This window comes from Apteryx mantelli, chromosome Z (genome assembly GCF_036417845.1).
Source record: "Apteryx mantelli isolate bAptMan1 chromosome Z, bAptMan1.hap1, whole genome shotgun sequence".
NCBI classification, from domain to species: domain Eukaryota; kingdom Metazoa; phylum Chordata; class Aves; order Apterygiformes; family Apterygidae; genus Apteryx; species Apteryx mantelli.
The window spans coordinates 10,733,235-10,876,940 of record NC_090020.1 but is presented as its reverse complement, the minus strand read 5'-3'; the positions used below and the strand labels follow the sequence as shown (position 1 = coordinate 10,876,940).

At 44.9% G+C, this 143,706-nt stretch overlaps 1 protein-coding gene across 3 annotated transcripts; it reads left to right on the top strand.

The window, feature by feature from the left end:
• Nucleotides 1-41,398: 41,398 nt before the first annotated feature.
• Nucleotides 41,399-124,851, top strand: TRABD2A (TraB domain containing 2A). 3 transcript variants are annotated; one of them, XM_067315668.1, is made up of 7 exons: nucleotides 41,399-41,608; nucleotides 49,172-49,732; nucleotides 97,683-97,829; nucleotides 100,028-100,202; nucleotides 114,692-114,782; nucleotides 120,086-120,340; nucleotides 124,128-124,851. In XM_067315668.1, the coding sequence occupies exons 1-7, from the start codon at nucleotides 41,504-41,506 to the stop codon at nucleotides 124,306-124,308; spliced, it is 1,515 nt and encodes a 504-aa protein (XP_067171769.1). In that variant the 5' UTR covers nucleotides 41,399-41,503; the 3' UTR covers nucleotides 124,309-124,851. The 3 variants fall into 3 exon arrangements, with proteins under 3 accessions (XP_067171769.1, XP_067171767.1, XP_067171768.1); XM_067315666.1 differs by lacking the exon at nucleotides 97,683-97,829 and having other exon boundaries at nucleotides 41,442-41,608; XM_067315667.1 differs by lacking the exon at nucleotides 120,086-120,340 and having other exon boundaries at nucleotides 41,442-41,608.
• The last annotated feature ends 18,855 nt before the right edge of the window (nucleotides 124,852-143,706 follow it).

Below are 143,706 nucleotides of genomic sequence, written 5' to 3'. Positions count from 1 at the left end.
ACTTGTCATGTTCTTTTGCACTTGTTAAGAGATGCTATGGATTCCTTTTGCACAGACTGTAAGAGCAATACAAATCTTATAATCATTTCATTGAGGAGGAATGTCTCTGGAAATCATGATTACTTCTTTTCTACTTCTTTTGGTCTACTGTCTTTTTTTTTTTTTTTTGTGACCTTTGATAAATCTTACTTTATTTGTGCCTTTTCCAGATGGGAGATAATCTTTTCTTCACAGGAGAGATTATGCTATATGCTTTACAAATACCTGTGTTGTACTTAAAATGCCATATAAAGAAAGATAAAGGAATATTCCACTAAAGCTGCAGCTGCACTGCAAATGCCTCCTGGTGTATCTCTGCTGTTCAGAGCTTTGAAAAGGTCTGACTTTTAACCATCTCCAATGAGCAAAAGCCATGTCTGTAGAGGCGCTTTAATGGTGATGCTTTCTCCCAGGACTGCAGTTGGAATAAATTCCAGTAGCTCACCCGTCCTGTTCATGCTATAACATGGGCTGAGTTCACACAATCATGCCTTAAAGCTTTCAAGTCCATTACCGTGCTTTGAGCATGCTAAGTTTGTATCTGCATGATGCAGTTTCACATCCCAATCCTTTCTGCACAGCAGATGATTTTTCTAGACTGTCAACCAAGTTTTGACCACTTGTTGATGTGCCTGATGCTATACAGAGTGTGGTAAATTTGCAGTATCTGCAGCAAAGAGAAGAAGAGCTGCCCAGGTATTTGAATCCTCACTCTTTCCTACCCTAAGACTGTAGCTCCTTAGGTCTTTGTGACCAGGTTCCTTCATAGACAGCCCTTCCTTTTGTTCCTTGTTTCATGTATAAAATGGTAGTTTTCTTACCATGCACTTGCAGATGGATTCCTAACCTTGGAGTCATTACACTTCCTCTCTTTCTTCCCTTCCCATTTGTGTCAGGCCCTCTCAGTGCATGGTGATGCTAACAGAAACACCCTGATTCCTTCCACAGACACAGAAATTGTATTCAGCCATTTCACGTATTGAGTAAAAGTTTGCAATGGTTCTTCCTCCCAACTCTTCTTTTTGGACTCTCTCTCCTTGAAGAGCCCTCCATTTCCAAATCTGTCCACCAGTTGTTAGGGACACCTTTGAAAAGGTGGATGAAGGGCGAGTGTTGCCACTTTTGTTAGGAAAGGGCTGACATGGAGAAACAGAGATCTGAAAGCTTCAGGGAGTGAAGCAGAGAGTGTGGGTTGCTTGCACGAGTACACAAAAGAGAGGCATACAACATGCTGGGGGGTACTATCCCTCTGGGCCTGACTTTTGGTTCATTTTTGCATCAAAATGCCATGTTGTGGCTCCCTACAAGCCAGGGACTTTCCATGATGAAGCCCAGGGTTTGCTGGTTGTTGTTTTTTTGGAAGCAGGAGCATTAGGGCACTCTGGGAGCAAGCAGAGCTCTCAGTGTTGATGTACAACCCTGGTGTACAGCACCACATCTCTCTTTCTTGCAACTATTGATAAGGGAGGCTGGAAAGCGTGGGCAGCCATCTTCAAGAGCTTGCATGCATGGGTGTGGAGGCCAGGGGACACAGTTATAGCCTCCTTTAACCTTTTGCACAGCAGATGGAGTAACTGGCACAATTCAGGGCCGGTCTCTGACACCACTGGCCTGGCAGCACGGCTGCCACAGTTTTTGGAGGACTTGACAGATGTTCCCCTTCCCGTTGCAGGTCAATGGTCAGTGAGTGGCGAGCTGTGCTCTTGCTGGGCTACAAGAGTCTGCCTGTGTGGCTGGGGGACTCTCAGCCCTTCTGTTCAACTTCTCCTGTGCCTCAGCAAGGAAATGGGATCATAACAGTGAGGGGGGCAGGAGTCCCTGAGAGACAGAGAGGGACTTTGGAGCCTCTGATTGGCCCTTCCAGTGAATGACTGGTGATATTGTACAGGTCTGACCTCTTCCTAAGATGTAGTATTCCCTTTTCTGCCTTGAGTGAAAGACAGCTGTCCTCCACCCTTTTAGCTTCTACCACTCCTTACCCCATGCCATGAAAGTAGCAGGCCCAGGCAGCAGCTGGGGTGAGCAGTGCAGCACTTCTGCAGTCAGCTGAGAAAGGCTGCAGACTGTGAGACTGAGGATGCCAGCGGTGCTGAGGAGCTCTTGGGGACAGCGGGGATGAGGGGCAAGCAGGTCTCTGAGGGATGCTCTGGGAATGAAGGACACCTGGAGAGGGAGGTTGCATCCCTGCCCTAAGGTACTGTCCAACTTCAGGATTGACAGTTGCTTGTGCAATATCTGAAGCAACCCTACCAGGCTCTGAGGCCTGTTAACATTACACTAATATAAACATCTGCACAGAATAAAAGCTCTGAGTCTTGCAAGAACAACTGAAAAGCACATTTCTCTGTGTCTTCCCCCCAAAAAAACCTGGACTTGGAGGTCATCTGGACACTACCATGACAGCCAAGCAGTGGCAGGACCACGGCTTGGCCATGCCATGTGCTGGAGTCTGATAATACCATCGCGTTCTGCTTTCTGAAATGGTCCCAGACAGGCAAAAGAGACAGACAAAATACCTAGGTTCATTGTGCAGCTCAATACGGGGGCCAACCCCCCCCAATCAGATGTTAATGAACACACAAGGGCATGCTGCTCTGCAGAAGAGGCTAGAAGCCTTCATTTGTGCATTGAGACATGGCAGCTTCCCCAGCCCAGTGAACCCAAGAACTCTCCCCTACAGCCTGGCAGCTGCTGGTAGCTCTCTAACATACACCTGCCAGGAAATCATGTCTGCAGTGTGCCTGAAAGAGTATAAATTGATATTGCACATGCCTGGCTTGCTTCACATCTCCTCAGGTATGTGGCATGGCAAGTAACTGTAAAAGGTGAGAGGTATGTAGTTCTGGGGTGAATGTAGTGGACTGGTGGGAAAAGTCCTCTCCATTACTCCTAAACACAAGGTCAGTCCCATCCTGTGGCAATCTCTCAGCAAGGTCTAGAAAGCGGGAGAGGTCTCCTGTGACTCCTCACAGAACACACAACATGGGCATTATTTCTCCCCTGGTTCCTCTGTCCCTTTGCTGCAACCACAACACCTCTTCCAGGCATTAGGCAGGAATACCATGCTAGTTTCTGAGGCTGACCTGGATGCTTTAGTTTCTATGACTCACCTGGAGGCTTTAGCATCTGGTGACTCTGAGTGCAGGAGGGCTGGAGAACAGGTTCTTTTTCAATGTGCAAGAAACTCATAACTGAGTCCAGAAGAGGGGTTTTATGACCTCTCTGGAAGTTCCCCCAGCTGTAAGGATAGCTGTCAGATGAAAAAGGGTGAGGTGAACTGTTCTGATATGATTACTTAGGTGGCTAGGCTCAGCTAAAGTGGCAAGTGAGGCTTTACCTTCATCTAACCATCTCCTGCAGGTTTACACCAATCTAGACAAGAATATGACTCTTGGTTATCTGGTCCCGACTCTCACCAATCCATTTCTCATCTCACGCCCTTCCCTGTTCCTTCTTTCTTGAAATTCCATCCGAAGACCACCTCTGAACTTCCCAATAGTGTGTGTCAAACCTCTTCTTCCACTACAATCAACCGGGGACACAGGAAAGATGGTGTTCAATACAGGCAAGCTAATCCAGACTCTCTCTTTTAGGAGTATCAGACATCCTGCCTGTCAAACAGTGGGATCAGTACAAGGAGTGTCAGCTCCTTTATAGAGGGCTCCTGCTCTGGATGTGTGCTGCCCTTCTTGCCCACCCTTTGAGAGGCTGCCAGGTGAGGGCTACCAGGGGAATATACTCGCCACAAGAAGACGATAGAGAGGATGCAACAGGCAGGAGGAGCATGGGCAAAAGGCAGGGTGTCCATGCTGTTCTGACCTTTTCATCCCACGAGCAACCTTTCACATACAGTGTATCAGTGAGTAACTATGCTTGCCATTAAGGCAGCACTTTTATTTGGAAGTCTTCTGTAAAGTCCAAATATGGATACTGAACAGACCACACTGAGACTTTGAGTCTAGGAAATATTTAGTCTCAGGTTTCCCTCTTTGAGTAATGTTGTCACAGCAACGCTAAAAATTCTGGTCTCTGAGATAGCCATTTTTAACCAACTGATTTCAAATACTTTACAGAACAGCCCTATCACCAATTTCTTTGGGGGAGAACTGAGAGTCAAGGCAGGAAATAGACTTGCCAAAGGTCCATCAGCAGGACACTAAGGTAGTCAATAGAAGCACAGGTCTCCTGAGTCCAAATACTGTCCTTTCCTGCTAAATAGCTTTGTTTTTACTGTCACCAAAATCACTGTTTTCCTTTGGAAAAAATCTACTTTTTGATAACTGGCATAATTGTGCTAGGAAAATGTTCTGGCTGATAATGTTCAGGCACCTCTAATATGAGCATATCACATGTGTAATGTGTTTATATTGGTTTGCTGTACATGCTGCATGTCATGCTAAGGAAAGCACAGCACAGAAACTATTCCTGACATTTGATACTGTAAATACATTAGTGAAGCAAGCTTACTGTCCTTAAAATAGATTAAAAAAAAAAAAAAACTCAGCCATTTTCAGTGTCTTTCTAAAGATATTTTTATCAAAAAGTTAACAATTCTCTAGTGTTAAATATTTATGGGCATACGGGAACACCAGTACTGCCCTTCATCAAGATGGCTTTGAAAAAAGTTATTTGAGATGACAGATCTAAAAGTTGGTGTGTATGACATGACAGGACCTGGGCAACTGACATAACCAAATGAGGCAGGGCACGTTTAAAATTGTTGGAAGGATTTACTATGGCAAGAAAAGGAGCTGTTAGGCAGTCTAGATCTTTTGCTTGATTCCTACTGTTGCCTTACTGCACTTTCATATGATAGGGCTCTGCTTTCTCTGAGGTGACTGATTGCTGCATCCTGACTGCACTGGAGTCAGTGATAAACATCCTTCCTGCAACACAAGAAACAGCCAGACTGTGGCAAGGAAAGTCTCAGTCTCCCTTAACTTGAAAGACCTATCTTGCAGTTTAAATGGTCCTGGCGACATCTGTAAATCTACAGCAGCAAGATGATGGAGAAAGGTCTTGCTGCAACAAGGAGGAAGGACCCCTTAAAACAAGGATATCTAGGGTTTGTTGACATGCTGAGCCTGTGAAACTCACAAGAGCTGCAGGAGCGGCTCAGACCATGCTGTGATGAACATGAGCTCTCCGTCACCATCACCATCCTTAGGGGCACTGCTTCTCCTTGTAGCCATCTGTGACTAACTCACAAAGGCTCCAGACACAGAGGGCATGAAAGAAACAGAGGCTGAGGCCAGACTTCAGCTATTGTAAATGTGATCAGTGGACTGCAGTCCACTGCAGTAGTAACCAAAGGGAAGAGCTACATCACGTAAGCTGTTTGCAGCGCACACATTTCACTGGTCCTGCAGGACCCAGGGACTGTGCTGTGCCTTCTGCAGCTCTGTCCATCAGGACTATTTAAATAGATGCAAGTAATGGGTGCTCTTGAAACAATGCCCTTTTTCACTGGTGACAGATCTAGCCATAGCGTAGACTTGCAGACACTGTAAAGCAGTTGGATACAATGGGAATAAGCAAAGTGTAAATGCCAAGACAGATTAGAGCAAAACAGACTGAAAAGGGCTGGATCGTGGCCAGGCAATACATAGCTGTGCTGGGGAGCAGTGGGGAAAGACCTATAGCTCCTGGCTCTCTCCATGTCAGTCATTGCCCCAGGAAGGGTGCATCAAGCTGGGTGCATCGCATCCCCATGGAGTTGTGGCACGTTGCTTTTGCAGCAGTCTTCCACATCAGCCTGCCTGCTTTGCTTCCCCAGGGCAAAGCAACTCCGTGGCACCATGGCCACAGTTCAGCATGGGATGAAGCATTCAGCCTTGTCTCAGCAGAAACTGCCCCGCAGACCATGCTGGGAGCCTGGCAGCAGCAGAGTTTTTCATTCTGTTAAGTATTCACACTTTCTTTCCCTGCCTTGCTGTTGTTGTTTCTAAACATGACAGACAATAATCAGAAAACAAAAGCATTTAAGTTCTCTCCACTGGCAAAGCAGCACATTCACAACCAACATCAAAGGTGGGGTTTAGCGATCATTAGTGCAATACCACACTTCAACATGATCAAAGCAATCAGTGCCCAGACACAATAAAGAAGATGGAGCTCTGATTCAGTTCCTCCATAAAAGGCAACAATAAAGAGATCTGGGGAGAGGGTGAGAGCACAGTAAGGATATGGGGGCATGCAGCTGAGATATCCTTTTATATCAAAACCAATTCTCATTTCATATCCAATTATACCTCTGAGCTGTTCAGCCCTTCATTGCTGTCATCTCTAGCTTTCAGTTGACATTGCAAATACTGGAATAGAAAAAGCTATCATAAAGCTTGTCTCGGTCGAAATTCCTCCTGAAGTATGTGACTGCAGATGGGTAACTCTTTGAGAGCTGTGATATTTGCTCTCACCTTACTGATGCTGCCAGCCAGTCTGATTCACATTTGGGTGAGGGGCCCTTTAGCTACCACCTAATCAATTAAAGTGGCCTTCTTGCTTCCTGTCTGCAACAGGGTATAAAGCTCTGAATGTAGGGAAGATGGGACGACGTGAACAGCCAGAGAAATGAATGCAGGTGGAGGCAAGGGTAGAGACGTCACTCACCAGGCTGCCACGAGGGACTGCTGCTTTTGTTTCTTTGACTTGCACAGCTCAGAATACAAAATCGCACCTGGAAAACCCTGCAGGAAACCCTCACCTTCTGGCTGAGCCAGAGCACCTCTGAGACACCTTGCTTTGTTTTAAAATCTTCAAGACTCTTCTGTATGCCTGGGGCATCATTCCAGGGACTAATTAGAGCAGTCACATGTTTGCACTCTAGTCTCTGAATTCAGGTTTGAGCTTATTCATTGTGGGGAGGAAGGAGGCAGGGAGAGTTGTGGTTTGGGTTATTTTTGTGTGAGTGTTTGGTGGTTTTTTTTTTCCTGATTAACAAGACCTCAGCTTCTGGAAGTCAGCTCCCAAAGCACATAACCTGTGACTGAGTCACTCTGTCTTCCCTTGTGTAAGCTAAACAGAATGAGCTTCTTAAGCCTTTCTCTGGAAGACAGATTTTCCACACTCTGAATGACTTGTAAAGAAGATGTTCTAAAACCTATCTCAGGATGAGAATACAAAACAAAAGAACAAACCCAGTGAAGAGAAAGACATTCAGTGATACTTAGCAGGGCAGGAAACTTGTCTGGAAGCAGCAAAGCATCAAGAAATACCGGCATGTTGCATAGACAGCAAATTGAATGCGAGTTTGCCAACTGGTAAGGCAGCAAAAAAGGGAAGTGACTACGTGAATGTGTGCTGAAGAAAAGGAGTCATCACAAGTCAGAGGAAACAGAACAATTCAGTAACAGACTGGGGATGTGGATTAGGAAGAGAAAAGTATTTTGCTTAAGAGGGTGGGATGGGTAATAAAGCTTGAGGCAGAAAGGTGCTTGTCTGTGTATAGGAGAGTAGAAGTTGATGCTGTTTCATTCACTCCAAAGAAGCTTCAGCAGGATACACAAGTCAACAAGTCAGGTCTTCATCTATATCCTGAAATAGCTTCAACTGGATAGCATTCTCATTTTGCTATATAGACACCCACTCTCTCTTCCGGATAACAGCAGCATATGCTATGCTAACTACTGGGACCTCTTCAACTTCACCTGCCTCCTATTTCAGAAATAAAAGGTGTTTTCTTTCCCCATAGCTCCTGAGTCACACAACACTTCACTGGTGGAGTGGGAGGACAGTGACCTGTGTCTCTTCAGCACCGAGTCAAACACTCACGTGACTCCTGAAGAGAGCGGGGCCCTCAGACACGGGCCCTGGGGAATGGCACGCCGAGCTGAGCGGGTAAGCCAGCAAGAAAAAAGAACTGGCCAGATTTGCAGGCTGACCTTAAACATATCAGGGCGCTTTTTGCTGTTCTGGTTGTCAGCTTTGAGCTCCCCTTTCTCCCAGGAGGCTAAGGCACTTCTTTTGAAAAAAGAAAAAAAGCAAACACACCTGTTTTTAACTCCTGGCCTGATGGGAAGAGCATCCATGTGGATGATCCTGACTTCCACGGTGCAGAAGACAAACTATGCTGAACAAGGCACTGTCACAGACAGGTTTTACCTGGGTCTTCAAATAGTCCCGAACTTGAAAACTGATCCCAGAGGGGATCAGGCACCTAAATGTTGGAGGGAACCATGCGAGTCCAGTGTGTTCAGATTTCTGGAGCCTCAGCTTCGAGGACTGAGGTGCCCCTCTCATCTTCAAACCGGGATTTCAGTCATCCAAGATACTTGTAATTCCTGAAAAATGTAGCCCAGGCTCTCTGCAGGGGCAAACTGACACGGCTCCTCTGGCCCAGTGGGATCCCAGCCTAGAGCTGCGTTTCTCCATTACTTACTGTTCAATTCTCTCCCTGCCCTGCCCACAGCCAGCTCATCTATTCAGTGTGCGCTTGGGGGAAGGAAGTGGAGTGTTCTGATTTATAAGTGCAAATTAGGGCATAAAAATGCAATTTTAAATTGTTCTAACTCTACACAACAGGCACTGTCTCCTTTCCATACCTTTTTGTGGTAGAAGAACGCCTCTCCCTTTAGAATTCTGTATGTGTCGGGGAAGCAAGCTGTAGGTCAAATGATGTGACCCACCAGAAAATATTCTGCTCACATTATTCGCTGGGAATTGTCTGTTCCACTCTGCTCTCCTCTGCAGGAAGTGCACCATCAATGTATTTATATGATCAACTCAGATGGCCCTTTTGCATTTGCAGCAAGCTGGGATTGTGTCTAGGACTTCACTTCTGTGCAAAACAGTAATCTGTCCCCACTTCGATCAGCATTGCTGCCTTTTCTGTGCAGATCCTGAGTCCAGGCAAAGGGAATTAAAAGAAGATTCCTATTTTCTTACTGCAAGTAAGTAGGAATAGAAGGAGTACTCACCCTGAGTACAGTTCCTCTTTCCCTTCCTTTGCAGATGGAGTAGCTGAACCTGAGTGGGTTGAATTTTTGTGCGGTAACAGTAAAGCAATATGACTCAAAGGAAAGAACCAGCAATTGCCCATCTTCCAGGAGGTAGCAGTTCATGTGTCACCACCTGTTTGGGATTGTACCTAAACCTACTTTCAAATTCAGTTTGGGAACAGTCTGATTTGTGCCCAGAAGAAATATGAGAAGTTTCTCTGCCTGCTGATCGTTTTTTTGGATCTAACCACTATCTGAGAAGAGATGCAGTAGCTCACCCTTGCAAAGGATGTGCATAATAAAAAAAGCCATTTGGAATGGTCCTACACATATTTTAAAGGACTATTTACCTCAGGGTTCAGCTTGTACATGGTTTTGTACATGTCTTCCTAGACAGGAGCTGGCCCTGCTGCTCACTTGCAGGTGAGTTTGTGCAGCATAAGTAGATTTACACTGCAAGGGTGTGCAGAGCTGTTGCTCCAGCCTGTGCACACATACCTTGGGTAGCATGAGCACTGCCGCCAGCACTCTGGGACAATATGAACCAGCAGGGTGGCCTGTGCAAGCCTGTACAGCTTCCCATGGAGTGTTGAGCCCTTGGTAAGCTCCAGGTTGATCTAACCATGCTACTGCTTATGAGCGTGTAATGCACTCAGCTTGGTCCATAGCTGGCCCCTGCATGGGCTGGATCCTCATCCTGGAAGTGCCCTTGCGGGCAGCTCTGGCACAGTGACTTGGCCCAAAGTGCAGGGCTATATATGGTGCAGGAAAAGGCAGACTCATGCTCCCCTCTGTTCTTCCATGCTCCTCTCTTTTCTCCAGCAGATGCAGAGGCTCAAGGATACAAGCACCAGACAGGGTGCCTGCTTAGTACAGTAACATGTACAAACAGCTTTTTTCCACCATCCTCTCCTCAGGGAAGAGGCTTGTTGAGCTGGGGACTCTCCACCCTGCAGCCTCATGCTCTGGCTGGGTGGCACGTCTGCCTCTCTCCTGCTGGGAACCAGAGGGGCTTGCCCAGGCTTCGCACACCACTCGTATGCTCCAAGCATGATCCTCCTCTCATCTGCTGGATCCACTGTCTGTTTCAGCTCTCATCTGTCTCCGCTGGCTGCCTTCAGTACCATGCCTGAAAGACCGACCTGTTCTTTGAGTTCTGTCAGTTTCCTATTTGATTTATGAAGCAACTGGGACATCTGTCATAAAACTTCGTGAATATAGCTGAGGACTAGAAAGCACCACCTTCCTTCTCATCCTCCTGAGGAAACCCCTAAATACAGTATCAAATGGACAAGGGGCACATGGCAGAGGCCAGCCACTGCCTGAGCACTGTGAATGCATCAAACACGAACCATGAGCCTGTCCCCTGCCATTGTGTGTGAGTAATGTCTGGATGAAGGTGGCAAGAAGAGAGGGCCATGGGGAAATATATGTGGGTGGGATGCAAAATGCACTTGTGTGCCAACCAGTAGCTCAGTGGGGAGGTGCAGATGAGCAGCAGTGGTCCTACTGGAGAAGGTGAACGCTCTCCATGCAGAACAAAGACAGGCCAGCTGGGAATTCCTGGGAAGCAGATGCACCATGATGGGAGGATGACATCACTAACTGCAGTTGTGCATTATCTTTCAGAGCAGTGGTTTATTTGAAACCTGTTTCCAACTGACCTGACAAATTCATTTCCAAGGCAACAACAGATGGCAGCAGACAGATGGCTCAGTGATTTCAAAGCCTCTCCAGAGAAAGGAAATGTCACTATAAGCCTGTACTATCTTGGCATTAGGAAAGAATGGGATCTTAACATCTGCATTAGCTGAAAACAGTGTTAGGAGGACATGTTGTAGGCTTGATTTGTCTAGTTATTCTCATGGTTTCCATTGGCATAGCTCCATGATTCTCATACATTCTCCTTATCTCAAGACGGTATTTTAAGCCAACATTTAAATCAGTATTTCATGACTGTGGATGTTTTCTCTGCATCATCCTGGTCAAATCATGTTGTTGCTCTGTGCTTCAGTTTCATATCTGCAAAACATAGATTATAAACCTTCACTGGTCTTGTCTTTTGGCAGACTCCTTGATAGAGAATTTTTCTATATATACGCATGAACAGTAAGTGCTGGACTCTGCTTTGGCTGGAACATAACACCATCCAAGAAACAAAGGTTGGAGGCTGGATTCCCTTGCTAGTGACTGAAGAGTAGGGGGACCTGAGCTCAGATTGCCTTTTTGTTATCTTTGCCTTGTTTTATTGTTTTTTGATTTATGCTAGTAAAGATTTGCCTTTTCTTGTTGTAATTTTACTGCTGCTGACTTGTCCCAAGGTTGAACTGACTCGTGTGATGGTTTCTCCATTTTCCCCTTCTTTGGGATATTTTGTTGCTGGAGCTCTTTGAAAGAAATAAGCTTGTCCTCCCCTTTGCATCTTCATCACCTGGTAGAAATCCCATCAGATGTTAGAACCAAAAAATAATATATTCCTTTGCTTTGCCAGGAGCAATCTCTTTTTACTGAAGGCAGGTTACATTTGTTCTCTCTCTGACCTGTCCTCCAGAGTACACATAAATTTCTTGTCTTCTGGGAAGGTAGTAGAACATGACTGAAATGAATCAAAGGGCTGACTCCGACATTTCATCTACTGTGTATGCATTAAGCAGGCTCAGGAGATGGTGGGCTTGTGGCACAGCATAAATTCTGTCTGGGATGAAATGGAGAGATAAAGTCATGGGCATGGATAAGCATCTTCTTTCTCTCACCCGGCATACATCACAGGTCCGCTCAGGGGAGCTATTCTATTACGAAATTTGTGTAAGTGAAAGGAACATCAGATCTGTTAACCTTGCTCCCAGAAAACCAGTCCCCTTGTAATCACTGTAGCTATACTTCAGAGGATACCATGCATTTGGCTAATCTCTGGCAGTCAGATTTACAGAGAGGGTATGGCTTTGCCTCCCAGTGATGGGGCTGGGAACTTCACATGGGATTTGGAGATAGGAGGGGTATGGGGTGACAGTTTGTAGGCAATCTAGAGTCAAAGGGAAAGGAATAAGCTCTTGAGAGCAAGAGGAGCCTTTGAGAGACAAAATGGAGGCAAGAAGATTCTCGTCGTCATTGAACAGAAAATGACATAGGACACAGAAGGGAAAAGCAAACAGCACAAGGTCTCTTGTGCTGTAGGAAGATGGAGATGGGACCAGCAGCAGATTTAGGGTGAGAAAAGAACCAGTCCTTAGAAGGATGCCTGTGAACAGGGATATTCCCTGAACGCAGTCAGGCATGAGTAGAAAAGCAGAAATTGCAATGGTTGCCTGCCAATTGAAATATTTAGTGAACTTAGCACAGAATGTGTCCTGAGAATAGGCAGAATTTGGGGACAGATGATTGCATTATGTCCCTCTAACAGCAGGCCGTGCTCAGTCCTACCAGTGGTCTTCCAAGTGGTGGTTTTGGTCCTGGGCTGGTGGCTGCCACTGCAAGCAGCAATATTGCCTACAAGACATAGAGGATGCCTTGCCAGTCAAAAGACAGATGTAGAAGAAGGAATAAGGGAGTCTGTGGGAGTTGACATGGGATACTGCAAATGGAGAAGGCATCTAACCAGTCCCTGTGTGGAGTAAAACCCAAAAACTAGAAGGAGAAGGACTGAAAAGTGCTATCTGTGGCAGGTAGGGTCCTTTGGGGAAAGAGCATTGCAGCATGACCTTCAGCACTGCATAAATTGCAATCTCAGCTCCGGAAAGTCATCAGCTGCCTACACACAGGCCGTGAAATTAGAGAATTAACTGCTGGATCAGTCAGAAAGATTCGGAGTGAAACAGAGACATCCTGCAAATGTTTATTAAAAACAAATGCAGACTGTCAATGTAAATATGGACTCCATCATCAGAAACAAGGGGGAAAACAGTGTAACTGCTCTATAGATGTTGGCAAAAACCACACAGCTGAAGCCAGATTATTTTCCTAAGGTAAGTTAATGACTTGTTGTCCCCTGAAAATGAGATTTTCCACCAGGAGTCTACTTCCAGCCAGCAGCCTCCCTTTGGCACACAGGGAATAGTCACTGCTCTCAGCAGACACCTGGCTGTGACAGTAATTGAATAGTGCAGCAGAGCAGGTCTGGGACTCACCAGTGCTCAAGGGCTTTAAAATGGGATTAGATAGTTCTTTAAAAAGTCAGCTGTAATCCAGCCTCTAAGGAAAATGCTATCAGTGGATGAAATTCTTCTGGGTGCTTAACAGGCGAGGGAGGTGCAGCAAATACATGGCCTCTGCTGCCCAGAGTGGCATTGGCAAGTCTTGACCATGTGCTTGGGGCCATAGTGACTGCCAGAGTTGGGAAAGGGAAGGAATTCATCTAGGGTGGGAGTGAACAGGTTCTTGGCAGTTTTTGTCTTCATTTGAATAACAAGCATAGCTTGCCTGTTGGCCAGATAAGCTCAAGTGACCCCAAAATATTTTTCTGCCACCGAGAAAATCTCATATTTGGAGGATTGTCCTATCATCTGCCTGTGCACAGCTTAGCCTCCTGAGGACTGAAATGCTATCTGCAGAATTTTGGGTATTAGAGGGAGGGATTGGGTGAAACTTTTAATAGCCTGGATCCACAGGAGGGCTGACTAGATGATCTTACCTCCTCTTCTGGTCTCTTCCTGTGTGAAAGTTTGTTCAAACATTCAAGGGCTGGAAAGCATGCCATGAAGTCTTGAGGAACTAATGACCCCAGCTACTGAGGTAACAGATGCACAGATCTCCAGGCAGCACTGGAAATGAGGAGTAAAACTAGAAATAGGCCATTATCTTTATAGTTTTCTTCTCCTAGCAAATTCTAATTAGGAAACAGATGAAAAGCCCTAATAAAATAAGAGTTCTTGTTGCTGATGCAGAACAACTGGATGCTTGGTATAAATCTGATTTAGCTATGTTGGGTTTCTATCTTAATTTTGTACTGCTTCTGTGCATAATGCTTGGAAGCTGAGAAGAATCACAATGCAAATATTCTCCTGAATCTGACCTTCATCCTTTGTTTTGTTGTGGTACAAGGGGGAATACACACCTTTTTTAAGCTTATCAAACTGGTATGCCCAAAACAGTGCATTTGGGTCTATTTAGGGAAAAGGGGTGGGGGAAAGGTTTTCCCAGTTCTGGAGTGAAAAGCAGGCAAGAGTTGGACTTGAGAAATCACTCCTGCATGTGTACCGAGGTACTCATGGTCCCGCACACCATTATGAAGTGCAAGCTCTTCCCATTTGGCAAAAGGCAAGTAATCATCTCCCTCTTCCTTCCCAGCTGGTTAAAGCTATTTGTAGGTAGCACATTTTCTGCGCATGTCCAGAGCTTGACATCAGCTTCAAGAGTTTGCCTTTTAATTCTGACCAGCAAGGACCAGATAATGCCTCTAAGGAGGAATTGTCATGGCAGGACAAACCAGCTGATGGAGGGGGCTTGTCCGATTCCTAAGAGCAGTCCCATGGGGCACTCTAAATAAGGGGACAGGACTCTGTACCAGGTTTTATATCCAAAGAAAAGCCAAGGAATAAGACTCGAGTGCTTGTTATGACCAGTATTGCTAAGCAGATGGGCTGCAGCCATTTGCAATTTTAGGCTTGTGTTGGAAAAGCGGAGCTGAGGCCAGACTGTGGCAATTGTTCGGGAGGCACCAGACACAGCATGTACAACTCAGCACACGCACAGACCGGCTGTGACACGCCATGCACCCCCACCTCTGACCCCTGCGGTGAAAAATGGCACCGAATTAAGCCTCGCAGGGGCGGTATGCATTGCTCAGTGTCACGCAGACCTCATGTCTGAGCTGGAAATGGTGACCAAATCCCCTGGGACACCACGTCTCAACAATACCAGCCTTCCTGCTGCCCGTAGCCTGGCTTTTCTCTTCTCAAACACTAGCGCATGTTGCTGTTCCCCACTGCAATTAATTAGAGTTTATTCTCTTTGAGAAAAACCGTCTTTCTCAGCCTGCTGTGTGTTTAGACAACTGCCAGTCTACCGAGTAAATTGATACGAAGCCTATGCTCAATTTTAAAATCCTTATGGAAAATAATAGTTACAGGGTTTTTTTTTTTTTTGTGTGTGTGTGTGTGTGTGTGTGTGTGTGTGTATTTGTGTGTGTCTGTTGACTCAACACCACCCAGGGGAAGATGACAGCTGGGAGGCCCTGGGAGCCATCAGCCCTGAGCAGGAGCTAGGTTTCCAGGCCGTGTGGGACAGGGCTGCTGATGCCTCGCTGGCGTCTTGCATGGCTCCAGCACTGCGGAGGTGTTGCACTGTGTGTGCTGCCCCGCACAGCTCCAGACGTAGCCTCGGGGCACGCAGAGGGCAGCTGCCCCTTACTTGCAGTTGTCTTCATGTCCATGCTGTTTTAAAAGTTGGTGCATCTTTTCTCTCTTTTGGAAGCCTGGGATTTCTCCGTTGAGCCTGGCTTGCTGAGCTCTCATGCTAGACTCCAGAGTTGGTGTTTTCTAGGACTCTGCAGCTCTGTGGGCTATGTGAGCTGATTTTGTACTAACCGCAAAAAGTTCAGTGAAACAGGTAGTGCCATCTACTGGGTAACTAGATTTTTACTTCTGTCTGATTCCAGACCAGGGAGCAGGAAAGCAATCAATAAATTACATTAGAACCATATGTGAGATACGTATTTACTGAGACTCCCTACAGGCCTTATCTGGCATCTTTGCAGCAAGGTGTCCATTGGCAGGAGGCAAAACCCATCCCCACTGGCACCATTACCAATTAGGAACAACTGATTTCAGTTTGCCTGAATAGGAATTTCTGTGGGGCTCCAGTGTCGTATCTCCCCACCACAAATGACCATTCAAGAGCACTTGAAAGGGCTAAGAAAAACTGCTTCAGGTTTTTGGATCTGGGAGAGGTAAATGTTCCTCCTCCTATGGCAGAGTGCAGAATAAATGTCCCGCAGCTGTGACAGACAGATGCAGGGTGATGGCAGGGGAAAGCATCAAGTTTACAAAAGAGCTTTTGGAGAAGTTCTCCACCGTCCTCTTATCCAAGATGGTTTCCAGTAAGCTTGATGGCCCACGGTCATAACACACACTATAATTTCGTCACTTTAAGCTCTGTCTCAGAGCCTAGAGCAGCTGGGGAGGGCTTTGCAAATCTCCTGCTTTCTTGCTCTTACCTGGATGAGCATGCTTTGAAAGTGGAAATGTCCCATGCGCTTCAGGAGCTCCCATCGCTGTCTGGCTCCGCAGTGCCCACGGGATGAGGCTGTGCAGTGAAACGCCTGCTACAGCCCCTGGGAGCTCACCGCCCTGAGCATGTCTGCGTGCTGTGGGTCCCTCCTGGGAACAGGGCTCAGCAAAGGCAAGAGATGGGCTGGAAGGGCGAATGTTTAAAACTGAGTTATGTAAAGCGAAGGGAAAATCTCTGGCTAGTATTCCCAAGGCAAACTACTGAAGGAAGTCAGCTGTTGTTGATAGCTGAGGAAAAACTAAGCTGTTTCTCCTTTTTCCACCTCCATCCTGTCCTCCTCCTTCAGGTGCCTTGGGAGCTGCCATCACCACTGTCAGCTCAAATGTTGCCTGGAGGAGAGGGCAAGAGAAGACCTCGCTCTGGAGCCTGGGACAAGTCCTGCTGGAGTCCCACCTGGGACACTGGATGAGATTGGTTCATCACCATTGGTTCCTTGATGAATCCGCTCACTGAAAACTGTTCAGCAGCTCCTGCATCCTTTTGAGCAACAATTTCTCTGCAGTGTTCAATGAGATACAACTTTTCTCATCCCCAACACATGTAGCCAAGCACTGAGTCAGGCTTTGTCGCACCACACTACCATTTTATCGGTCTCCTGTGTGAATAGAAGCTTTTCTAAACCGTTTGCTGCTGGCCTAACTCTCTTCTCATTTAGTTCAGTGGGAGTTTCATCACGGGCTTTCTGTGGGAGAATTATGATGAATCCTTTAGAAAAATCCCCTCTGAATTGTAACTTCTCTCTTCATAACGCTTGGAGCCTCTCTCCATGTCCAAGCAATGCTAGCAGCCTTCGTCTAACCAGCTAGAAAGCAACTAATTCCTTGTATTTCAAACACTGTTTCCAGAAGTGAATTTAGATGAACAATTTGCTATCTTAGAGCTGCAGCGCTCTGTTTTGCTCTCTACAAAAACTCAGGAATTAATCAAGTTGGCCTAAGCGCGAGTCTTCCTCGGGGCCATATAAATGTGTAAGTGCCCTGCAGAATAGACCTGGGGCGTTTTCAGAGCAACAGGTTCGTATGTGGTTTGGATCCCGGCTGGACCTGCAAGGTGCTCAGTCATGAGGTGTGAAGGTGCTCTCCACACCTTTGCCTAGCAAACTGCCGTTCGAGTGCAATGCTTTCACGTTAACAGGAGGGGATTCGAGAGCAGCTCTTTCCAGGATGCTCTGTTGTGAGCTGGGACGGGCAGGCTTCTCGCTGTGTTCAGTGTCCTTTCACCAGAGGAGGGACTTGAAGCTGAATTTCCTCACAAGTGGGCTCTTGGATAAAAATGTGCCATTCATACTCCTCCTCTCTGGTTTGTGTGTGTGTTTTTGGTTTTTTGTTTTTAATCCAGCTGGCTGTCTTTTCTGCTTTTAAATGTGCTTGAAATAGGGTCCCTTCTATGTCAAAGAGCGTGTTTTGTGTTAGGTAGGAAAAAGAAAAATAACACTAAATTCCTTTGAAGCCAATTGTGGGGTTTTTTTGTTCTCTTCGAGACAAACCGCAGTTACATGTTCAATGGCCTAAATGAAAACTGAGCAGCCTCCTCCTCTGTAAATCTTTTAGAGTCCTGTCACTTTTTCATATATAGGCGAGAGCTGAACCCTTTTGAAATTTCTTACCTTAAATTCGCAGCCTGCAAAAACACTGTTCCTGGAAGGAACCAAAAGCATCTGAAGGAAAATTAGCTTAGGATCTCCTTTGCAACTGTTTGATGTGAATGGCTGCTTAACGGGAAGAGGCAATATTGTGCTGATTCCAGTGCTGCCAGGTCATTCTGAGAGCTTTAGGGATTTTTATACCTAAGACTGGTTTTCCTCAAAAATACTGTGACCTGAGCTCCCTTTTCTGGAACTCCCAAACACATACTTCAGTATGTGTAAAAGTTAAGCATGTTCTTAATTTTCAGCTTTGATAGGGGTTAAATGTACCCTTGAAAGGAAGGGCTGAGGAAAGTTCTTGATTTTGGGAAAGTAGGGGAATATTCTGGTTATGCTCCCAGCCTTATGAGACAGAAATGCAACACTTTCCTGAAAATCCTGCACGGGGAAGTAGGGGGTGAGAAGAAGGCGAAGAGGGTGAGAAGAAAGCTGGGGGCAAGTAAGGATGTGATATTTAAAAGGATTTCCTGCTTAACTGTGATGTCAGCCTGTGTGTCACAAGGTCTCTTTGCATAGAATTTTAAGTGAAGCAGTCTGAATACTTTGTGTTCTTTCTTTCAAGAGAATAAGTAGTCTCAGAAAAACAAAACAAAACAAAGCTGTTGCTCCTGCCAGAAATGGTTTATTTTCGAATTGTGAGGCCCAGTGACATTCTTATTTATGTTGCTTTCACACTTATGAAAATAGCTTCGCTGGCTTTAACAAAGTTGCTCCCGATATGCACGAGTGTGAGGCATCCCATCCGAAAGAGCGTTAGACAACTTAGATGGGAGGAGCGGGAGGGAGCCCAGCGCTGAACAAGAATGTCCCCACAGGCTTGGGATTTGGAGTTTAAAGCAATGCAAAGCATATGTCATATCCCTAGCTCTGTGAGCCAGTGACCTCAGAAACTCCAGTTTATACACCTTCACCCTTCATTTGCTAAAAGGAAAGGGAAAAGATTGTCATGGTACATTAACATGAAGGCTGTGCGTGCAAGTGGCTCCAGGGAGATTTATAACCATGGAGCTCTCTTTAGCAATAGCCCTTGAAATAGTGCTTTGGGAGGGGAGAAGGCAAACTCCCCATTAGCACCAAATGGAAAATAAGTAGCTGAGATTTTTTTTCCTCCTTTTGTGCTCCAAGAAAAGTGGGGTTGGATTTGCCTGAGTTGCCTCATGGAGGTAATACTCACCCAGCACCATTGGTTTGTTCCTAAGTAGCCCTGGAGGATTTCCTGGGGGAAAAGGGGGCTGTTGCTTCCTCCTTCACCTTCTGTGAGGAGTGACTTTGATTAAATATTGCTGCGGAGAGCCATCAGCTCAGAAAAACATGATGGGGGTAAACAGGAGCTGTGGAGAGACTTTCAAGTGTGTTTGAGCTAAAGACCTGATTCAGCCCAGTGCAGGCTGTTTTACATGCGTGCCAAAGCCCAGCCAGTGAAGCAAGCACCGGAGGAGGAGTGCAACAATAATAAAAATGCAGCGGTGAGGGAAGGAGCTAAATCTGAGTTGCACAGAAATGGATATGCAGAGCCTGCACGGTCAGAGGACTGTTAGGCTGACTGCAATATAATACACACCAGAAATGTTCCCCCCTTGTCTGATGAGTAACTCCACACACTGGATTTGTCACAACAGAGGAGAGGGGAGGTTTGTGACACCTATTTACTGTTCTTCCCCACGTAAACAAATCCACTTTCTTGGAACCAGAACCCAGAAATACTTAACCCACAGCAGGCCGTTCTCCAGAGCGCCCTGGAGGCCCCTGGGTTTTCCTTCTGTCAGGGATGGGTTAGCTGGGTGCCGTGGAAAATGCCTTACTCCATCTTCCAGGTTAGCAGAATCATGAGACTCATTTGTAAGTATTGTGGCAATGTAAGTGGCACATAAACCATGTCTTAAACACAGTGGCTGGTTATCCCTTCTGACTGCGAAGATGCCTGGATAGGAGTCCAAACGCCAGCTCAAGCAGGGTCAGGATCTGAGCTGGTTGCTCAGGGCCATGTCCTGTTGCGTGCTGAATATCTCCAAGGACGGAGAAACCACAGCTTCTCTTGACAACCTGTTCTGATGCTCAGCCACCCTCACAGTGAAGAAGTTTTTCTGGTATTCAAGCGGAATTTGCTGTGTTTCAGCCTGTGCCCACTGCCTCTTGCCCTGTCACTGGGCACCGCTGAGAAGAGCCTGACCCTGTCCTCTTTACACCTGCCATCACATATTTATACACATTGATAATTCTTCTCCAGGCTGAACAGTCCCAGCTCCCTCAGCTTCTCCTCATATGAGAGTTGCTACAGTCCTTTTTCACCACCGCTCTTCACCTTCTGGTGAAACATCTCTCTGTCTACTGCTTGCTCTGTCCTGTCTCCTTGGAGCTCTCCCCAGGTATGAACGTCTCTGCCACCTCCTCCATCCCCAGGCCAGCTGCTGGTCCTTGGTGCTGCAGTGTCCTGGGGACAGAAGGGAGCTAGGCATGGTTGCTACGATGCAGTAAGTCCCCCTCGTAAACACCAAGTGACTTCAGGGGCCTGTCCCACCCCCCTGCCTGTGCAGTGTGGGCTGCGCTGCCTTCCACTGCACTCCTCGCACAGGCGTATGGTGCAGCTGCCAGCGAGTCAATGGCACGGTGATGGACCTACGCCCCCAGCAAGCCCCAAACTTCCTTCCTGAAGCTGATATTGCCTGCAGCACCTCCGGGTTTTGGGACAGGGTTTCCCCGTGCACCATCAGTGCCTTAAGCAGGGCAAAACAGCTGCTTGCACTTGCTTCTTTGCCTTTTCCACGTGCAGTTTAGCAGCCTAAGTTGTTGGTACAGGTCTGAACTTACCGTAGACTGTCTGTGCTAGAGGTCCTGAGGAATATGGTCACGAGTCTAGAGTATCACAGGATCAGGCTCCAGACTCTGCTTCAGCAAAGTATTGGCACCTATGCCGAGCTGTTCAGCATGTGAAAACCCCTGTTGGATACTCTGCATATTTAAATATTGCAACAAACAAGGGCCAAGTCAAAGTAAAGCTCAAGGGCTCTCCATGTAGTTCAGGTCTGATGGCTAAAGAGTGTCTGTCAAGGTAACAAGCAGCTAGCTGAAAATAATGAACAATGAATAGTGTCCTCTGACCAGTGCTGTCAGAAAGAAAATGATATGACCTGCTTCAAAGTAGTAGTTGTTTGATGAAGAACCGATTCCAGTACAGTCAGCAGCGTTGAACCAGGGCAAGTGCAAGTAGCATCATGTCTTAGTGACTCCTTACTTCTCAATAACTCTAGATTCCTGTCCATACCACACTGGCAGTTCAGAAGTAGCTCTAAAATGTATAAAATGTATAAAGATTTTTAAAACATTATACAGAAAGTATCGCATTAAAGCAAAAGTTGTGTCAAGGAGCCTTTGCATACCTAACAATCAGGGTACACCAACTCGAGAGAACTTAACTTTATGAAAGTTGTTAATTTCATCTGAGGGGCCCTACTAGATATAAGAGAATGCATGAGAAGACACCTACTTGCCTGCTCCAGTAATCATAGAAGGATGGATATTTTTTCTTCCTTGTTGTGTGAACACCTTTCAGATATAATAGAGTAAAATAAGGCCCAGATTAGGATCTTTTTTTTTCCCCGGGTACAACTGGGCTACTTACTATTAGTCCTCTGGAAACAAAAGTATGATTATATATTTACTTGTGCATTTGTTTCTTGTGTCCTGTTAAATATTGGCACAGCAGAAGCCAGTTTCTGGTCTCTAGAAGTCTTGCAGGCCAGGAACCAACCTCAATTTAGGGACTACCCCAAAAATCTCCCCATGGCACTTGTGGCCTCTGGATGAAAGATGTGGGTCATGGAAGCTGTTCATGAAGAGCTGCTTTCACTGGCAGCTCCTGGGAGCCACCCAGACAGACTGAGACTTTAAGAGCCATTACAGTCAAGCAAGTTTTCCTGTTCCCATTCAAACTGCCACTTCTCACTGGGTCAATGCTCTTGTTAAACTGTTTCCAGTTCAGTTTTGGAGAGGTTTCCCTGAGAGTCTAATGCTGTGCTGCAAAATCAGTGGGAGCAGGACCTGCCCAGCACATCTTAGGATTTGTCCTTGTTTCTGTACTGTCAGCACTTAGATAATAACAGGAAACGAAGAGAGAAGAGCCTTTCCTTATTCACAGTTATCCCCTTCCTGCTCTTGTGATATGATGCACAAAGACAGATATTCTGGGCATAATCCAAAGTCCTTTGATATCCGTGAAACATCCTCATTGATTGTGGTCTTCAAATCAGGCCGGAAGATCTTCCTCTGAACAGTCCCTCAGATTTAGCATACAGGAATCTTTCAGGAAATCCTAATTATTTCAGCGGGGGGTCTTTGGCCGCTGTGAGTGGTCAGATATCAAGAAGGAATTACTGAACCTGTTATTTAAGATCAAGCAGCTGGTATGCATCTTTATACCCAGTAGTCCTAGGTTCAGTAAAGGCAGACCCTCAAGCTAGAGGCAGCCTCATGAGCTGTAGGTTTGATGTTGAGGTAAGGAGCTACCCTACCTAGCATCATGGCTGTTGGTGCAGGAGCAGGCTGCATCCACCATGAGACACCATTACCTCACCCTGGACCAGGTCTGAGCCCAACCTGTGCTTGTCTGCTGTGATGGCTGTAGCCAAGGTAAATATTTCTCCCATCGGTGACTTAAGTGATATTTCTGAATGATTGTCCTGAGATGGAACTCCATTTTGTGACTCCAGACAGAAAACCCTGTTGAGGAAGACGGCTACAAATGTATCGTCAGGTGTGATGCCCAAGGTTACCTGAGCGAGGACGGTCTGTGTGCAGCCCCGGGGAAAAGCAGCAGCTATCGCTCCGAAGCCAACCTGGCACTTGTTGCTGTTCTGGATTGCTGACTCACTGACAGCCAGAGAGGAATCAAAAGAGTTCATTGAGATGACAGTGGGACAGACTGACATGCACATAAAATCGGTCAGGTCTAGCGGAAGCATTCAGGCTACAGTGCTCTCCCCAGGTAGCTGCTCACTGCTATGGTGCTACCTCAGTCCCTCACTGCAGGTTCCCTAACACATTGGCACCACAGACACTTCTCAGATCTCCTTGCCTTGTGGCCTTATAAAACCTCCAATCCTCCTTTGCAAGCAGCTCAAGTCATGTCTTCCCTCGGTGACCCTTCAGTAAAATGTCCTCTCCAGAACATGAGTCTATGCACTTAACCTTTTGTAGTCTTTGAGCTGGTATCCCATTTTTGGTTTTCTTTTTTTTCTTTTTTTCCCCCCAAACTTTAATTCCATTATTCCATTCTGCAGCTTCAAAATTGATAAGAGAGGAAAGATGAAAGTTCTGGGCAGTAGATAAACCATTGCACAAACAATGCACCCACTGTTGTCCCCAAGAATATGTGATATTTACTTACAGCTAGTCTATAAATGTGGTGTGCATGGCATTCGCAGCCTGAACTTTGGGGAAACTCTCCCAGTGCTTTCTTGCACCTGGCATCTTTGATTCAGTATCAGCTGCTCTGGTACCAGGCACTGAACTGTCCTTAGTGATGCTGTCCTAGAACTGCCTGTCATCTGCATGTGTCCACAGTGTATGAGATGAGATGTTAAAATAGGCTTGAAAAAGCACTGAGCCCTGCAAGGCTCCATGTAGAGGATCAAGTAATGGAGGCATAGTTGCTCGTCACCACACACGGGGCATGTTCCATACAGAAGGACTTCAGGCACTTTAGCATGTCCTCTGGGACATCTCTGAGGTGGACAGATCAGGTTTGATGGTCAGCAGCTGTCAAATGCTATTTAGAAGACCAGGAAAAAAAGATCAGATGACTTGGTCCCTTTATGCACTGCCAAGAGGAGATTATGCAGCAATGCGCTGAAAATATTTAATTTCCATGTGACAGCCTGAATGCAGGTTGTGCCAGCCTGAACATTAGCTTCATCCCAATGAGCTAATGGTGGCCTTTCTCTGGCTACTTCCAGCTGTGTCAGGAAGAGCAGATTTGGCTTTGGGAGGTAACTGGCTGAAATAAACATATTGCATGTTTGCAGGAGAAAGGCTTGATGAATCAAATTTCTGAATGATATATTGGCTGTTTCAGTGAAGGCTAATACTACCTGTTTGCAACCCTTGCAAGCCGCAAAGGGCAGGAGTTGAATTTACAGTTCTGGGGCCCTGAGTTTGCTAAGTGAATGCAGCGAGTGCTGGGAAGGCTGGCAGCCTGCCAGCTAGAAGGTGCCAACAAGCAGGAGACATGCCGTTTGAGATTTCTGAAATGGTCACCATCTTCTCAGCTAATGGGGATGACTGTTTTCTATCACAGGTAAACAGTTTTGATGACGTGTTTTTTCTATCCTCCATAGGTTTTTGGTGCAGGATTTTACAGTTCCCATGGAAGTAAATAGGACTTTGCATACCTACTCTATGTATTCCCACCCCAAACCCAGGAGTCTCATAGTCCCTGGTGAGAAATGCAGTTTTCATTACGCAGACACTGAAATCATGCTGATCATGAAGAAGAATGTGATAACTGGATTCATGGAGGCTTCATACACAAAGGCATAAAAAATGAACTCCACATCTATTTATTTTTCAATCTGATATCTTAGGGTCTGTCCAATGATTTTTAAGGAACCAGAACTGATGACGCAGATATTATCAATGCTAAGATAATGAGGACAGTGGTGTTAGCACTGTTGCCTGGCTGGCAGCTCTGATTGATGCTGCCCCTTGACTACACAGCTCCTGGACATGCTCTCCAAGGGGCTGGTTGATTCTCCCCGCTGAAGGGAAAAAACAGTTTAGCAGCTGTGACTTAGATTTCAAACACAGCCCTGAATGCTGGCAGTAGTCAAAGGTGCCTTTTGAAAAGCTAAAACAAAGCTCCCCATGCTTCAGAAATGGCTTCAGGGATTTTCATTTCAAAGGAGCAACAGCCACAATGCAGGCAACTGCAGAGCCCCACCATCCTAGCTGTGAATCCTGCTTTGCTTTCCATAGGAGACTGCTGCTGTGCTGAGCAAGCGTAAAATGAATAAATTTATTTGCAGTGGATGGAGTAGTTTCTTTCTTTTTTGCAACATCTGTGAATGATCAGCATCAGGATTCTGTCTGATTGCTGGATAGCTAACAAATCCAAGTTGAAACATCTGTGCATCAGATATGCATCACTGCTGATCCATCTGCAAAACACATCAGATGTCAGTTGATTGACTTGCATTTGATTGGGATGGATAGAGAACCAGTAGGAAAAGAGAAATTCCACAGCACAGAGTTGTTCTCTCCCCGCCTTCTTTTTAGCTCTACATTTTTGTTCCTCTGTTCACTTTTTTGCAGTTGTTTTTCTTACAGGGTACAGTTATGGTGTTGAGTATGGATAGGAAAGTGAAAGCCCCACATTTAAAAAGGGTAGGAACACAACTGTCCCTGGCAAAAATAACTGTATCTGTGATTACCATCACTAAGAGTGCAAATTAAATATGCCATTAAATCTTTCAGAAGTGTGTTTGGCATCTTTGCAGAAATATTGGGCCTTTTTTTGGCTTGTTTCTGTAACAGACATTTGAAGAGATTCGGGTGTCTCATCTTATCTTTCCTCTGGCTTTTAAATCACATTGATTCAAACACAGTTATGATACTAGAATTAGTTGTTTGAAGCTGAATTCAACATTTTCTGTCTTGTTGATCCCTAATCACATCTACAGTGATTACCCCTCCTGCTTTCCACTTCCTACAGCCCAGCTTCTTGGGTCATGTGCATGTGCAGGAGTTGCAGCTTTCTTGGGAAACACTCTTGCTCTTCTGGCTGCTAGTTTAGTGCCTCTGAAAGTGCAGAGGTTCTTGGTGATGATTAAAAATAACCTCACTGTTATTTTTTGAATGCAATTTGCAAGGCCTGACTCCTTGCTTTTGCATACCTGTTATTGCAACTGCTGTATCCCCATACTGCAAAGTCAGCCTGGACATGGGCTTGTCTCTGCCCTTCTGGAGAATAGTGGAGGATTTTGCCATTAGTGTTTTGGTAACAATTCTCCTCAAAGCACATGAATGGACAAAATAAAAAGCTGGCTCACTCATGTGGCTCTGTGTTGCTTGCACATAGCCCTGGGAAGTGACAGGAGCATGTTGCTGTGAGGTCTCCAGGCAGCTGTGACCATCCCGATGTGACACATGGAGCAGGCGGTAAGTGAGAAGGTGACAGTTTCACACAGACATCTTGCTGACTGTAACTGCTGTTGATGCGCCTTGTCTGGAGAGCCGGCTACCAAGCCCCACAGCTGCCATCATGCCACGCTCTCGGTCCTCAAGCTGCCCTGCGTGCGAGGGGAAGGGAGTGCTCTCCACCAGCAGTATTGGCAGGACTCAGAGGCAGAGAGAGATGAAGGCTTGCTTTAAAGGCCAAGTGGGACTCGGTGGCTATTAGAGCTGAGAGAGGAGAGCTGCCGCACAGTTTAGAAACACAGCCATCACCCCTTTGATGATCTTCCTCTCTGCAATCCAAGGACAGCTTGTTAGTAGTTCAGACTTCCCTGCCTGGCTGTGCTGTCTGGGTAAGTGCTTCGTAGGCTCCCTTTGAATCCTGGCAGGAGCAGAGCAGTCGTTCAGCAGCTGGCTGGCTGAGCAGATGAATCCCCTTTTCTGTAGGCATCCCTGGTGTGAGATCACAGATGGCTGAATGGGAAGGGAGCTCATCTCATCAAAGGCTGTGGTTCAGGTAAATGCAGACAAACTGTTTTATTGTTTCATGTTAGCTAGAGGAAGAAATCTGCTTCACAAGAAAGGTCTTTCTGCCTCAGAAAACAACAAGAAAACACAAACTGGGACAAGAACATAGAGCAATAAATTCCAGGTGTGCTATTAGCAGTGCTGTTAAGAGCAACCACAGAGAACGTGGACACTTGCTGTTTGGCAATGAAGCCTTTGCCCCTCCACGCTCTCTGACCCACAGCACCGGATGGTGACTGGGCCCAGCCCCACGGAGCAGAAGCAGCAGTGAGAGAGGGGACCTCTTTGGACTGGGATGATGTGGGGAAATGCTCCCCACCTGGCTCCAGGGAGTGGAGTCCGCAAGCGTGGCGGCACATTGCAGAGAGATGCCCTCACCATGGTGTTGTGTTGGTAGCAGTGCTTGCTCTTGCGCTACTGGAGGTATGGAAGAACATTGACAATTGCCCACATTTAACAACCATGGAAAAATGAGGCTCTGGAAAGTCGAAATCACTCACTTGGGGTCAGCTAGGTCTAAGACCAATTCAGAGGCCAATCTGCTGGGCAATACCGCTTAGTGCATGAGGTGGTTTTGCAGTGCTGTCCTTGGGAACAAAGAGATAATGCATTCCAGCATTTTCTCCCAGAAAATCTCTGAGAGCCCATCCTTTTGCTTCTTCCCTGTACGCCTGGGAACAGTTCGACTGGTGCCTGACAAAGGCGAGACTGCTGAAAGCGTGGCCAGCTCAGATCTAATAAATCATGTGTAAATAGAAGAGGTGCGCAACTGGAAGTGTCGCTGTTTAACCAGCAGTAGTAACAGCCGGTTGCAATATATTAAACTTGAAACACCAGTGGAGATTTGGTCAATTTTGTTTCAGAGCTAAGTAATTCTGTGGTACAAACAGAATGCAAAGCCAGCAAGAATGTTTCCCTTTCACGGTGTAGGGGAAACATGCTCCAGATGCTCTCACAGTCTCTTGGTAACAAACAGCAGTGCAATGAACTGGATAGATTTAAAATGATGCCTCTAACCGATCAAAAGACCAACTAATGATAAAATCTCCAGCAGCTACCTAAGTGCTGACAATAAATAGAAGACTGTAATCAAGGCTTCAGTGATGGCTTTCTCTGTGCTTCATTTTGGGGGACTTTTTGGAGGCCAGACCCAACAAACAGCCCTTGATGTTGAATGATTCATTCTCTAGATGTGCTGATAGAAATAAGGACAGTTTCCCAGTGTCTGGCTGGGCTAAACTCTACTCACTGCTTTGGGCATGTAGCACTGGAAATCAAGAAGAGCAACATTACTGCCAAGGCAGTTTGGAGACTGTTGCTTGTGGAAGCCAGCTTTGGCTCTGCAAGAGATTTTGGCAGTTTCTTCTGCAAGAATAACCCATTCCTGAGGAAGAACACAGGCACTGAGAAGAGCTGTGCAAAGCATCTAAAGACATGGGGTTTCTGAAGCTGAATCAAAGGTGAATTTGGCCTCAGAGAACATGTTACATGAGAAAAAAATGCCATTTAGAGAAGGCTTCTCCTTTTTCCTGGCACGGCAGAGCGAGCATGGGTTTTTGGTGCCAGTGTCCACCTAGCCTGTGCGTAACCAGCTGCACAGCAAGACTCTATCGGAGATCCTATGTTCTCACTGCTGGTAGCTGCAAACTACCTTTAATGCAACTGTGCCCCAGGGGTAGTATAGGCTTCACAGTTAGGAGAGGTGAAAATGTGCACCCAGAGCAGCATAGTGACTTTGGCCGAAGGAAGTAGTTGACTGAGTTAGCTGATGGCTGGTTCCTATTACTGGTGAGCTGTCCACCGCAGCATGGATATTCACTGTCTCCTGCGGTTTCTGTGGGGACTGGCCTGAGCTACTCTCTCCCGTGTTACTAATGCTTGTGGAGGTGCAGCCGTGGGTTTTAGTGATTGGTATGACAAGTTACTACCTCGATTTTGCTGTTAGCAAATGTCTGTTCCTCTGGCCATGGTGGAAATGCTGGGAGGACACTGGAAGTCTCCACGTCATGAGGCAAAGAGCCTGTCTTGCTTAAATTTTATCAACTAAAAGTCAAGTTTCTTGTGTGAGCCTCTGGGCTCCTTTGTGCACAGTGGACACAGAGAGGCAGTGCCAGAAGACAGTTCCTCTCAGCCGAAGATTTCTTCCTGAAACTGGAAGGATTTCCTCTCAGTCCTTGTCCTTGCTAAATGAAATGGGGGTTGCTAGCTCCAATGAAAACTGTGTGGACTCTAGCAGGCCCACCACCTTCTCTTCCTAGCTAGGCTGGGCTCAAAGCACTGCTTAGATTAGGGCAGAGAGTTTTGTCATGTAGGTGGGAAAGATGTTTCAGGCAGGATCTTAGGAAAAAGGCCTAGTCTAATTTGGCTGAGAGTATATGTTCTCTGAAACCGTAAAAGTCTTTCTGCCCAAAAGTGAACTACAGCTTCAGAGAAAGTGAAGGTGCAGGCTGCAAGCAACTCTGCTCAGCATCTCATCTGAAGGGAGGAGTATTCAAAGCACCCTGAAACCCACAATCCTTCCTTTGAAGCAGTTGTCCCTGGGAGCGGGAGGTGACGGGCAGAGAGGAGCAGCATTCTGTCCGCAAAGACTTGGAAAGCAGCAATTTTCTTCAGTTCCTTTGGGAAAAGCATCAGTAAAACTGGAAACATGCAGGAAACCACCTGCTTCCTACTACTCCAATGCACAATGTGCCATGAACAGCCAAGAAAGTGCAATTGCTGTTAGATTTCTAATCACACTGGCCCGTCTTCTTGCAGGGTAGAGGAGCAATATGGTTTTAGAAGTGGTAATTAATTCACCCGATAAACACAGCCAGAACATTGAACATAGCACTGGAAATTTTCTGTATAAAGAAATAGAAGTGTATTTAAATCAAACTAAATCAATGCAAATCTTTCCTTCCAAAAGGATTTACTCCTTTTTGATCTAAGCCAAACCAAAATAGCTTTCTCAGACTGAGCTGCCCTCATTTCTTTGTGTAATCACTTTCAGAAGACATCTTAATATAAGCTGAAGAAAGTCTGTTTGGGGAAAGACATCAGTATTAAAATGTATCAGGCAGTAATTCAGCAATGTTGATTTTAAGTGGAGGCAAGATTTGCTGGTTGCAAGATTTCTCTTCTGTTAGACCAGATGATGCAGCTGGAGGAAAAGACAGGCAGGGGTGTGGCTACCAGACTTTTGAGATAGTTAGCTGAGTAAGTATGGCTTGTTACTGGAACATAATATGAAATTATTGCAGAGAGTTCCTTCATATTCCTTACTATTGGCACTAGCAGGAACAGTCTCTGTCTTGGTAATATTTTGGTGAGGTTATTATAGAAACAGCCAGTTACAGTGTAAACAGAGGGAGGTCTTGGATTCAGTCCCAAATCTCCAAGGAAACACTCCCATCCTCCTGCCAGGTTCCCCACTGACTGAGGGCAGCTTGTCTCCTCTGTTAGGTTTGTGAGGCACCTACCACAAGAACCCCCTAGTCCTGAACTCCTGGCTCTGCTTTGATTAACATCAAATAATAACGCTTGTGACAGTGATGGCTGCAACAGATACACCAACCTCCTTGGTCACAGTGTTTTACCCTGGAGGAGCTTTTCATCTTCACTCATCGTGGCTCCATGACACTGGCCAGCAAACAAGAGCATCGATCACAGCGGTAGATCCAGCAGCAGCATAGTTGCCTCGTTGTGGCACAGTGCCACACGGGCACAGCCGCACAACCTGACCCCTGCGTGCGTGGCACTGCTGAGCTTTGCAGCCCTGCCAGCAGTCGCTCTAACTTGGGTATCTCAGCTCGACCCTGCCCTGCACAGTGTACGCATCCCTCTGCGCACCAAGGGCCGTAAACTCATGTGGCTTTCCAGAAAGCTTGGACACCTGTGTGCTGTGTGCAGGGACCTGACTCCCTGAAGTTTTCCGAAAACACAGCCGGAAGGGACATGACCAAATCTCATTCACAGGGAGTGATCTGGTGATTGGGGTGAGGTGAGAAAACTCAAAATCTGACCACACTCTTGCAACACATCAGGGCAATCTGCAAATAGCGCTTCCCTCAGCTTTTCGCTACCTGCAACAAGACTCATCTTCAGAAGGCAGAGGATGTGTGTGAGGGCAGATGAGCAGGTTAAATTACCAAAAAAAAAATGCTTTGACACTTCTGTAGAACAGCACCTCTTCTGGGGTGTGGCGTCACCATCTGATCACTAACAAATAAGGGGTTAATGCACGCTCAGTCTTTGCCTTGCTATTGCAAACTTCTTACAGCAGGCTAGAGAGAGCAGGCCCTCCAAGGGCTGCTGGTGTCGAGTGAGAAACTGCCCTCCAGGTAGGTATTTGGGAGAGAGGAGAGTGCATTAAAGCCTGGACGACTTGACACTTAGGGCAGGAAGTGACAATGTATAATTGTATCCGAGGGGAACAACGGGGAGAATTACAGGAGGCAGAGTGTAAATTATGCCATTTCCTCCCCTGGGGTCTGGCCAAGGATTAACACCCTGCTTGCTTAGGAAGGACTTTGCGGTGCTTCCAACGGCTGTGACGGCCCACGCGCTGCTGCTATCTCATGCAAAACACTCAAGAAGGGAAACACAGCAAGGGACTTCCAAGTGAGCGTCGTGAATCAGCACAGGTCCAGGCTCCCCAGGAAAAACAAACAACCGGTCCTCTAGCCTTTACGGATGGTCTCTTCGTAATTTATGGGGGCCCCCTGGCACACTTCGTGAGGAAGTGAAATCTCCTCCCCGCGTGTAGGGTTACACAGTGGCTCTGCCCGCGGGACGTTTTTAGGTCTGGCAGGAGCTTGCTCTGTGCCAGCACAGGAAGAGCATGTCGTGGTGAAACTGGACCTTGCCCTGGTCTCTCCCGCTGACCTGTTAGCTGCGTGTGATGGGTGAGCTGAGAGAGTTTCCTTGCAGGCTCTTTAGCACAGGCTTGAGACTGTTACCGCTGAATTAGCCCTTGTGTTTCTAACACCACCACCTCGGTGATGAGTTGGGGGGGATGCAGGGGGACGTAGTCACCTTTGGCCATACTGACACACGCAGGAGTCACCACAAAAAGTAGAGCGGTGGGGTCGTCCCTGCTCGCCCCTCTAAAGGCACTGGCCTCACCCTCCCTGGCCCTACCTGTCGCCCCCCCATGGGATGTCCAGCCTCTAGGTAACGGTGCGTTGTAAAAGCGATTGTGCTTGATAGAAAGTTTGGGTAATCTGTGGAAAACGCATGGCTGTAAGCATATATAAGGAAAGCCCCTTTAGTAAAAAAACCCTGACCTTCCAGTATCCAGTGTGGGTAGCCAGCCAGCAGCTAAACCCCACCAGCGAGCAGCCCCTTCGGAGAGGCCCACGCGGGCCAGCCTGGGGCCAGTGGTGATTTTGCTGTGTGTGCAAGGCACCAAGCCCAAATCCGTCAGCCCTGCCAGGCCCCAGCTGGCATGTGGGCAGCGTTGCCAGGCAGGATGAAGGAGCAAGAGGTTGGGAGAAAGAAGTCGTTATTCGCGGAGGCCTTGGGGAGCGCTAAGCCTGAAGAGTCAGCAAGTGTCTCCCTTGCCAGCTCAGACTGGGACGGGAGTCGCGTGGGTGACGCAAAAGCTAGTGTGGCAATGCTGGCAGCGATTCTGCTGCAGTGCATTTGCCTGCGTTCTTGTTTACATAAATGATTCCCTTTTGCAGGGTGTCTCTGGCTTTTAAGAGGCCCCGCTTTATAGGATAGCAAATGAAAATGATATTCAATTTTAATGAGTTATGCACAGCCAAATATTTGGAGAAACCTCATGCAGCCTCGTCCTACCCTCACTTCCCCATCTGTTTGATCTTCTGACTTGAGAGTAACCAGGATATACACTCCAAACCTTGATATCCAGCTGAAAAGAACTTATTAAGTTCTGAGACAGTTAGGAAATGTTGTATTCTTTGATGTCACCACTCCCTAAAATCACGCTATCTTCAAAATAGAGTCTCTGTATTGTGAATAATAAAACATTTTCTGTCCACTTATGCACTTCATTTGCATGAATGCCACTTCATCTCATTGCTGTACCTGTCCAGAGACAGCCTGACACGTCTAGATGCTGATCATTCCTGCCTTATTGACAAAGGAAAAGCCACAATCAAGAAGAGAGCAGAAGAAAGAAGCATTCTCTAGTGGGATTTAATATGCTATCTGTAGCTTGTGGATGCTTTCCCTAACGTTCTGTACTCAGCTGTCTGGCATTTACAAATGAGTCACAGGACCAGGAAATTAGAGTCCAGAAAAGTAGAATGGCTCCCTCCGTCCTTCTGGTAGAACCGTGCAAGATGACTGCCCACACTGTGACCGGTTTGCTTTATTTGAGGGTATGGCCCTCCTGCCCTGTGTGCAGAGCTGTGAAAGCTGGCTCTCCATGGGGGCCAAATGCCTGCTACAGCCTGCACCGCTCTGTGCAGAGTCTGTACCTTGCTCTGTTACTGGTCTGTGATGTTGGCAGCTACTGAGCAGAAGGACCTAGGAGTAAATGGTCCATAAAGTTTATCAGAGATTGGGCTATCTACCCAGGCTTGAACCTTGCTAAAGTGGCCTGATTCTTATGCAGATGAATAACAGGGAAGAGACCAATCTGGGAAAGTAGGATGCACACACAGAAATCATGATGTCACCTTGTGGTCAGAGTATCTTTATGGATCAGAAAAGGAGCCAGGAATAAGAACAAAAACACATCCCCAAATCCCTATTTCTGCAGATGACTCTTGGCCTCAGAGAACAGAGACTGGAGCCAACGTTAAGTGCTCTTAAAAATCCATGCCCAGTATCTCACCCAGATCTTGTCTGTGCATGGGTATGTACCTAGGATGCAATCCTGTGAAGTCTGAGTCAGGAATGTAACTCTGACCCTTTACATGCAGTTTCATTAAAGCAGATAAGCCTGTGGGTCACTGATAAAAGCCAGCCCCTCAATACCTGGGAAGAAAATGGACTGTGTTTGCCAGAAGTACTAGCTAGCTTGACTAGTTCTCAGCTGTGGAGGGGAGGGAGCCTGGAAAATTCAGCAAAGTTCTGCTTTGGACATTCTTGCATTTTTGCAATATCCAGTCAGGGAGTAGTTGTTCCTGCCCTGGCTGAAGGGAGTGCTAGATGAGGTCTTCAGGTCCTTCTGTTTCTGTTTTCTATGTCAAAATTTGGCTTTTCCATCCAGACTCTCACCAGGCAATGTGAAAGCTCATGGTTCATCTTAGCAAATGATTCTGGTGTTCAAAAAATGAGACTTTCGTTTAAAATAGTTGCAGATACCCATGGCATCTTAGATAGGAGTCCTGGTCCATCACTGCAAGGCAAAGAAAGAGGGTGGAGCCGCTTTAGAGCATGGGCCCTGGGGCCAGCGACGTATGGGGACTGGCTTGACAAAGCAGAGGACACAAACTGATTACCAGGCCCTTCTCCTTCACACCGTGGGGAGACATCCTTGGCGATAAGCGACTTCCCAGCAACTCCCCTTTTAAATGGTTTTACATGTATTTAGTGCTAATCACAGAGGTCTGGCTGGTTCAGCTTCCTTTGCTTGTTCTCTTCCTGTGTCTCTTTTTCTGCATGACATGGTGTTTGACTAGACCTGAGGCGCAAAGAGGAGATCTGGTTCGGCCTTGGTGCTGCCCATTGCCTAAAGCATGCCTGCAGGAGCCCTCCTGGTCCAGAGCTTGCCAGTGCTCTTGGTATTTTCATGTCCCCGGCAACTCATTTACTGGAAAGACACCGCAGTGATAAGTAATGGTGGTCACAGGAGAGGTAACTGAGACTTTGTTTGTAGCACATCTTTAACACAGGATTTGGGGATTAATCCTGTGGTTGTTGAAGTTCTGGGGAGATCTCTCAGTGCAGAGAGCACAAATCAGGTCCAGGCTGGTTAAGGAAGTTACACAGCATTCCCAGCAGAAATGGCCAACTTAGCTAGTGATATCTCTGATAGGGATGGGACATTTTTTCAGCTCCTCAGGATTACCTGTTCTAGAAGGCTAGGTGCAATAGCCATGATTGAAGGGCAATTATTAAAAAAAAAAAAAAAAATCCAAGAAAATGAATTCAACATTAAAAAGTGCAAGAATTGTATGTCAAGACGGAGTTCTGCCAAATCTTGGAACAAGCAGAAAGCACACTTATTGGCTGCTGCTTCTTCTTTTTTTTTAAATCATGATGAGAAACTGAAGCCATTTTCCTCAATATTTAGAGGGGAGAAAGAAAATCCCCATTGGGCTGAAAGCAAAGCAAGTGCTGACTGGAAGAAAATTTCCAATGAAAATAGAGATAGAACAGAAACTTAATTTCAGCTCTGCTGCATTGATGTGCTGTCATAAAAGAAGTATCTTTACAGTCAAGTATAGCATAATCACTGAAAGGCTCATACCCAGCTACCTGGACTCTTGAGAGAGCTCAAGGCTAATCTCAACTTGTGTGAGACATTTTCAGCATGACGTTTCTCTAATTTTCCTGGGACCTTTTGCAGTGTGTGAAGTGATGTAAATCACTGCAGGATCTGAGCTTCAAACTTCTTGAGGCAGGGATGGTCACTTGCTTGCGTGTCTGCATAGCAAATAGCCCAGGAGGATCCCCAGCAGCTTACTGCGATGCCAATAAATCACCACAAAAAGGCCATATTCAGGTTGGTGATCCATTTCCAAACAGAGGTTGCCCAAGCCCAGACCTGAAACTAGCACCAGTTCACCTGTTCCTAACTGAAAGCAAATGGTACCTTCATTTTGAATGAAACTTAATGGTGACTTCAGTGTGAGTTGGGGGAGGTACCCAGGCATTAAGAAAATGTGGTTAACATGAACAAACACATTGCGTTTGTATATACTTCTCAAAACTGAGTTCTAGATTATTTTCTGCATACATGGGAATTCTGTGGTGTCATAAATGCCTGATTTGACCACTACCACAATGAGAAAAATCCCAGCCTCACTGAAGTCAATATCAAAATTATGTGGTTTCGCTTGTGCTGAAGTTTCACTCCCCGATGCATTCGGAGTGACTGCTTCTGCCTTAGTAACTGCATGGCAATGTTTACCACGTATTTATCTCTTTTTACAAATAACCCACATTATACACTGCTGAGACTACATTTTGTAACAAGTTAGAGTGTTCCCTATAAAGTGTCTTGAACCCCGACTGCTTTGCTTAAATTTTATTTCAGCAAATAAATCTTTAATCTTAAAACTTTAGCCTAAGTTGGAAAACCACAAAAAAATAAGTCTCTTAGAAAAATTCCTTCCGTATTGGTGGCAATGTCTCATTCCCACTGCTAAAAAATCAGGATGCCTCCTCCCTCCAGGGATGTCCTGAAAGATCATGCCAATTTAGTGGATAAGCTGAATTCAGTGCATTTCTACGCCTTTTAGATTTTCTTCCGTTATTTCACTGGGAAACCATGCTGAAATTTCCTGGAAGACAGCAGAAAAGCACCTATGTAAACCAAAGGTTTTACACGTTGTGGATCCCTCCCAAGGGGGAACAAACTTCCCAGCTCCTTCCCACACAGACCCTCCGTGCACAAGACCGGGATCCACCTGGTGTTTCCCATGCTCCTGCATCCCTCTTGGTGAAGGGCTGGAAAAGGAAGCGGCTTGGTTGTGTCCCTCCTTTCCAAGGCCCAAACAAGCGGTTTTCCACCTCCGAGGCTGAGGCCCCCAGGGAGACGCGGCTACCTCTCCCGGAGAGGATTGGTTCAGGAGACCTGGGCTTCCCCTCCGGTCCTGCTGAGCCGCACAGGACTGCTCGCTCGCTGGCTGTCCTGGGTGTGATTTCACGGCACAGAGCAGCACCAAAGCGTCAGGCTGCGGGGTCCCTGGGAGGGGGACGAACGCCCCTTTGGGTGGAGAAAAGCAGCTGATTTCACTCCAGCCACCGCACTGCGAAGCTGAGGTCCGTACCGGCTTCCCCAGCTGCAGTGGGGTGACACCGCGACGCGGTCCTCCCTTTAAACACCTCAAGATGCAGATACTTTCCATGTGCATAAACTTAATACCATTTACTGTATTTAATAAAATAATGCATTAATCATACTTATTTTGATAAACCCTTGTATTTATCCTTCTAAAGTCATGAATTAATAACTGAATAATTCACTCAGTTTTTACCAGCTTGTTAGCACCTTATTCTCAGCTTCTAAAAAGCCCTATTTTTTGATTGGACTCTTTTAAAAAATATTTTCAGAGTGAGGGAAGGGGATTGCAAACTGTCCTTCTTTAACTCTTTCCAGCCTGACTTCAGACGATCCTCTGTTTCGTCTCTAGAGTGCCAGGGCGCTAGCGCAATTCAGAGCTCCCTGTTCTGGTCATGTACTTTCTCTTCACCTCCTTTCAATGCCTAAGAGATTTATTTTTGTTTAGCTTTCTCTCTCCATTCAAATTGAGATTACTATTATTAAGATGTGTTTAGAGAACAGAATTCCACTCTTACCTCTTTATTTTTGCCTTCTGGCTGACTATGCTTGATAATTACATGTAACCACTTCACTTTGTAATACATTCCCCATATTTCCCTTCCAGCTGACCTAACACTTTCATACAGTAACATACTACAAAGTTCACTAACCCTTTTTATCTGGAGGCATAATTGGGGCTCTGTGTTTCTGAATCTCTGAAGTCCACATCAATCCTTCTAAGCAAACTTCCTTTCAAATGCAGATAAAGTAGGGTACTTTCTCTCAACCCAATGAAGAAAGCGCCTTTGCCTCCTTTATTATCTGCTTTATGATATCTGTTTCACAATTTTAAATGGGAGCAAATCCTCATGTTTAACTTCCATGATATTTAAAATGTACATTGAGTCCAAAACCAGGCTACTTGTGTTTGACAGGGGGTGAATCATAACTGACCAGCCTGCTTACAGAGTTTGAATATATTCTGCCAAAGATCTCTACAAAGCTCTTTTCTGGCAGTTTTTGCTCAACCCTCGCCGCATTTGGCTGTATGAGGTGGCTTTCTTTCACATTACCCGTTAAGGTAGGTAGCTAAGATGCAAGTTGGAGAGGTGCATCAGACATGCTTGCTCCGGTATGGGCATATGCATGCTATCTAAATTGGCCTCTGCAGAAGTTTTAGGATTTATTGCTCCGGTCGGTTGTCTCAGTGGTGTTGCCTGCTTCAGGAGACTTCCCCCGTGCCTCCTCCCAGGCCTCTCCGTACACCTCTCCTGTATCTCTACGACATACAGCTGCTTCATGTACATAAGTACATAAGCACGTGCTTAACTTCTAAACACATGCTGAAGTCACACTGAAATCATTTTGCTAGGGATGGGGACAAACCCCAAGCTCTCAACAGAGCTTTATTCATTAAAAATGCTGGGTTTATCTCGTAGGTTTCTGTTAACGGCTCTAGGATGTGGCTTTCTACTGAAATGTTGCAGTGAAAGTATAAATTACTTTGAAAGTCTTTGTAGAACATTCCTTTTGTCCTTCCTCTTTCCCTATTTTCCATCAGCAATTCACCACAAAGAATTCATTTCCCACCAGTTCAAAAATACAGCCAGCAGCATCTTAATCTGCATTGTCTGTACGCCTGAGAGCTGCATATTTCAGAAAGTGTCATTATTTATTTTATTTTGGGACTTTAGATCTAAAAGGAACTAAAAATAGTCACACAGAAGGTACATAATCAATTTGGCAGCACATGTCTGCACCACAGAAGATGTATTCTTACTCTCTACAGTTTGATCTAGGTAGTGTATGAATGCTATCTGACTTCCAAGCCCAGAAATATGTACAACCAAATATGGGGCTGGCTTACTGTGTCCAAATGTTGTTGCTGTGCTTAGCACCTGGCTGCTAAGAGTGATGTTTGGTTGGAAAGGCTGTGACTAGTAAGCAAATTCACTATTTGAACCCCCTATTTCAAATAAGAGATTTTCTGAGAAGATGATGAAGAAAGATGTCACATCCTTAGTTCTTGCTCCAGTAAATACAGGAATATCTGTAGTGTTGGCAAATGTCAGGTCATCTTTTCCCCTGTTGTAAAAAAAAAAGAGCAATAATTAAAACAGAGATTAGAACTACTGTGTATTGGATATACTCCATATTCTTTGTCAGATAATGCTTTTTGTTCTAAACAGTTAGCATGACCAAATGAGAGAAGATGCATTTCATGTGTTACTGGTCTCATTCTTCTCATCAAATCCATAGTATTTAGAAATACAGCACTGCACATAACAAACGGCAAGAAAGTGAAGGTTTGGTCTCAGTTACCTTCTTCTGAAGGCAGTTAGTTTGTACTGCAGAACTAAGCTTTCCTAGCAAAAGTGAAGAATGGCATCTTCGCTCTATTTGAGTTGCTAGGAAATTTGCCATTGACTCAAAGAGAGCGAAGGTTCACTGCCTACTAATAAATAAATAAATAAATAAATAAAAATAAATAAAAAGCAGAAGCACCCCCATGCATCCTAAGAGGGTACTGAGCCTAACAATGACTGTTAAGGTTGAAATGGTAAAAAATTTTACTATTGAACCCAGAGCAAAGATGAAGAAGTGAATTGTGGAGAAAGATCTGCATTCAGAGAAATGTCCTATTTCATTATTTCAGCAAACACACTCTGGTTTGTAGAGTGGCATAACTTTTTCCCCTGCATTTGACCTCTCTTTTTTTTCTATTTATTCCTGCAAAAGATTCTGGCTTTTTCTGCTTTGGGAAATCTTTAATTAAAACAAATAGGATGCTGCAGGAGGGAACATACCATACAATAGCTTCACACATCATAGTGGGCAACTGAGAGTTAGTGTTCAAACTTCAAAGGTTTTCTTACTTCGCTAGCTTAAGCCCTAAAAGTGCTAACAGTTTTGCTATATGTGAACTAAAAGTGCAACATTAAAACTATCAGGAAGTTTCTATTACAAAATATTTTGAGAGGCATGAGAGTTCACTATTTTAATTCACTCTTTACAAAAAACTGGCACATGTTCCCTGTTTTGTTCAATATTTTTAAGAGTGAGGTTAAGAACAATATGCAGTTTTTGAGGCTTTAAATACTTTGAACCAGTCTCTTCAGAAAACACAGCTGAATTTTAGAGCTAAGCAGGTAATGCACTCTTCAGTGCGCTTTTTATCTTCGATGGATCACACTGCTTGTGCAAACCACGCCAGGCACACGATTCCAGTACGCAACAACCTAAATCACAAGGTGGCACAGGCATCTGGAAACAAGAAGACAAACATGAGTTAGAAGTAATAGCTCCCTTGTGCTGGGTTCAGTGAGAAACTGACAAGCCATGAAAGGACTTTGGGAAGAATTATAACATTCAGTTTCATACGGCCTTCAGGAGAGCTGCAGCTCCACGCCGGGTTGCTGGGACTTGGGAGCTGCTGAGCTGCAATGGTGAGATTGTTAAATAAAAGAAACTTTCAGAGGGATCGTGTGTTAGACAGCTTGTAATCTAGTTTATGGTTGGGAACATCCCACTATTTTACAGGAGAATATTGTATGACCATTTTAGTGGGGAAAAAAAACCAAAACCCGAAGCATTCAAGTGGCAGGAATGATTAAGTTAACATTGAAAACAAGCAGGCAGAACAAAACCCCAGCAAGCGACACGCACCCATCACTGGCAGGATGGACGTGCACCTTTTCCTGCCGCCACAGCCCTTCCCTTGCTCCCGCCAGCGCACGATGCCGTTTCAGACAGTGAGTTCAGCGATGGGCAATATACAGCTCCGTCCTCGCAGGTGCCGCTGCTGGGCGGCCGGCTGCGTCCTCAGGAGGCTTCCTGCCACCACCGCAACCTTCACGCACATGGGAAAGAGTGAAGCCGCGCTGGCCCGGCTGCCCTGTGGGACGTCACCCCACAGGCTGCCCGGGACACGTGTGCAGGCTGGCCGGCTCCGGGCAGGGCAGGTGGTACAGGCTGCCCAGGGTGGCTGCGGGCCCGAGTCAGGCTGGAGATGCTTTTGCCTGCTCCAGACCGGAGTCCAGGGGGATCATCCCGGCAGCCCCCAGCACGCACACACGCGCCCACACATGCGCCCTCCCCAGGGATCACTGCTCTGCGGGAGGTGCACTTCTGCAGCCCGGACACACAAGCTGCAGCCAACCTCTGCCTCCCAGGCAGGCAGGGGGCAGGCAGGACAGGGCAGGAGGCAGGCAGGCTGGGGCAGGGGATGGCAGGGAGCAGGCAGGACAGGGCAAGCAGGATGGGGTAGGGGTAGGCAAGGGGCAGGCAGGGAGCAGGCAGGATGAGGCAGGGGCAGGCAGGATGGGGCAGGGGATGGCAGGGGCAGGCAAGGAGCAGATGGGATGAGGCAGGGGCAGGCAGGAGGGGGCAGGGCGCAGACGGGATGAGGCAGGCAGGAAGGATGGGGCGGGCGGGACAGGGGCAAGGGCAAGCGGGGGCAGGCAGGCAGGACAAGGGCAGGCAGGGGCAGGGGCAGGGGCAGGGGCAGGGGCAGGGGCAGGGGCAGGGGCAGGGGCAGGGCCGGCCGGCGGGCTGGGGGCGCTGCCTCGCCTGCGGGCTCGACGGGACGCGCCGGAGCCGGGAAGACGCAGCCGCCCGCCTGCCGCCGGCACCGGCACCGGGAGCGGCACCGGGAGCGGCGCCAGCCGCGCCCGCCGCCGCGGTGCCTCCAGCCGGGGCGGCAGCGGGGCGCGGGGGGGCGGAGGGGACACCGGCCGCTGCCGCCGCCCCATCGCCCGCCCCCGGTGCGGCGGGGCCCGCGTCCTCCCCTCCCTCCCTCGCTCCCTCCCCCCCCCGCCGCCCGGCACGGGACCCTTTAAGAGGAGGGGGCAGCGGCTGGAGGGTTTGGCCAGGGGACGGGGCCGCTCCGGCGAGGGCCCGAGGATTGGGTCGCCGGGCAAGGAAAAGAAAGAAAAAAAAAAAAAGAAGGAAAAAAAAAAAGAAAAAAAAAAGAAGGGGGGTGGAAGCAGGAGGGGAGGGAAGGGGGGGAAAAGAAGAAGAAAAAAAAAAAAAGGCAAAAGCGGCCAGCCCCAAGTTCTGCCAACTTGGGGGCGCGCAGGGATGGTGCACCCCGGCTGGGTTTGCTTGCTGCAGAGCTCCCTCCTCCTGCTGGCCAGAGCGCGGCAGAGCCGCGGCCCCGCGGGCGCCTGCCCGCTCCGCGGCAAGGTAAGCGCCCGCGGAGCCGCCCGCGGCGCGGGGTGCGCGGCGGCGGCGGCGCGGGGCAGCGCGGAGTCTCCTACCCCGGGGGGGGGGGGGACGGCGGCGCCTTGCGCGGGCGCGGAGCTCCGCGGGGACGGCGGCGGCGGCGGGGAGCTGCCCCGGCCGCAGCGCAAGGAAACGGGCATTTAAACCCCGCGCTGTGCGCACCTGGGGTGCCGGTGGCAGGCAGGGAGCAGCTGAGGAAACAAAAAGTGGGGATAGTGGTTTTGGGCGGGGGGGGTGGGGGGGGGTGGATTTTGCGTCAGGTGGAAGTACCACCACGGGGCTGAGCGGGTATTGGTGGAAAAACGTGATGGAGACGAGCCCATCACAACTTTTGCACCTGAGTCCGCTCTCATGCTTTGCTTTCCCCCTCTCGGAGGCCCGACATCCTGACAGCGGAGAGGAAGCTCCTGGGAACAGCCCCAGCAGAACATTTCGCTTGAGCGTGCGCTTTGCCGGCATGGCTGCATCACTTAGAGCGGCACAGGCTTTCACAACGTGACTTGGTTGCCTGCTTCCCTCTCCGGGGATAGGTTGTTGGCTTTTGCTTAACCCCGAGCACGGTGAAGGAGGTTCAAACCAGCAAATGCGGCCCCTTAAGTAGAAATATTGATATAACTTGCATTAAGCTTTAAGTTCTAAGTTCATCAGCCTCCTTGTAGTTATGAGGAGCAGCGTAGCCTGACCTGGCCCAGGTGAGGGGGAAGTGCAGCTGAGGACTCATGGCTGCAAGTCACTGGTGGTATTCTGGCTAATGTGAAACCTATGACAAGGGTGTGATTTCCCTAAAGTAATGAGAGCAAGCAGTTGTCCTTGAGGTTTCTGAATGAAAACACCCAAAATCTTTCCAGAAAAGTGTACCTGAACTTAGTGTTAGAGAAGTAGATGGTTCCTGATTGTCATCTGCTTGGACTTAGAGCCACCCTGACCAGAGGTGCTATGCACACAAGAGAGTCCTGGGATGTGTCCTCCCACTTGTGCTCAGCTCCTGCTCCAGACTGGGTTAGGTCCTCTAGCATAGCTGTTAAGGGAGCACTAGGGAGGTGCCACATCCAGACTGAGGTCTAGCAGAGCGGCAAGAAAGCTTTTTAGCTCTGGAGAAGGCCAGGGATGCACTGTGACCTCTCTTCTCTGTCCTCCCTACATGCACTCCAACGTGTTGCCCATCTCCCTGGTAGGGTCCTGCTGCCTCCAGCTGTGCCACCCCACCAGTGACCCAAGATTTAGGGCACTGCTGACTTAACCTTATGTCAAGCTACATGTGACTCACTGGAGGTGTCCACTCAAGCTTGGGTTAGACAGCTCTTGATCCCTGTATCGGGGGTGGGGGGGGGGTGCCTTGCAGTCTGCTTTTGGCTGGAACCAGTATGTCAGCTGGATTTCTAGGTGACCTGCCCTGACACTGACATAAGGCAGGTCAAGTCACTGGTGCCCCCGTCCTCTTTAGGGCATGAAGCTGTGGGCTGGTGTGCATCTGTAAAGAGTTAGAGGGAATGAGAAAGAGGAAGGGGAGAGCCCCTGACAGCCTATGCAGAAATGGTATTGGGGAAAGACCAGTTCTCTGGCTTGGTGGGACATCCAGGGAGTTTTCCTCAGGAGTCAAAGCGACTGACTGGACATGTGCCAGTTACCAGCAAAATTGGAGGTGAAATGTGTTAATGGTATCTCATTATCTGCTGATTACTCTGCCATTAAAATGTAAGACCACCTGTAGTTTTGGTACCGGCAGGCTGTTTCTCAGGGTCATTAGGGCAGTGGTGGTAACCACACTGTCCTAGAAATGACACGTACCTGTCTGCAAAGGTGTTGGGTGTAAGGGCAACGTCCTTGTGAAATGTTTTATTAACATTTACTCCATCCCCTTGAAAACAATACTGCTCTTTGTGCCTGCGTATTCAGGGAAGGTTTGTTGTTCGTTTGTTTGTCTGTATCTTCACCTTTTACAGGAACTTTTGTGCATTTTCCTACCTCTCTGAATTACAGTATGCCTTTCTTCTTGCTGGGTCCTTTAGAGCTTCAGTCCTGAAAGAAATCTGTAAACTCAGTGCCTGAAAGTGATGAATTGCCATTTTAACGAATGAGTGCACAATATTTCTTCAGAGGGCTTTTTCATCATCACTCCATATTATAGTTAAACATAATACGCCCCATCAATCTGTTTTGGGAAACAGACTGGAAAAAGAAAAGCTTTGAAAACAGTTAATCTAAAACAAAGGATGCTGGGATCCTTTGGGTCATATCCCAGTTACTAAGTAATGTGTCCTAGTGGTGCTTTCTTTTTGCTAAACATTGTAGTATATTGAAAAATTTAAAGCCAGAATCCAGGGATTAACAGTAGAATGCTTGTGGTTATAACTGGTTAATAATTTATGATGCATTGTTCATGATAAGAGGCCAATTAATTTCAACAACTGTCTTTCCCCATGTATTTAGTTTAGTAGAGCAAGCAAGCTGTCTGCTGTCAGTCCTTGGCTTTTTAGTTGAAAATCTGATTCTTATTTTTCACTGTTGGTAAGTGGAGATTGAATTTGTGTTCTTTTAATAGCTGTAGCCAGTGCAGTGTTTATCCCCAGACAAGCTCTGCTTACAGTCTTAAATTGAGTTTAAGAGTGTGTCAGTAATGTAAGTGGGCAAAAGCTCAAAAGACTGACTATTAAAAATGTGCTTAGTATTTCTGTGTGCATTATTGTAGGTGCGTGGGCCACTTCATGGTGAGTAAAGGCACAGTCTTTGCCTCAAAAAGGTATAAATGAGCATGACAAGATAGGACACCAGGATAGATAAGAGTGAGTGAGAAAGCCATATAGGGAGTAAGGGCTGCCTGGGTGAGATATTGCATGCCACATGCTCAGACTTCTGTAGCAGGAAAAAAATAGAGAGAATATTGTTGTGGACTGAGTTAGAGCGCAATCCTGGGCTGAGATCTGGAAGACCCAGCTGTGATGTTGAGAGGTGAGGTGAGAGGCCCTGGAGGAAGCTGAAGCCCCAGGGCACCTGTATAGCAAGTCATACACTTTGTCCTGAAAAATTTATCATCTGCATAGATGAGACAAAGAGAAGGTGGACAGAAGCAGAAGTGATGTGACTTGCTTCGTCACGTGGCCAGGATGGGGACAGGGTTCCCATCTCTGGAAGCCCCATCCATTTGCTCAGTCTTTGGACAGCGGCTGATCTTCCCCTCTGAGCCCCCCTTCCCCATATCCTTGAAACCTCCTCCCCTTGAACTTTTTATTTTTATTTTTAAGTTCCCTTCACTCTGTTGCTCCTTTTCTAGATGTTCAGAGTGCCACCACTGGAAATGTTCTGTGTTTCTCCCACTTCTTTTTGCATTATGTGTTTTCTGGATGTTTTCAGTGATTTTATTTACCTTAGTCAATGCATCATTTGGGTCATTTTGAAATAGTTTCTCAGAAGAAAAATGAGAGTTTCTCTGATCCTGTTTGGCATTCGTCTTCCAGCAGAGTCATTGTCTGCACCTGAAATGATTCATGCTGTCTGACAAATGCAGTAATATTTAGGTATTTGAAGACTACAGGCTGCATCCCATAGTGATCTTATAAACACTGCTGGAAAAGCAAGCTGTTGGGGCTAGCACTGTCTGTTTAAAATGAACCGAATCTGGGAGTTGTTTTTGACGTATTAAAGAAGAAACCTATTGAGAAGGAAAAATAAATATGCCTGTGTTGTGCTGAAGCTGGTGGAAGGAAGGCAGGAGGTCATGGGTTTCACCTGGGCAGATGTGGCAGGGAGACGGTGCACTGCCGCAGCGCTGAGCGCTCAGGAATACCTCGAGCTGGGACGGGGGTTCAGCCAGAGGCACCGCGGCGGGGTGCGACACAGCCTCAAGTCTGTGGTACGGCAGCAAAATCAGAGACTCGAGTTCTGCCATCCTTAGGCTGCCCCTCCAGCCCTTGCCCTAGCCTGTGGGCTTTCCTGTAATGAGCAGCGCGCTGAGCACCACCTGTACGTTTGAGAGTGGAGACAGCAGTGTGCGTGGCAGTCCTTACCTGAACCTGACTTTTTCCCGTTATGCTTCTGGGTAAATCAGCGACAAGTAAGTGAAATTCTTGGAGCTGCACAGCCCAGCCCTCACTTTAGCCTCTGAGACATCACTGTAGCTGTAATTTTTGCTGCTTTTTAAACCTCTTTATGATGTAAGAGCTGCGTAAAAGGATCCTACTGCAAAGGGAAATCGGGTTCTAGCACCTTTATCTACTGCGTGCTCTCAGTGAAATGAGGTGAGAGAAAGGGACTGCCAGTCCCAGCGTATAATGCAATGGTGAACAAGCCGTGCCACTGCTCCTGCGCTATCTCACAGCCACCTTGCACGTTGTTTAACAGCTCCCCTTTTATGGCCTTAGGGAAGAGATACACCCTCACTTTTCCCTCTCTGAAGCTAGAGGGAAACGTGCACAAGCTCCAAGAGATTCACGGGGACTTGGGAGTGCAAGTAGGTACTGCGGGAACATACAGAAGCTCTTGGGACACGTGGCCAGGCTAGTGACTGAGTCACACCTCCAGGTGTGGAGGTGCCTGCAGGAACACCCAGTTGCACCCTCTTATAGGATCTCGATCTCTTTGAGGCGTTTGAGGACTTTGTGAGTTTTGCTAGGCCTCAGCTTGTTTTCTTCTACTTGCCGTGTTGTAAATCCTCTAAAGGAAGACTCATTTACTTTCTGCTTGATGGCCTGTGTGGTCTGTCGGCAGTGCTGCTCATAGCTAAGCAGTACAGCTGTGCTTTCAGTATCTAGTTGCAAAAGCCATGGGGATTTGCAGAGGCAAACATGAAAGTGTGATGCCAAACACCCTTCTAGCTGGGCTGTGTATGGTGGTCTGGAGCAGCACTGACACCCTGTATACAACAGTTGCATAAAACCTGATACTATCCCCTTGGGCTCATGCCTTCTGGCAGGGTTTATTTGGGAGCTGAACTGAGCTGGCTGGTGGCGACTTGTTCCTTAAGATTCCTTTCCGTCGCGGCTCTGCTCGTGCACCGTCTGTCACGTACACGATCAGACTTGTGTGAAGCGAAGGAGTGCTGACCTCCCAGCCTGTCCCAGGTGGCTCTTCTGTCTTTTTGTTTACTTGCAGATAGAAAGTAGCCCTGCTGGTCATTCCTCCTTGCTGGCTGCCATCTACCTCCAGTCGATTTCTTGCCACGGTGAAGTTTCCTCCCGTTTTTCCCTCCGGACTAGTGATTGCATTGGTCATCTGTAAAATGCTGGTGAATCAAAGTCTTTGCTTCTTGGAGGGACTTCGTTAACTTGAAAATTGCACCGAGGTTAATGAGTGCATTTCTTCAAATGCATTCACTTATTTGGGCAGCTAAGTATGGTTGATTTGCCTAAATTTAGAAACCTGTTAAAAAAAAAAAATTGCCTAGAAACTTTGGAGTGGTATAACTGAAAGAAGAGGGAAGTTGCATGGTCCTTCTCTAGAAAAGGTACATTTTACAGGGGGAATGTATTCTTGTTTTTTTTTTATTGTTGTTGTTGTTGTTTTTTTAATGAAGGCAGAGACTATGTGGAAGCTGAAGGATGAGTTCTGCAGCATCTCCCTTACAGCAAGGACTGTGTTCTGAGCTCGGATGCTCAGCTTTTACATCTAACCCAAAGCCCTGCCTGGTATCCCTCTTGTTTTCCTTTGTGTATTAATTTTCCCTTGTTCCTTCTGGCTCTATGTCAAATCCATACCCATCTGCCCCCAAATGTCTTCTCTATATTTCACTCTGTGGTCTTTACCTTTTCCTTTGCCCAGAGGACTTCTTATTTGTTTCAGCTCCTATAAAGAGTGAAGAGTATAGATAGTGTTTATTCAGCATTAGGAATATTTTTAAGGTCTGTCGTTCAGCAGTGTGTGCCAGGACTGTCCTGTAGGATCCAGAGATGCAGCACAGTCTTATGAAGGCAGATACTTACCAAAGCTCAGGTCTCTGGTGTATCTTTCAGATCTCTGACATGCCGCAGAAATTTCTGAAGAGCTCCATGGGATTTACTTGGTTTGTGAGTCCATGCCAGTAAGCCAGACTGGCGGTAGCGCTTTGCTGAAGTGCTGCCTGATCTGCAGCCTGGGTTAGACATAGAGAGCTTCTGGAGAACGCTGTCTGGGATAAGCCACTGCAGAGCAATCTTTAAGATTAACCTTTCTAACCCCAGTTCTTTACTATCAGAAATTTATAGGCAATGTGTTTCCAATAAATTCCTCCAGCAGGCTGTTCTGCATTTGGCAGTCAGGCAGGCATCTTAGATCAGCACACATGCACACTTAGCCCCAGAGCTGAGGTTAGAGTTATCTGCTGGCTAAAGCCTGGCCAGATGTTTGAGTGCATCTGGAAGCCTCTCCCGTCTGTGCAGACAGGACATGCAAAGGACTTAGACATGCAAAGGCTACTTCTTCCTGTCTGTGCAGACAGATAGAAATTGCTTGTGTCCATCACAGCTGTAAGGACCGCCGCACCAGCAGTGCAGTGCTGAAGGTGATGTAGGTCTTGGTGGTGGTGGAAACTGACTTGGATCTACAGAACAAGCAGGGTCAGTTCTGCCTCGTCTACTCTTCTGTGCTGGAAGATTGCCTAGGGCTTGGCACAGTCCTGCATTTTGGTGTTTGTGAGGAAGCTGTGAGGCACATACGGCAGCAAAACAAACATACGAAGTCTCGCTCTAGCTTCCTGGTAACTGTGCTTTTTGAGGGCTTTTAAAAGCTGATCTTAAGAAAGAGGTCAGTGATTTTTTTTCTCCTGTCTGTTTAAAAGAGAATGTCCTGAAACCGTAGGCTGTTTGGCTGGCAGAGTTTCTTCCTTTATTTCCCAAGGTACTGCATGTGCTTCTCATTCCTCAGAAAAATGAGAATTTGACTGTATATCTGTCTGCCATGTGCCACATGCTTGTAAGACAGCGTTCCTACCTGGTCCAGCAGGTCTGCCTGCTAGTTATATTTTCTGTTACTAGTTCATTTAATGTCTTGTTCAGAGCGGGAAGTTCTCCAGAGGTGCTGTGGCACCCTCTCAGTAAGTGTCAAGGCAGTTTCCTCGATGAAAGGCGCCTTGTTGTGCTGAAGTGAGAGGTGTCAAGGTGAAGGTGATTGCAAGCCTGCTGTCCTGCTCTGCTTCAGCAAACTGATGCCAGCTTTTGACTCATTACAAGGTGGAAGCTGGATAAGTGCCTTGCCTGCAGCTTGGCCCACTTGGGCTGTGCCCTGTTGCTGGTGTTGGCAGATAGCTGGTGCTGAGCAGGGGCAGCATGGCTGTTGAGAAGACCCAGTGTTGCCTTTCAGGAGGAGAAAGCCAGGGTCATGCCTCTTACATTTTTAGTTAACGAAAACTGAATTTTGACCTCAAAGCCTGAGAAAATGATGCTCCAAGAATACCCTTTGTCTGCATGAGCAAAGCCTCTTTAGGAAAAGTCAGTGCTGGCAAGTTGCTGAGCCAGGTGACCTGCTTGCCTAGCACCGTGTTTCCCTCGATCCTTGTGCTCCTGTGGTTGGGCGGGAATGTCGGTATTTACTCTGCTGTGTCTCCCTCTCCCCCAGCAAAGCGAGCTGAACTCCTTCCTGTGGACTATCAAGAGAGATCCCCCGTCTTACTTTTTCGGCACTATCCATGTCCCATACACCCGCGTCTGGGATTTCATCCCTGAGAACTCCAAGAAGGCCTTCCAGCAGAGCCATATCGTGTACTTCGAGCTGGACCTAACCGACCCCTACACCATCTCCGCACTCACCAGCTGCCAGCTCCTGCCCCAAGGGGAGAACCTCCAGGACGTGCTGCCCCGCGACATCTACCGCCGGCTCAAGCGGCACCTGGAGTACGTCAAGCTCATGATGCCGTCGTGGATGACCCCAGACCAGCGGGGCAAAGGTCTGTATGCAGACTACCTCTTCAACGCCATCGCTGGCAACTGGGAGCGGAAGAGGCCGGTGTGGGTGATGCTGATGGTGAACTCTCTGACTGAGGTGGACATCAAGTCCCGAGGCGTGCCTGTCCTGGACCTGTACTTGGCCCAGGAAGCGGAGCGGCTCAGGAAGCAAACAGGTGCTGTGGAGAAAGTGGAGGAACAATGCCACCCCCTGAATGGGCTGAACTTCTCCCAGGTAAGACAGACATCTGCAGGATGGCATAGGGTGCCGGACTGGCTGCTGGCTGCTTGAGTGTGTGTCCTGACAGGAGGAGCACAGGGTTGGAGCATGGGATAAGTGCTTTCGATGTGTGGTGCCAAGAGGCTGTGGTGGCTGAGCTCACGTTTGCTCTCCGTTGCCCATGCCCCTCCCTGTACCCTTTGGAGGGTCTGCTAGCCATGGAGCAGTATGGGCTGTGTCCTAAATCCTGTTTAGACTTTGCCTGGGGAGACCCTTCTACTCTTCCCTGGCTAGTGTTGGGCAGGCTCCACCCTGGGTGACACTGGACCTTTGGATATCTGCTCTCTGACCCTGCCTGGGTGGACCTGCTGGGCACATTCATAGCAGGACCCCAGGACAGGCTGGGATTTGGTGTCTAATCTCACTTCTGTAATAGCTACTTAAGAAGAAAGGTCTAATAGCTTGAGGGAAGGAGGGGCAGTGTGGTGGAAATTGAGAAATATTGCTTATGGGAAGAGTAGTTCAGTGGACTTCTCAGTGCTCTGGGAAATAGGGGCCCATCCTCTGTATTTGGAAGAACTTTTTTTTTTTTCTTTGAGGCTTACTGAATAAGGGTCAGCAGGTCCATCCTTCAGGGATTTCCACAAGTTAACACAGGCTTTTGTGAAAATGTTTGGGGGGTTTTGTAAACTATTTTAGCACAGTTGTTCAGTTAGTGTCACACTGGGCCAGCAGAAGGACCTCTGTGTTGTCCTTGTGTTGGATGGGCCAGTCACGGGTTCTCCCTTCTGAACTAAATATCCCAGGGAGCAGCATCTCTTGCTGCCTCCCTCTGCCCAGTGGGACCACAAGCAGGCATCAGGTTGCTTTCTGCAGTGGGGTACCTTTGCTGCAGGGAGATGCTAGTTTGGGGAGAGGAAGCAGCACATGGCTGGGGATCAAAGTGCTGAGGTCTGGTATTGCAGCATGCCCTTGCAGCCCAGAGTGAGAAGGCTGGTGACCTTTGATCACAGGGCTGGGAAGGTTTGGCTGATGCCTGACCCTTTCCCCATGTACTGGAGCCTGCCTTGTCACTGACGCGGAGATGTCCCTCCTGTGCTGGAGAGGTGAAGGAACAGTAGGGGAGGTGCAGCCCAGCGATGACAGGGACAGCATGTGCTGGAGGTACCTCTACCCCTGCCAGCTTTAACTGGGGGATGTGATGAAGAGAATAGCACAGCGGCAGAAAGCGAATCACTTGTGCAATCCTTGATCACAAATGAGGCACCTGCTGTCCTCGGTCCCACTTGTTCAGAGCTGGGCAGGCTCGTTCTCATCTCTTGTCTTCTGCTGAATCTTGTGTTGAATGCCTTGTGCTCTCCCATGCTGGTCTCGGCCACAGCCACATGAGGAGCAGGCTGGGAAGCCTCATCTCCTCCACCTCTTATTTGGTCAAGGCTTTATTAACACCATTACCCTGTGTTTTAGCAGGATTGAAAAGGGGACTATGTGCTTTCTCCGCTGCCTTACAAGATGGTGGTCAGGAGGCTGAAAAATATGAGCTGCAAATCACAGCCCACTTAAGCCTATGCAACTGCTGCCACTCACTTCAGGCCTTTAACCAGCTGTCTTCAAAGACAGCAGCTGTTTGTGCTGTTTTTTTTGTTTTCTGCATAAAATAAATCTCACATGAGCAGGGAAGCTGCACGGGCTGGGAACACTGGTGTGTTGTCCAGGGTTGTCCAGCCTTATGACATTTATTGTGAGTCTTGGGAGCTCTCATGGACGGAGACCAGCTGAGGGGGTCCAGGTAACCAGGACTAGAGGAGAAACTTAGCCCTTGTCTGGAAAATCACAGTCTATTTCTAACCTGGCTGTTGAACAAGGCCTGAAGGCATGGCCCAAGCAGTTGTCCAGGTGGGGAAGTTGGGTTTTAAGCCAATTTCTTGGTTGTTCTAGAAACTGACTTGTGAACTCTTACAGTTGGCAATTCTGTAAATCTTTGACTTAAGGACTTTCTTCTCACTGTTTGTTCAGGCAGTTGAGTTAATTATGTGTTTAATAGAAATCAAACAAAGACTTTGAAACAGGCTGTCTGAAAATCATTTCCTTTCATATTGTGTTGCTGTCTGGGAACCCCCACTATCAGACTGCTTCCGTGTCTGCCTATCAAGTGAGCAAACACACAGGGAACACTTATAAAACTCTCTTGGGGAAAATGAGGACACAAAACCATAAAGGATGGTCTAATCCTTTGCAAGCAGTGCTTATTGCCGTAGCAGAGTAACAGATAACTTGCTCAACAGATGAGCAAGTTTAGTGCTCTCAGTTTGTTTCTGCACAAGGTGTGCTATGTCTTACGCTTAGGACCTGCTCTTACAGCTGTTTGTACTACCTGGTGACAAAGAGTCCCAGGCTACTTACAAGCAATGCATTGTTATTAGCTAGGTCCTTTTCTCAATGCATACGGCCAGACAAGACCTTGCTGGTGGTGAGGATATGTTATTGCAGGAGAATGTCTGGAGCAGTTTGTCTTTGATCACCTCCCTGGGGTTGCACAACCTTCAGTATCTTCAAAGAGCAAAAAAACCCAAGGTAGAAACTTCCTTCATGTCCCTATGTGGTTAAAAAAAAAAAAAAAAAAAAAAAAAAAAAATCAGTTAGCACTCCCTGTCACAGGGCTTTTTTTTTTTTTTTTTTTTTGGCTGTATTTGTTCTAATTTCCTCTTTATCTTTTGTTTTATAACCCTGTCTTATTTTACCTGCCAAATATCTCTGTTCTTGCTCAACTCAGGCTGGCTGCCCACATAGTCAGGCCATAAAAGTATCATTTCTATATGATGCATAATGATTTTATCCATGCAGTATTTTTCTGCCTCCTAAATCCCTCTCTCTTGTTCCAAGAGCTATGTAACTTCTGGGAGTATGGAAAGATTAGTCTGTCTCCACTCCTGGACCGTGGTGTCTGTTTTCCTGTTTCATGCTGCTTCTATGCTAGCTTGTCTTACAGACTTTCTTCTCCCATCTCACCTCCTTTCATGCGTAGTGCCTCTCTTGTTGCAATACTCTAAGGAGGCAGATTTCATTTGTAGTGGTGCTGAGGCCTCTAGTACTTTAGCCTGCATTAGTACTCCAGCCTAAAGCCTTTCATAGCTTTGCTGTTGGTTTCAGCTGTAGCAAACCTCTGTCCTGAAAATCAGTTTGGTATTGGCTCAGAAAATGAGCCTGGTCTTGCATCTACCCTGTTCGTGAGACCAGGGCTTAAGCATGTAAATATTGCCCAGCCATCACCACTTTCCAGCCAAGACCCTGGCCGGTCTGGCTTCTCCAAGCCTGGGACATTTGGTGAAAGACCCTGTCTGTTAGTCATTCTTGATCTGAGAATTTGTTTCCTCACAGTGCTTCCTTGTGTCCAGACCTTTCCAAAGAGCTGGGTTCCTACCTGAGCATCAGGATAGGTGGCCAGGTCTTCAAAAGTGCTCGACTTGTTGGCTGGCAATGGAAAGCAGGGAGCCACTAAGGACTGACTATTTCTGAAATCTTGGCTCCAGCTCTGAGACTGAGCATTTGAAAGTCATCTCTCTGGCATTTTTTTTTGGCACCACTTTCTCATTTAGTTGGTTGCAGATAGAAAATAGAGCAGAAGTTTCTAGGAGTGATCACTTTGCGTTAATTAGGACATGTTTCTCTCACTCTCTGCTCAAAGTGGTAACCTGTTGCAAGCAACAAAGTGTTGAGGAATTCTTACCTTTCTCAAAAGGGTTTCAGTACCTTTCAAATTCTGGACCCCAAATATGCTTTTGTTAGAGGTGCAGACTTCTGCGTAGCAAATATAAGTCTCCTGACATGACAATAGGATTGATTTTCTTGCTTGCTTTATGTATCTGCCCAGGTACAAGGGCCACCCTTGATAGCCATGGGTATAAAACTATCATTTGGAAGCACTCCATATCTGTAGGGAAAGTAGGAAGTACCCGAGAAGCCAAGACACCACTGCCTTTCTATGTGTGGAGGGGAGAGTTGTTTGCTTTTGTATCTTTTCCTTATAAAGAAGTTAGAGAAGCAGCAGTGATGGCCTGGAACTGAGCCTTAGCTTTGCTTTTTTTTTTTTTTTCTTTAAGAAAAGGCCAAAAGATAAGATATGAAATTGGAGAGAACTGTGCTAGTCTCCTGATTTCAAAAAAAAAAAAAAAGGGGGGGGGATTTTTTTCCCCCTATATTTAGTTGATAAATTATAATGTCTGTCTCTAATTTCCAGCGTAATGAGGTCAAATCGTGCAATGTTACCATTCACAAGACGCTGGTTCAGGATCACTTTTGGCAACAGCAGTTACAGAGCAGCTCAGAAAAAGGAAGAGCAAGGAAGGGTACGTGGTGGGAGCTCTGGAAGAAGTAGCTTATATCGACGTTTGAAGCTAGCAGCAGTGGGTTAATAAAAGAGTCTCTCAGGAGCTGAGAGAGGACCGCTCACTGCTGAACTAGAGAACAGGTTAGACAGGACACTTTGCAGTAAGGTGATTGTATCTTCTACCCTGAGGGTGTAACTTAAAGATGCTTGTACTTCAGTAACAACCCTCCCTCCCCAGGTGATGGGAACATCAGGCTTTTCTGCACATGAACTGCAACTGAAACAACTGAATTTGCCCTATTTGCATGGTTTGGCTCTTGCAGTCTGTGACCCAGATTTGTTTGTTTTGTTTTCAGTTTGTATATAGACAAACCTGCAGCCTCTGTGTCTGGATGTCAGGGATGGGGAAGAGATTGGCTGTTGGCCACCAAAATAGCTAAGGGTTTGCATTTGTATTGTCATACTCAGAGTTTAACTGAGATGCTATTAACTACGTGGTGTCGCAAGGTTCTTTCTTCTGTGGCAGTAAAAGGGGAATTCTCTTGCTGATCCGCTGTCTCTGCATGCAGAAGGATAGAGACTTTGTTTAAAAAAGCCTGGGCTCTGTGCTAGGGCTTTGAAATCCCAAACTGCAGATTGCACTGTGACACAGGTTTGCACTGGTCACATGCGCTGTGAGAAGCTCCTTGTATTTGCGCTCTGCACTAATATTCACTAGCTGGATTTTCCCATTAAAAAAAAATACTGTTTGCTCAGCATGTTGCACAGTGGAAACAGAACTCATGAGACAGTAAATGTAGCTGTCTCTGTTTGTCCTCTCAGCTCCCAAAGACAGCCCTTTGCCTCTGGCTGGCTCCCAGTGTCATAACATGAGCATGCCAAGATATTTTCCTCTTTTCACAGTCAGCAAGGGCTGGGCGATGAGTTGTGCGTGCTGCTCTGGGAGCGCTCGTGTCTGGGCTTACCCTGGTCTCCTCTGACAAGGCAGCATGAGGCTGGTGGGCCAGGTGGCAGACGCACTCTCTGACGTCCGGGATCCTCTGGTTTGGGGTGAGAGCACTGCTGCTCCAGAGGAGTATAGCCCTGACGGAGCGGGCTGAGATGGGTCCTGGGCACCTGAGGTGGGTCCAGAGACCACACAAAAGCTCTGGGCTGGAACTTTGTCTTATCAGGCAACTAAACCAACAGTGACGAGTGTGGAGCAGGGAGCAGGGATAATTTCTTGTTTGGGGGGAAGCGCAGTCGGATGCCCCCGTGCTAAGCTTAGGGCAGGAGTTTTTCAGGTCTTGGTGCAGAGCCCTACAGCGATGAGCCGCGGTGTCCCTGATGCCGCCGTTCAGTCTGATGCTTCACACTGTGGGCCCGCTACTTGTAGTGGAGCAGTAAATGCAAATTGTGGGGCAGTGCTTGCTGTGTTTTCCCTCAGAAAGCAAGGCTGCAACCAGTCTGAACACCCCGAAGGCAGACGCTCACAGAGCTGTGGAAGACAGCTTGCTTTCTCATCTAAAAACTGGAAGGCGCTGCTACCACATCCAGTCCAGCAGCTGTGGGACACTTTCATTTCAGCCCGAGGTGGGTTGTTGGTCCATGGGGATCCAGCTTGGTTCCTGCATCGCAGCAATGGGATCCCACTCTCCCCTGTGGCAGCAGTTCCAAAGGTGTTTTTTTGTTTTTTGTTTTTTTAACAAACCTAGTCACATTCAGAACAAGAATACAGCCTAACTTTAGCTCTCAGCCCTTTGATTTTGTTAGGTTTTGCATTCTGCCAAAGAACCTCTACTATCAACTTTCTCTTAGTTGTTTAGGTGCATATTAACTGTGATCAATTCACCCTTTAATGTTCTTTTATTGTTAAATGAAACAGATAGAACTCCTTGAGCCTTTCCCATAGGGCACATTTTCTACGTATTAACCATTCGCTCAGCTCTTCATAGGCTTTCTCTAGTCAAGCAGCACCTGTCTTGAATGATGGGTCCTAGGGACAGGGGACAGCATACTGTGGCAGTCACGCCTGTGCTTGGTGCCGTGGTAATGTCACCATTCTCATCTTCCCTGGTTTATTCAATCCAAGTTTTTCAGAGGCTCTTTTGGACATAGTGGCCTTCTGAGAGCTCCTGCTTGAGTGATTCAAAGTCCTTGTCAGTCTCACTGCTTCCTAGGAGAGAGTGTTATCCCTGTTATTATGGTCCAGTGCTCATCTTCCCAGCCAAGATCAACTGCAAGCCAGCAAACAACCTGCCTTTTAACAAGAGATCCAGATTATGCAGCACCTCTGCTCTCTTCTAATTATTTTGCTCCCCTGACCTTTGTTTCATCTACAGACTCCATTAGTGATAATTTTTTTGCCCTCTGGGATGTTGATAAATATGTTAAATACTGTAGGGCAAAGAACTTCCCCTGCAAAGTTCATCAGTAGCTTGCACAATCGTTTCTCATTCGCTGTTACATTTTCAGGTCCATTGGCTACCACTTTTTTTCTCTCTCTCCAATATGTGCTGTGTTGATTTTGTATTTCTCTAAATTCCTGTTGGCATACGCTTGGATTAGTAACGCAAATGCTATTGAGAAGTCTGTTCATTGATGCTATTACATTTACCAAGTGAACTTGAAAGCTCATAAAAAGTTATCATTTTTTTTTGCACTAGGTATGGTTTCCATATATCCTTGCTGATGCACAACTTCTCTCTCATCTAATCTTTATGGAGGCTTTTATTAGCTGTTTCATTAGAAAGGCTGATTGCAAGTAGGAAGGAGAGGAGGAAAGAGAATTTTCAGATGTCTGGTGCTCTATCTGGTCTAATTTGGAGAGGGAGCAGAGGGAACAATTATTCATTATTTTCCAAAACAGAGGAAGGACGATTACTCAATAAACTTATCAGGCAGCAGGCTCAGTAGGTCAATGTACATTCACACAACACAACACTCAGTTCCAGCACACCCGGATGCAGGATGTTCGGAGACCAGAAATGTGAACAGTTTCGAAAGGGTTGAAACAGATTCTTGATGGGTGGTTACAACAGTGACCATCAGAAATGTCCCAAACCACCTGTGGCTCAGGAAGTCCCAAGGCCTTTGACAGCTTGAAGTGAAGGATAGGTTTTGGGGAAGAATCACTCTGTGTGTGCGCTGCCACGAGCTGGAGGTGAGACACGGAGCGAGAACCTCTGTGGGCAGACAGGGGATGGTCATTCTTTAATTTTCCGTTTCTGCTGAAAACCCCAGTCAGATCCAAATGCAGTTCCCGATGAGCCAGAGGGGTCAGGGGCACGGGCTGGCTGTCATTTGGTGTTGTGGCCTTCGCTGTGCACAGCTGCTGCAGCAAATGCTCAGTCGCTAGGTGTGAGCAGGGCAGAAGCTTTCTGCAGGGCATGTCTGCTCTTCTGCATAAATCTTGCCACCCTCCTTGAATCACGCTGGCGAAGTGCACGGTTTCACGCTCTGTCCGTGGCATGTTTGCACGAAACCCAAACGTTCCCATGGCCGCTTTTCCCAGAGGGGTGGCAGAGGCGAGCGGCGGAAGCAAAGGGACTCGACCCCGGGAGATGCCGAGCAGCTGGCACAAGCGGGCGTAGGGTGCAGCGTGCTGGCCCCGCGCCCTGCTAGGTGCCTCGTGCTGGACTCACTTGGTGCATTTCAGACACCTGGGCTGTGCTGGGGGCACCTGCGGCCCCTCTCCGCTACAGAGCAGTGCTCTCCTTCCTTGCTGTCACCTGGAGAAGAGAGATGCCCCTGTAGGCGTTAGGATGCCAATTAGAGGCTCAGTTTACTCACTGGGAATGGGAAGTAACCTTGAAAATTGACGAGGAATAGGTCAATTGATCTAAACTTGTCAATATCCCTCTAGAGCTCTCAGAAATCCCTATTTCTCTCCTTTTCACGAGGCTTAACCATATCTTTTTTGAGCATGCAGAGGTCAAATGTGAACAGACAAGCACTTGGGGAGCAGTTGGCGATGCAATCTGAAACCAGTGAGAGGTTTATGAGGGGATCCATGCAACTTAAATCCAATCCTGTCGATTCAAACCAAATATGTAACAATGTTTAGGTCTGCAAGTTATTGTAATCACAATCCTGTCATATAACTCTGTAAGGGAGATTTAGGTGGCAGGCTTTTTACATTTCTCACAGTCTCTTTATGCTGCTCTAACAAGATTAGCAGGATTGCTAGGTTTGGCCAGAACTTGAATTAATCCTTGACAAAAAATACACTATTTCAGACTTATATGAAGCATCTGGTAAAGGCATTAAGCAAACCTTCCAGTGAAGAACATTTTCTAAATGGCAGCTTTTATGCATTTTTCCGTTAACCTGTTTTGCTTTCTGAGCATGGTTCATTCTGCACAGACTGCATCATCAGTTCACTCCGTACTGTGAGTCTGATTTTCATCATATTTAATCAAACCATCAGTTTCTGTGTAGGTCATATTAGTTCTTTGTGTCATTTACAAGTGTGCCCCCTCTCACCCCTGCAAACAACAGCATATCAAAAAAATGTTTTCACATCTTTACAAACCATCAGGCTGTCAAGGTCACATCAGCTGCGTTTGGGAGCTGTGCATCAAATTTGGCTGATTTCACTGTAAAGAAGTCAATGCTACCAGGTGCTACCTTATTCAGAGAGCAAGCCTCATCCAGCAGATGTTCCTCTCTCATGACAGTAAGAGCCAAGGTGATGGCTTTGCTGGAGATGTCTAGCAGCAAGGTTTTGTCACCTGGAGGAGCTGAGGCCCATGCAAGACCATGTGGGGTAGCTGCAGAGAGAGACCCCACTGAGATGTGGGGCTCAGGGCAAGGGCGTCATGCTGTGCCGCAGAAGTGGCCCTTGGCAGCTTGCTGGGATGTTGCATGGTGTAAGCCATCCTGCCTGCCCACAGAGGAGCTACGTTGCACGGCATGTGCAGCTTGGCTGAGCAGGTAGCCCACTCCCAGCCTGGCTTGGATCCATTGCCAGTAACACGTGAGGGAAGGTAGCACAGCATTGCATCATTTTGGCTCCCTGGCTTGGCTTGTGCTGGTCTTCTGGTGGGCACCTCACTGGCGTCTTGAAGAGCTGACTGCAGGGCTGGAGGAAGTGTCTGGGCTTCTTGTGGAGGCAGATTGTATAAATTACAGCAAGAGCTCTGCACCAGCAGGACGGCTGCAGCCCTGCAGTGCTGTGCTAGGGATGTCCCAGGGCAGGGTGTTGGTGAGGTCCCTAGTACTGATATTACAGACCCAGATTGCTCAGCTTCAGCGTAGGCCAAATTTTCAGTGATTTCAGGTGGAAGCTTGATCTTTCCTGGGAGTGCTGGATTAGCAATGTAGAGATTTTCACTGCTGATAAAATTTGAACTTTGGTCTGAACATTGTCCTGAGCATTTACCCTCCTCTCCACATGCAAACCTTTCATCAGACCCAAGTCATACTTTGAATGCTGGCTCCCTGGCACACCTAAAGAAACAAGGTGGAAAATAGGTCTTGTATTTGCTTGGGCTTCTGCTCTGCATGCAGAGAGCTCAGGTGCTCATAATATCTGGTGTCCTCCTACAGTTCTACCTCTCTAGCTCACATGCAGAAGGGCACATAAGTTATCACAGAAGTCACTGGTAACGCAGGCTAAAGCAGCTTGGCTTTCCACAGCTGCACAGGATCAGCATAAAACTAATTACTCCATGTCTTTCACAAGACATCTTGGGGAAGTGGAGCTCGGGGAGGGCTTGGCACTGTGGTTGCTAATGTGTTTGACCTGGTCTGTCTAAGCAGCAAAGACCTGCCCTTAGCCAGGGCTAGACAGGTAGAGATTTGCTGCCAATGATCTGAGCTTGTTTTGGTGCTCTTACCCTTTTCTGGCTGAAGTCCCCTTTTCTGCTGGGAATTTTCAGCTGTTTGCCCACCTGTATGTATCAGTTAACATGGACTATGTGATAACCTGAGCCTCTGGTTATACAAGAACACCCCTTTACTTCCCTCAGGTAGGCTCAGAGAAATTCCTGCCCACAGAATATCAGGGTATCCCCAAAGACACAAACATGCCTAATTCCTCTGTAGCTTTTTGAGAGACAGACTGAAGTCCTGCCACTGCTGATATATCTGGTAAAAAGGCCACTGAGTATTTCTAGGTCTGAGATATCTTTATCCAAGTAGTTGCAGATATCCTGAGATGAAATATGTGTATATTCTCCTTAGGACCATGGTAGGAACCTGCCAGAGAGGTAGTACCTTTCAGTCTTCCTCTACTCCTCTTTCCAGTAAGTTAAAGACAAAAAGGGATCCTCTGCTTGCTACCTTACCTGTGCAGCAGGCAGGTCAGGAGCAAAGCACGCTGACTTGCACTCAAGATATCTTGGACTGATGACTTACCTCCTACCAAGAGGTGGTAGCTCCCTTCAGTGCGGTCATACACTGGGAACGTGGCTGAGCTGGGCCACCTGGGACGGGGTGAGCTAACACTGCCTACCTTCCCCTTGCGGCGGGGGGAAACTGCTGTGGTCTTGCATTTGACAACAGGGTTGCTAAGGTGAATAAGCTGCCTCCCCTCCTCCTTGATCCTGCAGAGCACAGGCATGGAAGGAATAGTTGGGAGCTGCTGATTTTGGCGTTGCTGCTGGAAAAAAATGATGCTGTAAAGCCTAACACTGCACTGCTCCTGGGCAGTCACTGCAGTTCAACCAGTGTGCAGTCACTTGTTAGGCTAGGGTAATCTGATCACAACTTTCAGTCCTGTGTGAATTTATAAGGCCTATTTATTAAAATAAATCAGCTATTGTTACAGCTGGAGTCTGGCGGGATGAGCTGCACGGCTGGAATGTTTAAAAATAAAGAAGCTGCATCCATGCTTTCTAGAAAGGATAAAATGGAGAAAGAAAAGAGGATGACACTGCATTTAGTTTTATTTGCTGTGAAGCTGTTGGTAAGCTGGAAGACCTGGAAAGCTCAAGGCTGTAGTAGCTAAACAACAATGACACAGAGGACAGGTGAACTTGTTAGCAGTATCGCACAAGGTTTGGGTGAATGGCTCCTTAAATACCTGCCAGAAAAAAAGGAGGAGAAAAATTGCACTTCCTTTTGGGCATTTCAAGTGAGTTTTTGCAGCACTGGAAGAAACCTTCCCTTGAGGTTCTAAAAGGCGTAGGTGAATAATACTGTACCTAAAAAGCTGTCACAGTTGGCTTGGAGCAATGCAGTTTCAGACCTTATCCAGGTTAATAAAAATGAATTGGTCACAGAACAAAAAAGGATGTTTGCTTAGGTATGAGTAATCATGACTGAACTTAACTGGCTATGTGATAAATCCCAACCAATAATATGTATGATTGGTGCTTTAAAAGGCCCAATTTCCCCAAGCTGAAAATAATTATAGGCCAAATCTAGTGGGAGGAAAAACTTAAGCATAAAAATGTGAATGATAATTGGGAGTTGTTCAAGAATTCTTTATTAGATCCCCAAGAAACCACAGTCCTGCATTTGCAAAGACGCTTTCTTTAGTTAAAAAAGATGTTTTGGTTAACAAAGGAGATGAAAGCAGCAATAAAAACCCCCAAAATATAACGAATGGAAAAATAGAGGAAGCGACGTGGACAAGTAATCTGAAAGGAAATTCAGACAATTGATGAGAAAACTGAAGAGTACCAATGAAAAGCCTTTGGGCAGTGGGTTTGGAACAATAAGAAGGGAATCTTTAAATGTAGCCGGGATTCAAGAAATCCTAGCAGTGGTACAGGCTGCATTCTGAACAGGGTTGCAAAATTGTTGCTTATGAAATAGAAAAGGCAGAAGTAACCAGTAACTATGTCTTGGTGTTTGGAAAGAAGAAGACTTGGTCTAAGGGAATATTTTCTGTTCCAGTAGAAAATTACTTCCAGTAATTAGGAAAAATGTTAAATGTCAGTGCTTTTAAATGTACAAAACTGGTTAACTTACAGTCAAGACTACCTACAGAATAAGTCAAGGAGCTCTTTGAATCGTTAATACAGGCCCTCGAGGAATTCCAGGGGAGCAGAGAAAAAGCTGCCGTATCAGCATTATTCTGGGACAATGAGTGGGCGCTTGTCAGGCCAACCAAACTTCAATTTGTTGAAAGCTTGAAAAGCTTGATAGGCGTCACAGCTGGTAAAGAGTTGAAAGAAGGCAGCGTAATGCCAGGCAATTTCCCTTGTATGGGAAACAGGCCTTGTCAGACAAATGTGATTCCACTTTTTGATCAGAGCATGACTTTGGCTGATTAAAGTAGTTGTGTTGATGTAGTTATGCACAGCTATGAAGGCTTCTGACTTTGTTCAAGGTGATACTCTGATTTGAGAGTAGGCACCATACAAAATTGGTGTTGCCTATTGTGGGTGGCCTAGAAACAGGGGAAGTGATTATTCTCATAAATTAGCTGCAAATGGAGAATCATTGTCCAGCAGGAAGGAGTGAAGTTGGAAGTTGTTTGTAAAGAAATACTGAAGGTATCAGTTCCTGGCCATGCATTACCCAGTGGCTTTGTCAGTGGTATAAATGAAAATACTAAATAATTGTTTGCACAAACATGGAGGCAATGGAGAAGTTGAAGGAGAGTTAAATGATAACAGGTCAATTGTCCCTCAGCTGAGGCGGCTGGAAAGCTGGGCTCCTCTAATGCTGCTAAAAGCAAGGTCTTATATCTAGGAGCAAAGCGAGCTGGTCAAGCTAGCAAGAGTAGAGGCCATATCAGGAATGCACTGTCTCTGCAGACAGCATGGGAGATAACTACCTAACATGACTGTTGAGTGCCGTCCTGTAGCTGTGAGAGAGAAAATGCAGTTCTCAGAGGAGTGAGCAGTGGGAGCAGGGGAGAATTGTGCTAGGGAGCCCAGTGCAGGAACACTCTGCTTAGTCCTGGTGCCAGCACTTCAGAGCGTGTTAAAAAACCGGAGCAAAATTAATATGGGTTCAGAAGAGTTTATCTGTATAGCAGGAGAGAAGAGAAACTCGATCTACAAAGTTTATTGTAGAGAAACTGAGACGTCATTTAATGAGCGTCCTCGGGTATCTCTGAGGAAGAGGAACATTGCAGCAAAACTCCAAAGTCCAGTGGCCTCGTTGCTGAGGATGCACGCTATCAGACTGGAAAAGAGCACTGATTTTTCGCAAAGGCAATTAGCCAGTTGAACAACTTTCCTCAGGACCTGGTGGAATTGCCATCCTTCAGGCTTTAAATCACCACTGAATAGCTCTCTGAAAAGTAATCTTTTGCTCAAATAGAAAAGATTGCTAGGTAGAGTTCAAGGACTGCTGATTCATACATAGAATCAATGTACATTTTGTTCTCTCTTATAAAATACTAATTTCAGGCATTTGGACACCTACAATTAAGGTTAGACAAGCAATTTCAAGCAGCTTCCAGATTTTTGTGCTTTTTGTATCTCTTTATTATTCAGGTTGAAGCTTGGTAAGTTTGTTGTCAGTGACAGTGTGACTTTCTTATGCTGATCTGCAAACAGCTCATAATTTTTGACAATGAGAGAGCGGAGAGGAAACGATAATGAAATGGAGGTACAGGAGTGACTGCAGGTCAAAGCTACGTGCCTTCCGCCACACATCCCCTGCAAATGGGCTGAGATTTTAGCAGCACTGAAACAACAAGGAGGCACTCGGGAGGGGTGTCGCTGGGCTGAAGCACAGGTGCTGAGGCCAGGACAGCTGCTTCTGCAGCCCCAGGGCTCTTGTAGAGCCACGTGGGTGCTCACAGCAAGGTGTGGTGCTATTCCCCTCACGTTCACAAAAACCCTTGCCGCCCCCCTGTGCTGTCTCGTTCGGGGCTTGGGTTTTGGCAAGCGACTGCAGCCCTTTTACCACTGGCTCTGTGGGATTGCCATTGGTTTGTGCCGCCGAGTGCAAGGAGCACCAGTAAGATGAAGAATGATTTAAAAAGCATTTCTGTTGTAAGGTCCCCTTTAGTCCCAGGATATCCTAGAATTCAAGACACTTTCTTGGATGCTCTTGTGAAGAGGCCTTGATTTGGTCCCTGGCGCAATATCTTCCGGTAGTTACTGGGATAACTACAGCTGCAGCTAGTCTGGGTTCTGTACAAGTGGGAAACTGAGGCATGAGTGGTACTGGAAATAGCAGGAGTCACTCCTCTAATTCAAACTGCCAGGGAAAGCTACAGCGTGTCTACACAGTAGCATTGTAATGATTCCTCTGGGAGTGATCCAATTTCCTTTGCCTAAATTTGGTTGTTATTTTAGGCTAGGCCAGTTTGACATTAGGAATAAAATTTCCAGGCTGTATTCTTCAGTCTGCCCTGAATCCTGGGCAGCTGGCTGAAGCAAGGACTTTAAGCTCACTACTGCCATCACAACGCTGTTTCTGAAATGTCATTGTGGTGCCACTATTATGTCATGGATAGGTAGGGATGTTTCCCCTGTCCTCCATTTGTTCTGTGAGGATTGGAAATCTGGCCAAGTGTGCTGTCTTGCCCAGGCAGTTCTCAAACTAGTAAAGTTTCCGAGCCATTACGGTGTTTTGAAGACTTTCCTTGGACATATCTGTCGCTGTAGATTAGGGAGGCAGGTCACCTGCATGGTCTCTGGATTGTCTGTGCCTGCTGGAGTGTAGTGTTTGCATAACTTCCAGTACATGCGAACTCTTGGGGGAAGTCCTTGATAAAAGGCACTGTTTTATTTTTCCAGTGCCACTGGCTATCATGTGTGCACACGCAGCAGCAGCAGCAAAGCAAATATCTAAAATTTACAGGAACTATTCTTTTTTTGGCAGCTCAGGAACCTAAATGCATCAGAGGCTGTGTGCTGTAGCTCTGACTGTGGGACAAGAGAAAAAGAGGTGTTTCCAGACACTGTTGTCTGGAAGAGGTGGTCAAGGTCCGTAACTGCTTCTTCTATTTATCCTCCTGCCAGTGACGTCTCTCCAAAAGGAGCCACCCTGCAGGCTTTCTGCAGAGCTGAGCCCTGGTGGCTGAGGTTCGGGAGGGTGTGCATGCAGGACTGTGTGCTGGAGTAAAGCAGGTTCCCAGGTGATGCAGTCAAGTGTTTGTGGTGGCCTCCTGAGTTGGGATTCCACGTGCCACAAGACTTTCTGTTCTTGCACTTCAGATACAGCTGGAGATCTCTTGTGAGGATGTTTGTCCAAGGCTGTAGAAAATGGCCAAAAGGCTGTAGAGCTGGTTGCTGGTTTATGGTGTTAGATTTCCCTAAATAAGGTGAATCGCCATGTGACGTAGAGCTAGAGCGGTGGATCCACATTGTGCCCTCCAAGCCTCCAGGGATGTGGTTGGCTGAGGAAACATGGTGCCAGAGGAGTTTTGCATTTCTCTGGCAATCCCTGGAGAGGCCTGTGCAGCCGGACAGAAGGTGAGCTGCTTTGGAGGTTCTCTAAATTTTGCAGGGAAGCTGGCTTAGATTTGGTAGCATTGCCATTTTCCTCCTCTGCGACAAGCCTTGGTGAGGCTCAGAGCCTGGCAAAGAGCTCCCTCTGCGGACTAATGTGGCTCTGGAGTGGAGTTGTCTGTGAGCCTGTGGACCAAAGGAGACCAAGGGTGAAGCAGGTAGACCATGGAGATCACAAAGGAATTTATATTCCTGCCTCATCTTAAATCATTTTGTTAAGAGTCAGAGTTTTTTGATGCAGAGCCTATGTGAGTCAGGAAGGGGACTCCTACAGACACCAGTGGATTTCTGCTTCAGTCCTGTGAGAAAATGGCATAATCCTAGGAATAAATTCTGTTGTTAGGCTTCTTTATACAAACATGAGGCCCTTAGACTTTCAGGAAGAGACCTCTCTCTGGAAAACACAGCTTGTGCACGTTAAGTTTATAGCTCTAACATTGCACTTCTACGCAGATGGTGGGTGTGAGCCTCACTTCTTATGCCTGCACACTGCTTTCCTGAGACGTGCCCTAGCCAGGTGAAGCATCAGTTCTCCATAACCAACAAATTTCCGTAGTGCAGTGTTGCAGGGCATTAGTGCCATAGTCATGTGCTAGTGCCTTAGTCACACTGCCTTACATCCTAAAAACTGTTTAGTAGGTCAAATGCTCGGTAGTTGCAAATCATCATAGATCTATTGGTTTTATTAGAAACACACCAGTTTGTCATGCTCTTTCTTTCTAGTTTTTATATGGGCACTTGTCTCTAAAGTACCTGAATTTTGAATGGGGCTGGATGAATGTGTTACATGGGCTAGAACCAGCCCAAATGATCTCAAATCACTAGAATGCTGTTGGAGTGACTCTTCTGCCTCCTGATGTTAGAAATCAATCAACATTCCCCTGCTTTCCCTAAAACTCTGCTAATGCTCCTGGTTTATGTAGTCCAAAGGCTAACTTTAAAAAACCTAACTTTAAGAAAAACACTCTAAAAATTGTACATTCCCTTGGCTTGTGTTTGTGCTCCCCCCTCCAAGTTGTAATACAAATGTGGTCTAGAGCAGACTTTGCTACTGATGAAGAAGCTAAATTTTATTATGCACTTACATGATCATATTTACAGTAACAGTCCTCAAGGCATGTGTGCTGTTTGTGGTGGGAGGACGGGAGAGGGAAGGGGATGGGAATTTGAGTAATTCCCAGATCTTTGCCTTGGGCTGCAATTCTGCTCTTCTTCCCGCATCCAAGGCCTGTTTTCTTAGAAACTTTCAGTCAGGTCCAGCTGCTGTCACTTCCCCTCTACTTCTGAACAGCACAGGCATCAGAAATTTCACTCCTGTTCCTCTTTGTGGTGAGCAGAGAGAGGTTGTTAAAATACCAGGCTCATGCCCTTTTTTGGAGTAAGCACAAGGGGGCAGAACTAGAACTGAGTTTTAACTGCATTCGTACTTGACTCTTTTCAGGTTTAATATTGTACTTGGCCAGAGTTTTCTCTTTTCTTTTTTTTTTTTTTCCTGGAATATGTAGACATAATTATTCCCAAGACAATTACACAGGTCTAATAAGAATCCCATAGAGTTCCTGAGGAATAACTCCAAGTGAGCACTTTGGTCTTCACCAGGATTCATATTTAAAAACAAAGGCAACTGTTAACAAGCAAACATTCCTGGACTGCCAGGTCGCGGGCATCTGCTCCACGAGAACATTCCTGCTGGTGCCAAGATGCTTCAGCTTTGTGCAAGAGCTCTGCAGACCTCTTGAGCATTGACATCCGTCAGAGGTTTCCTCCAGCATCAGACCCGAGGAGATGTGAATTCCCCAGTGAGGTGTGGAGAGCTGAGGCAGCAGGTTTCCCAGCCATGCTCTTGCCTGCTGTGTGCATGCACCACATAGTTGTCTTCTGGCAATCAAGGAGAACCAAAACCAGACTCCTGCCAGTCTGACTGCCTGCTCTTGACTACTGGATTGGGTAGGAGGGGACAGTAAAGATGGTTAGGAGAATGGCCTCAGAATTACATTCTCGGCCTGACTCTGCATACTCTGCACGTTACCACAGCCACAGCTGCAGAGAGGCAGTCCAGCAAGGAGGATATTGCTCAAGTTTCCCCTTACTGACAACCCCTAGTAACCTAAAAAGGAATGCTCCTCTGTCCAGCTGGGAAGTGGAGGGCAGAGAATGAAAAGGTAAAGCCTGGGCTCACCAAGGCACGTGGTTCAAAAGCTGCTGGGACCCTGCAAGGGCAGGAGCTGCATAGACACCTTTTGATTTCTACCTGGAAGAGGAAGCACAAATAATTTATCCCAAGGTTGGGAGCAAGGCAGTGAAACATAATTTGTCCCAAGGCAGTTGCTCCAGTGTTGCTGTGTTCCTTCCCCAGATGAGGTTCCTGCTTTCTGTGCTCACCTACCTTCCTCTAGGATTTCCACAATGAGGTTGTCCACATCGCTTTTGTGTCCCAGAGGACCACAGCAAGACTTCTATTCTCAGCATCAGTTAGGAGCATGTCTTTAGGCTTTTGGTAAAGAGCCACCCATGCCAGGAAGAGGAGCAACATTGCTGAGCTATGAAGAACATCTGCCCTGAAGCTGGCATCTCACACCTGTGTAAGCAAATTCCTCTTCAGCCCTAGAACCTCAGCTTGTGAGCGCCTGCCGCCCAACTGACAGAATGTGAGTGTCTCCTTCAGCACTGCTGGTGTACTCGAATTCCAGGTTATTTTCTGTTTCTGCTGCTTCTTAATCCGGCTGCTTGATCCTAGAAACCGGTCAATTCATCATCTGAGGTCTACTCCAGGTCATGTGATGGAAACCTGGAGATCCACCAATGCTTGAGTCTTCACCTTTGGTATTCTGTGTGTTATGTGGGCCTTTTAACAGCCTGCAGATAACTTGTTCAGTTTCTAATTGTATTTTCCCTAGCCAAGATTTCTTCCTCTATCCCCTCCAACCACTAGAGGAAAGTAATTGCAGATTAGTCAGCTGATAACACCATCTTTATCTTAGCCACAGAAGGTTCCAGCAGAGGCTTTTATTGATGGGCTCTCATAGCTAAGAGTTAATGCTGCTGGAAAAGCATCTCTCTGAAAACTATGCTGCTTTTAATGGGGGCAGAAATTGTACTTGCCTCAGACTGATTTGGGTATATTTAAAAAAGCAGTCCCCTATCTTTGCTATGATTTCTAATAGGAGTTGCAGGGGAATATTAAGGTACCATCTTGTTGCCAAGATACTGACAGGAATAAAAATCAGATAAGGTCTCCAGGTCACAGATAGTGGTGTCTGAAGCCAACCCGTTTGTCAGCTTCAGCTCATTCCAGGAAGCTGATCTTATTTTCGGTCACATGCATCTTACTTATTGAGGAGCAGAATTCTGGTAGAAAACAGCTCTGTCCCAACACGAGTCTTAGCAGTAAAGGGGTTGCTGAGTTGGGCTTCAAAACTACACAGCATAAGCAGCAATGGGAGGAAGGGTTGTGAAATGGTTGGTGCAGGAGTGGAGAAGGCAGAAGTCAAATTCCTGAGGGATAGAGACTGCTGAACCTGACAGGTATTGCAAAACTATGAGAGAGCATGTGGGGAAAACAGTGCAAGAGACCAGCTCCCAGGTTTGGCACCACTGCTCTCTCCACTACCTCTCCAGTCTCCAGGCTATGCCAGTGGCAATTACTTGGCATGTCCTGTGGTTGTCTGGTTGATGTTAAGTGTTCACACTTCAAATTTGTCCACACATACCACTTTTGTCTGATTTTTTTCAAGCAATGTGTAACCTTTCAAAATTTGGCTCTAAGGCTTCTCAAGGTAGCTGGTCTTGGCTTACTCTAGGTTCTGCTACTGAAATACTGTAGAGCTAGAGGTGAGTCACTTCACTGTGTCGTGCTGTGCATCATCTGCCAAATTGACTGGCAACTACAGAAAGCAATGCTTTTTCACAGAATTAAAGATATGGGGGAAAGCTTGAGATCAGTGTTCAATGTTGTCCTTCAGCCATCATATATTCCTTAGGGTTTCCAGATGTCCAGGTCTTTTGAGGGTCCCTGGGAAGAGCATCACAACTTGTCCTAGTGTAACAGAGAGGACACCATGGGGCTTAGCTAGCCAGCAGCTCCCTGTCCTAATCTGTAAGTAAGGCAGGGGCTTGTCAGACTCAGTGTCTCAAGGGAAGGATGTGTTGGGGAGACACAGCACAGTTTTGGTGATGAGAGATAGGGATGGGGCATGCTAGAGAAATAGACACAGGTGTGGCCTGTTATAGCTGGTATTTTGAGTGCAAGCTTAGAAAGCTGTATAGCAAGCTGGCTGGAGAAGTGTGCAAAAAATCACCTACTGCCCCATCAATAGGTATTAGTGTATGGCCTATGACAGGAGAGAATCCTCTTACTGTATAGTTGGTGAATGTCTTTATCCCTTTTTCATTCTCTTGTATTGTGCCTGAAACACAGATTTTCCTGTTTCAAACTGTCCTTGCTTTGCAGCCTGCTACTCTGCCCGTCTTAGGGGCCAGTTTCATAATCTGATGTGGCAGCAGACTGGGGAGGGTCCTGCTCTGCTCCCCAGATTGGTTCCTGCTTCCTCCTTTCCATTGGGTGAGTCAGTCTGGTATGCTGATCTAAGGGAACATTATTCCTAGTGTATGGGCTTAGTTTTCAGCTGTATCAGCTCATTGAACTTCTTGGCACTGTGGCCATGTGATGTCTCAGTTTCAGTGCAAGTGAAGGGAAAATGTGAGCCCTCCCTTTCTAGCTCGGGTGCTAAGGGTTAAATGTACCATGGAACTGTACCCACATGTTGGTCTCCATTACAAGTTAATCTGTGCTCTAGAAAGGGTGAAACACAGAAAGGATACAAGTCCAAATGCCTATACAAATTGTTTTCCTGCTGCCTTCAGAAAGGAATACTCTGCTGGCTGGTGCCTTCACTGTGCCTGCAAGGTTTGGCAGCTGTGAGCCGTGAGGAAGTCTCCTGCACGTTCTTGGTTCATCAGACTGGTGAGTTGGGCAGGGAGTATTCGCAACAGCAAAATGTACAACATCACAAACTTTATTTATTTATAATCATTCCAGTGAATAGTGAAATATGAAATTCTTGGACAGAGAGTGAACATAGTAGTTGTCACTGTCCTAGCTCGGAGTGACTCTTCAGCAACAGCTTTGAGTTCACTGCTTAAATATAAAAATTAGTAGTCATGGTTCCAGCAAGATTTAACCCACTGGATACTTGGGGAAAGAGCATAAGAATTAGTGCATGTATAAATTTTCTTCCCCTGCATTATCTCCCAGCTTCTGGCTGTCAGAGCCTTAGGGACTTCCTGAGCTGCAGGTGCATTATTGCTGAAGGATGGTGAATGCATTATAGCTCTTCTGCTGAACTTGCCTAGCACAGAAAAGATGCTGCTGTTTTATCAGCCAGGACAAGAACAGGTCAAGACAGGAATGTGTCTTGGAGCCACTTACCAAAACCATCCCATGGTTTGGAGGTACATGTTTTTTACCTCCATGTACTGGATATCTTAGGCAAAGGAGAACTCCTGAGAGGAGGCTGCAGGCAGAAAATGGCATGTGGTCCTAGCACCCAGTTGTGGGATGGGGCATACATTGGACTCATAGTTCTTGTCAGCTTGTCACTCCCAAATCTATGGGCTGGATTGCTCAGAAATTCTTGCACCCATCCAGTCTCATTGCTACTCTTGTGAAGAGCTACACTTAAATGGCATAAAACCAGAGAAGGGTCCAGTGATGACAGAAACAGCAAGGGGGAAGCAGCAAAAAAATGCAGTCAGGAGCAGGGAAGGAAGAAGGAAATGGGAGGAAGAGCCAGATCTACTCTTTCAGCAGTGAACTCTTAATATAGATCATCATATCTTCTAGGAGAGCACCAGGGGTCTAGCAGGCTGAGCCCTTCATCTGTTGTCTCTGTTAAGCTTTCAAACTGGAAGTGGAAAACCCTACTAGAAGTGAGAGCACAGCCCAGGCAGAGGGGCAGACAAACTTGGAACTGCATCCATCAGGGAAGGGTTTCCAATCAACCATCTTCTTTTTAATGGGATTCTTGTGGATGCTGCGCTGGACCTGCTGATAAATAGGACTGCCAGTTGAAAGAGCTGAAAACATGTCAGTCAGGCCAGATGAAATAAATAGATAAGTATTGGCCTCTTTTTAAACTTCTTGCAGGGTTTGGATCACGTAAGGCCACTGTTTTCTGGCTTTTACTTTGCCCCCTGCAGGCAAGCAGCCTAACCTTTCGCTAAACAGCTGGGGTTCGATGTGCTGGCACTAGAGCAGCTAGTAGGCTTTGAACTGCCAACAGCAGGAGAGCTTGTAGCACAGCTGATATATCCTGGCTGACATCTTGTTCTGATTTGGGAGTGGAGGAGAGCTGAACGAGATGCAATCCAGTAAATAAATGAATCAGAGTGCAACAAATACCATTGGATAATCTGTGCTTGGTATTTAGCTCATTGAAATACATTCAGAGGAATGGCACACTGAAGTGTTCCTGTTTAACTGCTGGCATATGATTTGAGCACTGTACAGCAAAACAGCATGTTTTGCAAGTACTCTACCTATGTAATTTGCATCTTGCCTTGAAAAGAGAAGAGCACAGAGAAACACTGCTCTTGCAGGGCTGGGGTAAGTAAAGAGGGAGAGTAGGGATCAGGTGCTCCAAATGCCAGTTCCAGGTGTCAGGACACAAGGTTGCTTGAGCTCTTCTCTCTTATCGCTCTCTGTGTTTCTGGTTCCCTGGAGTGATTAGTTTTGACACATACCAGAGAGTTCCCACTAGACACAAATGAAAGGAGACTGAGCCCAGAGGGTGTGTACCTGGACTCTAAGCAGATCCCACAAGACAAGGTCAAGAGTAGAGCCAGGTTTTGATAGTCAGGAGAAGGGAATGAGATCCTCACTTGCTAGTCGTGGCTGGAGGCAAAATGCTGCAGACAGGTCCTGTGGCCATAAGGGAAGCAGATGGTGCAGTGCTAGTGCTGACTTCCATATATCTTGTTTGGGATGACAGCGTGGTGGCCACCGCATCTCACCCACACCTGTTTCCAGGGCCAGCTCCTTGGCTGCAGTATAATCCCTCAGAGGCAGTTCTGTAGAGAGCTTTAGCTTGGTTTGTTGTAAGGATTTGAGGTGCGTTCATCTCTACCAAAAGTTCTTCTCAGAAAATTAGGGAATCCTTAGCTTGAAGAAAACCTGTCAAATGGAATCTTCATAATAGTTTGTGAGAGACCATTTCTTAGGGCTGTTTTTTGTTTTTTTCTTTCTTTGTTTTTTGGCAAAGACGCTCTTTTTCTTTGAAGGATTCCATGGCATGGCATGTAGGGGGAAAAAGAGCCCACCACCTCCAGGCTGCAACCTTGCATGAAGAAGATCTGGCTTTATTTCCCAACCCTGGCACAGCCTTTCTACTTTCTCTGTGCCTCTGCTCCCTCTCTGTAAAAAATGAGGATTAGCTGTGCTCTGCAGAGCTGTTGTGAAGATACAGCATCAAACTGACACAACACTTGGAAGTAGCAGTGACAAAACAGTTCGTAGGAACGGAAGGTATAGCAGCACACTTCCTTTGCTGTTGGCTGTCCAAAGTGGGTATAGCCTGTCTGCATTCTTTCGTCACACCCTAGGTACAGCTTTTTAAGGACTCCTGAAAAGTTGACCCTTTCCAAGATGGAGAATGCAGTTTCTGGAAAGCAATTTCTGTAGCCTTCTGCTCATACCAGAGAGGTGAGAGTGGGGTTGTTACAGCAAAGCAAGCCGAGGACACCTGAGGTAGTGTGAATGCTCCAAATGAAGGTGTATGTAGCCCCCTGGTAATTCTGGAGAAAAGCCAACCTTTTTCACATATGCTGGAACTATGTAAATAAAAGAGACTTTAAAATGTCTTATTTCAGGAGCTAAGCATGCTTCTTTGGACTGGAGAAAAATAGAAAGCAGTCATCAGGATTGTAACGGGTGCTGGACTTCTGTTGAGAATTCCTCTTTTTTCACGCACAGATATTGTCACTTTTGTGGATGGGTACAAAATGGGTTCTGTAAGCATTAACCAAGTAGTTATCAAGGAGAAAAGGCACTAGCAGAGCAAGCTTGTTTTGGTTACCTTCCCCGCTGTTGCGTTAAGGTGTCTGTTAACCACAAGTGACGCTATTCTTGTTCATGATGTTTTCTGATCTAAATACTGTTTTCCCCTTAAACCATTTAGTGAAGGTGGATTTTGTTAATTTATGTTGGTTTATTTTTAGCAAAGATTTTATTATGGTTGACAGTGGCCCTAAGCTCTGCAGAGACCCAGCTGTAGAATGTATTTATGACTTTTTTGCATTTTTCCTCCTAATAAATCTCTGTTCCTCCAAAAGTATTTCATTACCATATTTGAGAAGATTCTTTCTAAAGCGAAGTTAGATTAGAACATAAGGCTGCAGCACAGTGATTCCCTCCATACTTCTTCAAGGGGATAAAAAACTCCCTGATATCTCAGGGATTCTCTTTTTTTCAGGGTTTTGATCATGGTAAATGAAATTGTTTTGGAGACTGAAACAGTGTTTGACACTTCTGTCACCAATTGGCTCGTTGAAAAATAGCAGGAGGATATGTCTGTTCCCTTCAGTTTAGAAGAGAAGAAGTCAGAAAGTCTCCTGGCAGATGCTCCTATGTGGCCTGAACCTAATGTTCCTGACTGAGTCATCTCCCATGGTTAAATGAGTGATGCTAGGTCATGGTAATTTTTACTTCAAGCCCCCTGGTAATGCTATTTGGGTTTGTGCTAACTGCAGGGAGTGATGCCTAAAGGAAGGGGAAGTGATGGTAGGTGCGGTAGCAGAAGCAAAGATGAAGAAAGGATCAGCTGACAGTGTGAGCTGAACACCAGTTGGGTAGTCAGTTTGCAGAAGTCATCTGAGAAGTAACTTGAAAGTCTTTCCGACATACTTTTACATTTTCCTGTCGGCTTACTGCAGTGTGAAAGCAGAGCACAGCCTTCGTTACTAAGTGTGACATTTGCCAGATAACCAAACACGTGTTGGCTGAAATAGATTTTGGAAAGTGCCAAGGGGATTAGAAGAACAAGTTCTATTAGTCTTGATGGGATTTGGGCTCCTAAATCCCCTACCTGCATCTGAAAATCTTTGTTTATTTGGCTACCTGGGACAGACCAAAATCTTTATAGCACTGGATTTCAAAGGAGCTATTCAGAGTGCCCTTGTCTTTTTGGTGACACCATTCGTAAGAACATGTTATGTCTGCATCTCCTCACAATTACTTTGTGTGTGTTGTGACAGCCCCATCCTCAGTGTCACAGCAGAAGGAGCTGTGAACAAGTGATTTTTCCTGCTATTAGAAAAGTGCAATGCATCTGCTCAGATTTCTAGGGGTGAGGAGATGACTCTCTGCTTCTTGTTGGATTGGTTTTGCTCTAAGCTTTGTTGCTATATAAGAAAGATGCAAAGAAAAGGTGTCAGTGCATTTTTTTGGCCTGTGGCAGAGGTGAAGGCCATGGCTTGCTTTCCAAGTGCTTTGCCCAGCATCCTTTCCATGGATAATGCTTACAACAGAGAGGCCAGGCTAGACAGAGAGAGCTTCAATCAAGGACCTTCCAGTCATCCGGTTGTTTCTGGCTTTTCAAAAACATGGAATTGGTATAACTCAACTCAAGGGAAATTTGGACCCTTTGCACATACATTTCACTGTTTCCCTTAGAGGAAATAAAACAGAAGGGAGCATGAATTGGAGAAGACATGTCCTTGAGTTCTGCAGCTGAAATGACCCTTTGATATATTCTTCGCCAGAATGGTCCCAGTAGTTGATGCTTATCTCTCTCTCTGCTGGACTGTTTATAGGCCCAGACCTAGGAATAATATCTTCCCAGCTATGCTTTCCAATAATTGGTGAAAGGAGAAAGTGGCTGGAAAAGGGTTTCTTTTTCCTTGAGAATTTTCTAGTTTACAAAAAGTCTTTCCATTTTGAATTGCAGTGAATAGTTGTAATCTCAATTTTATGGGAACTGGAGGCCCAAAGGACTTTGACTTATATCAGCTAAAATACTTCCCTTTGAGAGCTCCAAAATGATTTTTTTTATCCCATTACATTTGTTTGTAAAAGTTAAGTTTCATTTCAGAGATACTAACTCTTGATGATTTGATTTGGACTGGGGGGCATGGGGTTTTTGAAATTTAGTGTCCGTATATACAGAAACCTAAACATAGTCTGGAGAACCAGTTCTGAAAATCAACACTGTTTTTCAGAAAGCTGGTTGAATATGCCTTCTACTAACTTCCTGGGCTTGTGTTAGAAATCTAATAGCTTTGACTTCCTTGTGCCTGTAAGTATTTTCTAGAGCACTTATTTGCCTGCTTTCTTAGTTGGCATTAAAAGATCCTAGCACATTTCTTCAGAGATTTCAGGCCACGAGTTTGGTAAGGCAATATTGCAAGACCAGAAGTGTCTTGCTTGTACATTGGTCTGAAAGTCGTCATAGGAGAAGGAGACAGAAGGTTTATCATTTATCCTGAAAGACTTCTGGATATATTTGGAGGTTTTAAGAAATTCCTTGGAGCATTTCAGGTCTGTGTAAATATTACGGCTTGTAATTCTTTTCTGTCTTTTCCTGTTTCATAATTCCCTGAATTTTTATGATTCAGGGAAAAGTAAGAATAGCTGATGTCACTCCAGTCAAGGGAGACATGCACATGTGGTAAGATCATGCCTGTTGTAGCCACTTGGCAGCATACCACATCTTCTACTAAGATTTAAACATGGCTTTTGCTTCTGCTCTGCACTCTCTCCGGCTTAGTCCTCTCCAACAGGAGTCTTTTCTCCCGTGTTCTGCCAGTTGCTTTTTACTCCCGGGAGAGTGCCTTGCTTCCAGCCCACCACGCTTCTTGCAGTGGGAACTAGTATTGTGGCAGCACGGCATAACGCGAACAAAGAGCTGCTCATTGTTGTCCCCTTTGCTTTGCAATCCGCTGCCCAGGTTCCAAGCCACACGGCAATGCTGGTATCCAAGCACTCGTTTAATACGCTCCTCCTCAACTCGTTGTCCTGCTATCTCCAGATATGGTCCTCAGGCAGCCTGTAGGAGGGATGCAGGTTCACGTGCTGCTGACACTGCTGCAGTCATGGGCTTTTTTGGGGAGGGAGGGGGGTGGTGGAAGCTTGCTAGCATGTGCAAAACCTTTCCAGGAAAGTAGTCCTACAGCTACTGTTGTTCTGACGCAGCACATTAAAACTGGGTGTCAGCACTGCCTGTGTTTATCCTAGAGTGTCTGCATCTCAGAGGGCAGATGAAAGTGCTCAGTCTCTGTTGGAGCTGTCCTTTGCAGGGGAACAGCCTCAGCTGCTCCATGACCCTACTCTGAAATTGCTCTTGGGCTTCTCTGTGGTTCTTTGGTGTGAAAGTGTGAACGTGTGTGCATGCTAGAGAAAGAGGTACTGGAACAGGGGAACATAAGTTGGAAGAATCAGGGGAGGGTATGGCAGAGAGATGATTTATCAGGAAGGAATGGGGTACAGTGAAATCCTCACTTTTCATGTGAGATTTTTTTTCCTCTGCCGTAACATCTTGTGGATGAGACATGCACACAGTAGAGAGTGATGCACTCCCTTGGCTGCAACTGCCTTTTTAACTTGACCAGGTCTGGTTGCGAGAATTGCATGATGAAGCTGTCAGCTGCAGGAGCAAGTTGAGCGGACTCTGAGCTCTGTGGATATGCATGAATGAGCTCTGTTCAGTACCTAAATTAATAGTTATTTAAGAATATCTTTTGGTACGTTAAGTAAGTTTATAAATAAACTAATGAATTAATTCATTAGCATTGAAATGAATAATTTGAAGGACCAATTAACTGCATGCAGTTGCCAGTCATTAAAATTCTTGGCTGAGGTGGTTTGCAGATGTCTTCTGTAGGTACCTAGCCCAAGTGATATTGGTGGTTTTATTGTCATCAGGTGACATGATTCAGAGAAGATGCTAACCACCACTATGTAGAGAGTCTATAAGATGAAATTATCCTGCCTTGTAACCAGCAGAAGCATTTCAAATGTGGGTGTACTGAGTTTAACCAATTTACTGGGAAAAGTGTGCTCTTCCTTAGCCTATCTAGTTTGAAATGAAACTTTGGGAACATGCTTATCTTATTATTTTCTTTCCACATTTTATTTTCCCCCACATTAGATGGCTCTAAATTGATGAAGATGATTTTATTGCGCACATAATATTGTGTTCTTTAGCCAGTTTCAGTTTTGTATTACAGCAGCATCTGAAAGTTTTTAAATAAGGAGACACAAATATACAAAAAAGACTATAGATGGGAGCAACCTGTCAATCAGTATGACCGTGGCTTTGTATCAGTGCTCAGTTTTCAAGTGCTGGAGACATGTGATAGTTTGGCATCACTGAAAAAAAAAGAGTTCTGGACAAAGTAGCCAGGCCTAGAAGTACTGGAACATTGTAGAGATAATGGGGAAAATAAGGCAATGAACTGTAAGTACACTTAAAAAAGAGAAAATCCTCAAGTGTTATGTCAATTCAAATTGGAAAAGGGCTTGAGCAATTCACTTGATCATACCATATTACAAAATCCCAGTGTGAAGGTTCCCCTTGCTTATTTTTGCTCATGCTTTCTAATACAGTTTCAAAAACCAGAGCTTGCCTGCTCTTTGCCTTACTCAGCTGGGCACAGGTACTTATATTTTACTTACTTTGCTCTCTGAAACAATGGACCCATTTTTGCCTGTCCTTTCCTGAAGAACATAACCTGAGGCAGATGGCAAGTAGAAGACGGTCTAGGTGAAAAAAATCAGGTATGCCTTGTAATGCAGAACTATACAGTAGAAACTGTAGGCATCTCTGATGTATGGAGTCCTAAAGACAGGAGACTTCTGGGAGTGCTAAATTCATAGCTAACCGGGATGTTTGACGGGCCCACAGAGAGTTACAACAGGCGACTGGGAGCTTCATGGTGGGAGGACCAGATGCATTCTGCGTCTAACATCTGCTGGGCATACTCAGCATTTCCTAACAATATCTCCTTCTGTCTCCAATTATATATATATTTTTTTACCTGAAGAAGCTTGGGAGCATGTGAGCATTTGGGCATGAGAGTTAAAAAGATTTGCTGAAGCAAAAGACCCTCTAATTCATCTTTGTCCCAAGGCAGCAGAAGCATATGATGCCTGGGAAATGAGTCTAACGATGTCTTAAATCCAGTGATGGAGACTCTACAGTGTCTCTGGAGAATCTGTTCCTGTGTTTCATTCCTTCCTATCTTAGCTTTCCCCACTACCTAAAACACTTGCTACTTCAAATGAGCTGACGGCTTCTTGTCATTGCACAACTGTGATACACCACAGACTGCCTTTCCCTATATCACCACCTTTATAGACAGGTAAACTCTTGTTATGCCTGCTTCCTTCCTCAGGCTTGTCTTCTCTAGACTGATTAAACCAGTTTCTTCATCCTTTCCTATAACTTATGTTTCCAAACCTCTGGCCAGTCTTGCTGCTGCACTCTGGACTCTGTCCAATTTCCTTCTGCCTGTCTCAGCACAGTGTCCAAAATTGGATGCAGGACTCTGGCAGAGGCCTCAGCAGTGCTGGGTAGAGCAAAACAGTTACCTCCCATTGTTTTCATATGACACTCTTGTTAATTGATCTTGGAATTTGCCTTTCACAAAGGCATCACATTGACGACTCATAAATTTTCTGGTGCCCTGTCACCCACAGGACTTATTTTGTAGTAGTGCTACCTTCCCAGTAAGTCCTCACTTTTTTCTGTGCATCAGTTTTGAATTTTCTTTCTTCCTGGAATTTAATTTGATCCATCTGATACTATTGCTTCATTTTATTGTAATTGTTTTGAAATATCACTGACGATCAGTTTAATCTGTGAATTAAAACAAAAAATGTATTTGTCATACTAAATCTTGCACTGAGACAGAGAGCCTGGAGTTCGCAATTAATTTTGTTCTTTTTTGAGCTGCTTAGCCTATTATAGAAAGGCATGTTCAGTTTACAGAGGGAGCCCTTGTCCTGGGAAGACCTCATGCAGTAGCTTGCTTAGACGTGTTGCCTGTTTATAAACATAAAGAATCCTTTGGTTTTAGCGTCCTCTTTTGTTTGGAAGCTGAAGGGATGTGGCAGACTTTGGACCGGTGATTTGTCAGAAATGTTGCAAATGAATAGTAACTATGCATTTGCTTCATTCATGTAGTAATCCAATAAGCTTTTGCTGGAGAAAAAATACTTACTAAATAGTGTTAGAGCTTATCAAGAAAAAATGAAATGTGGAAGGATTATGACATTTTAGCGCGCTCAGCTGCACTGGCTGATGCAGTGATCCTGTACAGGGTGTTTGATTACAGAATCTGACTTTTCACACAGCTGCACAAGCAGTGCGATCATGGACTTCCCAAGCTCTTGTGCACCTACAGCTAATAACACAAAGTGGTACGTGAACACTAGCTAACCTCTGTGTTTGGTGTGTGTCTCTGTATGAAAACAGGAGAAGCAAATGGTGGCAAACTGTGTTCTGGGAACCCTGTGCTAAATCGGTTGTCCCAGCACATCTGAAACCATGTTATTTAACTTGTGCAGAGGAGCAGGAGCACTGCAGTTAGGGAAGTTAATGCCAGCTGCACGCAGACCAGGCTTCCGGCCATTCTTGGTGAAAGCCGTTTCAGCAGCTCCTGGTCACTGGCTGCCTGTGAAGGGAGAACCTGATTACTGGTGTTTTGGGTGGTTTGGTTTTTTTTCCTTTCTAGAGTGTGTACTTTCTACCAAGGTGTCTTTTGGGTGTTAGCTGTAGTGCTTGCCAACACCTCTGAAAGACACCTGATTCTCCGCAAAAGGGACTTGAAAGAGAAGAGGACTGAGCAAGGGTTGGGTCTTGTGACAAAGGCAGAGGCATTATCTTATGTCAGCAGGTAGGAATTTAAAAGCAGATTATCAATAAACATTACAGAAGCAGGCATGGGAATGAGACTGCTCTTCCCCCATGGTCTCCCTCTGCACTCCACCTCACACTTTGAGTAGCCTGTAGATGTCTAGCTGCTACTTGAAATCACAAAAAAACATTCAGAGGACTTTGGTGGCTTTAACCAGAACAGTCATTGCAGCAGTTGATACTCTGCTGCTTGCATTTCCTTCCACATGAAAGAAATCGACTGTACAGATTTGTGATGGTTTAAATCTCGAGCTTTTTATTTGACTTGTTAAAAGCAGCATTTGCTTCTAGGATAGATGAAGCCATGCAATCTGATGAGTGTAATAAGGAAACAGAATGGGCAGAAGAGAGAAATGTTGAAAAACAGATTTTCTGATGGCCAGATTTTTCAGAAATCTCCTTCAGCAGGTCTGCACTGGTACAAAGTCCCTTGTGCTGCAGAAATATTGATTGCACCATTTTTCAGCAGAGTAAGAAAAAGCTGTAAAGCCAGATTGTGGAGGGAGGAAAGAAAAAAAGAAAAACTCTGGAAAGAACAGAATTGGAATATCTGAGGATGGTGTAAAGACTAAAACCAACAACTATTTTAATTAAAAAGAGTGCTCTTAGGGACCATCAGGAAATGATTAGGACTGAGGTTTTTTAGCCAGTAAAAGCTATTGATGTGGGGATGGTGAAAGAATACCTGGTAAAACTAGGTATTTCCAAACCAGTAGGACTGAACGACACACAGCCAAGGTCTCTCAAGTAACTATCACCGGACACCACAGAACTGCTAGCTAGCATTTTTGAAAATTCATGAGGAACAGGTGAGATCCAAGAAAGCTGGAACAGGCAAATGTCGTAACAGCCTTTAGCAATATAAAAAGACTGCTCAGGAAATTGTTAAGCAGAGAGTTTGAATTAGAAACTTTCTGAAAAGTAACAAAAAGTCAAACATCTCAGCACTTATATCGAGCAATGTTTTTCAATTATTTTAAATTGAAAGATCAATTAACCTTATCTGTTGGCGGTGGTGAGGAACCACAGATCATTTTGTGCAGTGTTATTATAAAAATTTTCATCTTCAGAGAAAAATTAGGCTAGGCTTTAAGTGCTAATTATTTTTATTTCCTGGTTGCCTGGATCTGTTTTAATATGTTGGCTTTTAAAATGTGCAGTCATTTAATGGACCATCATCTGATGTCTTTGGATGACTGGTCTGTATGACCACAAGTTAAATAAACACTGAGCTGCACCAATTACATCCTTCACACAATGTAGCAAGGGTTGGTCCAGTGGCTTTTAAGCAACATGAGGTCATTAAAGATAAAAGATTGTGCTGACAAAACTTTGAGGGCCCCTGGAGCAGAATTATGTGATTGCTGAGTAAACTGAATATATGGGGCTGGATTAGTTGAGCCTTCTATAAAACTTTCTGTATGTTCCGGCCTGGATGTAGAATAAGGGTGCTAAGAATGGTTTTAAAGGCCTCTGTGTGGGTCTGATATAGTCCCAGCAAAGGCTGGATATTCACAGCAGACAGGAATTATCATCATTTGGATTTACGTTTATTTCATTATCTTTCTCGCAAAAAGAGAACTTGGGAGAAGCCCAGTATCCCAGAGGCTCAATGGCCTCTCAGATGACGAGATTGAATCATATAAGTTTCTATAGACAAGGTTAGGGAATAGGGAGGTAGCTTGCCAGTATGTGCAGCCATCAATTTTTGTTTTACTTGGCTTGAAATGTTTAGGTACCTATATACAACTGGACACACTCATTATAAGCTTGATGCAAGAGTCAGGTTCGCAGTTCTGAACCAACAGTGCTGCTATTTTTACATTGGTAAACTCACACTTTCCTGGCATGCACATTAAGCTAGCAGGACACTTTTCTTGTAGCAGTGCAGTCCTCTTCATCCTGAAAAGTCCCCAGGAATTTCCTCCTCCTAGAAGGAAATGTGCTTAAGAGGTTGCACTAGAAACTGCAAAGGAGAGGCGCCTGCGTTGGGTGCCAAGCTTTGATACTGACCAGATGGAGGATGTACCAAGGGAGTCGGTTGTCTTCCTTAAACTCATGCTCACCATTTAAGGATGGATATAGAAGTGTTTCCTTCCTAGATGCTTCTTGTCACCTAGAAGAGCATCAGTACAGTCACATTAAAGGAATTTGACATGTCACCATTGCAAATCATATTTGAATTCGATCTTGAGACATTGACACTTAATAGCTGTGGAATCTGGGAGGTATGAGCAGCCTGGTTATAAAAAGCAAATGTGAAAGCAGTTAACGTATGAAGTCAAGCATATTGAGCACATAACTGTCAGGAATGTTGTTTTCCCCTTCATAACCCCCACCCTTCTCCTCCTCACCTTTGGAGGTAGCAAAAAGCTGGGAGCACCGAGTTAAGTGAGTTCTGGCTGAGCTTATTAGGTCTCTGGCCAGCCAGAGTCATTTTCAGTGAATCCAGGGTTTACCTGAACAGTCATGCAATAAAGTTGAATGCCAGCAGGTAACACAGAAACCATCAGAGGGGGAAGACTAAGCCTGGAAGAGAGGGATTGGAATGGTAAAGGAAGGGGATCTTTCTGGACCTCAAGGTTTATCCTGTGGGAAAGAGGGGGGTTGAACCGATGCATCAGAACCAGCTCAAAGTGCTGGCACAGTGTGAAACCCTGTTTGTGAGTGCAGGAAGGATAGATAGTACAAGGAATGAAATGAGACACTAACAAGACCATTATAATTCATTTGCAGCCCCACTTAATTTGAAGACTACAGCTGGTTATGACTGAAATTTTTTGGACACTAGAATTTTTTGGACAGTAGGTTTTAATGCCCTCCATCCTTGAACAAGGTAGCTAGCAATTCTAGTCTCTTGCTAGGAAGAGAAGATCCTGAAAATGCCGTGAAGTGAGAAAACACTGTAGCATCAAACTTGTGGGCTGGATTTCAAGGAAATAAAGATTTCATAGGTAATGTTGAGTGCAGCAAGGTCTTGAATATCCACCCTTGTTACACGATGGCAGCCTTCATCATGATAAATTGAAGCATTCTCTAGTTTGAAATTTTTCTTTTGACATGGGAATTTGCACTAAAAACTCAGGCTTTCTGTTTATCTACTGATGTGTGGATTCCTTCTTTTTTGTGCACAATGCAAAGAATATGTTTTCTGGAAACCTAAATCTGCTAAGAGAATTGAGAAGCAAGTCTGTTATTCTGGACACTGAATCACATCTGGAACATTTGGAGTAAGTTCCTAGATTTCTCTAATTTGTTTGGGCAGTTCTGTACATCAGCATTTCTTGAGAGATAAAGAACTCTGCTTTCCTTGAGCTGCTGAGCACAGTTCTGCATTTTTTTTGTCTGTATTTTGAGCCATTTCACTTTTAATTAAAATGCAGACTTTTCTTCCCTGCTTGTCAAATTTGTTTTAGCAAAGGTGTTTACTATCAGTACTATGGATTCTGAAAGAGTGTATTTCAAAGGTACATTACGGCAACTGTTATGGAGAATTAATAAACATGCATGATACGTAAATTTGCACTAAAAGCCTTCTTCCTCATGTTCTGCAAAGCTTATCAAGGTGTGAAAACTTGTCATTTTAACTAATGCATCTAAACAAAGCCAATTCTGAAAAGCTGGAGAGGAGGATTAGTCACTTCACTTTACTGCATAATATTGAATTAACTGGAACCATTTAGAGTCTTCACAGTTATGGGTAATATATTAGTAGGAAAAGGTGATGGTCTGCTGAATAACTTGCTTGCTATGAATTTTTGCAAAGATTTAAAGTGAAAATCAGCCCACTTACTTCCCTGGAGACAACATTTTACCCATAATCCTCATACGTACCCATGGTAGTTCACAGATTGTCACTGAGCTCACAGAGATAACAATGTGTTTGATGTCCCAAGCTTCCAGGGGCTTCTGAAACCACCGAAGAAACTTGAAATTCCTTTTTGCATTAACTCCATATTACTCAGCTGATTCTGAAGGTTTTGGCCCCCTTCAGTTTTCTAGCTTTATACAGAGGTTGAAAGGCTGTTCTTCTGGATGGTGATTTCACTGCTCCTTTTTTCTCACAAACAGGTGTATTTCTATGTAAGGTCCCCAAACAAAATGTTTGTTTGATGTGAACGTGCCCTTCACCACCAAAGTGGGTTTAATAACATAGTAAGTATGTCATGTTCTAACTGGGAAATCTCCTTTGTCCTGCTATGTTTGTGTTTAGTTGTATTTAATTATGAATGGTGCAGAGCCTGAAAAGCTGGCATCACTGAGAGCAACTTATGGCTGGTGTTGGCTGATGAGTGTTCTTAGGACAATGTTTGTGAAAATTCCTACATCAGTTGGGCTATGCGGTCTTCTCTTCTGGGCTGAAATGTTGTGTATCCGGAAAAATTAAGGAAGAGGTAATATGATCATTTCTCTGCTTTCTGTGAGTTCCCCATCCTGCTCACCTACAAGGAGACAAAAAAAGCAAAGGTGAAGCAATGTGTAAAAAAGCAAGTGAAGGCCCCTGTAAAAGCACTGGTCATTAGGTAGGAAGGAGAGGTTTGGGGCTAGAAATGCTTTGAAAGGGCTAGGGAGCACCAGTTTGGAAACAAAATCCTGATAGGGCGTGGTGGAAAAACACCCCAACATAACTAGGCATCACGTGTACTGGTGTATGTAGTCTTTGAGAAGCGTTGGATTGATCTCCCATTGAGCTGGGACAAGAGACAGTCCAGTGGGGTCCCCATCAATACTACATCACTATTAATGACAGTGCTAAAAGAGTGTTGTTTCCCTCCCTATAGCAGTACTTGGGGATAACACATTGCAGGGAAGGAAATATGATGTCTGCTGTTCTGAAGAAACAACTCCATCACAAGACTTGTTTCTAATAAGAAAGAGGAAAGATGTAGACCAATCAGAAATACCAACAGAGCAGCATTTTTCCAAAATGATAAAATAGAGAATTTATAAGAGTTCATGAATTATAAGAGATTATATATCTTTGAGCTGTTGACTTTTGACAAAATGTTGTCCATGGCAACCTGGTTTTCCTTGTATAGGCACTTGGGGTAGCATTTTAATTCTCTAGGAGCTTTATGGTGGAGTTTCCTGACTTGAAAGGGTGGCTAGCTTCTTTATGTCATCTATTCTGTGTCACAATCTAGAGTAAGGTAATCTCCGAACTCTTTTATCATTACTCCAGTGTCACAACATTACATAGATACATGGGGTGCAGACCTACACCTCTGATTTTAACTGAATAGCTGTGAGCATAAGGAGTTCCAGTAGCTGTTGCCTGATGTAGAGAAAATTCATTCTAGACACTAGTAACCGTGTACACTATAAATGTGTAATGTGCAAAAGGGTGGATTCCTTCTGTGGGTAGTTCGACTGGATTCTCTTGTAGTAATGAAGTTTAACACGGCACTTGTGTTTGGCATGTTCTCATTCAAACTCATATTTTTGGTCTAGACTTTCTGGAGAGAAAATCTTGTGCCTGTGCTGTGCAAACCTTCTCAAGGGTTTATTAGCCAAAAAAAAAAGGGAATCTATCACTGGAGAGTTCCTGGGAAAGGTCTCACTGTTATGAAAGTGCAGCTTGTCAGTGCATATCCATCTTAGGGAGGAAGAACAGTTCAGATCCTTAAATTTTGTTGCCTTGATTACCTGCTTGGTTTTTTCTGTCACAGTTTTAGCAAATATTCTCCAAACGACTACTGTTGTTACAGAATTGTTTGTGTATGATGTCTAAAACTAGGTTCAGAGCTTTTGGAGAATGATGATTCGCAACCCATTACATATTTAAAATCCTTTGAGTATTGCACAGCTCTCAGTGCGCCAGAGCTTTTTGCTTTGGTGCTGAAAGTTGCAGACCTTAAGCCAATATATTCTTGCATTTTTCCATACATGGAGCAATGGTTGATTCCAATGCAGCTGCTTTTTTTGTTGTTTCCATTTTTGCTTTGTTTCTTGTTCCTTCATCTTTTAAATCACAGTTTTCCCCAGCATTCCCATCCACTTCCTTGTCAAACGCAGACTTACTACCAGTTTCATTGTAACTTTTCTATATAGCTTCTCTTGGAAATACACACCAGGAAAGCTACCCATGTATTCCCTTCTAAGGTCAAAGCAGGACATGCCCATGAGATAAATCTTGCCATGCTTTGTTCTTGTTTTACCACCACATTTCCAAAGCCTCCAAAGGCTTCCTGATACCTGCTGCTTATCTTAGGTCATTTTAATCTTAACACTCAGACTTTTGTCATCCTGGTTTCTTTGTGAAAATGATGAGCTCCTGGCAGACACCTCGACTTTTTGCAGGGGTCCTTGAGCAAATGTTTATCCAAGACACTTATCCTGACAGTGAGTGTGTGTGACCACTCGCTGGAACTGCTGTTGGGAAGGTGACCTGGCTTGCCCTTTAACAAAATGATTCGACTATCTAGGGCTCAAAACAGCTGAAGAAACTGAGTGGGCTCACTGTTGGGGCTGCTGTCTACTCTGCTGTCCGAGGTGATTGAGAAGTCTCTACTCCATTAGTCTGAAAGGTGTGAGTTCGGAGACACTCCATGGCTTTCCTCCCTGACAAAATCTCCAGATAATTTATCTGTAAGGTTTTTTGTTCCATTCAAAGTGACAGTGTTGGCAGATGCTTATTGCAAAGCTACTGCAATCTCCTTTGAGCTAAAATATTTTTGACTTTGTATCTTTATGGACTGCAGCTGCTTTTTGGTAATTTAACATAACTTTATAAAATGTACTTAACGGGAGAAGGAAAATGCTAAAGGCCTGTTATACAGAGGATAAGTTCTGGGGTGAACAGGGGAAATGCATATCCTCTCTTCTAGCTTTGGGTGCATTGAAATTTGCACAGACAACTACAGATTAAAAGCTTCCATAATTTTGGTAGCAGTAGTTTACCTGATTCATGAGGTTTCTTGCAAATCAGGTGAATGTGGACAGCCACTTACAATTCCGGGAGTGTCCTTCTTGACATGTAGTAATCCCTTTGAAGAACAAAACTGAAGGATAAAAAAAAATAAAAGCCAGATACTTTTTAACAATAAACAGCCTCTCCTTCAGAAGTGCTGAGTGCCCAGCAGTTCCCTTGATTGCATTGCCAGCCACTGAATTCTCATAGGTCTGAAAATCAGACTATTTCAGACTTTTCCACAGCGGGTGGTCAGTATGGAGCTAAAGTGGGATAACTTGTTATGTCCAAATGTGAACATGCAAGGAAGTAAAGGGAATTGGCATTTGACTGTGGAGTCATCTACCTCCTTCTGAGACCATCCAAATGGGGAATTAGTGCAGCACAGCTGGTGTGCTGCAAACTCCCACCCTACCTTGTGATACACTCATTTTTCAATGTGGCTGAACCCACAAGTTCCTATGAAGAACCTAGTTTTAGGCTTGTGTTTCAGTGTGTGAAAACTTTGTCAGTGGTTCTTCCTGAAAGCTTTTGAACTGAAAACTTACAGCCTCTGATCTGTCTGAAACCAGTTAGGGACCATTTCAGCAGTTCTTGTTTGGGGTTTGTCTTGGCAAGAGTATCGCTAATGTAAACTTTCCCTTTCACCCCTGTACCTTGAAAAGGTTGTCTTACTGTGCTGTGCTCCATTTGGAAGCCAGAAGCTTCTCTTAAAGATGCTCTGAGTTGCTTTTGACATAAACACTAGTTCAAAGTTCTTGTTCTGTTTGAAATAGCAGCCAGAATTCCAAAACCTAATTGTTTTGTTGAGTGGAAAAATGTTTTATCAATGTTGAGTGTTTTATATGGAACATATTTTCCCAGCTGGCAGAACTGCAAGAAAATGCAAAGTATCTCATTGCATGGTTACAGGAAGGCATATGATAACTGTTTGGGCTTATTTCATCACATTGCAAGGCTAGATTGTTTAATCTATTAACTTTATAGTCTTACTTGCTCGTGCTTAAATGAGTTATGCAGATAATGTAAACCTGTTTCACAGAAAAAGGAGGAAGTGGGAAGTCTAAAGGCAATGAAAGAGCTTTTCCTGTTTTTTGGGGTCTTTTTTTCTGAAACATTCAGTTTTTAACACCAAAAAAGATGTCCTGTTTCTAGCTCCACAAAAACTGGAGCCTTGTTTCAAGCTTCAGTATGCTGCATTTCTAAGAATTACTACTGTTCCAGCAATCTTCCACATGGTTGCCAAGTTTAGTCCTAGGCTGTGCGTGGTCTGTGCTAGAGGGAGGAAAAGAGAAGAAAAGTGAAGAAATAATCCAGAAAGGAGCGGACTTGGGGGACTTTTTCTTGCTTTTAGCAACTCTCCAAAGATCATCTGTGATTGAGTGCAAGAAAAGTGGATGCCAAATCATAGTCATCAACATCAAGTTTATTTAGCAGTATTGACTGTGTTTTAGAAAGATACAAATACTGCCAGATGCTGCCCTTGAAGCTGTGGGGTAGGTTGGGCTTTGGCTATGTTACCAGCTTATGTGTTACAGTGGTAGACGCAGTTGTGGTTACAGTTTGGAATCCCAAATGTTTCCTTTCTAAGGGATTTCTCCTATAAAGTTGTTTAAACATAATGTTGTCACTATGACTGTTAATACTGTGGCACCGAAAGACCCCAGTTACGGGCTAAACACTGTACAAATGAAAGTAAAAATTTGGTGCCCGAACTGAAGCTCACTGTCCTAAAGGCCTGTATATCTCCCTTTTCTTTTCAAAATTTCCCAGGTCTGCAAGCATTATGTTTAGCTCAGTTACACCATCTGTGGGATTATCTTTTTTCACTTACAGGAAGGACATATATTCTCAAATTCAACTTCATCTTAACACTGGGAAATACCCATTGGGAAATTCTGTCACCTGCTTTGGATCAGGACAAGGAGGAATACAAACTAGAAACAGGACAACAGGACCACAGTGGTAACCCTGAAAGGAAGTTTGCTTTGCTGACTTCACTGTTTTAGTTTTGCTTCTCCTAAATATATGAGTATCCAGTGGAAAAGAAGAAAGAGGAGTTGGACTAAAGCAATACCTATTTTAGTAAAAGTAGGTTTTAGAAAAAAACATGAATTTCAGTTGTCAAATTTTAAAAGTATGGCCAGTCTCAGCTCCTTTTTTAATGGATTATGATGCAAGGATCCTTAGTTTCACATTTTTCATTTTGCAGCTCTGGTACTTTTTTAACACAGTTTTGAGATGGCTGTGTTAAAAGTACCTTGTAAAATATATATTTTTTGAGGAAAAGAAACCCTTACCACTAGTGCACTAGCATTTAGACAAGCAGCCCTGTGAGTTGAAAAGTGATCTGTCCTATGACAAATCTGAATTGCTAGTTATTTTTTTTCTTTTTCATTTGGTTTATTGTTCCTAAGTCTTATCTTGACCTGAGTTTAGGAGATTTGTAGCAATGCTAAACCAAAGCAAGTCGGACATTGCTGACTGAAGAAATCCTGGGTAGGAGACAGGCAAGAATTCTAAATGTAAAGTGTGGAAAGTCATTTTTTGCTCTCAGCTTTGGCAAGAGGCTGTAGAAACGTGAAGATTATACAGAGGGCTGGTTCCTAGTTCTGATGGATGAGGTAAAAATATATTTGATGAAGGTGATTTGTGAAGGTTTTAAAAACAAACTTTGCTCATGTTCACAAAATCCTTAACAACGATGGAAATTGAAAAGAAAAAAAAAAAACTTTAATCCTTCTCTGAAAACATGCAAACGCACGTCACCACTTCATTTCCTGCACAGACCTAAAATGTTCTGCCCAAAGATGAACTTCACAAAACCTTGGAGCATTCCAGCAGTGCAAGAGCGGGCCCCGAGAAACGTGCTGGTATTTGGATGCAGAGCTCACAGGGAGCAGGCAGACTTTGTGGGTTCACAGCCACACTATTTACGTTGCGGGAAGAAGGGAACAAGTCCCAGCAAGGTAGTGGAGGTGCCCCACTGAGAACAGCAAGCTGATGTGTGAAAAGGGAGTAGTCTATTCTGCTGCTGGTTTCCTTCCACATTCACTGCCTAGTGGAGTGTTTGTTTTTATTTCTCTCACTGTCAGTGGAAACATAAAAGCTTGTAAGTTAGTGTAAATTACTTGAACAAAAGGCTATGTATTAATGCAGCCTGTTACAAGTAAACGAGTTGGCTTCTGCCAGCAGCACTGTAAACAGTGTTTCTCTTATTCAGTATCATCTGCCATCCACCAGCTTCAATGTAATTGAGTGCCTGATAAACTATTGGAAGTCCCTTGTTTTTATAGCTCCTAGTTGAAGAAGGTTGGTGCTAATTGTTTGGTTTGTGTATTGCCATATAAACCTCAGATAACAACCAAAAACTTCTGAGCTTCTTTTTGTTCAGTTCTAGAACGGGATATTGCAGGAATTTGGGACCAGGATCTACCAGGCTGTGTTTGTTGTCAGCAGACCAAGGACCAAATTCTTCAATGCCATTAGCTCTGACAGTATCTGTGTGCCTCACTTGAGGCAAACTGAGGGACATCTACGTGCTTTGGATGATCCTTCTAGAGGAGAGGTGCTCCCTCTGCTTGCCATGCCATCTGAGAACAAAATCAAGGCATAAAACCAAGCCCAGGGGAAACTTGCAGCTTGTAGGTAACCTGGAATGGTTTCAGTTTCTTTTTGTATAAGTGACTAGGGGTACAGCTCGTCTCTTGTCCTCTGAAGGAGCCTGTAGGTCTCCTATCTTCTCTAGTCAGCTGAATCTAACCTTTCTCACAAAAATAGACCAAGCAAGGGAAGATGCTTTCTTTTTTGTTCTTCTTCACAAAAACTTGTCGGGGAGACCAGGAACATTCAGGAAACCTGGGAGCATCCTGTCTGGTGCAATAGTTCAGAAAGTGGCTTAGGTGCCTCTGAAAGCTGCAGATGAATCTCCCACTGTTATTCTCAGTCCCTCCCAAATTCAGACTTCTCCTGCCTATGTGTGTTTGCAGGGTTCCTCAGGGTGGGAGGGTTCATGTTTCCAGGCTCTGAGAAGGCCGGTCCCAACCTTCGGCCTCGAAGGCAGCCAAGATGCAGCCACCAGACATCTAAGAAACGGTGTCACATTGGAGTGAGGAGTCCTGCTTTCTTCTCAGCACTCAGTCTGGACCATTACCATGACAAAGGAGGATTATTGACTTTCATGGTCATGATGCCTTTGATTTGAAGCTTGCTTTGATTTTGGGTGGTAGTGTTTGCTGGCCCTGAGAAGTAATGGTCTCCTCCAGGTGAAGAGCAAGGAGAGAAACACGCTTTTGAGAAGGAGGAGGAGGAGGGAAAGAGCTGGCCAAAGAGGCTGAATGGAAGCGGTAATGGATGCAGTTTGTTGCTGGGAAGGGCCACGAAAGCAGCCCATGATTCCTTAAGACAATTAAAAGCAAATTGTCCGGCTGAGCGGTCCCAGAGCAAGGAAGATGCTCCCCCAGACTATAATTCAAGGGGCTGAATGGCCCTCAAAAACTGAGAGCTGAGAGAAAAAAAAGAGAAGATGAGGCAAATGATGGAACAGATGTGAGGGCTTTTGTTGGGAAGACTTGGAGGCTAGCGGGATGGCGATAGGCTAATTTGAGGCGCATAATGCCACGTTCCTTTCATATGCAGAACAGCACTTTGATCTAGCCTGGATGAAAGTGCTGAAAAGTGGAGAGGATGGCAGGGGGTCTTTTGTCTTTGACAAAAAAGGCATCTGCCGGGCTCTAACCCCCTTTTCCCCACCCCCTTAGCCTAGCAAGCCACTCCAACAATGCTAGCAAAGGGGACAAGTGTCTCCTGACAGCTGAAGAAATCTCTAGAAGGAGAATGAAGCTTGCAGCAATATGTGTCTACTGGAGAGCTTAATCGATTTTTTCCACAGTACAAAAAGGGAGAGGGTTGGGGGAAGAGAGAAAGATCACAGTGGAAGTGGGAGGTGGGGGGAAAAAAATCCCTTTCTAATAAACTTGTTACTTTTGTTCTCCAAATACATCTTTTCACAAGACGCTTTGATGCTAGTATGAATACACTTAATGGAGCGGGGTAGGGTAGAGTAGCTGTTGGAGGGGTGGGGGGAACAAAGTGAGGAAGAGTAATTTTGCAAGGAGGACAAATGCGGAGTGATTTCTATGGATTCCAACACAGGGAAGATTTTGGAATTAATAAAATACAGTGCAATGCAAGAGATACCTGGAAGATATTTCATAGCTTCTGTGCCTCTAGTTTGAGGAATTCGACTCAGTACAAATTCTTGGTTTTAGTTTTGACCCACACTTGAAAATTTCTCTCCAACCTTTCCTCCTTTTCTGTTGTTGTCTTAACTCCTTGGCAATATTAGAAATGAAAGTTTTACTGATCACTGCAGGGCAGTTGTGGAGCAGAGAAGGTAAGCAATGGTTTTACGACAAGTAAATTCAGAAGTTGCAGATCGGCTGTGAATCTGGTCTCTGCTTCTCTACCTCCTGCTCTGTGGACTTTTTTCCAGCTTTTCACAAACAAGACTGGGATCTGATCCCTAACGTTTGATGACTGTGGTCTTCCTTAAATACCACTTTTCACCCAGTCTGTTTTCTCTTAGAAATAATGACAGATAAGAGTTATCAACCTTTGAGCAAAACCCACCTCAGCAAATTAAATCATTTAAGAACAGTGAGCTCAAGAATCCTTCTTCTTTTGAGATCCTGAAGCTGTTTATCTGTTACTGTTTACCAAAGATAACCTTCTCAGAAGGGCACAGCTTAAAGCAACACCTGGTACTGCAAACATCTCCTCTCTCTTAGCCCCCACAGCCCTCTTCTTCCTGCCTGGGAATTACACTGCCCCCAAGAAGGTGGAAATGATACAAAAATGGAGAGAAGCCATCATGTTCTTTTGAGAGGGGCTCTACACACTAGTGTTAAATTGTAATCTCGTGTAGTTCTTCAGCAAATTTGCCATGGTCCCCCTCCAGCAAATACCATCGTCCAATTCAAACCAGCTGATGTGGGGAATATTTTTAGCAATGGCATTGCCTGCCCTCCAGCTGTGCAAAGCCTGAAGACATGAGTTACTGTAACTCATTAGGGGAAGGCTAATTGTCTAGGAAATTGATACTCTTTTGATTCCTGACCATTTGTCATATCTTGGCTTTTCTAGCTCCCAGCACTTGGGGTGTGATTGTGAATGGTGGTGAGGGACTTTGGCTGCCACTGACATCAGAAAAGATGCCAAGACCACCTCTGTCCTTCACACAACTTGAAGTTGAAAATCCTCTCTCTGGATGGACTTAATCTGGTTCTTGGGTGACTCTTCCCTCCGGTTTGTGCACAGTGGTAGGCTGCAGGCCTAGAGCCAAAGGGGGACAGATGTTGCTTACGAGGAAGTCTGCCCTGGGAGGGCACAGCTATTTGCAGTTTCCTGTGCCAATGCAAACAGCACGTGCAGTACCAAGGGCACATGCCGGCCGCATTGCGGTGTCCAGGCAGCCTCTGCTCAGGAGGGATGGGCTGTGATGTGGGGAGATCCTGGACGCCCTGTCCCATGTAATCATTATCAGGACGAGGTCTCTGGCAGTGGGCTTGAATGCTCCTTTTGTTCTTGGGGGTGAAGCATGACACACCTCACTATGAAAGGTCTTTTGTACTTCCCTGGGCAGGCAAATGGTTTAGTCGCTGCCATCCTCAATTTCTTCAAGTGTCCAGCAGCAACTCACTGATCTCCACACCACAAAGATGTACTCCTAGCAAAGCCTAGAGAGGTGTCAAAGCTGCCTCATTAGGACAACTTTGCACTATCCCAGGAATAAGCTTGGAAAGATGGAGGGAATGGGAGTGAGTTGTATCTATTTCTGTGTAAATCTGTGCTGTAATCCTTCATACCTGCAGGTAGTCATTTTGGTTTTAAGCTGCGTCCTTGAGATAGATGATATTACTGGCTTTATTTAGCTGTTTGCAATTTACTGTGTGCTAGTTTCTTAAGGCTTTGAAAAAGGAAGGTGCCTATTTGGCTTGTACTGGTTGCTACAGTCCAGGCCAGGTGGGTGAGTCTGTCTGAGAGAGAGATTCAGTCTGTTTTACCTGAGCCTGCTGCAGAGTAGGAGGGAAGAGACGTCTCTGCAGCAAAGAGTAATGCACACACGGAGAGCCATCCAGGAGAAAGCTACAGCAGGAGTGTGGTCTGTGAGGGTGCAGTGGACAGAGGGAGATTTGTTTTATTTAAATCTGTCTTCCCCAGCAGATTGGTGTTTACTCCATGGAAAACAGTTGCCCTGTGCTGGTTTGTGTTTGGATAAAAATCAAATTGTAGAGATTGCAACGTGTTTTTGATGTGCTTACTCTACACTGAGGCAAAACCACCTGGCCAGGTCAAGGGTCTGTCACAGGCCTTATTCCTGCTCAGTGGATGGGGACCATCTGGTGACTGTTTTAGAGGCCACAGAATCCTGTCAGGGCCATATTATTTTAAGAGTAAATTCTCCAAGTAAATGCTGCTTATAGCAGTTGAAATAAATTACAAAAGAAGCCATTCCTATGGAAGTGTTTTTGACTAGACTGATTGTGCATATGAGATTTTCCTGGCATGACCTAGCAGTTCTGGCTGTAGAAAGCCCACATTTCCAGCACAGATTTAACTTGTGTCCCAGTGAATTTTGTCTCATTGTTAACGTTCATTAGTGCTTCTCTGTGTGGGAAGTGAAGCCAAATAAATGGAAAACATGGCTTCAGAGTGCAATAAACCCCAGCCTGCATGCAAACTTTTGTTCAGAAATAAAGTGGTTTCAATCTGCTTTTGTTTAATTTACTTTCAAAGTAAACAAATGTCCTTCGAAGGATCACCACTGGTTACTTAGATGTAACCTTCCCGAGTGTCTATCTGCAGATATTCTTTTAATCAGGAGCAGTTTGTACCAATAAAGTGAACCCTTGCCCCATGTGAAAAAACATGAGATGGGAGTGAATGTTGCTATTCATGAACGCCCATGTAGAACTTGTGTTAAGTAAAGCATACGCGTACTTTTGTGTTAAGTCCACAGTAGTTTGGATCCAGGCAGGCATGTAGGTCTAGCTGTAGTGGGGAGAGCATGATTTCAAGGCCTGTGGGACTTGCACTGTTCTGTATGAGGTGGATTATTTTGCTGGGGGAGAGCAAGTCATGTCAGTTCATTCCCACATCTGCCCTGTCCTGGAAATCTGAGATCTGAGTACAGTAGGAACATCTGAAGTACAAGAGTGGGATGCAGCTTTGCATTATTTGAGAAACAGCAAGAACGCACAGGTTTTAACAAATTGCAGTCAGTTTCATTTGTTGCATGTGGGACACTAAAATTACTGGGCATAACTCTGCTGCAGAGGTCAATACTGATAGCCATTCCCATCCAGAGGACTCATTGCTATCAAACAGCTTTTTATTACTAACATTTGCTTGCTGCTAGATCAAGGCAAGATTTTATATTGAAAAGTGGCAGTGTATTATAACAAGTTAAGACGGATAAAAATATTGCATCTGTAACCGTATATGGATGTACCTACAGAGGTAAAAGCTTATGTCCATTTTATCACCAAACTGCAGAATCTTTTGTTTGTTTATATAGTTTCTAATTGTTTGATGACATCATCAGCATTCTCACTGCCAGAGAGTTGCTGGTCTTATACACCTGGTATATTTCTTATACGCATTATGTACAGTGTTAATGTACATTTCATGCTGTTGGTGAATACCTCTGTTTCCAGAATACTATTGATAGTGTTTGAGACAAATATCACAGAGGAATTAATTCCACAGAGCCCTCAGCAAGCTGCACAGGGTCATCTAAGCTTGGAGAACAACCCTTCCAAGAATAACTTTGAAATGCGCATCCAGGCTTCAGCAGGTATCTCTCAGATTGCTTTTTTAGAGAAAAAAAAATCCAATGGGTAATAGGAAATCTTGTTACAGAAGTCTAGTCTTGGTGTGTAAGCCAGTGGGTAGCTGAAGCAAGCTCTGTTTCAGGACATAATAGCAATGTTTTACTTGCCACATGCTGATGGAAGGCTGCTGTCTGAGCACAAGAGGAACCACTTCCATTCCCCACCAGAGTGCACATGTGGATCCTATGCTCAGCCTCAGCAGTTTCTGCCTCACACCCTTCCTCTGCTTCTCTGGCCTCACCTGAACTTGCTGGCTACCTGCTGTGGCAGCTGGAGGTGACGAGAGGGAGTTACACATCTGCCTCTTTCACTCCAGAGACCCCCGTCTTGTGTTTGAGCAAAGAGGGAGCCACCCCTCCTTACCGAGAGAGCATGCAGAAGAGCCATTGCTCCAAACTTCTCCCCATGCCTTTTAAAATTTTCTCACCCATGGAGATGTGTCTAGCCTGGAAATCACTCCCCTTGGCAGGGGGCAACTGGAATGGCAGCTCTGTGTGGGTCAGACCCCAAAGGTACCTCCACATGAAATCGATACTGCGCTGTAGGTGGGGGAAGTGACAACACCTGGAGGAGACCTTTCCTGATCTTATCCCTTTCCTGTCAAAGGAAAGAAAAACCCTGAGGGAAGGGGCTGTGGAGACCACTCCACTGATTTGTCTGGAATATACTTAATTTGATGTGAAGGGATGGGAGAGTTTATTTTCCCAGCTGAGTGCTAAGAAGTAAGCTAACCCAGGCAGTATGCAGCCTCCTTGTGACCCTGGAAGAAGTCAGCCTTGGGGAGAATACTGAGTAATGACAGGGTAATGTCTCTGCCACTTTGGCTGGCTGAGAATAACATAAAAGCTTGAAATAAACAATGAAGGATGGGATGTGAAGGAGGAAACAATGGTTAAATGTCCCTGTTGTTGAGGTAGAAAGGAAAAACAAGGGATAGCCATCCTCGTGTTTGGTAAATGGCTGGGGAACTGTGGGGACCGAGTGCCAGTTAGGTCCCTGGGCTCTAAAAAGGTCAGGTAGATTATCATCCAGAGGAACATGATTGCCCCTATTTCACAGATTAGTTAAATAAACAGAACAACTCACCCTTTCTCCTAGTCCCGCCATTTGTATCTTCAGTATTAACCACATCATGGGCAAAAGCACCTGAAGCTGTGTGTTGTAAGTTCATTTCCTGCAAACAGGCCTGTGGGACTAGGAAGTGCCTTCAGCTGAGCGCCATAGGGTTAGGCTCACCCACTTGCTCTCTCCTTGACTCCAGCTATTAAATCTCTGCTGCGGTGTGAGGAGGGACTACTAGGCTGCCCATGAGGGCCGCTGGGTGTGCCGGCACTCTCTCAGCAACTTGCGTGCAGTGCATCTCCCCGCTCCCAGTAACAGCCAGGCTTCTGTCATGCTTGACATATAAATAGCTACAGATCTGGAGGAGGTTTGGGTTGGTGAAACGTGGATTAGTGAACTCGGATTGGGATAGCTTTAAAAAGTCTTCAGAGAATAGCTATATATCTATAATCTTCTCAATGAGCAAGTTAAGAACTCATAAGGAACTCTGTCTTTTCCTCCCTCTCCCCCTCCCTCAGGTGATCTTTGCTTTGAATCAGACTCTCTTGCAGCAGGAGAGCCTCCGAGCAGGCAGTTTCCAGATCCCCTATACGACAGAGGACCTTATCAAGCATTACAACTGTGGGGACCTCAACTCCATCATCTTCAACCATGACACTTCTCAAGTGAGTCTTGCCACCGCAGCCCTTGTACTACGCACATATCACCATAGCGCTAACCCCTGTCTCACGCTTGTCTTTTCTGATAGGCTCTTTGCAGGTGTGGTCCCAAGACACTGAACTGGCTAACTAGTATGTCCGCTTTCCTACACCTCCTGTTCAAGGAGTCTGCATTACCTCACCACTGTCTTACTGCACGTAAACAGCAAAGGTGCACCTGGCTTTCCCTTTTGGATGATGTTGTGTTTGCTTTAGCATCAAAGCTCAATGAGTTAATTCTTTATTTTCTTAAGGATCCTCTGGAATTGCGCTAACTTAGTTATGAACAAACTTAGTGCCAACAGAGAGCAGAAGCAAGCTCTTTTCTGCAAATAGTGACAGAGCAATGCACTCCTGACTTTGACACTTGTGTAAGACTGGGCAAGCTGCAAGCTCTTTAATTTTCCCCCATCAGTACAGCTGTGTCCTGTGGGCAAGACCCAAAGAGGAGAACTGGAGTGAAACAAAGAGGAGACAGATTTAGGCTGAATATCAAGGAAAAGAAAACCTTCTAAGGCCTCACAGACTTCATTTATGGAGACAGTTTCCCAAGCAGCACAGTGGAATGCAATGCTCTGATCTTTAAACTACTAGAAAATGCCCAGCAGGGACCAATTTTGCCTGTTTGGGCTGTTAGATTAGCTAACCTCAGACTGAGACATCAGCCCTCTTTTCATTGTTGTGTGTGAGGTACTGCCTGGCAATTCGTGTACATGAATGAAAACATAGTCTCTAGCCTAGCAGTGCTGAACAAGCATGTGTTGGTACCTGGGCTTTTCCTCCGGAATGACAGTTTTTCCTATGGCTGCCTGATATATAGGATATAGATGACAGTGTGCAGTGCAGAGCTGGAAATATTGTTATGTTAACCCTTGCTTCACTGGCACTGAGCTTTGTGCGTGTGTTGTTAATTTTCCTGTTCTGTACACCCTTCAGCATGCAGGTTCAGGCAACCTGATCATTTAGCTCTTACACAGCAAATTGCATGAATAGATTTCGAAGGGCTTCTCCAAGGAGGCCAGCATTGTGAGGAACGGCATACAGCTTCTGCATCACTAGTCTGTTGAGGTGTTACATGCTGCAGACAGCTGATGTTGCCTCTAGGTCCTGAGAGGGAACAGGTCTTGTCAAGACATCCATGTCTCCAAGGGAGCAAGTGCCCTTCACTTGTACTAGAGGATCCACTGTAGGATGGTCTCCCTTACAACGGAGTTGAATAGTAATAGCCTGGAACTATAACAGCTTATGTTTTTAAGCAGAACTTCTCTGTAAATTGGATTTAACCCTGCGCTTGCCCAGTAGATGACATACTGTGAGCTAAAAATCCATTTGAAACAGTTGGTAATGGTCTCTGAGTGGCTCCAGAGCCTCTTGGGCAGCTGCAAGGGAAACCACCTGGGTTTGCGCTTCTGCTCCCCAGATCTCATCAGGCCCTTTCATTAGCAGTCCCTTTCGCTGTGACACCTAAACCTACTTGTGTAAAAAGGCAGGGTGGCTGCAACTCCAGTCCCACAGTTCCACCTGATAGCGAGGGCTCGGGAGTTTTGGGGGTTAGTAAAAAAAACACAGCTGGTTTTGGGGGCCCCAGGGGAGGGAGCCAGTATTTGAAAAGATACCTTGAAGACAAGAGAACTGGAGCTGGTAAAACTTTCTTCCTGACAAAATTTGGCTCTATTTTGGAAAGTTCACGAGATGTTTTTGTTAACTAGTTTAAACTGCAGTTGTTCTCTGGCAGCCCCAGGGTTCTGATACCAGTCAAACTCTCCTGGAAGACTATAATTATCTTTTTAGTTATGTCATACCTAGGGCAATTTAAAGAAGAGGTATGCAGCTAAAGATAGCCAAGGGCAAATATTTACTGTCTTTGGCCGAGCAATCAGGATTTGAGACCTGTGGTGTGGCAAACTGAGAGTATTTGTTAACTTTGCATCAAAACAAATTCAGTTGGCTGGCATATGAAATGATATGTTCAGAGAAATGGAGCAGTATGAATTATTAAAAGTTTATCAAGTCATTTTTTGGCTTACTTTGAGTTTTGTCCTACTGAACATGTGTTGGAAGAAAAGCTGATTGCCATGTTCAATGAGGGAGCCAAATGCCTGTGCATGATGGCTGCCTGTGAAATAAATGCCCCTTTTATGAAGACTTTTTTTTTTCTACCCTAGGTCCCAAATTTCATTAATGCTACACTTCCACCCCATGAACGTGTTACTGCCCAAGAGATAGACAGCTACTTCCGTCAAGAGCTCATCTACAAGCGAAATGAGCGAATGGGCAGGAGGGTGAAGGACCTGCTGGAAGAGTACCCAGACAAGAGTTTCTTCTTTGCATTTGGAGCTGGTATGTGATTGAGGAGCTCTTCAATCTGATCATATTTTTCCTGCGTCCTTTAGAACTTGTCTCAGTTTGGAGAAGGGTCAGTAGTTTTACTCTGGTAGATACAGAACACACCTTTGTTCTGATGTTTGTTACCTAATGGGAAATTCTTTCCAATGTAGGAAGCTGGTTTTCCTCTGTGTGCAAATAGCTTATAGTGTATACATTGATTACCGTGTTTATTAGTTACAGACTTGTTATATACATAGCCAAAGATATTGAACCAACTGCAGTGCATGTACAACAGGAGCAGTTCTTACACCCGCATGTTTATGCTCTAGCCAATCAAGGCAGAAGAAGGGTAGGAGAAACAGCAGCTGAAAGGAAAGGTAACATGCCAAGGTTACATCAATGGTTTGATAAACCTTCTAGGAACATGATCAGAAGAATAACATGCCGAACTGTGTGAATCTAAGTGGCTCAATGAATGGAAGAGGAGAGGCAATGCACACTTTCACCCTTTTCTTCCTGCTGTATCTCCTTATCTCTGTTTGGACTTCAAAAGCTACAGAGAAATTTTTTTTTGCCACTATTTTGGAGCACAGCATTGTGCTCTGGTGGATAAAAATACTTCATCTTCTGCCTCTTATCAGCCAGCAAGAATTCATAGGCCCAGGCAGCTCCAGCTCAGTGCTGTTAAGCCCCATACTTAAAGCTAGGCCTGGGTGGGGAGGTAGACAGGGTTATTCTGCCATGACTGTAATGCAGCCAGTCCTCTGTGCTAGCTCCAGGGGAGGGAAAAGGTGAGGACCAGTGTTTGAAAAGACAGGTGCTAATTCACAGAGAAGAACCCATTCCCTTCACCACGAACCATACAGGTCTTGGGAAAGAAGGAGAATTGAAACTGGTGTCAGGATCCACATGATGTTTTCCTGTCCTAGTGGCGACTCCTTTAGTGAGGATGGAAGATTTAGGCAAGGAAAGAAAAATATTTACTTAAACACTGTAAAAGCATTTGTATTTGAAGTCTGTGAGAACCTCCTCTCTTGCAGCAGGGAGCTGTGGTGACAATCTTAACATAACAAGAGTCCTGCGAGTGAGGGCAGGGAGGTAATGAAAGGTGGCTGATAGTGTCTGTTCAGGCATGCGTGAAGATTGTAAAGCGTTATCTTCCTGCAGTAGTACTCTGCTCTGTGCAACTCCCCGTCACGAGGGAAGGTTAAGCAGACGCAGGTTATGTAGACTTCAGTCATGGCTATGCGTGATCTTGGAAGAGGTCTTTGCAGTGCTGGGCTGCAGAAGCACAGATCTGCTGCCGATATTGTTCTGAGAGCACCTGTCCTTGCCACGAGTCCCTGCTGGACTGATGTTGCTGGCAACACAATGCATATGTAAGCCTTGTGTGCTTTACATGTCAGTGGCAGGTCGCTAGCTCTCTGTGAGGAGGGCGGGTCGCAGATGTGCCAGGCTCCAGTAACTGGTCACAGCTGAGCAATGCGCAGCCCACATTCAGTTGCAGATGGAGCGACGTGGGCACAAGGGTCACTCTGAGTCCATCTGGTCCTATGCTCCTGCTGCCTGGTGCTGCCTAGAGCCTTTGGCCTGTGCAAATACGGTTAACACCTGCCTTGTGTGCCCATGGCTTGCTCTCCAACCACTCATGCCTTTCTCATGCTTTTTCATCATAATTTTGCATCCAGACAGGTTCCCTGTCTTCTCTAGCTCCGCTTGGAAACTGTCTTTACTTAGACTCTGGCTTTGCTACTGGTCTGGCCTCTGTTCTCCTGTGCTCTTTTTGCAAAAGACAGCCTCCCCTGCCCTCTCTGCGCTGGAGAATTACACACAGATATGTAAAGATACTTGCGGAGAAGAAACTTCTGTGGCAGAAATCCACTGTTAACAGCACAATCCCTCATTACCACCATCTTTGTCTGCATGCAGTTTCTTTTTTTATTTGTTTTATATTAATTGCCTGAATGAGATAACTAACCTCACAGGATATAATGCAGAAAATAGATCCATTTCTACGCAGTGGTTATTGGGACAGGGGGTGATTGTTTAATATTTTCTTGGCCTGGAATGCACACTACAACTATTGGTGCAGGCCTGCAAGCTAATTTAGCCTTTTGCTTCTCCACATTCCTGTACGTGATAAGGAGTGTCTGTGGAAGCTTTATTTTGAAGACAGCAAGCTGTGAAGATGAACAAACATATTGTGTTCAGCATTTGCAACAGTTTTGAGCATTGCTCAAGTATTGTGCTATTATTCAATCACTGGAAATGAGTTCCAGAAAAGTCATAGCACAAGGCACATTGGAAGGAGCTGCAGCAGAAGGTGGTAGAAGAAGAGGAGAGAAAGAGAAAGGCTATAGCAATAGGACTATATCATAACTACATTTTGATTTTCCCACTATGAGCTTTGGCAGGTAGTGAAAAAAGTATCTCCCAGCAGCATGCTGCCACCAATTGATAAATTGTGGGACAGGAGTGTGTTATAATGGTAGTGGGGTGTTGAAGGGTTCCAGGTGAGAAGGGGGACAATGGTGCACTTTTTAGTTGTTCCTTTCTAGATTTTTCCATTGTGTGGTTTTTATTTTTAAAAGGGGTAGGATTTTTGTAAGGATTTTTTATTTTTAATTAACCAAACACCACTGAAAGAAACACTTTTATCCTTAATTGTATCCAAACAAAATTGTAGTTTGTGGATGCCTGAGGTATTACAAATACCCTTTCTTGCTATTTACACTACTCCTTGCATTTTTATTTTAAAAAAGGGAAAAATCAGAAAAAAGACTGCTCATTTATTTTATCTTCCCAGGGGTTTCATATGGTTTAGAGATGTGTAATAAATTATGCAAAAAAAGCTAATATGGCTTTGTAGGTCCTAATACAATGGCATAGCTATAGATATTGATTTCTTACATTGTATTTCATGTGGTAATTTACATTGCAAAAGACTTGATTTTTAGATCTAGCTTATTTTATGTTTTCTTTACTAACATTTTAACAAATCAGATACAATCCCGCTCTATTCTGTTGCAAACATTTCAAAATCAGAGCTCAGTTCTGGAATTATTTTTGTTCAAAAGTAATTTAAACTTGCACAGAAGTGCAGAGGAAAAATAACAGGCTTTCCTGAAACTATCCAAAAAGTTTTGCTTCTGGCCAAAATGTAAAGCTGGAAAGTTTCAAGCCAAGAGAAGTCTATTTGAAGGAATTAAAGGTAAATGGAAAGGGAGCGATGGTCATGCCAGTGGCATTCCACCACGTTCAGTATGGGCTATATGTTAATTGTGAGCAGGCCTTTTTGTAAAGCAGCACCAGAGGTACAGATCAGACCTCTTGACGCCTGTGGGAGAACTTGTGGGGCAAAGCCAGCCATAATATTTTAGAAGCAGTCTGCCTTGAATATTCATTTTTAATTTCTCTGACCTTTAAGTGGGGCTTTCAGGATCTCAATGCAAAGCCAAAGTGACTCATAGTACATTTGAATCTGTAGACAGCCAGGTACATAACAGTATAGGTTTCTGGTTTGTTTGACAAGTGAGCATTCATGTAGGGAGGGTTGCATAGTGCTACTCTGCTCTGGAGCCTTCTACCACTTGTACAGGTCCGTTACACAGACGTTGCCTGCTTGCTAAACTTCCAAAGAGTCACAGCGTGCTTGAGGCTGTCAGGCATCTCTGGAGATCAGCTGGTCCAACCCTTTGCTTAAAGCAGGGTCAGCTACAATAGGTTGCCAAGGACTATGTCCAGTCAGGATTTGAATATCTCCAAGGATGGAGACTCTCTGGGCAGCCTGTTCCAGTGTTCAACCATCCTCACAGTACAAAAGCTTTTCCTTATATTTAAGTGGGATTTCCTGTGTTTCAGTTTGTGCCCACTACCTATTGTCCTTTCACGAGGCACCACTGAGAAGAGTCTGGCTCCACCTTCTTGACACCCCCAGCAGATGTTTATAAAGTTTATAAGATCCCCCTGAGCCTTCTCTTCTCCAGGCTGAACAGTCCCAGCTCTCTCAGCCCCTCCTCATATGAGAGATGCTCCAGTCCCTTAATCATCTTTGTGGCCCTGTGCTGGACTTGCTCTAGTACGTCCATGTCTCTATTGTACTGGGGAGCTCTGGACTGGACCCAGCACTCCAGGTGGGGCTTCACCAGTGCTGAGCAGAGGGGAAGGATCACCTCTCTCAGCCTGCTGGCTATGTTCCTCCTAATGCATCCCAGGATGCTGTTGGCCTTCTTAGTTGCAAGGAGACATTGCTGGTTCCTGGTCAACTTGTTGTCCACCAGGATCCCCAGGGCCTTTTCTGAAAAGCTGCTCTCAATCCCCATGGTGTACTGGTGCATGGAGTTATTCCTCCCTAGGTTCAGGACTTTGCATTTCCGCTTGTTGAACTACACGAGGTTCCTGTCAGCCCATTTCCCCAGCCAATCATCTGGTGTATCAACCACTCTTCCCGGTTTTGTATCATCTGCAGCTTGTTGAGGGTGCACTATGTCTCAACATCCAGGTCATTAATGAAGATGTTAAACAGTATTTGCTGCAGTGTAGACCCCAGGGTTACACCACTAGTGACTGGCTTCTGGCTGGACTTCATGCTGCTGGTCACAACCCTTTGAGCTACGTCCCTGTCCCTTTATTTAGGCTGTACGTCATCAATTTGTCTATGAGCTGTTATTGAAGACAGTGTCAAAGCCTTGCTGAAGTCAAGATACACAATATCCACTCCTCTCCACTCATCTGCTCAGCTAGTCATCTCATCACAGAAGGCAGGTTGGTTAACCATGATTTCTTCTTCACAAATCCATGCTGACTACTCCCAGAAACCTTCTTGCCCTTAATACCCTTGGAAATGATTTCCAGAATAATTTGCTCCATCATCTTCACCAGGATAGAGGTGAGAGTAACCAGGCTGTAGTTCCCCAGATCCTCCTTCTTGAAAATAGGTATGATATTTTCTTTCTTCTAGTCCTCAGGGACCTCTCTCCTTTACCATGACCTTTTGAAGACAATCAAGAGTGGCCTTGCAATGACATCAGCCAGCTCCCTGCACTCTCATGGCTGTATCTCATCAGGTCCCAAGGACTTATGCATGTCTAGTTTATTTAAATGTTCCCTAACCTGATCCTTATCCACCAAAGGTAAATCTGCTTTGTTTCAGACTTTCCCACTGGTCACAAACACCTGAGATTCCTGAAGGCAAGTCTTATCAGCAAAGACAAGGCAAAGAAGGCATTGAGTGGCTCTGCCTTTTCCATGTCCTTTGTCTCCAGGTCTCCTGCCCTGTTCAGCCACAGGCCCACATTTTCCCTAGTCTTCCTTTTGCATTCCTGTAGAAGTCTTTCTTGTTTCCCTTGACCTCCCTCTCTAGATTCAACTCCACATGGACTTTCCTTCTGTATGGTCACTTTTATTCCAAGATAAGAGTGGCTTGTTTGCTTCAGCTTATGTATGTTTTCTGTTGAAAGAATCTAAAGAATTAGGGAGGAAGAAAAAGTGTGTTTTTTCCATGTGTGAAGAAGCATATTTGGTGGCATGCAATTCTGACATTATTATGATAGTCAAGGTCTCAAGTGAAGCAATAGTTTCTCAGAGCTGAGATTCAACTCCTCCAATCTCCCCTACTTCTTTTAAAAGCTGAGAAACTCCAGATGTGCCAGCTCATGAATAAGAAGTGTGGGGGGATCTAAGCTGCCTTAGATCCCTGTGGATGAAATGACTAATTTCACTGAAAGCCTCTGACTAATGTGAGAACTTCAGAAGTTGTTCTTCTTAATCTTGTAAACACCATCGAATTCCCCTTTGTCTCAGAGCTCTTTTTTTCCTTTGCTGTTCCTGAAAAAAAGCATCATTCTGAGGCTTTAAAGCATACTGAATGTTGACAAACCATCATTAATGCTAAGAAAAGAAGGATGATGATGAAAACTTCTTCAGTTAAAATTTCTTCTAATTATTAAAGGAAATAATGAATGTGTTTATTTAGCATTACCCAGATTTGTATGGATTAAAGCCTCCAGGGACTGGCTGTTTTTTCCCCAGTCTTTTTTCTTCCTTAAGACCTCACAGAAAGAGGAATTGTTATGAGCAGGCTGATTAACCAATGTCTGAATTAGCAATTCAGCAAGTTGTTAAACACTTAAAAAGCTCCAGATCTTATTTGTCTTCCTGCTGAATTCTTCCAACAGTGGAGTCACCTGATATTCTTTAAACTAAAATTAACTCTCAGATGGTTGATATTTGATGCACTAATGTGCAGGAAAAGGGTTTGGGTGTCATCATGGAAAAGTAGTTGCTCCTATCTGAGTTAAAAAGTTAGGTGTGTAACTTATCTGCTTAGCCCGTTGGACAAAGAAAAGAGAGAACATGCTACCACCTATTGTCAGTCAGTGCCTAGCATAATCTACCAAGTGGCTTCTGTGACTTCTGGTTTTGAGGCAGTCCTCAGGATGTGAGAGGCCAGTCAGTTATGCGTCAGCCTCAGGTACCAAGTACGTTGGAGCTGCTGGCATGTGCGATGTCCTTCCCCCCGCCCCTTACCTCATAAAAAGCAAAACAAAACTGTGGAAAAAGTCTTATCTGCCACAGGGGGAACTGGAATTGTGCTGATTCTCAGTCTTGCATGGTGAGTAAAGTGGTGTCATTCCTATGTTCACTCTTATTTCTTGAAATATGCTGTTTTGTCTGGCATTTTTGAATGGGAAATTGTTAGATGAGCTAGATTTATGGTCTCTGAAAAAGACAAGATTTGAGAAGGGCCCTGTTAGCAGTGTTTATAAAATTAAGCAACCCATGCTAAGCCCAGGATCTTTCACTCAGACATGTGTAGATGTTTTCACCTGTAAAGCAAAACAAAACAAAAAGCTGCCATGAGAATAAAAAAGTTGTTCAGGCAGACAGCTATCGGTTTGCCCTTGAAAATCAGTGGGAATTCAGAGCCCAACATGGAAGCTTTGAACGTACAATAACATTTGGGATTGGAGATGTAGTTGTGCACTGGGAATGTAAACAGAGCTGCCTTTTTTTTTTTTTTAAAAAAAGGATATGAAATGTGTCATGAGGAAGTTCATGGAAAAATTGAAGAGAAGCTGAATGTTGGCAGAGCCTGGAAGAGGACAAAATTTGAGCAAGAGGGCAGGAAGATGATGTAATGATAAAACATTAAATGAGTCTCGTGGGGCCACCCTGCTGTTCCCTGGGCCCAAAGGGCTTGCTGATTGCCCACTTTCTTGTTCTGTCTCTGGAATGCAGCATCATTTTAACCGCTTTGGGTGGGAGGAAAGGCTGAGTCCCTGAAGGTGTGCCTCTGCCTCTGTAACCTGAGAATCCCAGATACAAACCAGCAGCTTTGAGATTGTTTTCCTTAGTAGCTTCTTTGAGTCTGCAGAATGCTAATGACAGGGTTTATTATAACAACAATCCCCAAAGGGGATAGATAGTGTTGTGTGGAGGCAGGAACCACATCCAAAGCCCCAGGGTTGACATGAAGGGCACTCATCCTGATGTCTCTGACACGTGAAATGGAGAATGCTTTGCATTTCTGATTAGAGGCAAAACCCTCCGTTCTAACACATCAGTGGAACTGTCAAAATAGGCCAGGTAAGACAGCTGTGTGTTGTCTCTGCTCAGGTGCTGACAGTCTGGTGACCATCAGCTTCTTTTCTGTGCCATAGTTTCCCCATAATTAGCTTTATTGGGCAGCAACAGGAGAAAGTAGTTTGTAGTTTGTAGTTTGTTTTGTGAGCTAGTGGAGTCTCAAGCCCTTAAAGACCTATTTTCTGGAAAGAAAGCACTGCTGTGCCACAGAACAGGTCTGATGGCAGAGGTGACCGAGAACTGCATCACAGACATAGCACTGGTGTTTCTCTCCATTACTGCATAATATAATTCTGACTGTTACATAATCGCTCATGTGAGGGTCTCCTTGACTACTTAAGCTGGGGCCTCAACAGTGGAAAACTCCAAGTAAATGCCAGTGCAGATGGAGCCTTGATCATAAGGCTGCCTGAACAGAAGTGGTTAGCTCAGTTTTTACAAAATATATCCTATGGAGTTGTAAACTTTTTCATTATGTTAACTTTGTTTGCATTACAAATTTGGCCTTATAATCAGTGGAAAGCTTTCTTCCAGCTTGAATTCTTATAGCTATCAGGGGACTTGACTTTGCCCAAAAGTAAAAATGGGAATCCAGGGAACCAAATATACTCATTAAGAGGCCTAGTTTTTAACAGAATCTGGTAGATGAAAGTGTGTCTTGATGCCTTTCACTAAGAAAAATGGCTTCATTTTGGCTCATGCAAATTGAAACTTTATATGGTTATTTTCTGCACTATTAGGTAAGTTTTCCCATGCTGTGCAAGGCCTTCATCATCAACTATTTGGAGAAGGATTTCATGTTCATATGATTGTGACAAACAAATGTGGAAAATGAATCCTAGTAATTGCATATATGTGAGTTAATCATCAAGGTAAATTACTTTTAAAGAAATGGCCGGTTATTTTTGTTTCATCCTGATGGTGAATTCAGGTTTGAGGGGCTTTCTTTAAGTATCTCCATGTCTCCATGTGAAAATATTTTCTTGGGCATAGCTGAATTCCACTGTTCCACAGTCCTGTCTACCAGATTTTCCCCTTTGTTTTGGGAGTGGTGAAGTATGCTCTAGTAAAATGTTATACTAAGAAAAAGACATTAAGTTATTGCTCATCAGTGGTCCTCCGGAGGTGCTACCTAACAGTGCATGTGGCTACCCACTCCCATTTCTATCCAAGTGGTCTGGTTTCACAAGAGATTTTATAGTAGGTTCCCAACTAATCTGTGTGTTTTTAACGGCACTGCATTAGGAAGCAAGCGGCTGTCTGTGCAGTCAGCGTGGCTAGTCAGGAAAAGCAACAGTCTTCAGGGAGAATGAGCAGCTGAGAAGGAGCTGGGAGCAGTAACTTCTTAACCCACATCAGCCTTAGCAGAGCAGCATGTCTGACTCAGCCTTCAGAGAAAGTCTCTTTTAGGTAGACAAGGCGTGTTACCTGCAGATGTGCAAAAAGAAGCCTGAGCATAAAACAAGCAGCCAAAGGGAAGTTCCCTCAGCTCCAGCCCAGTGCTGCCAAATGTTGCCATGGAAGCCCACAGCACGGCAGCAGGGCAAGCTAATCCTTCTCCATTATTGGTTTTGCTTGGATATGGAAATCTGACAGTAACTTTAGACTCATGGACTCTATTTTGCTGTATGGCACATGCCTGGAAAGAGACCTAAGGGATTTAACTTGCCCTTCCATTTCTCAGTTTTCTCTAGGTTGTCTGTGTTAAAATACTGGGCAGGCTAAAATGTGTGCCTAATGTGTGTATCTTGAACAGGAGTTTTCTGAATTTCATTAAATTTAGCAGTAAAATTTTTCTGTCTAAAAAGCTGCTTTATCTTATGTGGCAAATAGGGAATCTCAGCTATTTTATCAATGTCCTCTGTTTTCCATATGGTGTTTGGATTATCTAGGGTAACTTTGCAGCATTTCCTCCCTCTGATTCTGGGAGAAGTGAAGTGTGAGCTCACTTCACCTGGGTACACAGCGCACATGCTTGAAAGCAGTGTCTTCCTCTTGAAGACTGTTGAAGTTGGCTTCTGTTTCACCCATTTCAGGTGTTTTCAGGGAATAATGGACCATGGAGTTGGATGAAGAAAATTCCCCTGTGAGGGTTCCTGTCTGTGGGGGTATTTTGGTGTTACAAGGACTCTGCCTCTGGGAGAGGGGTTACTTTCTGTGTCTTCTTACTCCATCATTGTGTCATAAGAGCTGCATCTTCAGGGAGCTCCTTTTAATTTTGTCAGGTACTTGATGTCAATTAGAGTCAGTTTGTCTGCCTCCTAGGCTGATAGGCCTAACTTGACAGTAAAGTGATCTGGACCTGTAGCAGAAGGGTATATATTTTATGGTTTGGCTTCTATCCAATGAAATGATTTAAGACAACATTCTGCATTTTCCAAGTCATTTGCTGGATCTGTCATATTCTGAACTTGTAACTCTTCACTACAAATACCTGCAGTACTGACTTGTGTCATGCATGTCCCTGTTTTCCAGGCCATTGAGAACTTGCCTTGGTTTTGTTTGCATGCTTTGAGACCACACTTTGAGGTAGTTTTGGACCCTTCTCCATGGGTTTATTGGTTGACAGACTGCTGTTGGAGGATACCTATTTACTGACAGGGTAGGAGTAGAACAGTGGAATCGGAGGTACATAGAGAGCGATGAACAAGCTGCTGTCCTTTGTGTCCCGCAGCTGCGTAATAACTTTTGCTGAAGTTTCTTTTGTGTTCATCTGTAGGATACTCAGCAGCCTCAGGTCATGCTTTTTTTACAGGCCAATAACTTTAATCCAGTCACTGACATGTGTCCTGTTCACCTTTCTGGGGCATTTTATATGAATTTATCTGTTTAATTCTTGGAAGCATTCTAGAAAGAATGATAGTTGATGATCGTCCTTACAAACATTTCCAGAAAGCTTCTAAAATAATAAGATTCTAGACATCTCTAAAACATTCTTGAAAAGATTTGTTTTAGTGAGCCATACAGTCTCTGGCACAGAAAGCCTGTCTGAGCACTGCTAGCCCAGTCAGAGAGATAAACATCCTGCCTTTGGATGTCCCCAGTGGCTAGAACCATTTGTACCATTTTGTGGTTGCATTGTTACAATCATGTGCTGTAGCTGTTCCCACCACTTCTTGGAGAACAGCAGTCCAGATCAGGTTTCCTAACAAACATTTTTGTTTCTTTACATGTATGTCCAGTGACTTATTGTCTTGGGGTATTTGTAGATGGTGAGTTCCTGGCTTGTATGTGGGGCACAAGGGAAGTGCAGTGTTTCTGCTAAGGAAAACACAGCAGACACACAGAAATACGTGGGCTTCAAGGCTTCCTTTTTACATGCTCTAAGAGGAAAGGTCAAGGAAATCTGTATAGCAGCTTGAAATAGTGTATTTTGTTGAAATTCAGAGAGCAACACAGTTTTCTTTAGTTTTACAATCTGTCTTTATATGAAAAATAGAAATTCAGGAACAGAAACAGAACTTCTGCTGTGCAGTGTTTCCTTGTTCATTTGGCTAGGTTTGGAAAATTAGTGGCTTCATGATAGTTCAAATTTGGGTTCAAAAGTCTCAGCAGAAACCCACAGTTCTAGCATAGTTATCCAGATGAAAACACCTCTGTGCATATTGGCAGTAAAAACTGCAAGCAGGAGAAACAGATCTCATAGTGATCTTTTGCAATAGTAATAGCCTGTGTTCTGCAAGATGAGGTATTGCTTCTGTGGAAGGTCAGGAGTGTTCAATGCACACTGCAGTACAGGGACTGGTTTGTGAGTGCATATTAGTCAAGCAGCGTTGTTATTTGAGCATATTGCCCATTGCAGTCCCTGCATGCCATCTCCTTTCAGTGCAGATTAAAGGCTGGAGTCTTATTTACTCTCCAGTAGAGTGTATGGCTGAGCTGGTGCACACAACAGCTTCTTAGTCTCCTTTTGAGCTTGAACACAGAAGAACAGAGATTCATGGCTCCCCACCCCCTGCCAGTGTAAATTGACCTCTCAGATGCATCACTTCACCTAGTGGTGTGAGGATAATGCATGACTGTGTACAGAAAGAAAGGAGGAGGCTTTCTGATGGGACAGGGCCTAGTGCTTTTCCTTTGGGGGGCATTCAAGTGTGTTAGGCTAAAATAGAAAACAGGTGAAAAAGGCCTACTCCCTGTCACGTGGCTGTGGGCTAATTCTCCCTTACAGCATGACTGCTTGATCTTAAACCTTGAAGAGTGAATCTCTCTCATGTTTTCTTTACAGTTTTTGGTGATGGAGTAGCCAGGTCTCTCACTCACCACCAAGTTCTTTTTTATATCAGGGCCCAGACTGGATTTGTTCCCAGAAAAGGAGCAAAAGTGCTAACTCAGAAAAAGAGGCTCCTGGTGGGATCCTGTACTTGAACCCCTCACCCATCTGTCTTTTTTTTTTTTTAATTGTACACTTACGTAAAGCCTGTAAGTCCTTTGGGGCTCAGACCAGATTTTTCTAACAGAGTGTGCCCTGTTTGCCTTCAGGAAGGTAAAACACTGACATCTCATAATCCATTTATTCATCTGGCCTAAGTTGTTACTGACTGATCACCTCTTGTGAACAATCTTATATCACATGCCTATATATATTTGTGTGCACATAATATTTTACATATATGTCTATTCATTTGGTCTGTTTTCTTTTATGCAAGGACATTAGCACACCTTTTTGTTTCTTATGCAAACATGGCTGCATTGACAACAATGAGCAAAGGCTCCCTGCGAAGGCATGTATACATTAGTGTGATGTTAAAGATATTCTTATCAGCCCAACTCCATCAGATTAAAAAGATTAACCTCCATGAAATGGGGTTCATGCATGTGCTAGACTGATATCCTGAGTACCAGTCTAAATCACAACTCTGAGCAAGGATAACTGAAGATCAAGCAGGGAGCAGCCAGTTTGATGGTGTGATGTGAGTGGTTATTCAGTAGCTCACTGTTGAAATGTGTGACACCTTAAGCTTTTAAATTGGCACAAGGAAAGCTATTTTAAGACTGTAGATTTACTTATTCTTATAGATTGCTTATCTTTATGTTTTGTTTCCTTCCTCCTGAAGGACTTGGTTTTGGGACATAAGAGTTTAGAGCCTTGGCACTACTTTTCACTGCCGTGGATGGGATTCAGCTCATCTGACATTGCCTGTATGAGATGGGTATCTAGTATGAACTTGCTGTATACACCATCTCTATCATCATAAACAGAGAGGTGCTTCTCTAAATGTGTGAGCTCACTTCACCCTCACTCTCAGTTACCCGAGGATGAATCACTCTTTGGAAGTGCCATTTCCCTGCTGTCTGGACCAGGGATTCTGGCAGCACTCATTGCCTGTTAGGTGAATGAGTCTTCTCTCTCTTTTCTCTCTTAGGTCTGGCACCTTATTTAGCTAGTCTTGACCTTTCAGTGGTTAGTTTAACTTGATTAAAAGGCTTAATTACAGTATGAGGTTGGATCCATATAATGGTAACCTTATTTTCCGAATGCAAACATCAGGCTGAGGAGGAGGGGAAGGATGCAGCAATTACATGAGGAAATATGGTACCTATATGGTGTACATTGCATTGTTTGGTTATAGGGTTTCTTTCAGGCTAGAGGTGTTTGCATTTTAAGGCAAACTGAAACTTCTGAAACTTCATCTTGATAAATGTCTGTGCTCAAATGGTACCATCCCAATATCTTGCCCTATCGCTTAAGCTAGTAATTCATGAGCCCTTTGCTATTGTGGCATGAGAGCTTGGGAGCTAGCACTTCAAATCATTGAACCCATTTTGGTCTGAAAAATCATAAATCCCTTGGGTTTAATCCTTTGACTGTTAATCTGGTCATCGCTGGACCTCCCCTTCTTTTCTCCTTGCTTTCCCTGTTCACAAGGGTCCTTCTGGTGGTTTTATTCCCATATATTTATGAAGAATATTAGCGGCAACAAGTTTTCTGAAATTGTTTATCAGTTTCAGCATTGCTTACATCTATAGAGGGAAAGGAGCTCTCCAGAAAGTTATTTGCTCACACCTAGTTTTAATTAAGGGTAGGCTATTAAATGAACAAATGTTTTCAAGAAAAGTAGACTTACAAGGGCCTGTGGCAGGCCTCTCTGTCCTGCTTTTCAGCAGACTTGTCTAATGAAGTGTTAGAGTAATTGTCAAAGGCAGTTAGCTTGTAGGGCATAAAGTCCTTTAGAATTCTTACACCCTTTTGAATAATCATTTATTAATTATGATGCCAAATTACGGGCTGATCAACCTTCACATCTGGCTGAAAATGGAATTGAGCCATAAATCACAGAATTGGCCAGGGCTGGCTAAGCCCTTCCCAAACTTTAGTTCATATAAATCAAGTGGAATTTCTGTCCCTGATGGCTTAAACTGAAAGAATGAAAAGTGTCAATTTAAGTCATCAGTGTTCAGGGCTGTTTTCTCTTTGCTGCAGTTGGATGATTCTTAATCATTTAAAAATTGCTAATGATGTTGACTGACATCCTGATTAGTGCCTCTGTGATGCTGGAGGATCTTAAATTGATGCACACACCATGGCCAGATTCTGACCTGGCTTGCACCATGACCATTTGCGGACAGGTGCTACTCCTGGGCAGGTCTCTCACAATGACTGCCTCCCTTATGCCCCCCTCCAAAAGCTACAGTGGCCTGAGAATGCATCAGCCCACAGGACCAGAGAGAAGGGCATTCTTTCTGATCACATTTACATTTTAGAAAGGCACAATGTGATAACTGAAATGGCTTGGGAGAAATTCAATTGTCACTCATTAGAGATGCTGTGTCTCTCATGCGTGCTAGTGGGGTGTGCTAAAGCCATGCCCGCACTCAGAGTGGCATGCCTCCTGTGTTGAGGAAGGTCTTGGTTGCTCTGCTCTCTCTTTCCTTTTGCTCCTTGGGTTCTGATTTCATTTTTCTCTTAACTGCAGGTCACTTCATGGGCAACAACACAGTGATTGATGTTTTGAGGAGAGAAGGGTACGAGGTAGAACACACTCCAGCTGGACAAGCCATCAACAAGTAATGCATACTTTTATCGTAGCTGAGCAGCCACCGGGAGGGTGGGTTTGTAAATGATCATGAAGAGACAGTGGCAGTTGGAGCTATATCTAACAATCAGCTGGGCTCCCTCTCTCTTCCCCAGTAGTCTGCTTTGCTCTCCCATGAGCCTGTTTGGAAAATGGATTTTATTTATTTTGGGGGGGATCAAATAAAAGTAATTTTTCCCCTGTAAGTTTTTAACTCTTTAACATTCATAGAGTATACATGCTTGCTTCAGTAGATTTGGGTGCTGTCTCACACCACATGTGCTCCTAGGCTCCTCCTTCCTCCCTTCTAAGAGTTCAGCTGCCTTGCCTTTTAAAACTTTCCTTCCCCTGCACTGCTGTCTTTGATCCTTTCTGATTGCTTTCTCTCAGCCTGTAATCTGGCTGTCCAGAGTCCACCCAGCACACTTTGTTTTGAGCTGCCTTCTTTCCAGGCTGTCTCCATCACTGATCATTCTCACATCTCCTACTCTCTTCTACATTTTTAAGTCAAGGCACTTGCCATTCTGGTTCATCTTGCAGCTATCCTTCAAGATATCCCCTTAGTGCCTCTCTCTCTCTCACTGGATGCATTTATCCACCTCTGTGGTTTCAATTACCAGAGAATTCCAAATAATCTCTTCCTCTGCACTCTGCCTAGAATTGCATCTCCTCTTGGCTCACGTCTTCCTGGATTTCTTGCCACCAGCTTAGGCTCTGCATTTCTTGTCTCCTCCTTTTTCAGGCTCTTGCCAATCATATGTTCTTGCATCTCTAGGATACACCCCTTCTTCCCTGTAGTCACTGGTAAAAGACCACAGTGGAAAAAAAAGAAGGGTTGATCTCAGTTATTGTAATGTTTCCCTTTTTTCCTCTGTACTGAGCGTGCTGGTCCTCACTGCTTACATTTCTGTTTGTCTTCTCCTAGGTTTCTGATAGCTAGGCTCTCAGATAGAAAGGCGAGCTTTTGTTCTATATGATTTGTGCTGGGGGCACAAAGCAGAGCCTTGATCTGTGCCATGGGCTCCATACAGATGTAATATAAAATAATAACAGATATTTTTCTCCTACTCTGGTTGCATCACCATTCTCCTTGCACCATTTTTATTGCCTTTTTCACACCATGAGATTAAAACCCTGCCAGGCTAGGCTTTTGCTGTGATTTCTGATAAAGACTTAAATCATTAAGTCTGTACTTGCACTGAAACTGTGTCTAGCCAAGATTCATCCTCATGAGTACATCCCCTAACCCTGTTGTCACCAATGGGCAGGTAGCCTGATATAAAATAAGCCCTCTGTGCTAACCCACAAGACTTAATGATCCTGTAGCCTCTGAATCACACCAGGCAGCCCAGTGTAACAGTGTTCAAGGGAATAATTAAAAACTTGCCTGGACTGATGAGTTTTTTTTTTCCAGAACATTCGTAGCTGAGGCATTCCTTAAAACAACCATGGCAGCTTCATAAAACTTGAAAGAGAGCTCAGTATGTACTTGAGAGTAAACACAAAGGCTGATGTTGCTCTGTGAAGCTGTAGCTCTAAGGAAATCAAGGGTAGACAGCTATGGAAAGGAGGGCTAGATCTTCACCCACCATTATTCTCAGGGTAAGTAGGCATCCAATTCCTCTGACCATGTCATGGGAGTTCAGTGTCCAGTCAGAGACTGTCGTGCCTTTGAAAGCCCTCCGTTTGGCACTGATTGTATCTCAGGCCTTTCATTAGGACTACTGGACAGAAAGTCTTTTCTGGAGCCTTGATTTTAAAACTGACTAAGTGAATAAGCTCAAAAGAAGGTGGCACTTCAGTGTTTTATTTTGAAAAGAGGTGTTAACATTTCTGGATGATTTCAAAATGGGCTTAAAGATACGAAGAATTTCAAGAGAAATGTGAATCCTGAAGGAGGAGGATACTTGAGGTGAAGGAGAGAACCATGGCAGGAGTACTTCAGAGTGCTGGGGGAAAAGTGATGGAGAGTTTCATTTCTTGGCAGCTATCTTGGGTGTGTCCTAGGAGCAATACCAGGGCAATCTGTGTGAATAAACCCAGTCCAGTCCCAAGTGAATGTGGAACCATATCCACCTGCTGTCCTAGGCACCAATGCTGCACAGAATCCAATGGCCATGGAGTCATGCAGAAAACTATTTCACAGTGAGACAGGGGAAGAATGGCAAGTGGCTGAGCTGAGACATAACACTAAAAGGGCTGCTCTGCATATCAGGAAAAGTGGAAGATATTAGCTGAGGGGTCCTAAAACAGGAGAAGGAGGAGAAGGAAGTCTGCAGTTGCCTTCCTTCCTGCATTGTGCAGTAGCAGGATATTCTGCATCTTCCTCTGCTCTGGCTAAATGGAAGGTCCCTTCTGAGATACCTTGTAGAGCATCTGTGTGTAGAAACAGATCACCCATGCTTGTTTTCCTGGGACAGACAAATGGCTGGGTACAGACACACAATTTCACCTGCAGATAGAGCTGCATGAGGTGGCTGGAGGAAGGGAATGAGTGCCCATAAAGGAGTGTGAAGGTGGGAGGGCTGCTGCTTTGTTTTTTAGCCAAAGTGAGGAAGGCAGAACGGATGCCCCAACCCCACAGCACAAAGGACAGTTTATATATAGTGCCACAAGTTTAATCAAGTTCCTAGTGTCTTATTTTGGGCTTTTAAATGTTGTTCCTGATTTTAGGATGTATATATATATTTATGTGTATATATATAGTAAAATATTCATCACATAATCACAGCTGTAATTAAGGCACTTCCTGGCTCCTCCCGTCTTGGCTGCTGTGCTGAAGGAGAGGGCACCAGTCTTAGAGGAGGAGGAAGCACTTTTGCATCTTTATGGCTTCTCTTGTAGCTGCTCAAAGGGTCTCTGGTAGAATCACCTGCAGAAAGTGTTGCAGAGGAGGTTATGTACATGAGTATTTTACTAGCATTAACAGTGCTCTAAGGCTGTATGCATTGGAACAAGTGGCTGGAAGTGCCGTTTTGAGTCTGTCCTGGCTGTGCCAGCAGAGAGGCTGAGCTCTGGTATGGCATTGCTGTGTGTCTGGCAGGGGAGGCTGCAGGTAGCAGGGCACCCCCTAATCTAGAGGTGAGATGGTGCCCACTCTGGGACTTTCACCAGTTAAGGAAAGACACAGTGAAGGGAAAACAAGGACAAGAGAACTGTAACCACAGGACTTTTATAGAGATCATATCAGATCCCTGGAGGCAACAGGGTGGGGATGAGTCTGTAAGAGGTAGTTAGAGGGTGGGTGGTGAGAGGATGTTGGGGAGGAGTCCTGAGAGGTCAGGTCTTATATTCAGAGGTGGCAAAGTGAGGGTGTGACAATCACAAGAATTTTGAAAGGGACCAGCGGCCCAAGACCCTTTCTGTGTCACAAAAAACTCACCACATGATCAATCTGTGATTTTCCTTGCAGGAAATAAGATCAAATTCTCCTCTTTTTCCATCTCCTTCCCTCCCTCATATTCCAGTCCACAACCTCCCCTTTCCCCTCTTAAATCCATCACAGAGGCTCTGCAATGGGCTAGCCTGAAAACTGTAGCCATGCTGAACCAGGTGTTCCTTCTGGGAACATTTCTATGCGACTGCAGGGCAGAAGTGAAACGTACTCTGTAATTCTAGGAGGGTTTTGCATTGATGAAATCAATGCTTTTTGCACAGTGCCTGTGCTTTTTTTAAAAAAATCTTTCTCAATTTCAACCCAAAACGGTTTCCAACCTAGTCCTGCTAGAGAAAATTGGTGTCTGTAAAGTAACCTATGGATCACTTGGATATTTTAATTGTGCTCTGTGTCTGCATGGAATATTATTAAAAATCATCTTTTGTCAGATACTGAGGGAGAGTTTGTTCAAGAGGCTCATGAACAAGTAGAGAAGGGGAATCACATCATTTCAGACAATGAGGAGGAGAAATGTGGGTTGGGAAAGCCATGACTGGACAGGAGAAAGTGCAGACTGTATACCCTGTGTTGGAGTGTGAATGGGGAGATGTTGCTTGCTCAAACTATGATGGAACAAAGCTTGAGTAATCAAAGTAGAACAGATTGTTTCTTCAATGTACTGCCTTTGGGCTAAACTGTGTGAGCACTGCCCTGGCAGTCAAGCCCACTTTTGTGACTTGACTGAGTGGTCCCCTGGGCTTTCCAGATCTGCCTTGTGAGAGAGCTTGCACATGCACGAAGTCTCACTGCAGTATCTCACTTGCTGTAACTGCTTTGAACTTCCAGATAATGTTGCCAGACTAAAACAGATGTCTCTAAATACAGGATCTGTGCAGTCAGAAAGATGGCTCCTCTGCTCCCTCCTCACTTGCTATTAATTTGTGCAATTAATTTGTGCATTGTGGGAGAGCCTCAGCCTCCCCACACATGGACCACCACATTTTTCTGACAGAACTTTATTTAAAGCCACCATTTTATGCTCCTCTGTATGTCTGTATGTATTTGAACGGCAGGGCAGAGTTATCTCCTTTTATAAATGAGCATCGAAACAATAAATGGTCATCCTAGAAGTTAGTACCACAACAACATGTTGAGCTCTGTTCTCTCATGTTTCAGACTTGTCCCCTGACCTGATATTTTATAAAGGCTATGCATGCAGTACTCTGTATCACCTGGCTTCTTGAGAGAGAAAATAAGAAGATGGTAAAACTTGGCACTGCCACAGCTAGTCTGCTTCTGATAGCCTGCAGACTAGATGGCCCAAAGGGATGCTTAATGGTATATTGAGCTATTTCCTTCAAGGACAGTCATTTTGCAAGATGCATGTCTGTAGCCACGACCCACAGTCTGTGGACCGGCTCATGACTTGCCTTTTCTGTCAGTGTGAACTGTTGATCCGGACTGGTCCTCCAGCTGGTGTGCCTTAGTCTCTCTTGCTAGAAATTATTTGGCTCTGGGCAGGAATTGCTGGAAGGAATGATCTGGGCTGAGTTCTGCAGGAGGTGAGACATAAGACTAGATGATCACAATTTGACCTTCTCTGACTTTGAGGGTGATTCCTTTCTGTTTTGCTTCTAGATATACAAAGTTATTTCCAAGTGTTTTTCTACCCTTAACCAGCCTACATTTTTTTGTCAGTTTCAGATTCTCTCTTTTTCCAAAGCTTTTGTCCATTAAAGAGAACCATTTTGACTAGACTATTGACTTGGGAAGAGCAGGTAGGAATACAAGGCAGAGGAGTAACAGTGCAGCATACATGTCAAGAAGAAGCACTTGTTGTATAAGTGGTTTGATATGCAATACTAAGATCCTGCCTCAAAACCCATTCAAACACTGTCTGTGTTACTTTCTTCTTCCAGTGAGAAACCCCCCAAAACCTTGTTAGCCTTCTCATCATCCTCACCAGTACACAGCACCTATGTAGTCTCCCAGGAGCTCCCACTGCCATTGCATCCGCATAAGGAAGAGGAAGAGCTCTTGCCTCACCTGCTGCTCCCTGACAGCATTGACTTGCTGGAGAAGGTGAACAGGAAGTACAAAAAGAAGAAGAAGAAGCAGCAGAAGAAGCAAAGACTGCGACAGTTTAATGACCTCTGGGTTCGCATTGAAGAAAGGTAGCCAAAGGCTGGGGAGGGAGGACGGCTGGTCATGCAAACTGGGACTTTAACTTAGACTGATTAATCCACTATGCCAAACTCCTGCAGAAGCTGAGTGCATGCTGAAAGCAGGATTTGGCCTTATCTTCTCTCTTCTCCCTTCTCCGTTCTTACTGAGATTGACAGGTGCTTTTAATGGTGGAGTAGTTTCTTCCAGCATAGTTAGGTTTGTGGAAAATTAGGTATAATACAAGTGAAAATCTTGTGTAGACCCTTTTCCAATTGGGCTTGAGAGACTGTTAGCATGTGGTAGCCCTCCTCATCAGAGAAGGGTGGGTCAAGTGATGGATGATACAGTCCAAAGTCTTGGACCTTTACCCAGGAGCTCCTGTATATGTGGAAACCCTTATAGCTGGCATATGTGCTCCTTGCATTTGGACAATATTTGTGCAGTATTTCCAGTTTCTACTCAGCCAGTGCTAAAGTGCATATAAGCCTTGTGCTAAAGAGTATATAAGCCTTGTGGCATTACTGGAAATCTGGGAAAGGGGATAACAACCTATGTATGATGGAGTTAACATAAAAAATGCTGTGTATGGGGGGAGAACCTACCCTCTAGTTTTTACCCCCCAAAAAGCTGACTCTCTAACAAGAACTGCAGTAGCCTGCAAAAAACCTACTTCTCCCTCATACTTGGGCCTGTAGCTGAATGTGTACCTTTAAGTTTCCATCCTGTCACATAATGCATAGGCCTGTTTCTGCTCTCTTTTGCACCTTATGTCTCTGTTTATATCTCTGCCATACTCAGGATGAAAGCATTTTACTTTTGTACTGCTGTAAATAACCAAATAGGTAAGGATAATGGAGAATAGGACCTGAAGTTCTTGAACCGAAGCCTCTAAATTCAGTTTATTCTTCCCCTCAGAAGTATATTTCTTCTTGGACCCCAAGGTATTGAGTATATCAGGATGCTCCTATGCTGTGCTGCATCACATCCCTGGGTCCCAGCTGCTTTACTGCTTTGAATAATACATTGCTCAGATTGGCTGAGAGAGTGTGCAGCAGCTGTTTTTCTGTTCCAAGCATTCAGCCATTGTCAGACTTTCTAGACCAGACTCCTTTCCCTTTATTCTGGAGTACTTTTGTGACCTCTCTCTGCTCCTCCTTTCTACCATGAGTGTGGCTGTGTAGGAGAGAGAGGGAGACAAATGCACGTGGAAGTCCCCAGGATGTTTCTGCATGCCTACCAAGAGGCCTACACACAATTCAAGAATCACTGATCTAAAGGCTCAAAGAACACAAATCAAAAATTAAATATGAAGAAAGGATGCACTGATTACACCCAATTGTGTGTTTTACACTATCATTTCATTTCCTTTAACGTAATTGATATCAACTGTTTGTGAATAGGTTGCTGGAGCTTCTGTTGACAGTCTGTTTAGCTGAAATGCTACAGACTGATTTGGAGCCTTTGTAATTTTAAGCTCCTGCTATACCTGCACACTGACATGTTTAGTTTTTCACATGCAGTTATTCCCATGAAGCTTGGGGGTCTATGAGTGCCTTAATGTTAGGTATACATGCACTTGCAGCATCAGTGCCTTCAATAAACATAGGGAAGATAGGAGGAAGTGCAGCTGTGACTAAACTGGACTTTTGGGGAACATACTGGAGCACAAATGCTGCAAGACCATATTGAGCTAAAAGCAAAACTGAAAAATTCTGCTGATGATGACAGTTTAGTCAGCCAGGAGCAGCAAACTCAACAGCAAACTCCATTCCTTCTCTTCTCATACTCATGTACATAACTTCCTGCAAGCAGGATGCAAGCCATCCTTTGCTAGGATGCTAGATCATAAATAAGTTGATGCTGGGTCATAAATAAGTTTTAAGAGTGAGTCCTTAGTCTTATGATCAGAGATCATAAATGACTAGAGATGGATCTGTTGCATGACCAGTATTGGGAAAGACAGGTGTCAGTGATGTGTATTGCTCCCTGTAAGGCTGCTCTGCCCTTTCTGGAGAGGAAAAGATGTGAGTGTCCGAGTGGCAGCTGTCATCCAAGCACAGGCTTCATCTCTGCTCTTGGGATTAGTTCTTTGCCAAGCAGGGCGAATCCGTACTGTCTCCCCACCCCAGTATCCCATGTATATCGGCAGTCCTCGCTGTGGCTTGCTGCTTGTGCAGCCTGGGCTGTGCTGACAGCCCCATCTCGTGGTGCTGCGTCATGCGGCCCCATGAAAATCCAGCCCTTCTGGGCTCAAGCACACATATGTGCCATGTGTGTCTTATCTGAGGTCTCGGCTCTTGTTTATATGCATTCCTCTTGGTGTTCAGTTGTAGGTAAAGGGGTCAGGTTTGTTATGCCTGGGCCTGGGCCACTTCATTCCTGTGAGCCTGTAAACATGAAAGGTCCAGCTCAAGTGATTTAATACAGCCTTGTAGTGGGCTGTGCTGAACTGCTTTGGTCTGTGCTCCTGTATGTATCAGCTGTCAGCTGTATTTCTTTGTTGTGCTGCCAGCTGGATTTTCTCCAGTTAATGAACAAACCTCCTACGGGTGTTTTGGGGTATGGAATGGTAAGTGTTTTTAAAAAGGATACTAATTGCCTTCAGATTCCCAAAGCACTTTTGCTTAATGCAGTTAGCCAAAATGAGGCAAGAATGGTGCATAGCAGCTGGGGTGTGGGTGCAGGAGAAATGACTCTGCTTTTGTATTTGGCAGGTGGGATTGCTTTTAATTTTGTTGGAATTTGTCTTTGCCTCCACTTAACAATGTTGGGTCCTGGGGTATATGCCATCCTTATGGCTGTGAGTGTGGCTTCAACCTGTTGTCCAAAGAGAACAACACCTGTGTAGTACCTGATCTTTCCGAGTCTTGACATGCAGTGTTAGTGGTCTGAACCATACAAAATTCTCTCCTCCATCACTTGCCATAATGGAAATTCAGCATCACGTAGGTTCTGGATCAATTCTTGTTCATCACTACCTTAGAGTCCTCAGTACTACCTGCAATATTCTGGGATGCTGTGACCTTTTTCCAGTGACTTTTCTTTCTTGGTCTCTAGGAAGCATTTCTGGTAGTGGATCTTCCTCTCCTGAAAACATATCATGTAAGCCTTTTGCACTTCCTGGCTTGTGGAAGGGAACATGCAGTACAGCAGCAAGTTTGATTCAGGCTAAGATAAATGTACAAACAGAGGCCTGGCTGGGGAAGGTCAGCTCAGCTGAAAGCAGGTGCCTCAGCCCTGTAGAGATGTGCTCAGCAAGCACTGCTGCAGTGACCCTCTTCTGCTGCAAAGCCTGTTCTGTTACTCTTTGGTGTTTTCTGCTTAGCTGAAAGGCTGGCTGGAGGGAACTGGGAATATTATGGTTTTATAGCCCCATTGCACCCACCTCACTGACCATGTGGGAGCAATGGGCAGGCTGACTCTGTAGGTCTGAATTCAGGTCAGGAGTACGAGCAGTGTTGCAGTGTTGTCTCCACCCTCTGCAATCTCTTCCCTGTTCCCCCTCAAAACTCTGTTGTACAGTTCTTCTGGGCCAGAGCCCTGCAAGGTGGGCCTCGTCCCCATTGATGGCATGGGAGTGCTGCCCACACCTTTGAGGAAGGGAAGAGGCAGTCCTCTGCCATTAGGAGATGTAGTCCGTCAGTGAGCATGAAGCCAGTACAAGAGGCCATGCCAAATTTCTCAGAAGACCACAAAACTTGCAGTGGGGCAGAGGGGCTGACTGCCTCCTGTCCTGTATGCATCAGACAGTTCTTGGGTAACCTGGACTAACTTTCTTCTCTGTTTGCCTTGCAGTACTACTGACCCTCCTCCCCGGATCCGCATCATTAATGGCTACATCACGGTCGAACCCCAACCCCGGGGCCACGGACGCTTTAGTCACACTCGCACAGACACCAGCAGCGCACACCAGCTTTTCCAGTCTTCGATCCTCTCACTACTGACTTTGGCTTTGCATATGTTAAGGCTGCACTGAGACACAAGGGGAGTCAAGCTGCAGGGCTCTTGACTTAAAAAGCAAACAAGAAACTTATGTGAAAAAAATAAAAATAGAAGACTCTGAGTGGGACACCTCTTCTTTGGGGTGTTCTTAAACTGCTTCCTTTTCCTGAATCTGGATCATTAGCACTATTAACTGGTTTGACCTGCCCAATACAGGAGAAGATATTTTTAATGAAAGTGTTATTTATCCTTCTCTTGCAGAAGAATGATTTCATGTTATCCCATAATGCTTTTGGGAAATTTATAATGTCGCTATAACATAGCTATTGTTTAGCTGTATGAGCCCAACTAAATTACATATTTTTTGCCTTCAGTGCCTTGTGTGAAGATTTACACAACACTAACTTGTTTATTAGAACATAATATTTTGGTCATAGGAGCACAGCTGGGAGAAAGGTTGGTATTTTATGTCTCTACTAGTAATGCTTCTAATTCTTGCCTTTTAGGGCTTCAGATTATATATTAAGGTTCACAACAACACCTACTACAGTAGAATAAAACAGTACAGACCTGTGGACAAAATGTTTCTGTTCTCTGTTTAGTGGTGTAAGGTGGGCAGACCTGAACCTCCAAAGGCCAGACAAATCACTTAAGCGCAAATACATAACTAAGAAAAATAATTGTCTGTGAAACTTCGCAACCATACTGTTGACTTTTATAGATTTGCTTCCCAAATAAGAAATTCTGAAGAGGTGATCTGAGAATCCCAGATGCAGAACATTCCCTCTTTCTATATCAAAAATATACTGTGTATTTTATAGTGGGATTCACTTTGGGGCATTTTTGGGTTGTGTCACTTTTAAGGAAAAAAACCTTTCTTCTCTTCTGCACAATTAGGATCCACTCCAGCAAACCCTTGCAAGCTTTCTGCTGCTTTCAATGGAAATTTCTCTTCTCAGGCTTCCCAGAGTGTTTAAATCCTCCACTGTGTACTTACAATAGCCATGCTGTTGCCTATTGATTCTAGGAAGCTTGGAAGTGCTGATGCATGGTTTTCTGTGTCTGTACAGGGCACCCTCTTCCTATGATCACACTGACTCATTTTCTGAGTACCATATCCCTCCCTCCTCCTCCTGGGACGGTTTCCATAACATGGAAATGTCTCACAAGATTATTTGCTTCACCCAGGGATGGCTTGGAGCCAATGCTCTGGGCCTGGTACCATGCAAATAGAGCAGTCACCTGCCCCAGCGAGCTAACAAATGATATGGTTTCCCCTCCTATGCACGGACAAGTGCTTCACTACTTTTCTTGCTGCCTATAAAAAGCCCCTCTTTCCCCACCCTTCTACTGCACACTGGAGGAGGAAAACCAAAGAGCTCTAGCTTTCCTAACAGACTTTTCATCTCTAGATCCCAAATTGGTTTACAGAACAGGAGACTCAACCTAAGCAAAGCCTCAGTATTCTGGGGAAAACAGAGAAAGGAGAGGTTGAGTATTGCAGTCTGCAGCAGTGCTGTGGGGAAATGTATCCGGGCTGCGGTAGAAGACAGCACCGTATCATTGTGTATTCCCTCTTACAGTGAATATCACAAGACCTGAGGGACCTAAAAGTCTTCTGTATTCCTTAGCATTACATAGCAGCCAGGCTGGTGATGTGCTTTCTTCTGACTGTCTCTCTGATTTTCCACTGGTGCGAACTCTCACAGACCCAGTGGACCTGGAGCTATTTCCCTTAGCCTAAGTATGACTGGAGGGGGTTGGATTGGATGGTTTAGTTTTCAAAGACACACTGCAGGCATGACAAGCTGAGGAAATGTCTGCATATTTACCAGTGTATCTGAGGGGGGCAAAAAAAGAATACTCACCAAAACACACATTGGGGTGTGTTCTGCCATCTGCCAGCCCATGCACTGGCATTACTTCTCCTTGCCCCGCTGCCTGTCCTGTAGAAATGCACGATAAGGTGTGACACAGGTTCAGAGGGCTCCAGCAGCACTGGAAGAAGGGGCTGAGGCAGAAGAAAGGTTTCCTCAACACCTGCTTTTCTGACCCATCTACTCTGGCCAGGGTGCATTGTTTTTGGCCAGCTTTCTAGAGTTCTAGCTTCCCTTTTCTTTCTCCATTACAAGACAAAGTCTGCTGCATAAAATAGTCAAAGACTGACTTTTCTCTGTGTTCCTTTCTCCATGTTTGTTCCTTAGCTTTGCCTCTGTGAGGGAGGCTGAGTGGACTGGAGCAGCCACTGTTGTTTTTCTCTTGACTGGAGTGAGGGAAGGGTAATTACAAAACACTCAGGAATACCAGGGACCTGTACCAGCAATATGGATAACTCTGTTTTGGTGGCATCACTCATTCTGTAGCCTGTTTCCAAGTGCCTGACTGAGTGGGGGAAATAGAGATGTACTTAAACTGACGGTTTATTTACCTAAAGAGGCTGCATCCTGACAGTATGGATGCAAGGTATTTTTGAGCATCACATGGTTTTGGCTTGATACCTGTGGACTAGGCTAGTGGTTCCTAACCCTCACATGTTTTCCTCCAGACTAGCCATTGTTGCCTGGCCATGGGACACCAAAGTCTTGAAATCGTGACTGGCATAGAGAGCAAAACCTTGTTCTGCCTGCATGTGATACTCAGCCATTGACAGTGATGGGTTTTCCAGAAGCTGGAACAGCCCCAGGAGCAATCCAAATGGCCAAGGTCTGCTCAGGTACTGCCCTTCTTTGGCCACAGAGTGTTGGGAAAGCAAGCATCCCCACTGTGTGCCCAGAAGACTTCAGTGCCCCTCTATCTGTCCCTCCAAAGCAGCAGAGGTAGTTTTGGTGGCTTTGCAGGCTCTCCTGAGGCTTGCAATGAGGAGACTTGATTCAGGAATCACTGTGAAGGTGCATCTTTCTTCAGTGCAGGGGCTGAAATCTCTTGTTATCTCCAAAGCTAGGTCCCTACAGATTCAAGTGCTAGCTCACTGGTCTTTGTTATGTCTGAACATCCTGGTCCCCTTTTTCCATTCTCTTTCCTTTGTACTTAATAATTAATCTGTGTACTTTGCTTTTTCCCTGTTGCTTAAATTGTTTTTATAAAGCATCTCTCCAGTGTTCTCTGTCAACTGATCTGCTTGAGATGAATGGGACTGTTGCCATGGGTTCCTTGTGGTCAAGGTTTCTCTTTTCTGTTGGGAGGTTGATATTTGCAAAGTCACCAACAGAAATTAAAAACCCACTCACTTCAAAATGTGCTGGTTCGATAGCATAATTCCCTCTGGATTAAATGGCAACCTTGTGGAATATAGGGCCTCTCCCTTTGTTCTGGCTCCTAGGCAGTTACAACCATTGATGTTCAACCATATATTATGATTTCTTGTGAATATCTGTTGCTTGACTAAGCTTGGATAATGAAGTACTGTGTTATGACAGGTATGCTTTTTAATGGTTATAAAACTTCACATATATGTACATATCTAGGAAAAAAAGGCAGACAAATAACCTCTTTGGAAAAAGGACTTGCTCATAAATTCCTGTGTTTCCTGAGCTGGCCAGAGTTTCACTTTGTCTCCACTCGCTGATGAAATGGACGGACGTTAACAGACATCATTTATTTTGAACCTGGCTCACCTTCCAACAGCCACTTCCTGTAATTTCATGGGTTTTCCTTTCTGCTGGCTGTAGCTTTTCAGGCATTGAGGCTTTATTTTCTCATGTGATTTTTCGTTTGGTTAGCAACTGGGATTTCTTTTGGAACATTCTAGGAGGCATGACTTCACACAATGTGCTTTCTTACAGGGTAATGTACTCTTGCCTCACACTGCTTTTCTGTGAACTGTGAATGCCCCTTAGTGAGCTGGGGATTCAGTGCAAGTTTACTTTCAAACCCTTTCAGAGCAGGATTTGAAAGATAAAATTACACACAAAAAAAAAAAGAAAAAAAGAATTTTTGTTCTTCAGCTGAAATGTTGTACAAATTCCTCCTAAACAGTGACGATGACAATATGATATGGGATGCATTAGCTGTCTGGAATACTTCACTCTAACCTCTGATACTCCTTAAGGATCCTGCACGTTTTTGTTCTTTTAAAGGTGCACTAGCATGACAGAATACAGAGTAGTACAAGAAACCTCGCTCAGTGATTCACGTTTCTTCTTTTTTTCGACTTTGAAGCTTTGTAAAGAGTTTGGGTGTGTTCTTTTTTGACCATTAATATAGAAAAACTAAACTTCAACAGATCTGAGGGAGAAGATGCAGGAGTTACAGAAAGTGGATAAATAGAGATGAAGAAACCTAAGCTTTTTTGTTTCTTTTATTCTCTGTGCTCCTCCTGGTGGAATTTGTTTCTTTTGTACCCTCTGCAACAGAGCTTCAGGGGAAATATAGTGCTCCTCAACTAGGAAGAAAGGGCAGCACACTGATAGACTAAAACCTCACTTCAAACACTGGGCTAGTCTTATGACTTGTCTGTTCTCTTCCCTGTAGAGTTTAAGCTGCAATTACTCCACAAGTAAGATAGCATGCTGGTAGAATTCACTGGGTTGTGATGGCCCCTTTTGATCATCTATTTAAAACCCTGTGACATAGTCAGAGTGTGTAGAAATCCCACTGAAATCTCTCACTTAGATAACCAAGGAATGCTGTAGAAGATGCATTTCTCTAGTGGTTTGATCTGTGGAAAATCTGGGCAAAACAAGTCATCTAACTTCATCTGGTTTTATCACGATAAAATATTTAAGCCATGAAAATAAATAAAAGGAAAGGTGATCTTGTCAGATCTTTGGTGAAATTAATTACCATTTTCTGCCCTTCTACCCTGCCCCCTCCAGATGGCTAGCCTGTAACCCGAATGAAAGCATGTGAGGTTTATTCAGGTCAGGTCCAACTCTGAACTTAATTTAGAGTTTTTAAAGTTTTCAGGATTACAGTTCCTTCATGGTGCAAGTTTGTCCTTATAAAAGGAGACTGTGTATATGAGTAAAGGTTGGAAGAAGATAACAATATAATAGCACTTCTGCTTGCAAGCAGGTCACGGCTCAACTGAATGGGACAAATGGACTAAAATGAGAAGCTTACAGTGTAGCTGGGTATTTTGTATGCATCAGGCTAGTATAGCTATCCTACATTTATATTCTGAGGACCTCTCAGGAGATACCTATGGTCTAGACAGCGAATTGAGGCTCCTACTTTTGGTCCCCTGAATCTTTCTGAGGTTAGATGTAGATACTCTGTGTCTGTCTGTCCATAGATTTTCAGTAGAGTTCAGCAGTACCTTGTTCAAGGGCCAGATTTTCCAGAGCTCAGGCAACCAGCTACTTCCTATTGGTGTCCAGCGAACTGTGCATCAAACCATTCAGAAAACCTCCAACCTGTAAACACTGTTTGACTGTGGCTAAATGACCTTTTTTTTATCTCAAATCACTTGATCCTTCAGGCCACAAAATCTATTAAGAGTTAACCCTGTTCCCTCCACTGCAAGCAACCAAAGCATTGAATTTTAAAATTTCATTTTTATGTGTCTTGATATCATTTGTCTGCAGATGCATAAAGAACAGCCAGGATGACAAATCCTTCACTGTCACAGCTTTCTGTCTGATGTTTGTGACAAATGGATACAGGTGCTTTGTGCATTATCTTTCTTCATTTATTTTAACACCCCTCCCTTCAACCCGCTACAAGTTTATGCAGCTGAAGACAAAAACAGTATTATGCTTGTGCTTTCTGTCAGATGTTGCTATTTGTGCATCATCTCTATTCTCTCAACCACACTTTCTCCCCTTCCCCCTACACCCCGCATTAGTGTGGGGAATTTTAGGCAATTCCAGCAGAAGGTCTGAGGACCTACTTTGTGGATGGAGACACCTAGTGTGAGAACTGTAATGACCCTGCATAAAATGAAGAGCAAAGCTAATGCATTGTTTTCTGTTGGGTAGCTCTGGAGTTGAAACACTAGGTAAGACCTGTTTTCAGCTGCATCTCTGCTGGAGGGCATCTGAAGCCATAGCTCCTCCAAGTGTATCCTAGCACACAGTGAGAAGTTAGCAGAGGGGAGATAGTGCCTCTCCTGTTTAGGCAGCATGTAATGTATAAACATTCCTTAAGCAAGGGAGGAGCATGTCTTCAGAGCCTTGTGCTTACCAGGGTCTGCTTGGGATTACTGTGACCCAGGTTTCTTGCTTTCCTGTAGTTATTTCTGTATTGTGTATTTGATAGTCATTGGTTTCAATATGTAAACATTCATGGGATAGGCTTGAGGTTATCAAGTGGTGGCAGAATATCTCAGGTAGTATACACAACACTGATGGTCAACCCTCTGAATGGTTCAAACCCTTTATTAGCATTCAGGCTTATGTACACACACCACAATGCACATTAGGGATACTTATGCTGACTGAGGTTTGCCTGTTGTACATCTCAGTGCAACATAGTGGGATGCAGAGATACTAGCTCAAGGCTGGTTTGATTAGTTGCTGGTAGAGCCAGACTCCTTGAGGACTAAGAGCTCCCCTTGTGGAGTTGCCCCAGACGGTATAGACATACTCAGGGTGACAGGGTAGCCATGATCCTATGACTAATGGGGAAACTGAGCTCTTAACAAAGTTCAAATGATAGCAGCTGCACTGAACACTTCAGATCACAAAACCCATGGAGTGTTTAGCCCCTTCTCTTCCTGGCTAGAAAACAAAGCTTTGAATTTTTTTAAAGTCCCCCTTAATTAATTTAGTGAGGAATCATTATAATCTTATCCGCATTTGTGTACACTTCAGTGGGAGGAGCAGCCCCTTCTAAAGAAATGCTTGGCCTCTTAGGAAATCAGGTATTTTGATTATGTTAAAATGAGCAACAGAAAAACACATATGCCCCTGCCTCTTCAGGGTGCACTGCAATAGATGTGCTGCTGTATGCACAGCCACACATATTGTAATTATGTGCCAAGTCCAGCTGGTACATGGCTTTTGAAAACATCCCAGGTAATGGATTTTGTATGTCTGATTTGAGCACAGCGGAATGCTTTTAATTAGTAGAAACCTGTTGGCCTGTCCCAGGGCTTGTGTGCAGGTGAGGCAATGCTCTGGGATGTTCTGTGGGTGGGCACCATGCCTCAGCCCCAAGTGGAAGGTTAGGTAGTATGTGGAGCTTTGTGCTGAACTTCTGCAGCATACTGGGTAACTATCTGTAGTTACAGCTTCAAGGATTTTAACTGGCATCTGATGCCGAGCAAAGTGATAATTGCTATTAAAAGATTTGGAGCAGAAATGCTACAAGGAACATGAATCTCAAATATCAGGCTCCTGCCCTGTGTGAGAGGTGACAAGATCTCTAATGTAAGTACAGCAGTTAGTTACACATCTATATTTAGCAGGCCACACGAAACATCCAGCTGTCATTGTGCTTTACCATTTCTAAACTCTTTTGCTACTGTGCAAGCACCCTAAACCGCTCAGAAGTACTTAACTACCATTGCAAGGTAGACAACGTTCATGCAAGCTACTGTAAGACATATATGTACATGGGCTGTCTTCCCCACACACATTAAACTTATGCTAGCTTATACTGAAATGTCGACTTCTTAAATACAGTGCTGCATTTTCTGTTTGGGGCTGCAGTGTTGTGTTTCCTCTTTGGCTATTGCTGCTCACCAATACAGTTGTGCTGTTTATGACATTAGAATATAAGCATGGTACTGCAAAGGAAACTGTTCTCCAGAAGATTTCAGACCAGCATGACCACAGTGCAATTTCTCCATATACATGGTGATATGAGAAAAAAAATGAAGCCTTTGCCCCCAGAAATTACCAAACTTGGAGGATCCATTAACATTTTGTTAAAGAATCATGGGCCAGCAGGAGAGACAATGCCTGATATAATGGCAGAATTGCTTGGATCTGCAGGAGTTTAAACAGAAAGTCAGTAATCCATTCAACTGAACTCACAGAATTATTTATTTATTGATTACTGTGGATGCAGTTGTCCATTATCTGGTCAGGAGGTAAAAACCCTAATCCTGGAGCTTTTTTAACTTGGTAGGATGCAGATTTCAGGAAAATCAGCTGTGCTGATAATTTGGAAAATGTCTTTTGTGGTTAGTGTACAAATTCAATAGCTAGAAATGAAATGAAGTAGTTCATAGATCAGCTTACACTCCTCTGTCTCAACAGTTCAGTATCTAGATAGCATGAACAGGAACGGGTAATTCAGGAAACTTTTAGGTGCACCACAGTGAACAAATAAACAATAATTTTCCCATGAAAGTAAGTGTCATGATGAATTGCAGTACAGAGATTGGTTTGCAGCGTGAAAAATTATATTTCCTTTCCAAAATTTGATGGTGATTGGTTACAACATGCTGAATACTCTTCCAATATCCTATTCTTTTTCTGAATCTTCTTAATCTGTTTAGTCTTAGTGACTTCCTCTGGTAACGTGTTCAAGATCTGACTTGGAATTTCCTACACTTCAATTTCATTAAAACTCTAATTTGTTTTGAAATTTCTTCATGCTTACAATTTGGGGACTGCAATTCTTGATATATTACTTCTTATTTTTAATTCAGAATAACTGTGCTATAGAACCAAAGTTCCTGAAAGCTAGTCTGTTCTTTTTATGGAAAAAGCATAATGCATTAGAGGTCTCTGTAGCTCCTGTGTCTTGTTGCACATATCCTGTCAGGCCTCCCTGGGGAATCTGTTACTTCATGACCCTGAGGATCTGAAAGAAACAGCATTCAATTCAGACTGACTGGTGGAGTAGCACTGTTAAGGATCAAGGGTTTCAGTGAGTTTTATATCCTCTGATACAACAAGGTCAGCCTTCAGACTGGTATGTCAAGAGGTAGGTATAAATTTAGGGTGAAAAAGCTGCTGACCCCTACTGCACAGGACATTCTCTAAACAGAGGATGACAGAAAGCCAAGTGATTTTTGTTGGCAATTTGCAACAGCAAAGTCCAGGGCTGGAAATGGATCAAACTCAGACTTCAAAACTTGCGTTGCTGAAACCAAGTCCATGGTGCTTAGAATGAGAAATGAAACCGTATCTGTGTCTTCAGAAATGCAGCATGGAAGGTCAGACTGCAGGTGCTGCTGTGAAGACAGCTAGCATGACACTGGAAAGCTATTAGCTCATCTGATCCCCTGATGCAGCAGTAGTCACCAGCACCTTCCACTGAGCCAAACAAGCTGCTCAAAGATGGTGTGATACAGGAAACATGACAGGATCTCAGGATCTCTATTTGTAGCTTACTCTCAGCTTGTAAACCATCTCTAGCTTGCTGGGAGAGTGGCTGCTAGCTGACTCCCAAAGCAGATACAGGGATAAGTCTCTCCAGGGAGAGGAGAGAGTCTCTGAATCTGTCAAAAAAGCTGAGGGATTTTTCCCCAGCACCTCATAAAGCTATGGCTTGCCACTCACACGACTGCTGTTTTGGTGTGCAGGAACCATATGAGCTGCATATGGGATACTTCTGTTGCAGGCTGGTATCTCTGTATTACGGAGCTTGGGACCTGCTGGTCTCAGGCCATACCAACACATTCACATATCTGGGCAAATAGTATCAATTTAGTACATCCTGCCTTCTCCCTCCCCACCTATTTTCTTTTGGAAACAAATGTAAAGGTTAAGATGATGTTCTTTCTTCTCCTGTGTACACAGTTGTGGCGTGTAACTGGTGAATATGGTGGTGGGCCCGACCAGTTTGTTAGGGTTCAGCAGATGAGTCATCAGCATAATGTCAGCATAATATACCGCTGAAGATACATATGGTCCTACTACTGAGGTTGGGTAAAATTTCTGGGGGCTCAGATGGGGCAAGGGAAAGGTTCTCAGGGGCTCTGACAACTGATTGTACTGGGGCACCAGAAAAAAGGTTGGCCCCATGCAGTGAAAGAAGTAACTATCCCTTTCAGCCATAGCTTGAATGTGATCTGGCCAAGGCTTGCGCTCTTCAGCAAGTCTGGAGGCATCTGCTTGTCCTAGGGACTTGCCTTCACACTGTAGGACAGAAAGAGTCATTTGAGATGCTGGGTGGCAGCTAAAGAGGGAGAAAAGGGGCAGACAGGTACCTCACCAGATGGGGAAGGGCTCCTGTGGCAGCAAGAGCATCAGAGCTGTGCTGAGCTCTGCATGGTACCATCTGCAGAGGTGCCTTTGGCACAACCTCCCTCTGCAACGCAGCCTCAGAGGGTTCCCTCCGTCAGGGACCAGAGGGCACTAACAGGCCTTAATGGACCCCACCAGACTTCCCTCGGGCCTCCCTCCACACCCTCCTCATAGGCCAAGAGCCTCATTTCAGCTCAGTGTGGGGCCGTCACTCCCTGCCTCAGCTATGCTGAGTAGTGCCGGTCTCCAGCTCAACCACAGCTGTGCCCCTGCCTGGCCATGGACCTTGTTGATCCAGACCCTAACCCCCAGACTAACCTACCAGCTTGAGCTCAGATCTGCCTTGTCACCACGGACATGCCTGGCAATCACTGGCCCTAACCCTGACCTGTGGATTGACTTCCCAGTTTGACCTCGAACCTGCCACATCACTATGAGCTTGCCTGGCAGCCTCAGCTTTTTGTTCAACCTGGCCACAATTTCTGGGTCTGCCCTGCTTGCCCCACTCCGATACCATAGGATTTGGGCCTGGCTGGCGAAGTCCCTGCTCTGCCAGCCTTGCTATGCACCTTGGACTCCCCTTTCTCTAGCAGTCCTTGCTACTCCCTGATACTCTTCTCCCATTTCCAGCATCCTAAAGAACATCCCTGGAACATGTGCAAGATCCCCTATGGTCTCCTCTTTCCTTGCTGGAAGCTCCCAGCACACTCTAGGCAGGCTCTGATTTATGTTCCTCCAACATAACAAAGCCATCCAGCCATTCCTGCTTAGTAAAGGCCTTGTTCTGCAGGCAAGTAATTCCCCTCCTGTTTGTTGGGACTTAACTGACCAGCCTCTTATGGCTTCCTGGACTAAGTCCTCCCTGCTGGCCATCACCAAAGACTGACACTGGAAAAATGCAGCCGGCACTCTGAATGCCTCTAGTGTGGACCTTCTGGAATTTGCATGATAAATGATAATGGGAACTTTGCAATTGATTTTAGTTAGTCCAACATGATGTTAATCATGTAGATAAGGCATTTGTTCATTTAAAACAGACGTGTTCGGAGTTGATACTGTTCCTTTAAACTGCATTCCCAGTAGCCATTCCCCAAACCTGATTGGTTTTTGTTACTAAGCCTAAACTGGATACCAAAAGAACTGATCATTAATTGCATTCAGGCATCCAGAAAAAGCAACAGCAATATATTCTGTATGCCCTTTGTAGTAATGCCTGACTCATCTCTGGGACATCACCTGGACATGGGAGAAGAGGACCAACTCTGATAGAAACTCTTGTAATCGATAATGAGGGATTCAGATGTTTAACCATCCATAGACTCCAGAATATGCAGTACCTCTCAGTGAACACTAGATGTTGCTCATGTACCTTGCTAAAGGCTTTAGGACAGCCAACCCATATACAAGCTACTGCTCTCTCATTCCAGAAATATTTTTGTCAGCAGTACAAACATAAAATCTTCCCTGGCTCACTTTATTTGGCAGTTATTTCTTCTTATTGTTCTCGTTGTTTTTCAGGTCTGGCTAGCCCCATCAGAATGGTGATTTCGAAAGAAATTGTTAACTGTCTTCCTAAGCTATTTGCCCAGGTATTTGTTACATCAGCAGGAAACACTGCTACCCAGGGTACAAGCACGTTCACTTAAGCTGTGAATGTCAGCAAGTTCCTGTTAAGTCTCCAAAACGGCCTCACCATTTTCTAAACAATCCAGAATACCTTTGTGCTACCTCTGTTGTTCTGTTCTTTACATCTCCATTCTGTTACTCCCTGTTACTCCTAAATTAGTTCAGGCAGGTAGTTTTGTTCTCTTTGTGCCTGGCCTTTAGGGGGTTTTTTTTGGAGGCCATGCAGAGGTGCTACCTTCCTACAATGGGATGTTACATTCTTAAATATATATCCAAGGGCTTGAATAGGAATCATAAAATCACATAAGAGGAAAGTACACTTTAATGCTAAAACCACTAGAGGCATCATCTACATCAAAAATGTTAAGTCCTTCTCAGTATGTTCTGCTTCCTACAGTGCCATGTATTCAGGGGAGAGTAATGGCCAGCACACAGTCTTGGCAGCTGATTCCCTGGATTCTTGACCAAACTGCTGCTGCTTTGTGAGGGAGACCTCAAAGTCCCTATCCACTTGCTAGTCACCCAAAGTGGTTTTATTATCAGTGCTTCAGAGAGAATGAAAGCACATGTGTGCTGGCTCCCACTTGGGCCATAAGGTGGCATCAGGCTGGCTGCGTCCTCATCACTATAGTTTAGGAGTGCCCTCCTCTCCCCCTGTGGTAAGCAGTCATTTCCACTCACATCCTACTGGCTTTCTTGAAATCATTTTCTTCCTGATGAGCTGTGTATCGGCTGTGTTTATTTTTGTTGCTGTTGTTGCTGTTATGTTCAGAAAGATGTGGGATTTAAACCACTTATTTACTCAGCAAAATCATATGCTGCATCTCCAATCTCTATGTCACGGAGCATTTCAAACACAGCCTGTCTGGGTGATAAGAGTGTGCATGCTGTCAGAAATGCTCTAGGTCTGAATATATGGCTATTTACAGGCAAAACATATCTGCCCAGTGCACATCCTGTTCCTCCAATGCTACCAATGGAGAGAGAAATGAGGGGCTATCTTCCTGATCCGGATGCCTTCTCCCTGCTGGTTTGAATTTCAGCCTGATGGGGTTTTGTCTTCCACAGGTGGTGGGGTTAAACACTCCCATGTCAAAGCAAAAGGCAAGGCTGCACTATATGGTCACATTAATACCATCTTCAGAGCAGTGCTGACGAGCCCACCCTCACTACACTGAAGCCTCTGAAGAGAAAAAGGTAAAGTTTCCCCCCCACCCCAGCTTTAAATAAACCTTAAAATAAGGCTGTGCTTGAAAAATAACCTCCACAAATAATCTCACCAAGTTGTTTTTTTTTTCTTGGATTAATGCATTATTTTAATTCTTGGGCTAAATATTGGCATCATGACACATGTGAGGTCTCTCCACAAGTAGGCTTCTACCTCTGTGTTTAGTCCTAGATCCTCACAGCTACACAGAGCCTAATTTCCCGTGGGTGCCAGGATAAATTAGGCCCTTCTGTAACTTTGAAGATATGGGAGCTGGGCCCTACCCCATTATCCAAAATCATTGTGCTTATTGGCCAGGTGCTTCAACTCTGCTTATTTCAGTGGCAGCTAATATTTACTGTTTACCTGGCCCACATACACAGACACCTCTTGTTCTCGAAGTCTAGCTTCAGACAGCCATTGCAAACATTTTTGCCCTCACTCTCTCACCGCTGCCCGCCATTTCAGTCCGGCGGCCGGCGCCGCCCGCCATTTCAGGCGCCAACGGCACCTTCCCGCGCTTTCGCACCGCTGCTCTTTCTCCTCAGGCGCTTGCGGGGCGGGGCTTGTTGCCCGGCAGCCCCAGAGGCTCCCATTGGCTGAGGAGAAAGGCGCGCGCGGGGCTCGGGGCGGGGGGGAGGTGGTAGGCGACACGCCGCCGCGTGACCCTGTCAGGCAGGTCTGGGCGCCCGTTGCTGGGCAACGGTCCGGCGGGCGGGAGCCCGGAGCGCCGGTGCCTGGAGCGCGGCGTCCCCGGCCGGGGCGTCTTCTCCCCCCCCCACCCCTCCCCAGCCTCTGCCCTCTCCTGTCATCTCCTCTGCCTTGCATATGTAGGGAACTGGCCTCCCTCCTCCCGATTTTTAGCTGCTCCTGTTCCCCAGGCTGAATGTTCTGTCTTTCACGCAGCGTTTACTGACTGTTGCAAGTCATCTCACCTTCAGCAAGATGTCCTGAACAGAGTAATATTCATGATCTGTTAGTCAAGACTGACTGACCTGGCGGACATCTCTGCCAGGTCATTCCGTTTTCTCTGAACTTGACAGTGAGGGACTTCGCTGTAGTCCAAAGAGCCAGCTTTGGAGAATCTGCAGTCCTGTGCCTCATCTGTTTGAAGAGAGAAGGAGAAAAAATTGGCTTTCAACAGCTGTAAAATTAAGCAGCAAAAGTGCTAGAGTTATGCAGTAAGATAGAGCATGCGTGCCTTGAAAGATTTTGGAAGAGAGGAAACATTTTGAAAATTACGGGTACAAGATTCCCCTCCTCTTCACAGGCATGTTGCCTTCTGTTTTATGGGGACAAGTTCATACATCTCTTAGCCAAACAGATTCTCATAATCTTGGAGAATTCTTTTTATTCAATGTATATGTAATAAGAAAAGGAATGTCAGCAATGCGTGTGTGCTTTAATGTTGTTTCTGGTAATGTAATGTGTTCTTCCTGTGAGATGCTTAGTATCTAGGCATTTAAAATTGCACAGATTCGATTCTGAGATCACCGATGGTGACTCATTGGACTCTACTGCATATTCCCAGGAGAAGTCCTGGTGGGGGTGACCTGGTGCTGCCTACTGTGAACTTTCTTCCTAGTTACTAACAGAGGCCAGCAGAAGTAAGGATTTTTTGTATGTCTAATACTCAGTAGCCTGCTAAAGTACCCCATTTTTCTTTAGTATTTCTTAACAGAATGTCTTTGACCAATTTATAGAAGTGTTGATTAACAAAGGAATTGTTGATTGAAAAGGAATTTTCAGCTGGATCTGCTATGCTCAGAGGAAAAAAGTGTTTGTATTTCAGTTAAAATAATTACAGATTTGATCTGCCGCATTCTTTGCAGGATACTGACAACTTCTTTTCCATATATGCATGTGCTCGATAACAGCTTATTGCACCTACTACAATACCGTTGCAGTGTCTTATGAACATATTTAGTGATTGACATAAAACTGCCCAGTTGCAAGAGTCATAATAGTTCATGTGAATGGGAAGCTCAGTAAATTTCAGTTTCCTATAGACATAAGCATCATTATTGTGCCTGATGAAGGGAGAGTGGGAAATCAAGAACCTTCACCTCAGCGCACAAATACTTACTGCTTGTACTAAAAAACAGTTGCAAACAGGTAGAACCTATTATCCTCTGTATGGGCTAGACCATAGAGCAGGAGGTGACACCCTCTTTGCTTAGCATCTTACACAGGTGTTTATGAGTACAGTGCTCAGAACTAGAAATCTGGGTTTCTGAATCGGTGCTGTCTAGGGGTTTAAGAGATCAGAGTAGCGGAGGCGTTCAGCATGCTCTTTTATTCTGAAGGTCATTGCAACCCATTAAGGGTGTCTCCAATGTGCAATATTATAGTCCTCAGGTCTATAGACCTTGTTACTGACACTTTAAGCTGTTTCAGCTGTGCTGAGGGGCTGAGAATCGGCTAAGGCAGCCTGCTCAAGAATTCACAGCACCTGGCAGTGTATAGGCTAATGAGAAGAAAACACTGTCAAAATGTTGTGCTGTAAGGGGAAAGGAAAGCGATTGGGGTCGTCTGCCCTTGGTAGCTCTGGGCATTGCAGAAACCTGTGTAAGACTTCTGCAACTAGGCTCTAAAGCTGCTCTGAGGCTAATGGCACAGCAGTAGAGTGCAGACCTGGCCTTTTGTACTTAATTGCAGTCTTCCAGATGTGACCTGATAGAACATCTTGCTAAGAGTAGGCCAAGCCTATATGATACTTCCCGGTAATACTCTCTCTCCCAGCTGCCAGCAGTTCTTAGCTTGGGGGCTTTCTTCCTGAATCGGATGTGGGTTTTACGTTCTTAGTAACGTCATGGATTTCTCTTCCACATGCCTGTTCAACTTCCACTTCAACCCTGGCCAACTTCTAGTGTCTGCAACGTGTTCTGGCCAGGATTTCCACAGATCTGCTTCTTCATAGCTGAAGAACCATGTCTTTTCTTTTCTTTTCTTCTTTTTTTCCCTAGCTTGGCTCTTGATAGCTTCATGTGTCCTTGGAAATAGATGACCTGTTTTCAATGGAAGTTTTCACAAATAGTTTTACCTAGGGCAGAGACAATGTAGGCGATGCTCTGGCAACAGCATAGTGTAGACATGCTGTACTTGCTAATACAGTGTCTAAAGGAGTGGCATTAGAAATTCAGCTATAGTAGGTCAGAAGTTAGCGAGGATTAACTGTCGCAGTGTTTGCTTTAACTTCTTATTTTTCATTCTGAATTTGGATCTTGCTGCTACTGATACCCGAGCCTTACTGGACTCACGCTCACAGCAGTACTCACACAGTGTTACCTCAGCTTTAGATATCTCCAAGGAAAAGATTTTTGTCAAACAAGTAAAATGGTAAAGGTACGAGTGACTGAAAATGAATGTTTATAGTGGGAGAGTTAAACAACATTGACTGAGGCTGTCAGTATCAATTCCAGCTCCTTGTGTTTCCACCATTTATAATGCTTCTTAACTGTCTCTCCTTCAATAGGATAATAAGATAGGCTGTTTTCTTCCTTTTGTTTTCTCTTCCCGATTTTCCATCGTTTAGCACAACCGTGAAGCAGTTGTTTTTAAACTTTCCGAGGGGGAGCTTGTCTATTTAAAAAACTGATCATTTGGGGCTTTTATTTTGGACTACTATGTTTTTAACTTTTACAAAGAGTCTCCTTTCTCCTTGCCATTCCCCAAATCTTTCTGCTCATTCCTCACTTACATAAAGCAGCAGTCTCTTTAGTGGCTCAGAATTTTGAATTGTCACTGTAGATCTAGTCCTGTAGTGATCCACGGAACATGGGTTGTGGTCATATCCCACCAAAATTCCTGCAGGCCCTTCCAAATAGAGGGGTCTGCCAGCACAAAGGATGGAGATGGTGCCAGGAGACCATCTTTTCTTTCCTCTAGCCCGCACTAAAAGTGTATCAGCGTTGTAAGCAGACTGAATACCTATATCAGAAGAAAAGCAGCTCTTAGTTTGTGGGTTCCTGCAGGCATCAGCTGGTACAAGAAAATGGCCTGCTCCTTTGGAACTGCTGGCCCATTCTGCTCCTTTCAGTGAGCTTCCAGAAGCTTCAAGAGAAGAGCAGGTGACATACTTTAATCAAATCATTAACCATGATGGATTCCCAGTATCTGTATGAGTTCAGCATAGTTTTGCTGCAAGGAAGGAATACAGAATGAGCGATTTTGATGTGAAAGAATTAAGTTCACCTTTGATAATTTTGAAGAAAAACATGGGAGGTAACCAGAGATGGAGAGAATATTTATTTTGAAGGAAGGGAGAGCTGTGAAATTTGATGATGGGGGCAGGATGGAGGGTGAAACGGAGGGTCCCAAGACTACAGATCATCAGGAGAAAGAGAGAGAAGAGCTCTAATAATTGATGGCCATGAACACTGATCAGACTTCAATAACTACAGGGGATACTGCATTTGTTCTGTAGGCGCCCACGTCAGTGGATCAACTGACTGCATCCCAGTTGAGTGGATCAGCTGGTGTACGTGTTTCTCCCCGAGTTCATCAAAAGAGCGTGACTGTCTCCCAGAGTTAGACCAACATGGGGGGAAGCGTATACGTGGCTCAGCCCAACGTAGAGTATAAAACGTGAACAACTCACAGAGGAATTTTGACGAGAGCAACGGGCTTGAGCTGGCTTCAACCCACGTCGTCCTTCCCAGGGACTGGGGACACGCAGCGTCATGACGGTGGACATATTATAGAGACTGGTAATGGGAATCCCATTAGCATATTGCAGTTGCTGTATTTTGCTAAGTGTAGCTTACACTTGTATGGTGATTTCAGTAGCTTGCTTTATCACTCTGCTAAATCAAAAATCCCAGGTGGCATCAAATTTCTTCAACAAAATAAATTTTGATATTAAACATTACACTCTGCATGTGTGGAATATCTAGAAGAACTTGGCCAGAGGGTATCGGACTCTGACACTTGGATTGCTTTGCATGACTCCCGCTGTGCATAAGCCGTCAATTCAATAGGATACGTTCAACCTGAAATACGTTATTTTTTAAGTCGCATGTTCTCTTTCTACATCTTAGTTTGTGTGTTGCAGTTCTTAATCTCAAGCACTGCTGTCCACCCTGGAGCTAACTGCCTTGCTAAAAATGACATAAAACTTGGTGTGTGGTTTATTGCTCGGTTACTCTCCTCATATCTTATTTTAGCTCTATGAGCTAGCTAGGATTATGGAAATACTGTGTATTGGAAAAGATTTTGGACATAGCCATAGTAGAATAGGAAGAAAAAGCCAGAACTACAGTCTTCAGAGAGAACCCAAGGCTTGTTATTGCTTAAAGAAATTTGTAGCTCTTTCAGGACTTCAGAAGCACAAGGCCCAATGAAATCGTTTTTTTAATGAAACCTGGCCACAGATTGCTTTATATATTGGTCCAAACCTGCCCAAGTGTATGGTGCTGTATGAGTTCCATGCCAGTTGAAGCCAAGATATGTTGGAGCAGTATATGGCAAATCCAGAGAAAGAAATGTAAAATCAACTTACTGCTTCAACTCAGTGAACTTCTCCCTAAAAAAGTGATTGGCGTGAGATGAGAAAAAGTGTTAATTTGTAAGTTCAATGACAGAGAGATTAAAGGAAACTTGGAAAACAAAGGAAACAGGTAAAAGCCGAGAGGAGAAAATCGGGCCAGTTTATACTGTCCTAGTGGCAGTATGTACTTTCTAGGCCTTTTTTTCTTTGGCTCCTTAAGCTGCAGCGCTACAGATTTCAACCGTGGCCTTGTTTGTATGGTAGAGAGGCTTTCTGTCTACGGAAAATTGCAGTTGTGGTCTAATGTTTTGGGGAAAGACTGTTAGCCAGGTTTCTTCCAGCTGTTGGTGGGATCTCTGTGACATTGTGCCTTCGGAGCTTTTTCTTCTGCTTTAAAGAAAATTAAGGGAAATGCTATATTCTTCCTAGACCTTTCTGTCAGAAGTCAGAGGAAAAATGCTTCCTCTCTTTCGTCCACTGTATATGACCGCTAAAACAAAATGAACCAAGCGGTCTCTCTTCAGATTTGTCAGCTGGCAGAAGAGCCCTGTAGTCAGCAGATATACTTCTGGCATAAGCCTGCAATCTCTGCACAAACTGCGATTCTAGAGAATAGAGTCATTGTCCATACTAACAGGAAAGGACAGAAACTCAACGTTGTAGAGTGTTACAAACGTGTGAAAATAGTACTACTATTGCCTCACCCAGGTTGCCTCATCTGACAAATCCAGGCTTATTCCAAATTAGTGATATCCGCAGACATTGTGTCCTAACCTGCCTCTCTTATGCTGTCTCTTGAAGAGTTACAGTGGTGACCTACTGGAGTGGAAAGCCTGCTTGAAACCTGAGGGCTGAAAAGATGATTAAATCTAAAATCTTGCTGTTATGGAGAGAGGGCAGGGCGCAAACATATGTTAAATAGACTGATATTTCACCTTTTTCGTAAGTACAGTATGTATATAATTTTTATATGTAGCTTATAGAACATCTACTGCATGTTTAATGAATGGCATGTGTCCTCTTAGGAAA

Bases quoted from the DNA above. Each gene is read 5' to 3' on its own strand.
- TRABD2A (XM_067315668.1), top strand. From the start codon at position 41,504: ATGGTGCACCCCGGCTGGGTTTGCTTGCTGCAGAGCTCCCTCCTCCTG. The intron at 114,783-120,085 runs GTAATGCATACT...TTCTTCTTCCAG, and splicing joins GCTGGACAAGCCATCAACAA to TGAGAAACCCCCCAAAACCT. The intron at 120,341-124,127 runs GTAGCCAAAGGC...TTTGCCTTGCAG, and splicing joins TGGGTTCGCATTGAAGAAAG to TACTACTGACCCTCCTCCCC.